General features: G+C 39.1%; 2 protein-coding genes across 3 annotated transcripts; one reads left to right on the forward strand and one right to left on the reverse strand.

The window, feature by feature from the left end:
- Positions 1 to 8,332: 8,332 nt before the first annotated feature.
- PPIC (peptidylprolyl isomerase C) lies at positions 8,333 to 16,861 on the forward strand. The gene is made up of 5 exons (XM_075021764.1): positions 8,333 to 8,540; positions 12,357 to 12,470; positions 12,959 to 13,052; positions 14,737 to 14,921; positions 16,333 to 16,861. Exons 1-5 carry the CDS (start codon positions 8,373 to 8,375, stop codon positions 16,459 to 16,461), a joined length of 690 nt encoding a protein of 229 aa, XP_074877865.1. The 5' UTR covers positions 8,333 to 8,372; the 3' UTR covers positions 16,462 to 16,861.
- A 1,604-nt stretch (positions 16,862 to 18,465) lies between these two features.
- Positions 18,466 to 114,353, reverse strand: SNX24 (sorting nexin 24). Of its 2 annotated transcripts, XM_075021765.1 has the most exons (7): positions 114,175 to 114,353; positions 65,313 to 65,396; positions 58,438 to 58,542; positions 26,480 to 26,574; positions 25,311 to 25,343; positions 24,321 to 24,385; positions 18,466 to 19,513 (listed from the first exon to the last, which is right to left on the reverse strand). In XM_075021765.1, exons 1-7 carry the CDS (start codon positions 114,232 to 114,234, stop codon positions 19,443 to 19,445), a joined length of 513 nt encoding a protein of 170 aa, XP_074877866.1. In that variant the 5' UTR covers positions 114,235 to 114,353; the 3' UTR covers positions 18,466 to 19,442. The 2 variants fall into 2 exon arrangements, with proteins under 2 accessions (XP_074877866.1, XP_074877867.1); XM_075021766.1 differs by lacking the exon at positions 65,313 to 65,396.
- Between the last annotated feature and the right edge of the window lie 5,568 nt (positions 114,354 to 119,921).

The following is a 119,921-nucleotide window of genomic DNA, read 5'->3' on the forward strand; positions in this document are numbered from 1 at the left end:
GGTTGCTGACACTTTAAAAAAAATCTTTAAAACACTACTCTTTTCCACTAGCTTAACCCTGTGAAATCAAAAAACAATACTGAAAAGTTCACCAATGGCTGAAAGCTCCTTTCCCAAAAGTGAACAAGGTGTTTAAAATACCCAGCTTTTCATGTCAGGCCTCTTGGTTCCTCTTTTGATAATGGGAGTTCAGTGCTGAGATTCTTCAGGCACCTCTGAACATCTGACTTGTAAATATAAAGTTGTATTGGGTCTGCCTAAGATGGAGTTAATTTTCCATCTAGCAGCCCTCATAGCACTGTGCTCTGCATCAGTAGCTAGAAAGGTGTTGATAACACACCAGTGTTTTGGCTACTGCTGAGCAGTGCTTGCACAGCAACAAGGGTCTCTCTCCAACATCCTCCCCTCAGCCCCAAAGGCCAGTGGGCTGGGGGTGGGCAAGAGTTTGGGAGGGTACATAGCCAGGACAGCTGACCCAAACTGACCAAGAGATATTCCATACCATATGACATCTGCTCAGCAATAAAGCTAAGAGAAAGGAGGACGGAGGGGGGACGACATTCATTATTACGACATTTGTCTTCTGGAGCAACTGGTAGGTGTACTGAAGCCCGGCTCCCCAGGAAGTGGCCGGACATTGCCTGCTGCTGGGAAGTAGAGAATAAATCTTCTGTTTTCCTTTGCTTCTGCACGCGGCCTTTGCTTTTGCTTTATTAAACTGCCTTTTTCTTGACCCATGAGTTTTTTCTCCTTCTCATTTTCTGGAGGGGAGTGATAGAGCAGCTTGGTGGGCACCTGACATCTGGCCAAGGCCAACCCACCACAAAAGGGTCCCACTGCCATCAGTGAAGCTCTCCAAAACTGAGAAACAGAATTATTTCCAAATTATCTAGAATTCCTTTCTCAAAAATAACACATTCACATTACCACTCATTACCAGCACTGCAATAAACCCTTTGATGAAATACAAGGATGACTGCTGTAATAAGTTACTGGACACAAAACATAGAATTTTCAAAGCACTCTAGAGTAGGATTTTTATAAAATAGATCACTTAGAATAGCGAGAATCAATTTAGAAGACATAACAGAGAAGAAAAGAAGACTAGCTTCAATGGCATTCATTTGAATATTGCAAAACCCATGCAAACACCACTAAAATGTCAATACGTGCAGAGTTATTGTACCACCTTAGTCAAGATACTGCTTTTTTTTTCAAGTGCAAGAAACCATCACACTTTCCTAGATACTGTGACACAGAAATTCTTAACGAGGATCACTGTACAGGAGTTTACATATGACTGACAGTAACACTGTTCAAACAAAAGATACTAAGGAAAAACACCAACTATATATACTTGCCTACAGCTGACCACTTACTGCTCATCTTGTAAGCAGCACTAGCAGCCTTTCCTAGATACTTATGTAATCCTGACAGAGTTCCTTTAGCTACTGCATACACTTAATGTACAAAAATTTATACAAAATGATTTTATATAGACAAAGGATCATGGTATGTATTTCTCAGAAATTTGATCTCTGATTGGCAACATCTCCAGGAAGAATATTACAGCTCTAATAAAATATTTTCTTTACTTCAGTGTATATTTTCATAATGACCCCGAAACATGCAACAAATAGGGTGGTATCTAAATCAAGTGTATGCAGGCAACTGCATATGCGTAAGTATGAAATGTCTTTCAAAGTTAAAAAAAAATATGCACGTGAAGAACTGACCCCAAATCTTTGTGGGCAGCTTGAGATATCTTTCTTACATAGTGTATTCTGTAAGATAGTAAATTAATTCTTCTTTTTAGTAACACTGCATCTTACTGATTAGAAACCTACTAGATAGATGGGGTCCTTGATCAGACAGTACTTTTAGCAGGGTAATAACAACGCCGAACTTCAGGGACACTGAAATTACACATACCCGTTTTCTCTGTATCTTCTAAGCCATATTTCCTGCACTAATGAAGCTAACTTTGTACTTCTGTCAGCGCAGCAGGCTGCAGAGTGAGTTGAAGAGAGAAATATAATTTATCTTAACCTTTCACTCATCTTGAAACAAACCACCAACATATTTTTGTCCATTTAAAACCATCCTTGAAGGAGCCTTCTCACTGGTTCTAGATACTCTGGTCTTTTCTAAAATTACCACTTTTCATATAAAAGCTCTCTAAACATCTGACCGGTATCTTAATGAATCGTAAAGGAAAAACTCTTGTACTTGTCATTGTCATTTTCTTCTTGAACAGTTGCAAGCCCCACTTTTCCTCTTGAATACTACAGTCCCCTCTGGTATTTGGAAGGTGGGGATCAATCTCAATCACATGCCTGCTCAATGCTAAGCATGTTAGTCATCTTCCAAGTGTTAACCTCTGAGCTGCTATGTACCTCCTAAAAAATTAATGAGCTTTCTTCTTCCCCTACTTTCACCTTGCTCAAAAAAGCCCCAACAACTATATTAATAATAATTAAAACCTCACATGAAAAGATCAAAGCTGGATCAATTCTTCACAATAGTCATACGACATGATGTTGCTCCGCAGTTTTTTCAACTTCCCATTTGCATTTTTAAGGAAGGAATTCTCTCCTCTTTCCTCTTAAGAGCCCAGAGCCACAGGCTGTATATCCTGATTTGCACCTCTGGGCATTATCAAGCTAGAAGTATCGATTACTGGAACTTAAAGTTATTGACAAAGACATACTTTTCAAACACCTATGTACTTACCTTTAAGTGTGAGTAGTTCCATGGCAGAGAGACCACAGCTATAGTTAAGGCATGTGCAAAAGTGTTTGGAGAACTAGAATCTTTATTGTAAGTAATAATCAGAGAAAGCAAAATCCACATACTTTTAAAATGCTATGAAGTTTTAGCTTTTTTGCCTTGAAAACAAAGAAATCTGACTGTACGCTTCCTTACAGCTAGGCTTTACTGCTAGTTTTTTTCTTTTCCCCTAAGGAATCTTATGCAATTGCAGACATTAAGAAAAACAGAATTCAAATGAATGACTATGTGCTAAATGCTCACTGCAGTGAGATACGCAATTACAGATAGCTCTGATATCCTGTAAACAAATGTGCTGAAAGCAAAAATGGTTCTGGCTCCAGCTGCACTATTTTGAAAACACGTTGCTGGTATCACCTAAATAAATGCTTTGACCATTAGAGTGGAAAGGGTAACACTTCAAATTGCGTTTGGATTCAAAATTTTAAAAGCTTAAAAACTATTCACCAAAGGAAGACACTTATCCGGAGCATAGGACACATTTATTTTGCATAAGTGCACCAGATGACATAAGTCTAAGCTATTTCAATGATTTAATAGAAGAGACAGTACATATGATACACTCCATCTTTCTGAAGTCACATAAAGGAAAAGACAAAAAAACCCACAAACAGAACTCCCCATAAACCTCTTTCTTCATTATTCATGAAGACCATATACAGAGACTTACAATTTGTGGACCTGAAGTTGGTTTTTTTTGACTGTGGTCTCTTAGAATTATATGCAATCACAATGGCCCTGATGTGTTATAGCTTTCAACCATTTTATAATTCAGACAATGTATAATATGAAGCAGTGTAATTTCTTAGTCTTTGTGGGATTAAAGTTTGGCTTTAAACATATGACTTTACGCTGCCAGTGATACACTAAAAACCCAAGACAAGTAATACGATGGCATTGTGAAGCCTGGGAAAGATTACACAGTTTCAGTGATTCGGGTTTGAGAATCGAAATCCCATTTCAAAGTGAAGAAATAAAAATAAAAGCTCAGTTACAGCAGGCTTACAGAACACTGTGCTTACTCCAAGTTTTATTCTGGCAGCTGTCAAGCAGTTAACATTGATGAAAGTGCCTATAGAACCATAAAGCATTATTATTACGTATGTCATGCCCAGAATTCTTTTTACCTGTATAACATGATATACTAGAGCAATTTGGATATGAAATATTTCTATATCACTACAATAAATCATAGCTCACTAAAATGCCATAGTGCTGAAAGGAAGTGCTAGAATTACTGCCAAGGCTAGTACTACTAGAAATCAAAATCTGTCAGATGCTATATGTTTAATATATCTCTCTTCTGTACCCATTTTAAATTGTAAAGAGCCCATCAGAAGCAATGAAACACCTCATTACAGATACTATTACTTAAATTGAAGACCGTCAAACAGTAGCAAATTATTCTTTTAAAGGCTTGATTACTTCAGAAGACAACAAGCACCACGATAACGCATGTCTGCTAGCTCTAAGATGCAAAATGTCCTGTGCACCATATTACAAACACAAGATAGTTTGAACATATTCTTTTAATGGGCTATGTAATTTTTGTCACAATAGCCTCAGGTCCCTTGATCAATTTAAAAAAGAAAAAAAAAAGCAAGAAATGACAAAATGAGCTTATCTGTAACTTGTACTCACACTTAAGGATAAAGGTAATATTTCAACTAAAAACTGCGCAGCCAGATGACGCCTGCTTTAATATTTGATCCATGTGGAAAGACTGAAGGAATTGGGGTTGTTTAGTCTACAGAAAAGAAAACTGAGGGGAGAAATGATAACAGTCCTCAAATCAGCTGCACCGAAGAGGTGAACAAATTGCTCATGGCTAGGGAGGATGGAACAGGAAAGATTGGTCTTCTGTTGCAGACCCTCTCCTGATTTTGCACTTTTTTTTAATAGAGAGAAACTGTGCCTGTACAAAACCACAGTGAATTCAGTGTAGTTCTCAGTTTGTCTGTGTAGAGAGTTTGTGGAGACTTCCAAAATCTTTAAGATAGTTATGAACAATTAAAGCAGACAAACGAACAGGTCATAACGGATTTTTACATACTATTCCCTAATTTTACTGTAAGGATTTCCTTCTTTTCACAGTTAGTACACAGCGTACTGTTTGTCTGGCTTTTGTGTACTTTCCATTTGATAGTCATGACATCAGATTCCTCCAAAAAGAACATGTACTTCTTTCAGCGTCAGGAAGAGATTTTCCATGTAAAATTGAGTTTTCATTGAACATATTAAGTTTCTGCCTCTTTTTGAGATTTCCTCTTTAAACATTGTTTTATCTGCTTCCAAAAATTATTTAGCAGCATCACCAATGTGCATAAACTTCCCAAGATAATGTAAACCAGATTCTGTCTCATCTTGCTGTTTTTAAATTTCTTCAGTGCTATTAACCACTCATTTCATTCTTCCTGCCTCATACTGCCATCTTGTACATGGATGAAACATATTTACACTTCAATAAACAGGGAAGTCATCCTTGCAAACACCAACATTTTTACTGAGAAAGAGTGAAAGGGAACTCTAGGGAGTACTGTGGGTAGTATTGTTCAGCATACCTACACTGAATAGGCCCTTCTATATTAAGGAGTATTAAATTAAGGAGCTTCCCAGCCATATCACCTTTTCTTGTCTTCCCAGCTCATTGCCTGGTCCTCTGCACCTCATGATTTGAACCAGTGTACTACTTTGACTAAATTGCTCTAAGAAAATACAGTCTCATCAGCCTATATTTGTCTTCTTTCAGATTCAGAACTTAGAATTAGTTATGGCTCCACCTTTTCCCACATTTCTGTCAACATTCATCTTATGACTTGCATGCATCTGGAGCATCAAAAATGCTCTGTCCCACATAGGTCTCTTCCCACTCACTCCATACCTAAAAATACTACCTGCAGAGTGCTGAGGAATTTTAACATGCCCTCATATATGTTCCAAGAGGAACCTTTTTCCATTTTCGTCATATCCCTCTGAATATCCCACAGTCTGTAACATACTTTGTTTAGTTTAAGCATAACGAATACAACTTCAGAGCAGGTAAATACTGAATAGGTAGCTGTAATAAAGGTAGATGGTAGTGATAAAGAGAGATGGAAATGGCAAATTTTCTCCTTCTGGATTTTGACTACTGACATTTATGTGATTAGGTATATATGTGGGCTGCAAAAGGTTTCTGTGAGTATTTAGTTAAAAACCCTAACTATTTTCTAATGTATTTGTAAAATAATACAGTCCTTTTAAATTTTATAACCAACTGGAGCAACAAATCAGTGTATCTTTGGATTTTGTTATGTTTCTGTAGTAAATCTTAACTCCAGAGCTAGTCAAACACCATTATTATGTGGTGACGCAATGCAAGGAAGGCAGCTGAATCATAATTTTAAATTCTTAGTACCTTATCAAACAGGCAGAGAAAATAAACACATACTCAGTTTACTCTGAGTAAACTCTCATACTCACATACTTGCTGACAGTGCATTGACATATGAAAGAATCTAGCATAAGAGACAGTGAAGGTCTGGGTCTGCTTTGATATTTAAAGAAGAATGTCAGGGTGAAATATAGCAACCACTAACAACAGGATCAAAGAAGTGCTTTAACCACCTATACACACATGAACTACTTTTGTTTCAGCACTAAGATGAACAGATCTAATTAGCTACAAGGAAACTGGGTAAATGTCTTAAACCATGCCCTGAAGTCCCATAGCCCCCAGTGCTGACAGTGAGTCCCCACGGGCAGGGCTTCAGTAAAGCCCTCAAGTTTTACAAAATGCCAGCACGTAGGTCAGATGTCAAAGTTAAGCCCCAGATTAGTCAAGGTGGTTCTTTGACTGAGGAGCTACAACCACAAATATTTTACACCTCTTGAGGAAAGGGGATCTATTTGTGTCAGTCAACAACTAAGCAAGATGATCATTCCGTGTTTCTGCTCATGCACTATGTGATGCGGAATCAGTAATCACCACTCTGCTGTGCCTGGGAAATGAGTTTTTACTAGTCGCCTGATGAGAATCTCATTGCATTCAGATTCATTAGTGTAGGCAGCATATGGGGCAGAATGGAAAACAGCGGAGAAGTGACATCCCCTGTGAAAAACAGTCTATGACCAATCTGTAGTCAAAGATGTGCATTAGGGTGTGCCTATGGTACGTTTTATTTTGGATCAGGAGTACACTTCTGAAGTGGATCTTTCCAACACCCCCACTTGCTGTGCTTTGGTTCTCAATGCAGAGAGGTCTTGCCATGCACAAACTAGACTTCTGTCAGATGAAACTAAACCAGAAGCTGTGTTCCAGAAGCATGACCAGCACTCTTCAGCTGCTAGTGGGCATTTGGTCAGCTGGACAGATCACCTGAAAAGCACACAGTGCAGATGTCAACTTTTCAGCACCAACTACTGTGTCTGGTACTTGCTAACTGAGGCACAGCCTCAAGCTGAGAGGCTCAGTGGCAGTGACAGTGTAGCTGTGCCAGTGTGGAGCTTATTCTCCCTCAAGCACTCCACCTGAGCTCTGGGCTGGCTTTGCAAGCAGCACCAAACTCTTTGCATAGGTGCTATGCCATATACCCAGAAACACAGCACTGCCAAGTTTAATCCCGTGTGTGTTTACACAGGCCGCTGTCAGCCTCCTGCTTGCAGTATATCAGTATCTACTAATTATTTTTCTTCCACATGCTGGCACTTGGGAGGCCACAAATTTCACTGTTCCAATTTACAAATTTTCTAGGGACTACTGTAGCAGTGACACCATTTGGGACAGGCCCTGAATGCAAACAATTTTAGAGCAGAGAAGATAACAGGTCAGTGTCAAAGGCAAAGTAATTTGCTAGACTGGGATCCCTCTTCCCTGTCTTGGTAGGCAACGGCTTGGGACAGACATTTGTGTTTGCTGAATTTGCTTGGTGCAGCTCCTTACCGTTCAAAGCCAAGGGTGCTGACACGGGTGCCAAGCACTGCACCTGTACTGCTAACACAAAGGAAACCAGAAGCATTACAAGTGCCTTACAGGGTCATGTTTCTGCTCAGCACATTTAACACCTCAGAGATGAAGGACCAACGATCCGCTGTCAAAACCCCCTGAACACCCACTGTTTTGGCTACTGCACCCACTTGTGGGCTCCTCGAGGAACCCCCCCGTGCACACGGACTGGCTGAAGCCAAAACCCGGGCTACTTGGCCCCTTACAGGTAACCCCTGCTCCTGTTCGGCGAGGCCGAGCCCCCGAGGAGCCCAGGGGCCTTCCCACCCCGCGACCTCCCCCCCACAAGCAACGGGCACCGCGACCCCTCCGGCATTTGTAGCCACCCGAAACCCAGCCAGGGGTCCGGGGCTCACCCTGGGGGGCCCCCGTACCCAAGAAGGAGGAAAACCCGCTCTGAAGACAGCCGCAGGGTCTGAGGGCGGGCGCCTGCCACGCACCCCCCCCCAGTGCCCACCTCAGCCCACGCAGCCTCCCCCACGGCCGCGCGCCCGACAGGCTCCGCCCGCCTCGCCCCTCCCATCCACCCTCCAAAGTTAAGCAGGGCCAGCCCCGGCCGCGGCTCGGAGGGGTGACCTTGCCTCCCCCCCTCCGCCACATGGCGCGGGAGGAGCCGCCCGGCGGCGGGCGCAGGCGCCGCAGCGCTCGCCTCAGCGCCATGGGCCGTGGGGGGCCGGCGGCGCTCCTCGGCGCCGTTGCTTGCCTTTGCTTCCTGGCCCCGGTGGCTGAGGGCTTCAAGAAGAGGGGACCCAGCGTGACAGCCAAGGTGACTCTCGCCCGCGGCCGGGGCGGCTCCGGCGGCCGGGAAGCCTCCCCGGCTGCCGGCCTGAGGCGAGTCGGGATCGGTCGGTCGTGAGGGGGCCGCGGCGTCTCCTCAGCGGGCCCCCGAAGGGGCTTTTTTCCCCTGCCGGCTCCGCGCCCGTTTTCGGCGCTTAGGGAGGGTGCGGGGGCCGCCTGGCAGCCTTTTACCCCGGTTTTAGAGTGTCGAGCTGGTCCCTCGCCGGCTCGCTCCTTCCCGGGCCGGATTCCGGCGGAAAGGAGGCCCCTGCGGGGGTCGGGTTTGGGGAGGGCTCGGACAAGCGCCTTCACTTTTCCGTTTTATAAATGAGTTGTGTGGTTGGTTTGGGGTTTTTTTAACCCCTTTGGGCATGCCCCCTTTCTGTAGCCGCTGGCACACCTCAAACTTGCTAGTTAGCTCAGCCTGCCTCTAGCTTACAGAGAGGGTAACTTTGCAATTGGTAATTACATCCTTGCTTCTGCGGTCTCTGCCGCCGCCGTAGGCAGCGTGGGGGCTGCGTGCGCGGTGGTGTCCGCGCTGCGCTGGGCAGTGGGCTTTCACCCGCTCTGAGGCTCAGTTGTGCTGTATTTATTTTTGTCGTGCCCCGCCCCCCCCCCCCCCCCCCCCGCCGTTGCTGAAACTCCCGGTGTCGTGAACTGTCACTTTATTGCCCCCTTGTTTCCCGCTCCCTGCCGCGACGGGCTTGGGCAGCTGCCGTGGGTCCGAACCTAAGCCGAACCGCGTCGTCCCTCAGAGCGCGCTGCCAGCGGAGCGGCGTGCCTCGGCCACGCAGGTCTCCGCAGGCGGGACGGGGTTTGCGCCGGAGGCTGTGCGGTAAGTGCTGATGGCCCTGCCCAAGAGACCGACTGGCGGGCCTGGCAGCGGGGCGGGGGTGGACCCGCTTATCGCAACGTACCGGCATCCCTTCCCAGAAAGTTTTTGCTGGTGCAGGAGGTCCGGCTTTGGATAAAGTAGGGATTAGATGTTTCTGCCCCCAACAACCTCTCCACCTGCACTCACGAGGGAGTGCCGTGCTCTTGGTGAAAGATGCCCGCACTGGTGAAAGCTGGCAGGGCAGGGAAGGGGCAGAGCTGCTCCCTCTGGCGCAGCCTCAGCTTCCTAAGCCACAGGCTGTGCCTTTTTCTCTGAACTTCATTGTCACCATTGTCTACAATTGTCTACAGTTTCTAGTCCATGAATTTCATTTTTTTGGGGGGGGCGGTAAATCTCGTAGGCTTTGGCCTCCAAATCATCTTCTGGCAATGTAGTCCAGTTTAATTGTGCCAATTTTCCTTGTCCAAGCTAGTCATAACTTTACAGAGCTCAGCAAATCACACTAGTTTTCTCTCTTTCAGCTTGCATAGTTTTATTTAATCTTTCTTCATATAAAAGGTATTACAGATCTTTGAGCATCTGTGCTGCCCTTTTCTCTGCCTTTTTCAGGTTGGTTTTACCATTCTGCAATAGAGGAGCCAGAATTACATGCAGCACTCGGGGTGTGAACGCACCGTACAGATTTATACCATGGTGTAATTATGCCCATCTCTTGTCCTTATCCATTTTTAATTATTTTTAACATTCATTTTCCTTCTCTGACCTTCACAAGTCCAGAGCCAAACTTTCCATCAAAATGCTCGTCAAATCAGACTCCAGATGTCTTTTTTGAGTGGTAGCCAATTTAGGACCCCTTATTATGGCTATATAGTCCTCTTCCACATGTAGTATTTTGCATTTGTTGTTTTATTGCCTGGTGTCTAGGAGTCTTTGCCCCCCCCCCCCCCAATAATTGAATACTCTTGGCTGTTTTTTCATTTTGATATACACCATCTTGTGTAAATTATATATAAGTTCATGAGAACCAGCCAGTCTTACTGGTGCACTCTTTTTCATTTCAGTCGTGAAATACTTACTGCAAATTGTAAATAAGATTAAGTATTTACATAAATATTAATAAGACTGAAAACTTCTAATATTTATTTTCTCTAAGAGTTTTTGGTGAAGAATCTGGCCAGATGTTTTTTGAGATTTGAGTTTGCTGTGTTGACCATGCTTACTGAGTTTCCAGAGAACTTGAGAAAATATGTTTAAAAGAACATGGTTTCTTTACACAAAAATGGCAATCTAGGGCTAGCAAATATTTCTGTATTTGATCTCCTGGCCAGAAATGTGCACAGACATGTTATGTGCTGCGTAATTAAAGTGCAGAGCTTTCAAAAAATCACCAAGCTTGTAGCACAGGTATGTGGAATGCTAACAGGAAGCCAGGAACTTACTGTTTGTTTACAAGCACTGAATAACCTGAAGCAATGCTTTTTTGGAAGTATTGGGTTTGCTGCTTAGGCGAGCAGCTCTGCCATGAATGAAAGCTTCAGGCTGGGTTAGGTTTACAACATATGGCGGATGTGTCTGCATGTGGTCTGTGCAAGTGTTTGATGTTACTACTATCTGGGGTCTTAGCTTGGTAGTCTTGGTTGTGTTACTTATATATGCTTATATATTTCAGGCAGTCTTTCTACTAGGACAACATTTCCAGGCAAAATAAGGTGTGTTTAGAAAACGTAGGTAGGCAATACCCCTTACTTAGATAACCCTGGTGGCAAAATTCAGAGAGGTATGCTTATAAAAATGTTAAGAAGTTAGTGAAAATGTGCTGTTAATACTTTGGGAGCCACACATCTAAGTAGTATGTTATTTAGTGCCAAGTGCCAGGGAAATGAATGAGGTGTATCAAAAGGAATTTTATTTTCTTTATAGAGCTTTTATAGCATTAGCCAAAAGTTCAACAGTCAAAACCACATGGGAGATCAAGAAACGGTAGAAATGTTTACTAGGACAGTGTGAAAGAGGCATTCACGTTGGAGAGACTGTGGCCATTTATTATCATTATTGGACTAATTTCTGAGCGTTGCAGACAAGTAATATTTGGTCAAGTGCCACAAGGAACAGCAAATACCACATCATAGGAATACACGTTGCTGTTTCCTAGAAGTTGTAATAGTTTTTATGTAACTTTTTCAGAACTTCAAAATGCCTCATTTCCTGACAGCTGTTCCTATTTTCAGTAATTGTTGGAACATTTTTGCATCTTCAAATATGCATTCATATATTCTGAACTATATTAAAATGCTTCATAACTCATTTGCCTTTTTGAAGTTGCATTTTAGCAACTTCTATGTTGAAGCTTTTAGGCAATCAGGTGAATAATGTAGCCTGGTTATTTCTCTTACCAGGCTTGAATTCATATTTGGGAAAGCAACTCCTTGCTTGAGCCATAGGATTTTCTTCCCACTGTTTGTCAATTTAACTAAATTTAGGCTTTCACCTACACTTAATCACATGCATACTAATGCCTAGAACAGTGAAGATTATGAGTGGATAGCAGTATTGTTTGTGGGGAGTGTCAGTACTGTAGTTCCTTGTTATTGTTCACCACACTGGAATAGCGTCATTGTTCTTCCTTGTTTTCCTATTTCATCTTTTCTGTACAGCTTTGAAGATGTGCATTTCTGGGAAAAAAATCTTCTTGAACACTACCTTCAAACTTGTGATACAGCAGTCTCACTGAGCCCTTAAAAGCAGTAAGAGTCAAAATGTATAGTCACCAATTCTCAAACAGTTTTCTGCATAATCTGATTTTGGTAGCTCTGAAAGGATTTTTCTTGAACAGCACCCTCAGAAATTGAAGGATACTGTTAATACAGACCAGCCAGAAGCAGTTTGTTACCACCTTATGCTTTCAAAAGCTTGGCCTTTTTGTTGTGCTCACATTTGTATCACTTTTGTTGTTTTCATAAAAACGTTCAGGTGTTCTTTGATGTGAAGATTGGAGACAAAGATGTTGGCAGAATTGTAATTGGATTGTTTGGAAAAGTTGTCCCGAAGACTGTGGAGAACTTCATTGTGCTGGCAACTGGAGAAGTATGTTTGTGGTTTTCTTCCACTGTGTACTCAAGTTTGGATTGGGAAGTAAATATTTGTTTAATGCTGTTTCAGTTGTGAACTGTCGATTTTAATTCAGTGGAGTTTGTGCAAGAGTGCCATCCCCAAGGCTGTGCACTGGTGCATGTCTTCTCATGTCCTTGGGGCTTGGTTCACAAGATGTAATTACGAGATATTGGATATCACCTCCTCAATCTGTCCCTGCCATGCAGATCTAGCATGTAGAGGTACTGTGGCCAGATACCAGTCAAATAAAGACAATGGCTTTGATCACCTGAGTAATATCTGCTTTGTGGCAGTAGCCCAGCTCCATTCACCTGTATCTCAGTTTAATTTGTTTCTTGCCAGTATTTGTCTCCAGTGGTGGTATATTCTGTGAAGTCTGGCCACTCACTACATGTGTACTTCCATGTGACTGTATAGAATTGGATGTTACATTCATTTAAAGAATTATTTCATTTTCTTAGAGAGGATATGGATACAAAGGAAGTAAATTTCATCGTGTGATCAAAGACTTCATGATTCAAGGAGGAGACTTCACAGCTGGAGATGGATCAGGAGGTAAACACGCTTAGTATCTTACAGGTTCCCTGTCCTTTTTCAAATGTCTGCTGAAAAGATGGGCAAAACAGCATATTCCCTCATTCTTTCAGCTCCCATAAATGAAAAAAAACCCCAAACACTTGTATTGGAGCATCTAGTACTTTTCCAAGCATCTTGGAACACAAGGCTTCAATTATTTGGATTTTCTGATTATAAGTATGTGTAGAGCTTCCTTTGTCCTCAATTTTTGCAGATAGCTCTTTTCTGTCTGTGACTTGTCCCCATTCAAGAAGCATGGCTTTGTGTGGTGGGCTGGAGCCACTTGACCAGCTGAGCTGCTCCTACAACATATAGTCTCCAAAAGACGGATGTCTCCGCCCTTCCCCTGCTCTGGCTTTGTGACAGCGCTCCTTCCCTGAGGCACTCATTGATTGCGTGTATACATGAACCAGTTCGAGTCATCAGCAGAAAACAGTGAAAGCGTGTAGAGGGAAGGCAGGTAGGGAAGGAGTAGGCTGTCCTTTCTGCCCTTGGGTCAGCCAGTTCTGTGGAACCTTCTGAAATGTGCTGTGGGAGGGAATTTCAAATCAGGGGTAGAGAAATTAGAAAATGAGGGTCATGTCCTCTGCCCTCTTTTTTTTTCTCCTACTAAGTTTAAAACCATAAACTTACTGGTGGTGTGAGTTTTTGCTGTGTGTATCATTTCTCCCTCCTGAGCCTCCAGAAGACCAGTTCAATGAGCTAAGGAGGGCAATCACAGCGCAGCATCTCGTGCATTGCATGCAGTCTGGCTTCTCATTTCTTCTCTTCTGTTATGCGTACACTCAATGTTAGTGATTTCCCTGTTGAGACAGAATGGGAAACACACATTCCTTTTCCTTGCAGAGAACAATGGGGAAGGCCAAAATACCAAAGACCCAGTTTTAGCATTAAAGGTAGGCAGGGTTTGTTTGCCTGCTAATACTGTTTATTGGGATGGTATCTGGTGGTGTTGGAAGCAGCGTACCCATTGTGGTAGGCACTGTACAAATAATGAGGGAAGACATCCTTCTGTTTTCAAAGTGGTGATCGTTTGAACGGGACTTAAATGGTTTCCCTTCTGAACAATTTTAGAAACATCAAAATCCTTATGTAATGATTCCATTATTATTATTCCACTCAGAAATTCCACACTGAGTCTTTTAAGCTAACTTCCATTTGTTCTTCATGTATTTAAACATGTCTAAAGCAATTCTTATCAGGAGGAAAAGTTGTAAAAGTGAAGACTAAAATTGTCACAAAACATGGTAACCTTATTTTTAGGGGCCATAATTATGTACTTCAAATTTGTTCAACAGGGTGAAGTATACTATTGTTCAGTGCTGTATGTAAGCAGGACCTTAGAAGGTACTCGGCTTGCTTGTTAAATTCAAAGGATAGAGCATCATGAGCTTTAAATACTCTCCTCTTATATGTGGTGTTTTAGCCTATCTTTACATGCAAAATGCTTTCAGTTATGGAATCACTGATGATGGAAGTGATGTTGCTGTACTTACTCAAACAATGAATCTTCAAGTCCTGAATTTATACTTTGTTTTTCCCATTTTTGAACAAAGGTGGGATGGGGTGGGTGTTTGATTTTTGTTTTGGTTTTTTTTTTTTTTGTTGGGTTTTGGTTTTTTTTTGTTGTTGTTAAGGTTTGCTTTTGTATTTTGTGTCATAGGAAGAAGCATCTATGGAGAAAGGTTTCCAGATGAGAACTTCAAGCTCAAACACTATGGAATTGGATGGGTTAGCATGGCTAATTCTGGCCCAGACACCAACGGATCCCAATTCTTCATCAGTGTGACAAAGCCTTCTTGGTTAGATGGAAAACATGTAGTATTTGGCAAAGTCCTTGATGGAATGGTAAGCTAAAATTAGTGGCAGGGTTAATCCAAGAAAATCTGGACAAATTCTGCTGCATTTTATCTGTGTTAGTGTAATTTACACCGTTGTGGTTCAAAAGTGTTTATCTAATATGTACATGGCAGAAAATGATAGTGAAGAGCCTGGAACTGGATGATTTAGAAAAGAAATAGCAAATGGTGACTGCAGAAATGGAACTTAAATCATGCCTTTGGCTTTCACAGCTCTTGTTTCAGACCACTAACCACTGAAATGAACACTGACATCTTTGCAGATTACAAATGGAGTAAGTTCAGGTCCCCCTTTCACTAACGCTGTTAGCCATGAAATAATTGTATTTCTACAAGCTAAAATCTAATTTTGTAGCATGTACTAGCCATGGATAACACTTTCATTGTTACGGTTTTTAGAAGCATGTAAATATAAAGTTTACAAATACATGTATTCAGATCTGTGGGAAAAAAAAAGGTAGTTAATTCCCTCAAACCATACACAGCTGCAAAACTGTACAAGGGCCAAATAGAATTTAAGTTTAAAAATGGTTCTTCCAACTGATTATACTTCCAGTAGTCTGGTTTTCCTTTTAAATTATTCCATTTAGTCTGTGTTTTGAAACGAACAGGGGAAACATGACCTGCTGCACTGACCAGTTCTTTGAGGAGTTTGAGAACCTCATTAGAACACTTGCACTGCACTCCCACATTCATATTGAAATCTGTTCTCATGAGCTACAGTAGTAGCTGAAAATTTTTGAGGAGAGACTTGGACTAAGTTTTAGTTTAGTTAGATTAATGAACAGATATCCAAAGCCAGGTAGTCAGTATTCCTAACTAAATTTTGTCCTTTAAAAATACTACTTTAATTAGTTGCCTAGCATGAGGCCTGTAGTTTACCTGTACCTGTCTGACTGGAGGGCTTTGTACCACACTTAAAATCTGTATATGTGTGTGTTACACTAAAAGTAGAAGCAGTCATCAGATTTCTTGAAGCATGGACAGTTATGCTGTATGATTAGAAAAATAATTATTGCTTATCCTTTATGTTCTCTGGATTCACTTTCTGCTCATAGGTTACAGACAGACCCTGTATGCGCTAGGTCAGTTAGCTGAAAGGGCGTTTTGTTGCCTCTTCGTGATATTTTTGTTGGCTGAAAGTTTTTATAGAAGGGCAAACAGCCTTCCATGTGATTCTGTCAACTGTGTGTGGGTTGTAGAGTGGCACAACTGTTAATGGGGGGGGGGGGGGGGGGGAAGGCACATGGGAACTCAACAGGGTAAAGGTCTTTGTTCAGAAGTTGCTTAATAAATTGTAATGCTCGGAGCACTTAGTTGTTTACCTGGTACCAGACTTGAGCCACTGGAGTTTCCTTGGCTAAACTGAAATTTTTATTTTATTTTATTTTTTTTTACAGTCTGTGGTGCACTCAATAGAACTCCAGCAGACAGATGAACATGACCGGCCCCTTCAAGACTGTGTGATTGTGAACAGTGGCAAAATAGCTGTAAAAGAACCATTTGTAGTTGAAGTAGGCGACTGGTGAGACCAACAGTCAGAATGGAAAGTAAAACTTGATCACTTTTCTTTAAGGCCTGTTTTTGACTGATCTCAACTATCCATTGAGTTTTTGTCTCAAAACATATGAGGCTATATTTAGACAATACTTACCATTTGCCAATATAACAACTTGATGGAGCTGTCACTCCTTGAAATTCAGGACATACCCCACTAAATACTAGATCTTGCAGAAAAAGTCTTTCATGAAAAATTTTAGAACTACTTCTGTTTTTTTAAGGTTCTCTGGAAATTTTTTGCAATATTTGTTTCTGCCTTTTCAACTGAAAATATTTTCTGTAACAGTATCAGCATTTTAAAAACAAACAAAAAAATTAAATACAGGACTGTTTTGAATAAATAAACTTTGATTTCAAATAAATACTTAATGAAGAGTTTTTTTTATTTCCCCCCACAAAGGCCTTTTTTCTCACCTCAGTAAATTCTGCAAAATAAGCAGGGGGTGCTGCTTTCCAGGAAATGAGGTTGTAAGGTTAGAGCAGGGATGGTAAATTTCTCTCAATGTGTCAGATAAAGTCCAGGCTGTCTTTCAAAAACCCACAGTATTCAGATACAATCCTGTAACCAAGAAAGAACAGCTCTGTCCATTGTTAAATAAGATCATCAGTTAGAAACTGATTAAAATAGAAGAGTCCCTTGTTTTGCAGCACAGTGAATTTTATAACACCAAGCTAATGTTATTTATGATAAAGCTGAAATGCTTTTTATTGCAGTTTTGCTGTACATCAGAGATGCAACTTTAGGTTCATTATTTTTGTAATGCTTCTAAAATAACTCTTAAGCTGACAACTTAACTGGTAGCTTTTAAAGAAGGTCACCATAAGGTACCATTTAAAGACAGCTGTATTTGTTAGGTTCTTTAAGTGAGTTATGTAGTACTCCACAGGAAGATGTGGATTATTTCTCTTGAGTTTCCAGTGTTGTAGAACTCGAAGATTGAAGAGTCAATGCCAAGATCTGATGAAGGACTCATCCACCTGCACAGTAGGCAGCATATCACTTAATCTTTGCAGTGACTAGTTTCCTGAAGGGTGTCCTGGAGCCCATGTGAGGTATCCAGACTTTGAGTGGTCCGGGGAAGAGCGAGTACCTACAGCACAGAGCTTGTAGGTACCTACTGGCACCCCCCCCCCCAAGGAAACAGGAAAACACAGTGGGCAGGGATTTACCTCAGGTCATCCTGACATGTCCTTTGTCCTTACAAGGCTGCTTCTGTGGTTCACCATCCATACCTGGGGCCTCTCCTGAGGGTAAATACCGACACTTCTTTTCAGAGACCTGTGAGAGGATTACAGTCCTCTTTCTTTAAAAACAGAGCTAGAGAAGAATGTGTCAAGGGCCTCTAAATTTGCCTAGTACTAGGCAATCAGACTTGCATTTCACCCCTGTTCATTTTTCTACTAACTGCTTAAAGTAAAAAGTCTCTGAAAAGCAGCACTGGGAAGCAGTGTTGCAAAGTAAGAGTGAGAATGCCTCAGACTCCCTTGCCCATATAGCTTTCCACTAATAGCTGAAGGCTTTCCTGGATGTTGATCCTGGAGACAGTGTAGAGAATTCTGCTACCTGAAAAAGTGCTGCAGTCACAGGCCTACCTTTTATACAAGTCCCAGCTTTTCACCATCCCCAGGCAGCTTTAAAACAGATTTAGTAGTCAGCAGGAGGCAACCCATGCATCTCCAGGATCAGACTTGTGTTTGTGTCTAGCTTTGCCATTACCACTTTTATGCAACACCCTTCCTCTGATGAACCCAATGACTTGCTGGCTGTTCAATTACACTGAATTTTTTGCCCCAAGATACACACTTTTTATAAGCCTAGGATGTTCAGATAGCATGGTGCTGAGAGTTTTAAATGAGCAGGCACCCAGGTATTTTCTCATGCTTCATGTGGAGTATCTGTAAAACCCATCTCTGATGATACAAGCTCAGAAAAATGTCTTGTTTGAACAAACACCAAAAATACACTGGAGCAGTACATTCATGTTGTAGTAATTTATTTTGTAATGTCCAGTAGCACACATAAAAATTTCCAGTTAAACCTGAACAAATACATATATATATATAATTATATATATATGTATCAGTTTTAGTTTTGTCATTTTACTATGTAATCATATTCTTGCTTTAGCTTACCACAGAGTTGTATGCTCTGTGACTTATAAAATGTTAAGATATGGAATACAGTCTGCAAGTTGATGTGACAAGCAAACATACACACAGATTGGATGTCGTAACTGAATGGAGGTGCATAAATGCCATGTAAAAATCTCCTGCTAGATAAAATTACTTCAGCTGCAATCTAGAAAATTTCCTGAGAGTGAGCTATGTATTATTTCAGAATGTGGAAGCATGTTTTTGCCTTAGAAACTCTTCATACACATGCACTGGCTGTTTTCCAACCTGATATTAAAAAGCAGATTCAAAATAATTTAAGAAAAATGAACAAAATACTTTAAATCACTTTCAATTTCTTCTTGCTTTAATTTTTTTTTTTTTTTGGCAATTTCTTACACACTCTTTTCAGTGCCAGCACTTTTAATCCATCCACTGCCAGCAATGGGTAATGTGCTGGGAAAAATCATGGTGTAAAAATGTTTAGTGTCATTTATGATAGAAATTATAGAAATAATTAGTAAAGCTTTCAATTCTTTTGAAAGGTTAGGGTAATTCAGTGTATGACTTTCAGCTTTTAGTGTTAAATAGTTAGAGCATGTCAATATATAGAATGTATCACTAACTTCAATACTGTTGTTTTCATATCTTCTTTTTTTTAAAAGCAGCAATTGTAGTGACATTGATTTTATGTAAAAAGATATAATGCTTGAACTTAAACTGAGGTTGTGGCTCTTGCTTCTGAGCATAATTTTCACATCACAGAATTTTACTCCTGTTAATTCCATCAAACATGTCTCGGAGACTTGCTTCAGCTTCTTCTAGCCACGCATCACTTCTACCTGGGCAGTAAATGAGGGTAAAATATTCCATGTAGAATGCCTTCTATAACTACGTTTGGAAAGTCATCTGAAAAAAAAGAAAAAAACCCTTGCTTTCTTATCTATGTCAGTAAAATATAAATGTTTTTGTGAAACTTAACTAGGTAAGGCCTTGTATAATTTGGGTTACTGCATCACTCAACTGTTTATCCGTGTTGGGGATGTGCTATTAGTAATGCTGTTTCAGCACTAAAGCCACTTTAGTGTAGCACTGGGCATTGCATGAATGCGCTGCCAGATTTGTTGCTTATTGATTTAAAGGGATGTTCTAATACTTAATGCTGCTAGGCTCCAGCTCTTGATCTGAATCTTTTCTCACAAGGAAGATGGATTACACTGGCAATTCAATTTCTAACAAAATCTCAATATACTTGAAGAAATTCCAAGATTGCTACTGGGAATACTTCAAAGCTGTTTTTCCATTGTGGTTTACAGCAATGTTTAGACAGAAGACTTGAGGATGCCTGTACAATCAGAGATGATTATTTGAGGCAGGAAAATTTCAGGCTGTCTAATCAACATAAAGTATCACGTGTTACAAAAGGCATCCTATAATATCTGAAGGAAGAAAACCCCCTATGTTCTTACCACAGATGTAGAGGAAACTGGCACTTAATTTTCATGTTAAATTCAGCATGAAAGAATTACCTGATAGAGCACAGTAATAGATCCACGCAGAGGAATGGCTGGATGTACATTACTGAAGTGAAAATACTTTTCAATGCACCAACTCCTGCATTTTTAATGAAGGGTTTACTTAAATCACTGGGCATTAAGAGTAAGAATTTCTGATGACATCTTACAATCTTAAAATTGCTAGTACACTAGGAAATGGATTTGCTTAGAAGAACAGAGTATTTCTGATATAGAACTTCCACACTAATCACATCTTTCCATCACCTATCAGCCTACAGGATATTCAAAAAGGGGAGAGGCAACTTTCATAACAATCATTAGATACTTGATAAATTAGATTACCTAATGTGGGTGGGAATTAGGTTTTGCCCCTAATTCTTTTGCTGAAATCATTTTGGAGGTAAAAATAGTGAGCAAAAAGTAGATTTGGACTCAGTAGGAAAAAAAATAATCTATGTTTGCTTAAAGGTGTTACCTCATAGGTATTATACTAAAGATATTATATAAACAGAGATATTTTTAGGATGTTTTAATGAAATGCAACCTCCATCATAAACAATATATGCATAATTCTCCTCAACTTCTCATAGTAAATCATCATTATAAATTACTTGTTCATATTTTGAATCCAATAATGATTCCTCCAAGTCCTGCAAGCTCAGCTATCCCAAATCACCCTGGTAGAATAACCATATGCTGTTGTCATTAATGTTATTAAAAATACACTTATAAGGGCAATCTGATGCTTTCCTTCTAAATTGAATGCTGCAGTTCTAGAGACCAGTTTTTACTGGTTCTTCTATAACATACAGTATATATAGGAAAATGAGTATTGATTAAAAAGATGATGCAACTTTACAGCATCAGATTTACTGTGAGGCTTTGTTGCTTAAAAAAATCAAGCATATTAATTAAGTTAAATGTATAAATACATCGAAGCAGTCTTGCAGATCTGTGATATACAGCTTAAAGAATTGTTAGAACAATTTTCAAACAAGTGACAGTAAATCTGAGATTCCATTTTTTAGCTTCTGAGGTATCATATTCAATTTGCAGAATTTTAGATTTTTCCTTCATTTTTCTTCAAAATAGTAAGTAACTGGTTTTTTCCACCCCCTCAAAAAGAAGTGGCCACTTTACACAAAAAAAGTGATGTGCTCATGCGCTCAGACTGCGTTAGATACATCATGAAAAAGTGACTTTTTGAAAATCAATGATGTGGTTTGTAACTGTGAATCTTATTTTTGGAAAGTTGCCTTGCAACTCAACAATGCTTAAAGTCCAGTCATTAGAATAGTGGCAAGACTATATTTTATGAAGACAAGTAACAGTGCAATGAGGGGGAAAAAAAAGTGATGAGTATTATGATTGAAAAACAAGTATTTATTTCTTTAAAATCCCACAAATACACAATTTCCTGTCTTATAGGAAGATGTTAACACAGGCATTCCTGTATCCAGGAAAGACAACTCCATCTCTGATTCAATCAACTGTCACAATTCACCATCTTCAGAGAGTACACACAATGAATGGTTAGTTGCTAATGGACGCTTACTATTGGCCATAGTTTGAACAACCTTGGCTGCTTTTTACAAAGGAATCAGAGTCTATTAAATTAAGAACTGATCTGAGAGAGAAAATTTTAGAAAGCTCATCTATATTTTCTCTTTGCTGCAAACTAAAACCAAGAAGAATTAAAGGCAATGGTAGTTGTGTAAAAACTTTGTTTCTTTCTAAGTAGACTTAAGTCAACTTGTAGAACCTCTAGACTTACAGCTTGGTTTTCTGCCTTTTTAAAACTACAACTCACATTCTAATTTGTGTTTTAATCCATTGTTAAAAAGCATAACTTGCAAATAAATTTGATGTTTTAAGGTCTTCAAATACAAAGAATATTCACCTAATTCTAAATATTGTGTGTCAAGGCCAAAAAATGCCTTGGCAAAAGCCTGAAAAGTCCTTTGTTGCAGATGTCATTAATGAGGCCTACTTAATATTTAAATATGTCATGCATTAGAAGAGACTTTTATCTTACTCCAAGCAAAGCACTACTTAAAAGAGTAGTTACAAAATTCATTATAAAGTTGCTAATGATTTCAAGAAAAAGAAGCTTAGCTTTACTCAGAGCACACATTAGGGAAGGAAGATAAATACCATCACAGAACAGCAAAATCTTGAATAGAAGTCTTAACAGCAAAACCTTACATGTGGACAGGAAACATTAAGCGCTGTCTTCATTCTTCAGGATAACTGTATATGAAATCCATTTTCTCTCTTAGGAATGGTATGGAATTAAATGATGTTCATAATTTACAACCTGCTCTTGAGGAATCCAAGTTTGCAATTACGAGGAGCATTGAAAAATAAGATTAAGACATGCAGTGTGGCTCACTCTCAGTACAGGCACTGTCTGGACCAACTTTTAGACAGAGGCAACTCTGTGGGTGCTTCTGCATTACTGTTGTCACTTGGGTCAGGAGTCACCTTGTGAAGTGACTATATCCCCTTACTCTGCTTCAGTTCATTGATTTTGTGATTTGCACTCCAGCCTCAAATGGGCATTCAGTCTACATGACCAGACTAGTGCTAAGTCAAAATAAAAACAAAAGGACTCTGTAATATGTCTTTGTCCTGGTTTCAGCTAGGATAGAGTTAATTTTCTTTCTAGTAGCTGGTATAGTGTTATGTTTTGGATTTAGTATGAGAATAATGTTCATAACCACGTCAGTGTGGTTGTGTTAAACCATGACAGTCTTCTAACATGGACCTTGGTCACACAGGACCTCTGCACTCAATGTTTCACTCTAGAACTACAACTTTAAGTTCAGTAAGACTCCATAGGGTTAATGCTGTTGGGCCACACTACTAGAGTGGACACTGCCTGCAAGAGAGACTATTTAACCATCTCAAAATACATGAGCTTAGTCCCTATGGTTTTGAAAAACAGCTTGTAAAAACAACAGAATCACAGAACAGTTGCAGCTGGAACAGATGAGTGGTGGTCATCTGGTCCAACCCCCTGCTCAAGCATGGACACCTAGAGCCAGTTGCCCAGGACCACGTAGAGATGGCTTCTGAGTATCTCCAAGGATGGAGACTCTACCACCATTCTGGGCAACCTGTGCCAGGGCTTGGGCACCTTCACAGTGAAAGAGTGTTTCCTGATGTTCTTTTCCTGCCACTGGGCACCACTAAAAAGAGCCTTTGTCTTCTTTACACCCTCCCTTCAGGTATTTATATACAACTTCAGAAAATCTCAAGGAAGTACACTTCATTGGCCAAGAAACTACAGCAAATAAGTGTTCTCTCCTAAATTTACTGTTAAAAATGTCATGATTTTCCAGGCAGCTCAACAACCTGACTCTTGATTTCAACACAGTATTTTGTAAAATCAAACAAAATGCCACATTAAAAAAAAAATAAATCTTAATTTGCAGCTCTGGGAGAAAATTCTCCCTTGAAAGTGCATTACACTTTTAATACAAAAACTAGTATAAGTAACAGTTCAAACAAGTAAAATGACAAAACCAAGAAGAACACACTACTAAAAATGATATTTTTTTTCCTGCACATATTTAATTTAAGATGGAGGGTAAGTTCTCTGAATTAATAATGCAGAGAACTTTCTATAAAAAAAGAAAAGGGGGATTATAACAAGCTATTTCAAACTCTTTTGAACCATGTATTAAGAGATGAAGGCTAATGTAAATGTCCTGTGAAACACATCAATTATACTTAAAGTATACATTCTTTTTTTTTTTTTCCTAAAGAGCTCTAGAGGTTATAAACGATAAGAAATAGTAATAGTCCAAATGGAAATACAAACATGCTCGTAGTAGATCGACTGGTGTTTAGGGAAAAAGCACTTACAAAGGACGGGGCCTCTAAGTTCAAATCCTTCAGGCAAAACAGACCAAAGGGTCAACAAGAAAAGCAAAGCAATGTTCTTTGTCTTTTGATTTGAATTCTCCGTAGGTTTGTCTGAGAGAACAACTGGGGGAGAAAATTCCACCCTTTTATAAATCACCCACCCCACTTAGTGTTTTAATGGTTTCTTACACAAGAACTATCGTTTTATTGGCAGGTTATTAGATTTTGGACCAGTGTCATTTGACTAGGCTGGTATTAATAATAATGTGGTTTATGTGGTGCAGGGTCAGATCAGTAAAGCGCTGTTAACAGATGACAGGTTTGATTACCGTTGGCTTTAGGCAAGACATATGGATCCCTTAGGAACAGCAGCACAGGCTGGTGGGACAGTTTGCTGGAAAGGTCAAGAACAGGGATGTCAGTATCAAGGGACAGCAAACAGAATATTCTACAAACTAGCTTTGACAAAGTGAGGTGGTCGAGCCTTGCAGGAGCCATGCTGGTGCGTTTCTGCACACCCATGCTGCCCAAAAAGGGCAGGCTCCATCTCCTGGGAGTAAAGCTGCCCCTCAGCCACACACTGAAACCCTCAGTGTGAAGCTGGAGGTCCAGGGGCTGCATCTAGGAGGGGCGGCTTGCAGCTGGCTTTGACACCTCCCGATCCTGCTCTGCTCCCTGGTACTTGGTGTAATGCAGGCTACAAAAGCACCTACAACCAGGCTCCATGGTCTACAGGCTCTTCAGGCCACCAGACAGACTCAAAATTTCACCACGTTCTTCCGGCTATCAAACTGGTTGCTGTACACCTCACCCATGGAGAGAAAGTCCTTGGAAGTCCCTTGCAGGGCTGTCTCGCACCCTGGTTATGGTAGAGACATCCTCCCCCAGCCAGCACCAGCCCTCTCCACTCTGCTCTGTAGATACACATACCAAGTAGTGCAACCAGATACCTACAAAAATCTATCAAACACAGAGGGGAGAAACCAAACCTCTAATTCCTTCTGCTGAATCTTCTTGCTACAAAAAACCACACTTTGAGGGGTAAAAAACATTCCCAGAAATATTTCAGAGCTAGTAGTATTCTATTATGGTTTTGTAAGGAGTTTCCCAATACAAGTGTAAGGATGCTCAATTCACACTACAAATGGATGGATCTAGCACAGCAGATGAAACTAGCCATAATATTTAACAAGCACATCTAATTTTAATGCTAAACCACTGCTATTTTGTCAACTGCAAGGAACAAATACAGTAAATGCTAATAATTTCAAGTAGTTTATTAATCTGGTATCCTAAAAAAGAGTAGGAATCAAGCTCACCTCGATTCTTCAGATTCTGTTTCATCAAAAGAGCTGCAAGTAAAGTGAGAGGAAACTTTGGTTATAACAAAATTAACTCTACAATAAAAAACCCCTCCAAATCCTTTAAGAGCCATCAAAGGGAGCGACCTTTTTTCTGGTCAATAGCTGCATAATGCAGTGTGATGAAATGAATGTGGGAGATTATCACTTTACAACAACCACTACTTGGAAATGACAGCATCCATTTTACTGTAACAGATTCACAAACATACCTATCTATCTATCTGTCTATCTAAGAAGTGATGGGGTATGGTCCCACCGAGGGTATTGGCTGATGTCATTAACTACAAGTCTGTTTGTTAGCTTCTGAATCACTCTGGAGACCGCCCTGGGCCATAGACACTTCTGAGTGTAAGAGGGCCTCAAAATTATCTCCACTTTTTTCAACCCACCTTCTCTCCACTGCAGATCCACACAGCCTCCCCCAAAGTGGAAAAGGGCCACATAGCTTTTCTGGGGAGCAAGTTGTGGTAACGCTACTGGACTATCAACTATGTTAGCTTGGATAGCAAAAGGAATTATTCTCCCTACAAAGCTTAGAGCTGCAGATGGTAAGAGAGCTTCCAGTTACACTGTTTTGGGTATTTCTGTAGTCATTACACTCATCATACTAAGATTCCCTTCTCCCACCCCAATCAAGAACCCCTCCCAGGGGAAGGGCAATAGGGCCATTGGGGTAGATGTCATCAGAAAGGTGAAAGACCCCATTTTCAAACACACAGAGGGAGATCATAAAAAGACCAAAGAATTAACTTCTATTTTGTGCAGATACTATGACTATAAAACACATGCAAAGGATTTCTATGCAACTTTAATGAGCATTTATGAATATCTTACATTTCAGTAGATACTTCAAGATCTACGAGAAAACCATATTTTTCTCATCTAAACTCTCCTTTGCTTTCCAAGAATATTACATTAAACCTCACTTCGGTCTTTGAACAGGCTGGATTTATTTTACCACCTTTTGGGGATATATAAACATACTTAAACATGAAGCTAATGCCCATTTATTTTACAGTGTTAGAGTTGGCAGCAAGGCCATTTTAAGTCAATGGAATTGCATCAGCACTGAGTGGATATGGGCCTTTTGGCCTCCATGTATTTTTCAGTAAGTGAGAGCTTACCCACAGCTTTCTGCTTTTGGCAAGGTAGGTACATGGCGAATGTTCAAGAAATCAAGAAATATTTTAGGGAGCTCTTCATTTTCTAAGATGACTGTCTGCGAAAAAAAAGAAAGAAAAAAAGGCACAATCAAAACCCAAGATTTTTTAGTATTTTAGATATCACACACTTTTATTCAAGCTACCAAAACATTTCCCACTTCCAACACTTTTCAATTCTTCTCCAGTTTTTTTTACACCTATTTTGGAGTGCTTCATTTCAATAGGAAAACCACATTTCTTAATGAATCACATATAAATACATTCAGCTTATGCTACTATACTCTTTTTCACCTGCCATCACTGGTGCCAAGCTAGCTGCCTCTCAAGCAGAGATGTCCGATTCTGGAACTAAGTTATTGGCACACTCATTTGTGAATAAAATTCTGTTTATTTGAAACATAAAATAAAGCAGCTACAGCTCAGTGCTTTCACGTTCACCTCACAGAAGACTCCTGTCTGGCACATCAGTGGAAAAAGGAAGTCTCCCCTTTGTGCAATTTTATTAATGCATGCCTTGGTAAATGCTAACAAGGGAAACTCTTTGCTTGGCTTGACAGATCAGCTTACAAGGTACTCCTTCTATCTGTGCTGTGACTCCTAATGACAAAGCTCCATGCAAAGAGCTGCTGGCTAGACCTGCCACATTCTTCCACAGCAATGGTGTAACAGCCTGACTCCATCCTCCTTTGTTTTTCCATTGATGAGATGATTTACAATTTTCAGTAAATTAATTGCAAGTACACTTAAAAATATGTAGCAAATAAATGAGATGCTTAGGTGCGTGTTCATCATGAAAGAATGACTTTTAAAGGAAACAATAAATCTCTGACAGTTTCATAGAAGCAGACCAAAAATAATTGTTGATCTTTAATTTTCATGAGGCAAACAAAATAGTTCATAAATTCAACGAATGTCTCACCTGAAAGATTAAGCCCCTACTGTTCATACTGCCATATGTTCTGATAGCACCTGTACTTCACATGCCAAGGAAAGCCACAAGCTCTTCCCTAAAGAGCTTTCCTTCATAAAAGCCTGATCTGGAGTGAACATATGCATGGAAGAACCTTCACTAGATTTATAAATAAAATGACTTGTACAAGTAAAGCTATCCATGTTCATCCTGTTCATTTTCACAGCCTATGTTAGAAGAAACATTCGGGAGGTAACTTACTCCTGTGTGTGTATTCTTTTACACTGCAATGTCACTAGGGAGATGCAATGGTATGTAGAGGATAACAGGATCACAAAAAAAATAAGGTTGGAAGAGACATCTAGAGGTCATCTAGATTTTATAGCAGGTTTTATAGCAAATGGTTTGGTTATTTGTGTAATGAAAACCTAGATAGTGTAAAAATTGCATAAGATGTGCATAGACTTAAAGAGAGAAACACATTTGAAAAGAAAGATATTTGAGGACTGGTTCTTTTTTATGTTACATTTGCAAGTCTGAATTCAGAGTCTACATTTCTTCAACAGCTGAGGCCATCACTAACAAGTTTGAGAAAAAGAACTGGGAAAAATGCAGCTTTTGAACTTTTCTGTTCCAGATTTTAACTGATGTAACAAACAGGGAGGTCTGAAATGTTGGCAAGTGTTAAGCCTTTCAGTTCACCTCTATATGAAGACGCTGCATTAAAAAATGCCACTTCATTTGCATTCTGCAAAATCAGCACTCTGCTGCTGCAAAATTTGTCCTGTTCTGCATTCAGGTTATGCACAGAAGGAGTGGTGGAGGTGGATGCATATTCAGAGGGTGCGTGAATTGCATAACAATGCGTACGATTTGCTCAAATAAAACCACCTTACTAATTATATGCAATGAAGAACTGCAAAAAGTTGTATAAACATGTTTAAGGGCATCCAATGCTTATATGCAACCTCATACTTACACTTCCTGACAGCTCTTTCCAAAAGTTGAACTGCCTGTTGAGGCTGCTGAACAGAACAGTGATTGTCAGGTAAGAAGAGAAGGATACATCACTATAAAAGGAAAACTCCTGACAGCTCTTACAAACCTATTTGTTTCTACTTCCACTCACTCCAGATTAATATCTCATTCTATTTCTTTTAGGTTTTTTTCATGACATCCATCAAGTCAACCCAACCCCTGCTAACCCTGCCCTGACCAAATCTATTTCACAAAAAGGCATAAGCAAATAGCATCTGTTTTAGTATGTTAATCTGTATAGTTTGTTAACTGTCAAAAACTCTGCTTTGGTGATCAATAAACTTGAAAATGTAGAATTTGCAGAGAAGCAAAGGTAATTTTGCACTGTACTGTAATTTGCATGCTGCTTCTGTTGATTTGCAATTTTGTCATTTCCAGAATTTTATGAAGTGAGGAATGACTGCATTGAACAAAGAAGGATTCTTTCAACTGATGTAACATAATGTGACATGCATTTTAAGGAATTAAAAAATAAATGAAAGTACAAGTTAATTATACTAATAAGGGGACAAATTATCTTCTGGCTTGACTTCGTTGGCTTCGATACAAAAAAGGGCCAGCACATAATTCAGATGTTTAATATACATTGTAGAAACCAAAGAAAAAGAGAAAAAAACCTGGGAAAAACAACAATGACAAAAAAACCCCAGCCACACTGTATTAGCTGTGTCTGTCTAACTGCATTTCCTGCCTCTGGTGGTGGCCCAAAATGGATATCCAGAGAAAAATGTAAGCATTCTCAAATTCCTATTTAAGTTGTTCAGAAAAATACTCTTAAATCAGAAATAAATGTTATCATAATTGGTTTAATTTACCTGGAACAACCCATAACACAACAGATCTTTTACTTCTGACTGAAAACTTGTAAGAAATACATATTTTGCAAACTTGGTGATCTTCTTTAAATAATAGCTGAGCAGAAAAGGAACCAGCAGGTAAAGTCTTTAAACCATTACCTATAATTTGTGATGTAACATGCTCAGACATAGCTTTTGTTCAAGTGAATATATGATATTGGCTTGTAAACATGACTACTACCTTGTCTGCTCTGCAGTCAGAAACTTAAAGATCTGTATTTTCAAAGAAATAAAACCTTACAATTAGTTTGTTAGTAATGTGAATTTCTAATAAGTCCGAATTCTACCAAGCTCATAGCAATGAGTTTCAAATATGGGCCCCACAGTGCTAAGTAGACTAACTTAAGAAAAAAAACAACATGTGTATTTCCTTCCTAAAATAAATACCCCCCCCCCCCCCCCAATAAAACACCTCACACAACCTCTGGCAAGTGATTTGGGAAGTGACTCTAGAAATACATTTTTCAAAGCCATTGATTTCAGCTGAACTAAGAGTATAAGCACCATATTTTCTCAGAAAATCATAAAGGGTGTTTATCTGTTACTGTCACACTTTAATGAACTACTCCGTGCTTCAGGAAAAAACACAAGGGAAAGCCTGATGTTTACATCAGCAGAAATGTCTTTTTCATTGAAAAGGTGCGATTATTATTATGTAACACAAATCACAAAAATCCCAATTTTTCTACCTTATCAGTTTCATAAAATCATGTTCCCTAAGGATGCCATTGATTAGTTGCACATGTTCTTTCAGTGACATCTGAAATACTTAATTGTCGGTTATCTTTTCTCCTTCAGCAAGTAAAATATAGTCACAAAATTGCAAAGGGACTTGTTCTGCCTTAACCTTAGCTAGATGCCATCATGCAGTGGAAAACAGTGCTAAAATATCACAGGATAATGCCCTCCAACAAGGGAGACATATAAACAGCATAATGATTTCCCACGAGTTTCCTTTTTAGAAAATTGTCACTAAAGCCAGGGTAAATGGTGACATATCTTCACAGAGGACACTGCAAAATCGAACACTGGCATTCTAGTTAGGTCCAAACCTACTCATCAGCCAATTATAACAGTAACTGAACATCTTGCTGAAAACCTGAACGAGACCATTTTGCTAACCTTAGGAGATCATGCCACAGGAATGCATCATTTTCACAATTTTTATTATTGTTGTTGTTGTTGTTTTTAATGAAACAAGATTTAAAATTAATTTCTTACAATCATCTATCATACTTTCTCAAGGTTGCTGGAACAGCTGTTGGAGGGGGAGAAGTGAGTGGGGATGTGAGTTACAAGGTTTTTAAGAGTCCTTACAGACTTTTCCATTCAATCGGGTTTAGTTTGAAATGCTGTACTGTTAGGGTGAAAAAGTTCATGACAGTTTTTCCTCTCTTCACAGGGAAAGATGCTTCACAATACCTAATTCAGTGGTGCAGCTAAAATGGGGGAGAAGAAAAATCAATACCTACCAGCTACAGTAAGTAGGCTGGAGTGTCAGTCTCCACTGGGACCAACCCCCCCCTCTTTTAGAACACTTTAGAGTCTATATTCTTCTATTAACCTGCTTTTCCTGAACTGCGTTACACAGTCCCATGAAATGATAAAAAGGTTACCAAAAAGAACACATTAGCTAAAAACCAAGTAGACAAAGGAACCAGACTTCTAAGAGCAAGCTTTCCTTTTTTTAAAGTAATACCAGATAAAATGTTTTATATTACCCATTGTGAAGAACCATGAAGAAACTCAGTCCCTTCTTCAGTGAGGATGTTGTTACAGGTTATCAACACGAATTACTTCTAAATAAGTTGTCACTTAAGTTATCGTAGTGAGGACTCTCCACTTTTCATTACTACCAGAAACATTCACTGATAGGCAGTTTTGTAAGAACAGGAGTAGGTTATCAAACATGCTTAAAACTCTGTATAAAGATACAAGAAGCATACAAACACACATACAAGGACACAGAAGTGATGTTCTATATGACGTACGAGCTAGCTAACACTCCCAGGCTGCCTATCAAAGGGAAGTGAAAACTAAGAGTGACATCTACACAGTGGAGCTTGAAATGGAACAAGGTATGTGACTGTAGGTATTATATACCAAAATACTTCCAACAGGGATACGTAAGTTACTATGCAGAAGTTAATGTAAAGTCACAAAAATTAAAAAAAAAAAAAAAGAGAAAAAGCGCAGAGGGGAATTGCAGCTCTGAACCTCAAGACTGGAGAATAGTAGAAAAATTCCTGCACCAACTTTCAGATCAATTTGTTATACTTCCAGTGAGCTGAAAACTCACCAGATATCTCCTGAGTGACAAATCCATCTATCGCAGCATTCTCAAGCTACACAGAGGATGAACGAACTAGATGGAAGGGAAGCCCAATAGGTGAAATGACTGCTGGATCATCATTGAAAATATGTATGCAGAAATTCATGACAGTGTCTATAAGCGATTAAAATTTTTACTTTAGCTTTACCTAACCTAACTTTGAAGCACTTTACTTATTTTGATTAAAAATACTAATAAGTAAGTTTTAAGGTAGTGAGTACTTTAGTTAGAAAACTAGTTAATTACACATTTACACTTCCAACTAATATTTAACTACTAAGTGCAGAGCGGATTGACTTGAGGCTAAGTGTACAAATATAACCCATTTGGTGTGAAAAATACAATATTGATTTTTTTTCAGAAAACTGGGAACATAATGTAGTGGGAGCAAACAGTGAATCTCTCTGCAGCAAAATAGAAGACTAGCCCTTGAAAGATTAGAAACAAAGTGCAACAGACTACAGTTCCTTTGAAAAATAAAAATGAAAGGAAGCAGTCAATATCATTTCCTGAGACACTGCTCAAAGGATTGGAGGTTAAGACAAAGCTGGATGAGAAATGAAGAAATCAACAGAGCAAAAGGAAAAGCAGCAGAAGGGCAGGATGAGTTAACGATATTAAAAAAAGCCAGTAGAGACAAGAAAGGCTTTTAAAACTGAGTAACAGGAAAAGTAGTACAAAGAGTAAGCAGATCCATTAATGACAAAGAAAGACACCAAAAATAAACGTTGATTCTAAAATGGCTGAATTGAACAGTTTTTTTAAAAGTCAATGGACCACTAAGACAATGGACAATTAACAAGTAATTAAGACCATGTCAATAATGCTGCTGAAAACAAATGGGTGAAGGAATATCTTAGACAATAATACATACATCAATCAGTAGATCCAGAAACTACACATTCTAGGATGGTAAAGAAATTAGGTAGTTATGCCTGGAAAAGTCTTCTCAAAGGTACAGGGGAAGAAGGTCTGGAAAACAGCAACCACATTTACAACTCACAATACAACAACAGGTAAAGCAGAAGAGGTTTAAACTTGCAGTAATGTCTTCTGAAAGCTTAAAGAAACTAAATACAAATATGCTGTAATGAAAAAAACCCCCAACATTCAGGCTGCAAACTACAACACCTGGAAAATCCGGAAACTGGAAGGTTTTTTGGTTTCTTGCACAGTCAGATGCTGCCCTCCTCCTATGTTGATCCTTGTGCACTGAGGAAGTCGGATGGGAAAAAGAAGCAAAAACCCGCAACAGTATCTGAGCAGGTAATTAAAGACTATAATAAATACATACTCTACTTTAAGGTGAATAAAGCTGGTACTGAAAACGTCCGTTCTAGATTTTCCAAGTTTGCAAGTGCTTCTTCAGTCCTGAGACTGTTCCTCCAAATATCGGGGTTTAGTGCATGTTCCTGTCATCTTAGTATGTGATAGCCCTTTCTTAGAATCATTTAGATTGGAAAAGACCCTTAAGATCATTGAGTCCAACCATTAACCTAACATGGCCAAGTCCACCGCTACACCGTGTCCCTAAGCATCACATCTACAAATCTTTTAAATACCTCCAGGGATGGTGACTCAACCACTGCTCTGGGCAGCCTGTTCCTGTGCTTGGCAATCCTTTCGGTGAAGAAATTTTTCATAATATCCAATCTAAACCTCCCCTGGCACAACTTGAGGCTGTCTCCTCTCGTCCTATTGCTTGTTACTTGGGAGAAGAGACCAGCACCCACCCACCTACCCACCCAGCCTCCTTTTCTCCAGACTAAACAGCCCCAGCTCCCTCAGCCGCTCCTCATAAGACTTGTGCTCCAGGCCCCTCACCAACTTGGTTGCCCTTCTCTGGACACGCTCCAGCACCTCCATGTCTTTCCTGTAGTGAGGGGCCCAAAACTGAACACAGCACTCGAGGTGCGGCCTCACCAGTGCCAAGTACAGGGCGGCGATCACCTCCCTGCTCCTGCTGGCCACACTATTTCTGATACAGGCCAGGATGCCATTGGCCTTCTTGGCCACCTGGACACACTGCTGGCTCATATTCAGCCGGCTGTCAACCAGCACCCCCAGGTCTTTCTCTGCCGGGCAGCTTTCCAGCCACTCTTCCCCAAGCCTGTAGCGCTGCGTGGGGTTGCTGTGACCCAAGTGCAGGACCTGGCACTTGGCCTTGTTGAACCTCATATAGCTGGCCTTGGCCCATGGATCCAGCCTGTCCAGATCCCTTTCTAGAACCTTCCTACCCTCAAGCAGATCAATGCTCCCACCCAACTTGGTGTCATCTGCACAGTGACTGAGGGTGCACTCGATCCACTCATCCAGACAGTTGATAAAGTTATTAAACAGAACTGGCCCTAATACTGAGTGCTGGGGAACGCCACTTGTGACCGGCCACCAACTGCATTTAACTCCATTCACCACAACTCCTTGGGCCCAGCCATCCAGCCAGTTTTTCACCCAGCTGTCCTGGTTTTGGCTAGGATAGAGATAATTTTCTTTCTAGTATTTGGCATAGTGTTATGTTTTGGGTTCAGTATGAGAATAACGTTGATAACACACTGATGTTTTCAGTTGTTGCTAAGTAGCATTTATACTAAGTCAAGGATCTTTCAGTTTCTCATGCCCAGCCAGCAAGAAGGCTGGAGGAGTATAAGGAGTTGGGAGGGGACACAGCCAGGACCCAAACTGGCCAAAGGGGTATTCCATACCATGTGACGTCATGTCTAGTATATAAACTGGGGAGAGTGGGGCTGGAGGGCTGATCACTGCTCAGGAACAAACAGGGCATCATTTAGTGAGTGGTGAGCAATTCCATTGTGCATCACTTGTTTTGTATATTCCAATCCTTTTAATATTATTATTGTAATTTTATTATTGTTATTATTATCATTATTAGGTTCTTCCTTTCTGTTCTACTAAACTGTTCTTCTCTCAACCCATGAGTTTTACCTTTTTCCTTCTGATTTTCTCCCCCATCCTACTGGGTTGGGGAGGGAAGTGAGTGAGCGGCTGTGTGGTGATTAGTTGCTGGCTGGGGTTAAACCATGACACCAGTGAAGAGTATGGCCGTCCAAGCCATAAGCAGCCATCATCAAGCCATCAGTATTCATCACTGCCAGATTTAAACTCTGAACCCTCTGCATATACTTTTGGCTTCCCCCCACCCTTTTTTTTTTTGGATCCTCATCAAAGGATGTCTCTAACTGAGGTCATAAAATACACAGAAGAGTATTTGCCTGTTACAGTACAAGTCAGCAGGATCACACAATATTCCTCCAAAGGGCCTAAGGGAACCCACTGATGAATTTTCTGAATTAGCATTGGTGTATACCATATTGTTTATGGCTGCTTTAGAACTGGAGAACTAAAAAAAACGGCAAACATAATTAAAAAAAAAAAAAGGTACCATGAGAGAACTGGGAATTTATAAATTAGTATGCCTGTATCAGGGAATTTGTAACAACTAAAATAAGGAGTAGAATTAGTGAGTGCATGGATAAATATGTCTGGATGGAAAAGAATCACAAGGCTGCTATTAAGGCAGACCCTGTTTCAAAACTTACTGTAATCCCTGAAAGGATCAACAAGCGCAGATAAATTTGGCCCTGTTGATAGAGCCTACTTTCATTTCCAAAAGGCTTTTGACAAAGCCCCCCACCAAAGGCTTTAGGGCAAACTCAGCAGCCACGATCCTTGCAAAGATAAGTAGTTACAAGTCCTGAAAGACAGGTTAGGAGAACACAGCCCAGAGTGAAGCATATCAGAAGAAAATAACAAACGATGGGCTTTAGACTGACCATTAGAGATCAGAGGAGTGAGATGCTGGGGGCTACAATATATCCCTCAAGATAAGCTTGCTATTTGGCAACAATTGAAAAAAGCAAAGTAAAAGTTTATTAGAAACTATTAGAAAAGGAATCAAGAAGTCATTAGAAATTATTATTATTATATATTACTATTATAAAAAAGGAGGTCCTTTAGACAGGAGGGTCTTCTTCATGGAACAGGTAGTTGAACCATGGGCCACAGGACATTGCAGATGCTGAAAATTTATATGTGTTTAAGGAGAGACTGAATCTTGATGGAAGAAGTTAATTGAACTGAAAATGCATGGAAATGGAGAGTTTATTCAGAAGAAATTATCAAAGCATGTTCTCTCTGTTCTCCCTCATGTACCTGCTTTTGAGCACTATTAGAGGCAGGCTATTCATCCCAGAGGAACCTCTGGTCTAATCTGCTCCAACAATTATTTTATGCTATGCCAGCTGAGTTACAGGGTTAATTGTACTAGTCCGCAGTAGCAGATGGCTCTCCCAGAGAAGGAGGATGGATCACGGCTGGGAGATGGCCAGCTCACTCTCTCCTCCCTCCCTCCCTTTCACTCATCCTTTGTGCCATTCAGGTGGTTGGAAGAGGCTGCTCCCACCTGCCAGTTCTCACCAGCAAATCCCCACGGTGAAAGGTAATTTGTCGGCTTTTGTGCATCCGCAGTCCCTTTACCTCCTTCCTCTCCCAGCATTAGTGAGGATGGAAATATGCTAAGGGGACACGGGAGCTCTGTTCTGCCTTGTGGATCCTATGTGAAGGACTGCTGGGGACAGAGGACCGAGCTGGAGGCTGAGCTGGTGGGCAGCCAGCATCCCCATTTCCAGGCAGTGAAGACGAAGGGGTGATGCAGGAACGATAATGCAACACTTCTTTCTTGGTGTCAACTCTGAAGTTTTATTTTAGAAATATACATATTACTTAAAGATTTGCAAAGTCAAATAATACTAGGTCAAACCAAATATAAAACAGAAAAGAGTTAATGGAACACAACAAATACTTTAAGAAAACTTAAAACATCACTTGGAACCAAATATTGTTTGCCTTGTTTTACCCATATTGAATGCAAATTATCTGAGAGAAAATACATTTCTGAATGTAAAATAAAAGTGAAATGACTGTTATTTCAATTCACTAGAAGTTTTACATAGACAGGCTGTGAGATATATTAAAGTAACTCACACTTCATTAAAAATGCTGCTTGACAGAGAATACAGTTTTGGCTGCAGAACGGCTGCAGTGTTTGTATTTGCATATTTACTTTCTAGACATTCTAAAATATATAAAAAATATTTTTTCTCCTGTTATTGTTTCATTTCAAAGAGAAGTTTGAAACAAATTGTCACCTATTTCTGCACAGAATATATTTACTATTTTTTCCTGCGCTGCTATATTTTCTATCTACTGTATTTACTATGCTTGTAAATAGTCCTTTATAAGGAGGAAAGGTATGAGCAAGCCTAAAGAAAAGGCAGTGATTAAAGAACTAAGCTGTACTCCATTGTTCAGAGCCAAATGCAACAGACTACTACCTCAGCAGTGAGAGAAACAGAGGAATAACTCTGCAGCATTACCAGCTTTCTCTTGATCCCCCCCAAACCGCACTCTCTGGATAATGTCACAGACTATTCCTTTAAGATGCAGATGTTGGATTGGATGTTGGATTTTTTGGTTGGATAACGTGGTTTTGGTCAAATAGCACAGCTTCGAGAGAACCGAAAAAGCCCAGAAAAATACTGAAACATTTAAGAATAGACTTGAAATAGCATTTTCACTTCTTTTTGCTTCATAAGAAACATCACACAGCTCTAACTCATTTTGGGCGTTTTGCTGGGAACAAGGAAAGAGTCAGATAGTTGATGAAGTTAGCTATGAAAATAACTCTTGCTCTCCACAACAATGACAATTTCATGCAAATGTCATATCAAAAATCTAGAAATCATCTGAGGATGATTTCCTCATCTGCATTGTTTCCACAAGGTACTGTAACAAAACTGCTATTCAACTCTACAATAACTTCTTATTTTGTCTCCCTGATATTTTCTCGTCAGAGGTTTTTGGTCAGAGTAAACTCTTGAGAAATGGCTCAACATTCCCTTTGAAACTAATTAGACTAAGCAGCAGGTACCGACTCCAAAATCCAAACAAGAGAATGTAGAAAGCACAGGGAATTCACTGCACCTGAGGTTCATGAACTCATTGTGTCATTTTTGCAGAGGTAAAGAAGGGGTAACATAACTGACCAAATATATTTAGATTTATGTGGTGGGGTTATTTTTGGGTTTTGTTTTTTAGTTTTGAGTGTTGGTAGCCCTTTCAGCACAAAATGTGGTGTTGCATAAGTACTCTAGGCTATTTTGCAATGTTGGAAGAATAACTGCAAGGAAATCAGTAAGCTTAATTTTAAAAACTCTGAAGCTTACATAAATTTTAACCAGCTTAACAAGAAAATACATGTTACATTTGCATGACATTTACTTACCTTTAGCAGTAAAAGCAAGGTAAAAATCTAGTTTGTTTTTTTTCCTGAATTATTCATATACTAACAATTTACTCCGATATCCTAATTCTGTAGTTAATGAGGTGGTTGCTTACACAAGGGCAAAGAAGCGCAAAGTAAGTTTTGACCACTAACAAACTCAGAAATGTTAGAGATGGGGGGGGTGAGGAAAACTGGAGTCAGACCTAATAGTACAAAATAGATACCACAGGAATAGAACAAAAATATAAATGTATTTGTGAAAGCAACTGGCTTTCTCCTAGAACCACTGTAACAGAGAAAACCCTGTTTAAAAATATGTACTTTTCCAAGTCCCATTAAATTAACTTCTGTTTGTAATAATTCTTATGTTTAAAACATTTCCCAGCCCCACAGGACAGCAAGACCCAATCAGCTTAGAACAATGTGGTAAATGCTGTGCTGACAGCATTAGCCATTGATTCAAAAGCATCTGTTTTCTGAAAAACTCATCAGGGTTTGTTCTCCTGGAAAAACGTTCGTAAGAAATTTCTATTCTGGATAGAAACCAACAGGTTAAAGTCAAAGATTCAGACGATCTCTTCTTGCCTGCTTATGCTACAGAAGCAGCATAACAAATGGTCAAGATGGAGTGACATCTACCCATATGGATATTAAAAAAAGCTTAGACAGCATTTCATAAATTACACAAGCAAGTTGGAATCAATGTCAGAGAACAGAAGTTTGAACAGATGAAGTAGCACATTTTTTAACAGACACTAATATGCATGTTTAAATTAAATTCTTGATAAATAGCCAGTAACTATGCTGTGAGAATATTTTGTCAGGGGTCATAATTCATGGATTATTTTCATTAAAAAGGATGACAATATAAATGACATGAAGGATAGCAGGGCAGTCATAATGGAGTAAATTATTTTATTTTCCCAAACAACATCAGAGCAGGAAGATGCTCAAGACTGTTCAAAAATCAACAGTAAGCAGTTCCAGCAGTAAGAGTCACTGCAGAACAGTCAGGTGGGCAAAGAAGACTTTAATGTGTGTTGTCAAAATATTTAACTGGTCCAGTATTGTCATCAAGAGGCTGAGTTTGTTAATTCTCATACTACCACACTTGTGGATCTTGACAGATGGGTTATTTCTATGTTAAAACAGACTGATTGAGGACGGCACCCCACTTCTCAGTACCACCCACCATACTGCGCTTCCAGAAATAAGACTTCAAATTATCTAAAATGTTTTGTCTTAGAACTACCATTCCTATGCTCTATTTACTGAAACCTTCTTCTATCATATATCTACATTTCATGAAAATCCGTCAAATAATTAAAGATCTTCTTCATGCCAAAACTCAGCATTAAATACCCTTTCAAATAAACTTTCAGAGAAAGCTCTCTTTGTTCCTTGCTCCCCCACCCTCACCATTACAGGAGAGATCCAACACCAAATTATTAAATTCTCTACTCATCAGTGAAATAAACTGTTTGTGGAATCAAGCCCAGCATATTGCAGTATGATTTTGTCTTGCTAAGGAGTTGAGAGTCTTTACACAAGTAGGAAAAAACATCTATAAATAAAAAATACAGCAGCTAAGAAGTGCGGTGTAGAGTCTGAGATGCTAAAATCCTGGATGCTCTTTACAATCTTAAGTACTTGCTTGCACACAGACTCAATCTGCAGTGGGAATTAATGTTACCAGAAGTGCTAGAACTAGACAAAGTACCTCCCTTTCTTTGCAAGCATACAAACCCTGCTTTTTGTTTGCATAGAGCTACTAACCGAAGTTGCAATGTTTTCCCTGTTTTTTCTTGCAAAAAAACCCAACCCCAAAACAATCCCCAAACCCCACTGTCCTTCCTTTTTCACTCCCACCACCCTGGCAAAAAAACTCACCTCTCTTTCAGAGAAATGAGCATGCCTTGTTACATGCTGCTCTGTAACTATAGGAGCAAATCAATAGCAGCTGAATGCCATCTGCTTCGGGCAGCAGAACAGCACCAAAAGTGTGAGCAATGCATCTTCCCTTATTGAAAGGTTATTTTATGCAAGTAAACAATTCATCGTCTTCTTGCACGCTTGATGCTCATTTACCACTTTTGATCAATAAAATATGCAAAACAACAAAAAAATTGAATCCTAAGAGTAGTTCTGATGCCGGTGTGATAGTTAATCAATATCAGGTCTCTGTTCAGTAAGGCAGGCAGTAGGGTAACTCCTTTATTGTATGAACCCAGGAAAAAGTGTGGAAATGTGTCTTGCCGCCTCTAAAATGCAATAAGAGAGTGAGAAACACAACTTTTATCCTGCAAATTAAAAAAAGGAGAATGAAAATGGAAGTACTATTTTAACTGGGTTTTTTTTCCCTCATTATGCAAAGGGTACTTGTGTCAGCTTGCCCGATCATTTGTTGCAAAGAATCTGCTGTTATGCTGTTGATAGAGCTGTACTATCATTAACACAGATACTCGGTTAAATTGTAGCCATTACAAGACATACTTTGGACAGCAACCCACTCTGTTTCCTTCTAAAGCTGCTCTATCTTATTAAGTCTTGGTCTTCAAAGTATTTATGTTTCAGGTGAACTCAGTTTTTCTGTTAAAAACAAACTGCTATGGGAATTTCTTTTGCACAGTGTTTCTTTTAGTCAGACCACAAACTGCCTTATTACATTAAGCCTCCTGACAATTGTTTCAAGTAGAATACTTCTCTCCCAACAAAGAAAACGACATCATTTTTATAGATACTGCAGAACAAAACCTCCAATTTAAACAGTTTCCTAAAATAACATAAAATACTTGAAATAACAGTTGCTACTTGCAAAGGCCCTCTAGTGAGACATACATCCTAATATTTAAAAAAAAATTAACTACTCTCTCATTTGATCAGCAGTTTTGCAGATTATATCACAAAGATAAAGCCACAAATTCAGTTGCACGATGTATGTTCTGATTTGCACTTAATACTGTATTTTCTTCATTGTTCTCTCCTGCTTGTACCTAGAAACACAAGTATTCAGGTATGTGGCCTTTACTCACTTTTGGTTATTTGAACTGAAGAAAAGCTTAGTACACTTCTGTAAAAGAATATCTTCTGCAGGGCTTCCATTTAAGAGAACTACCAAGTACAAGACTTAAAAAAAAAAATACTATTTTTCTCTATATTCGCAATGCAAAGACACTTCCCAATGTAGTGGTCATGGACTTCCAGAACAGTTTTATTAAAGTGAAACGAAGCAATACTGAATAAAAAATAATTTCACAATCAGGTTAGAACCAAACACTAACTTGCAGTCAACCAGCAGCACTTATACATAGGAGAGACAGAAAATATCTTGTTCATTGTTCAATTCTCATAATTCTCACAAAACCAAGACAAATGAAAGAACATATCTATAGATCAATTTCTATAGAATTTTTAAGGTAATTACTGGTAATTAACAAAGCACACATTTACACATATGAAAAAAGTCCTTCTGACCAACCAATGAAACTTGCTAAATGTAAGATAGGTTTGGGTTTATTTAAATTTGTGAATTAGAGGCAGATTTGTAAGCAAGAGTTCAAAATTTTTCTTTTATAACCTTGTAAGACCCCAAACATTTGTAGTTATAACAGGCAGCTGCCCCGTCTACATAACAAAGCTTGGATCAAGCTCCTTCTGCATGCCTTCTTCAAAAATGCTTATTAGTTTCTATGAACTCCAATAGACAATTTGATCACATTTATAGAAGCCAACACAATTTTGATCAAATTAATAATACAGAACATAGTAGTGAAAGTGCAGTACCTTTGAGTCAATGACCCAACTAGCAGCAAGGGTATAATTTAAAGTCAGAAATTTCCAGTGCATGCACCGTTAGCCACAGTGAACCTGTTACTGCTCTAAAGGGAATTGTTTGCCTCTTATTAGATTTTCTACAGCACAGCCATAAGTGATAAATGTACTGCTGTACTCACTGTCAAGTTAATCAATGCTGCCAAAGTTTTGTTGACCTAACAGTAATCCATAAAGTGAGCGGCATTTTCTCTATCCCTATGACATCTCGGTCCTCAGTGGGGATACAAATCTTACAACAGCTTCTTAAAAAAAATGAAAAAAACAAAGCAAAGCAAAGCAGGGGGGGAAAAAGATATTTTCAAAATTCTGTCTTTAAATTAGCAGACTGTGAGAATTCCTTGCCTCTCTGACAAATTGTTTAAAAATGAAGGCCACACAATGGATTCAGTTTGATGGTTAAAATACTAGCAAATGGATAACTTCACAGAGGATAAAGCCTTGCCTACTAAAAAGAAGGTAAAAAACAGCTTCAGGAGTCTTCCAAGGAAACAACTGTGAACACGATTTACTTGTGACTATAGATTAGTGCACTGGTTCAAACAGAGCATGGTGCAGCAATTCTGAAGACAGTAATGTGAAAAGAATAATAAAAAATAACCACCAATAAAACTTGTCTGTTGCTGCATCTGGCTGTGATTCACAATCCATGAGAGGCATTACGACTGAAAAGAAGAAAAAGTCAGGAAACAATCCCTAGTAGAACGAGCTGCTCTATAAACAAACTGCTGCCATGCTCTCACAAGCAATTATAGACATATGAAATATGAATTGCCATTGATTTTTCTTCTAGAGGTCACTCTGCTCCATGTTTTACGCACTCTAGGCATTTATTTGGGTGGCAAACTGACAAGTTTTTACAGAATTAACGGAGCAATGTAATCCTTGCTCAATTGCAGGTACTTCATTATGGTTCTGTTCCTTGACACTTGTCCCTCCCAAAACTTACTAGCAAGGGAGTACTTGATAAAGGTGAGGAACAATGCAATTACTTGTGAAAAGAGATCATCCTAACTTGGTCAGTGAATGCTTATTTACTTCTTCTGTGCTGATGGCAGTCAAGCAGCATCAGTCAGAGGGCTACATTTATCACAGCATAGCAATTCTGCAGGTAATGTTCTGATTTGGCTAAAACTCTCCACATTCTTGTTAATGAAAGAGGGTTGACTTCTCCAGAAAGGAGAAACAAGATTGCAAGTTAGCCCCCTAACAGAAGTAACACAGCTATCTAGATTTCTGTTAAAAATTATCATAATATTAAAATACTGCAAGAATGCCAAGCTGCTCTCTATAGATCTCATGTTTTTTATTTTATCTTCACACTTAGCAATTGCTTTATGTTCCTTACTCAGCAACTGGAGAACTACTTAATTTTGGCCAGTAAAGTCCACAAATGAGGTTGAAACCAAGAATCATGAATTCATGAATTATGTATTCTGGCATTTTTAGACAGCAATCTTCTTTACATCTATTATTCTTTTTTGGCACAAATATTTGGTCTCTGGGTTTCCCATGCAAGAATAATTTGCAAAAAGGCTGTGTGGCACCCTTCCTTCCCTGTGGTTATTCTGTTCCCTAAGGCTCTGGTTTACTCTACAAGTAAGCCTTGGCATCTGAACCTAAGGTTAAATTGGTTTTTTAAGTCACATTTCTTGGTGCCTCAATGAAAGGAGGGAGCAGTACTATAACACTGTGGTATGGAGAGCTTAATCAGACTCTAGACTCCATGATAAGCAAATAAAAGAGAGTATGCCATCAGTGCAAGTACGCCTGGAGAAGTGGTACCCCGAAATCAGAGAGGATGTGCATAAAGTATAAGGGTTCAGAAAGGATTTATAGTAGAACTGAAGTCTACAAAAAACCTTGCATTCTCTGTTGACTGGACACAGAGATGACCTTCAACACATGATCATCAGAAGACAACACTATGACTGCTATGTAGACTGAGTAAACCAGTCAAGGGGACAAAATGAAATTTCAGGGAAAAAAAAAACAAACGAGAAAAGGTGGGAAGATAGGTAGTGACATATGAAGTTGAAAGAATCTGCTATAGATATAAAAATGATAACATGGTGGTTGAGATAACATATAGATACAAAAATGATAACATGCTGGTTATAACTGGTAAATATACTACAGGGAAAATAATTTATATGTCTCCATCCACACATTAACAATCCCAGCTTCTCAACCTGTCCTGTAACTCAGCATCAATCAATGGTCTGATGGTGGACTTCCCCCGACTTCCTCGGTGAACATCACCACTTTGTAAAATTGGGCAAAAATAATCGATCATACTAGAGTAATTGGGATTCCTTTTTTATTTTTTTGGCCACATTCAATTTTTTTTGAGATGCCAAGCCTGGCTGCTAGACCTCTTCACTGAAATGTTGGCTGTACTTTTACATTAATAATACTGTTGCTGAGTATCTGCATCAGTCTACAGTTAACAACAGCCTCCTGCATCATTAGAGCACAAATTCATCACAAAATCCACTAACCTTTATTTTCAATACTACAGAAAGTCCCCAATAACCCCTCGTAACTTACTCTTGCAGTACATGTCTTCAACAGTCCAGCATTTAAAGTTGGCTAACTAATTAAGATTGCATGATTAAACTTGTCTGAATTTGATTAATTATTAAAAAGTCCACCTGTAAAGCAGGTAAGCACTATTGCATGGCATATAAATACAATGTCATAAAAAAGCAAACTGCTTCCTAACCCTGAAGTTATACAACTGCTGCTGTTCAAAACTATTAGCATGTATAGCTGCATGACCTTGACTGAGTCCAAATACATAGAGAAAGATCTGATGGGATAATGTAAAGACCGCTCCTTAAATGCTGGTGGCTGCAAGACTGCTGATTGTGAATCCTGTGTGTGGTCATTGTTCCTCCATAATCTCCTGTTGCTTTATGAGTGCTTTTGAAATGTTACATTAGGAATCTTCTCCACTGAACCAGGTATGAGAGCTGGATCCCACACTGAAAAGCACGCTTGCAGGTCTGGATGCCCTGACATATGGAGAAACTGGGAGAGGTTTCACTCGTATATCTTCCTCATGATTTCCTGGGGACATTCTGAACATTTTCCAGAGGCCAACATTACAGGGAAGCTGCTCAGAAAACCACAGTTACTCAAAATACAACTGTGATATCCTAGTGACTTGCCAGCAAGGATATAAAGAAAAATACTGTAAATGACCTGTGTTCAAAGTGCTATGTCTGTTGCAGCATGTCTGTTATCATCAGTTCATGAGCTGATATGACACCATACTATCACAGTTATGAATGCTGTATTTCCCTACTGATGATGATATTCTGGAAATAAAAAAACCCCAACGCTCGAAAAATGGAGGATGAACTCCCCCAATCAGATACACATAACTGGAATGACATTTTCTCAGAATGTTTTATTGGGAAAGTTATCACTGACCTTTTCATTTTCCTAGAACAGACATACCCAGTGGGTTGCAACAGCATAAGAAATAAGATTTTTATCCAACCATTTTAAAACTGTAATTCTACAAAAGCAGACTCCAGCCACATCACTGCTGTAAAGGCCAGGGATGCACCACATAAACTGCTGTTCTAAGAGCACAGTTTTAAAAGCTGTGGCAGCTGGTGTATTTGTGCTGTCAGTTTACGTGAGTGATGACAACACACACAGCAGTGATACAACTTACCTAGCCAAGGCAGTTCTGTAAAAACTGACTTAGAAATTAGTCTGTTTAGTGTGTAACAGACTGCGTATCCTCTCCTGTCGCCTTCTTGATGGCGCACACTACTCCAAAGCCTTATATATGCAACAAACATCAACAACTCAACCAACATGCAATACTTTTTTTGAACATACTAATACTCAAAGCCTATAAATTTATTTCAATATCTAAGGTGACAGAGAGGCTTTCTCCTCATGCTGATGCACTCATTCTCAAAAGGGGAAAGGCTGGCACTTAAAGGGAGTATCCAGGTGGTTTTCCTACCGTTTGTCATTAAGGGAAATATCCAGAGGACCCATGTGCAGAATGATGCTCACACCATGTGGGTCAATACCATTTGGCATGCACAGACAGCTGGAAGAAAGGAACACCCATCAAAAATGTCTAGATACCTATCATTAGGGACACCCACCTGTATTAAAGAGGAATCAAAATCCAACATGCTAGGTTTGTCTCTACCAAACACAGGGGTTACTGGTTATTAACATAAGCAAACCACACTTAGAGATTACCGTATCTACTAGACAGTAACAAACACAGATGTAGTATAAGCAGGGCTTTCTTGAGCTTTAGATGCAATTGGAGTAGATCTTGTGATCAGCTCTGAATAGTAGGATCTGTGATTTTCCCATGTTTGTTATTTCCTGCAGCATGTTGAAGAAGAAATGTACGTAGCAAGGTGTCAAATACAATTTGACATTACTGTAACAGAGATCTTGAAAAGAAATGGCTTTTAGTGCTTTTGTTGTGAGGAGAAACAAACAAGAATAATTTCTGTATCACAGATAAAATTTTCCTTTGTGTTTAGTGGTTACTCTCAACTCTATTTTGTTGCATCAGTGCTTCTTATTGCATTATGTAGAATTTGCATTCATTGATAACGTTGGTTTACTCTGACTGTTATACTGAGCTTTGAACTAATTGCTCTCAATTAATCTGTTCCACTCTTTGATAGCTTATTTATCAGATTGGGAAAGATAGATTTAATGGTGCTTGCTGGAAACAAGTTCTTTAATTGGAAATACCAGAGTGTTTAGCTCACTTCGTGCTCTAGCAATTAAGGACAATTTGGAAAAGCGTTTTTCCCCCTACTATTGTCTCCTTGATTAGATATCCAAAGAAGCAGACAAAACAAATGACAATACCACCTAGCAATATTGGTTCAAATAAAAGCCCAGCAGCCAAATTACTTACTATGAGAAATGTGAACCATCCCCATCAATTCCAATGCTGTGTTACATTCATTTTGCTGTATCTTTCCCTCCCAAGTAGGTAAATGGCAAAATTTCTTTCAAAATGCATAGCTCTATGCCTGCCTCTATACAATTATCCCTCTCCACAAATAAGCCAAATCAACAGAAGAAATTATTTTTCTTGATTAAGCTCCCACATTTCTCTTGGGATGGAACAAAACAAACAATTAATCTTTCCTTATTTGTTCTCAGAAGAACCTGCATCCCTTAAATGCACGATAACCAGGGTACCTGTGGCAGGCAGTCGGCAGCAATTAGGCTTGTGCTGAAAATGAATGGACTAGAGTCAGAATGCCTAATCTGCTGAGAGTTTCTACAGGAGGGCAAGGTTAGACCAGGAAAATTCCCTTGCTGTGGAAATACTGTTAAAAATTACCACTTGACTTCAGCATAATTAACAAGGTTTGGGAATTTATATGAACTGAGTAATTGAAAAGAATTAGCAAGAGATATATACATTAATCTTCACCAGTTACAACATGCCTAATGAAATTAAAGGTCCTACTTCTACTTCACGCTTTGTTTCTGCAAACTTTTTTCATCCACAGAAGAAAAAGTATATTAGATAAAGACAACAATAGTTATGAGAAATTAAAAAGAATAAACTGCATTTGTATATCAATACTTCTTGAAGATTTTCTTATATATAATTCATTGTATTTATCATAAGAAACTCTACGAAAGTTTCTTATTTTAATGTCCATGTTTTTAAAGTCAACAGGAAAAATCCATACCTGAATTATAAATTTAGGCATCATGCAGTAATGCATATTTGTTTGTAAATGAACTTCCACTGAAATTCAAGTCTGCCTAAGTCAAGACATTCTACAATTAACAGTTTCAGTAAAATAAGCTTTTTTACACTTAAATAAATCAGTATTATATTCAGATTACAGGGACAATAAGCAGGTGAAAATAAAAATAATGGCAAGCAGTGCTGATGTGTGTGGAGATAGATGTTAGCAGAAGATAACAAGCATTTGTTACTCTCCTAGGCTACCCATAAGCACAGGACCTTCTCCCCTTAGTTCACTCTGAAATCCTTCAACATATCCTTCAGAAAGGAGACGTGCAAGATTGCATAAAAGCCAAGAAAAGGGAACACACACCAGGGAATTGTATCTAATGCAGGAGAGTCCAATTTACTGCAGCACCAAAGGAGAAGGCTCACTGACCACCTTCACACAACCAATCTGAGGAAGACTAGTCATCTCCTCCTCTGCTCACCTCTCTTAGCTACTGATGGAATAGCTCTTCTTGCTTAAGCAGCTCTTCTTGAAAAGAATTTTTCTGTTCCTCTGCTCTTTCTTTGCAACATCTCTAAAGCAGAAGCTCAAGAATTACTGCTTATTTAATTCAGTATCTTTCTGGTAAAACCCTGTGATTAGTTCCACAGTTTGTGGGGGTTTTTTTGGTTTGTGGTTTTTTTTTTTTTTTTTCTTTTGTTGCTTTTTTCTGTCCCTTCAGAATGGTCTACACTAAATGATACAAATAATGTTAGATAAAAACTTTAAAGTTATTCTGGCACACTTCAAAGTGAAGAAGTCAGGCTAAGTATCAATCAAACTTTAACTCAGCTTCCTTATGTGTAAGGATTTATTTAATGTTGCTTACCTATGTAGTATGATCCCATGCTACTTTTCCCCCCCCAATCAGTTCTTCATCTAAAGCACAAAATGGATGGTATTCAGTTACTCAGCATATATTCACTATTTAGTTTTCTTCCTCTCACCTCCAAATGTGGCCTGTGTCTTATGTGCAAATTCAGATCCTGCTATAAAGACAAAATTGTTCACTTCTTCATGAACTTTTTTCCCCAGTGCTCATGTGCAGTTTATAAATGCATAAAGAATATTGATGATTGGTCTTCAGTCACACAAGTGTAGGCAAAAGAATACTATCAGATTGCATAAAGGCAATGATTTGCTAGCCCTAGGTCTAAACTACATGCTAATTTAGTGCTGTACACTACTGAATAACCATAACAGAACAGTGTGTTGCACTACACATGCAATAATAAAATACTCTTTCACTAGAAAATAAGTTTTTCCCTTCATTGGCAATTCATTAAGTACAATTACAGATTAATTTTGAAGAAAAAGCCCCTAAGACTTAACTTGCCTTGAAAGCCCCATTTAAAAAAGCAATACTTATTTGTACACCAAAAAAAATATGTAAAACAACACAGAGTAGGAAACAAAACTATGTTTAAAATGCTGTAGATGATTGAGTAAAAAGATGGGGGAAACCGAGTCTTTCTACCATACATCAGGTGGTGATAATAAAGACTCTTTGCAGGAATTACAGCTCCCTCCTTCCTTCCTTTACTATAATGGACAAAAATTGTTTGACTTCACCCCGTCCCCCCAACAAGCTCAAGAAAATCTACTAAATATTTATTAAGGAAAAAGAAAATTTAATGCGTACATATCAAATGAAGAGTTGCTTTCAAGATAAGGAAGGTGACCATTTTTTTCTTTCATCATGGCTAAATTAAATAAGTATCTCACACTTTGTATTGCTCTAGAAGGAATCATGGCTATTAGAACAACTGGCCATCAGCAGACTACAGTGACTACAGCAATGCACCAATACTTGAATTTTAATATCCCTAGTTCTGCTTTAACAGGCTGTGACATCTTAGGCAAAGAACTTAATTTCTTTCTCCCTCCTCTTAAAATATCTTACAGTTATTCTGAGCATATGCAGGTCATGACAGAGACCATTTCTCACTGTATAGAAATGCACAATTAGTACAGTTTGATGTTCATCTTAACTTGGGCAAAAGTATGTGATACAATACCGTTATGATATACAGTATAATGAAAAAAGAACGAGGACTTAGACGTTTTCTAAACCTGTCATGACTTCTAACATAAATTCTGCTTTTAACTCAGCAAAATTTATTTTGATGAGCTCTAACATGTAAGAGTGAAATGAGAGAGAAGTTCATGCAGCACAATTCTATACACAAAAACCAAACAGATTATTCAAGATGAAGGAAAAAACATGAATCACAAACCATAATGCAGCACCACTTGAAAAGCAAAAAATGTAACTCTTAAAAAATAAACCAGGTAATTTTCCTACGAATGCTTGAAAAATGCTTGGAATATTCCTGCAGGGAACACCTCTGCAAACAGACACTCTTAATAAATGGCTCTCCTTTAAATTATCTACAGAATTATTTTGCTTTCGCACTTTCTCTTGCTTTCTGCCTATTCTTAATAAATATGCAATCCTGCATGTGTCAAGCACACTTCTTTAAAATCCACAGCCACCTAAAACCAGCTATGTATCTGGTTTTAGAAAGAAAGATGTATGCACAACAGAATCTTAAAAAAGCTGGTCGCAGCAATGATGGATTTAAGTTATTAACCGATCAAAAAAAGATGGATGGTGGTCTGCTTTTCTTAATCTACATCATCATCTAGATCTATTTAAAGATATGTGGTACACTAACAAACTTAGTTAAGGTTTCGATAAAATCAGTAGAATAATCTGCCCTGTTACATTGAGACTGTATCGATCAATAAAATCACTTGTACTAGGAAAGTACTGTTAAGTACTGACAATCCCAGCCATTAATATTATTTAACACTCTGCTCACAATCTTTAATGAGGACAAAGAACATCTTGTCTTTTTATACTTATCATACCATTTCTTTTAGAGCTCCTTACAGGTACAGTTCAACCTTGATTACTGCAGACTAAATGGAGTTAGAGAATGAAGACACTGAATAATTTTGGATAATGGAGAGAATTTTCAATGTGATTAATAGATGTGGGTGATTTGACAGACTTTCCAGCAAAACATCAGTTAAATCTTATTTCACTGTATCCAATGTTTGCTTGAAACTTTCTAAGGCTAGACTCATTCCCAATGTATTCACCTGCATTTAAAACAAAACTGGTTTCCAGAAACAGCAATCAGGAAGATAAGCATCTGTTCTGGACTTGATGGGAATTTTTTTTTTTTCTGCAAATAAGCCAATTTGGTCTTAAATTAGTTAGAAATAGATCCCAACAGCGAATGTGTACATAGGACAAAGCGAAGGACTGCCTCCGCAGAAATCTTTCTGGTGGTTAATGAATGACAGAAGGAAGTCAAAGTGATTTCTATCCAGCGCCTGCTCTCAGATATGGGGAATGGTTAAACAGAAGCCTAGTGGGAAAAAACCCACAGGTCAGGCATGCACAGAATAAGGTGGAGAAGAACAAAAATAGACCCACATTTTGCACAAAAGTTTCATAGCTTAAAATTTCTTCCTCTGAGTTCAGCTTTTAAATATACAGTCAATTACCTCCTATGTGTAAAGCATTTAGTCTTAAAAGGCATTAGCCTTTACAAGCTGCTTTGCACAGTGGCATCTGACCTGCATACATCTTCATTATATCAACATGATTCAACCCCGTGTCTTCTGAGCCATATGATTCCATCTTTTTTCTTTTAAGAATAGTGTTCATGATACATACAGGGCTCAGTTCATGAAAACACATTAATGTTTAATCAAATCTAATAACAAGCTGAAGCACAAGTATATGTTTAATTAGTTTAAAGACTATGTAAGAAAGGTTCAGACCAAAAGTCCATTTAGCACTGTATCCTGTCTCCAAAAATGGCTATAAATGGATGCCAAGGAAGAGTATAAATGAGCAAGAGTAACATATGAGACATTTTCTTTCAATACTCTAGCAGCCTCAATAGTTATTTCCAGCTTGAGACCTTCTATGCTTGATATAAACTGCTCCTCCATGAACCTTTCCAGTCTTCCCTTGAACCAATTTAAAATTTTGCATTCACAACACCCTTTGGCAAAGACACACAGGTATATAGGAATAACTAAATGCTTGACACAGAGCGCATTTCTGAGACTATAAAGGAAGAACAATTGTAATGAATATTAACATTGACAGAGTGCATAAATGTGATGAATGTGAACTGCACAGAAATAAAATTTGAATAGCTGAACTATCATTGAATAGTTCTAAGATCATTTTGCCATTACATTTCCAGAATTAAATAGTAACCAACTTGATTTATTTTTATTGGGCAAAAGCAAACATATGTCTCATAAAAGTGCACATATCACACATCTCATAAAAACGCACATATCACACGCAGAGATCTCAATATTTCTAAACAGCTCCAACAGCACTGGTTCAAAAACATCTACCTCTACAGACATTACATTATTTTTCTTCTTTAATATTGATAATGGAATGTCAAGAACTGTTCCATTTGGAAAGCACTTACAGATTACTTCTGATCCCAGAGAACTACATCAGCTTCAACCAACCCACAAACCAAGATCTCCCTTGAAATCCTAGCTTTCGTTCTGCCTAGCAGAGCTCAGGCTGACTTTTATATACTACCATGGGACACTTTTTCCTCCAATTCACAAAGAGAAAAGAAAACAGTGAAAAATCCTGTGCATCACCAAGGATTTGTTTTCCCCACTTTCTGATCTTACTCCAGCCAAGACAGCTGTGAAGCAGTATTTCAGCTACAGTTACAGTGGAGTGTTTGGCTATGGAAAAGCAAAGCTCTAGCCAATGCACAATGTGGAGTACTTGCAGACTGGCATCAGGAGTCTAGATGGCTTTTCTTAGAGGAGAGCCTTCTCCAGTCTTTTTGAGGATGGACAAGTTTATAAATGACTTGAGTTCACATTCCTCCTTGTTAGAATAGCAAGAGGCCAACAGAAATTGAATCAGTTAAGCAGTGAAGAACTAATGAAACCTCCCACTGGGTGACGGAAAACTCCTTTTCTTCACAATTAGATAAAAAAGCCTGAGAAATCAAATTATTTCACTCCCCAGAATGGAAGCGAAAAGGGGCAATGACTGACCAAGAAAGCAAAAGATTCTTATCCTCAGTTGCAATATGAAACACTGTATTAGCTCTGAAATGCTCTGCAACAGTGTTACCAAATAAACAAAAAGATCCTCTCAGTATTTTAATTTTTTAAATTGAATCTAAAACTTCTATGAAGCAACAGCACACAACTAGATCAACTTAAAAGAAGACAGTTCAAAAGCTTCAGAATACAATTTGGATTGATGACTAAAATCAGAAGGTTTTTTTCTGGGGCTAGGGAAGGTTATTTAATCTTTCTATCCAGATTTATTGATTTGCTCATACCCATTGTCCAGTCAGAAAAGGCTATTTATTTATTTATTTAAACTTTACCACAAGGAATTGACTATCAACAGTTACTGAAGTAGTTAAAAGAAAATCGTCATGGCCCATGAAGAAATGACATGTTGAGCCAAATCTTCTGTAAGATAGTTTTTCTTCTGCAGTCACTAACTGCAGAAGTAGTTCATTTGTCTTCATTGTTTTGCAGTTGCTGTTGAACTGTTCCCAAAAAAGAGTAAAAAAATGCAATATAATAATGGGAGATTTTCTCCTTTATACTTCTGATTAACTTACTCATAAAGCAACTACATATTATTCATCACCCCATCCACTGTTTTCCTAACTCCACCCTGCTGGAAATTAAGACAGCTAAGGAGTAGGATTGGATTCTACTTTCTTAAGAACAAAATCATAACAGATATGGTTTTATTTATCTTTTTCAGGAAGGATTGGTAGTTAAAATATTTTTAAAGAGAATTGCATTTTGAAGAATACTGAAATATAGGTCAAAGTGCTTCTCAGATCTCCAGATTATTTCCTTAAATGGAAATCAAATCTCTCATCCAGTTTCATAAACTCCATAATTTATTTTGAAGATTTGGATTCCTGAAACTTTTGGAATGTTCAAGTTCATCAAGTCTTCAAGTCTCACAGCCAAGCAGCACTTTAACCAATCTTATCTCCAGGAATCAGGACTGTTCTTTTTGTAAAAAGTTCAAGAATAAATAAAAGGCAAATATGTTTTCTTGACCTCAGCCGAGAGAGAAATACTAGCTCTACATATTAACTTTGGTTAGAGACACACATACATACAGATCCTACATACATACAGAGCAGCTCAGAAGGTTTACAGCCCTCTGTTTTTTATTAGAGTCTTGCCAGTCAGAAGAATTTCTTCAGGTCACCCAGACCACAAGAAAAGAGTTAGTATCCTGAAGCTCATAAAAAATATAGGCCTCCTCCAAAATCTCTCTCCATAACCAAATCATGTCAGTGAAGACTAGCAGCAGCTACACAGACTCATGCTGAGGTGTGGGTGCCATTTCACAGTGAATTCTGTTAACGATGCCCGTTATCTTGTTGGACTGATGATATCAGCAAATGATGAGATTTCTTCTGCCCAAGGGGGTTAAAAAATATCTATTCCATTGAACTTTAAAAGGCAGACCTGTCAAAGGGCAAGTCCCTGGGGCAGAGAGACTGGATGGCAATAACATCCAGTGTCAGCTTGCTGGGACAAGGATATGACCTAACTCCAAATCAGTAGAGAGCAGGTGGCTAGATCAAATTCTTCCCCATTACCAATTCACAGGAAATAAGCTCCATAAAAACTGCTCCTCCAAAAGTACATCATATAAAATCTATTTGTAACAAATACTGATCAGATTGACAACACAGCTGCAGCCACTTCGATAACCAATTAGATAATGTCCCTCAGTGCTGCCCTTAGGAATCCCAGCAATGTTTTCAATGTCCAAAATAAAACCCCAACTACCTGTTCAGTTTGTCCATCCACAAGATGACTTACTGAACTTATACACAATAATAATAGTGCAAGAGGGAGTATTTCAAGTGATCTATAACTCCTTTAAATACACTTCCAAAGTGGACTATATTTCTGTATTGCTTTGTGATAAACAGTCAGTCCAAGATTATACAGTGGATTTATAAAAACAACCAACCACCACTGAGAAGCTAAATGCTGATTAACAGTGTGCCCTATCACCTTCCACATGTACCTTCACCTTCTGGTACTCTCAAACAAACATATTTCTCCAGGCTCACAAACATACTATCAGGAGTCACAGACTTTCAGTGCATATCCACTTGGCAGCCCTTCTCAAATAAGAAGCCCCCTACACAACCAGCTACCTCAAATCTGTATCTTCTAGCTTTTCTCAACACCAAACTCTTCAGGAATCATATAAAGAGAAGCTATTTCGTAGCCATAAACAAATCATAGCGAAATTCAAAAATTTTGCTACAATCTAATATTACTATCATAGAGATTTTGTCAGCAGTAATGTAATCCAGTGATTTATTTTACAAATTTTAAATCAAAAGCACCTGGATTCTCATCTCTGCTGTATTACAAGCTACAAGCTCAGATATACAAATCAGTAACTATTAAGTCAGAATTTATATCACACACTAATTGATTTATAGTACCTCTTAGCTGATAGCCACTGCAAGGTAATTAAAGTTGGTTTAGTCATCTTCCACTGTCAGTAACAGGCGTTTTCTTATTTAGCAAAGACTAAACCAGCTCAACTTAAGTCCTGTGTGCTGTAGATTAAGATCATGCAGAAAGACAGTTACCACAGACCAGAGGAGCAACAGCTTATTGCTTCATACTAATCTGCTTGAATGTTTGGGGCCACACTCTGACATTCACTTATCTTTGCATCTGTTTCCTCATTAATAAATTAAACATAATCCTTCTTTCCTCTCGTCAGTCAGTTGATTGTTCTCAGTATTCACAAGGGCTCTGTGTTATTATACATGCAGTTGAATTACTATGCATACTAGTGCTTACTAGTCAATTGTTCCACAGTATGAAAAACGCAAGTTGTAAATTCTGGTCAAACTTGTAAAATATGAAAGTCACTTAAAAATAATATAGATTAATCATTCTTTCACAATTCCACAAAAATTGGTCTATTATAACAAGAAAAAATCCCCACTCAACCTTTCAAAAGCAAAAGAAAAATAAAGCCATCTGATGAATATTAGCTGACAGTGGATATTGATAAATTTAAGAAAAAGACTATCTGTATCTCACAATTTAATAAGATTTGATTTATTCATAATTTTGCTATTCTTCCGAAAGATGTAACGCAATGTTTCTGAGCTCCTGTCCATCCACTCCAAGAAACAAACAACCTGTGCTGAAAGGATTTAAGGAGGCAGTTTCACCATGAAAAGGTCACAAAGAAGTAACAAGGTACTGGCAACTGCAGCACTTTCCAGCTCAGACAGGGGAATTTCTTGCTTTCTTTATTACTGGATACAGACTGATTCTACTATTCTAATTTCATATCATTATTTTTATCTGCATTTAACTATAGAAGACTACTTAATTGAAAATATATTAAGAACCCAATATGATTATACCATGTCAGATGCAGGTCTGTATTTGACTGCTATCTGTATGGCATGTGACTTCTTGCCTGTAGAGGTTTTCAAGGTGCAAAGTCCAATAATGAGAAATTAATATGTATTGCATAAAACAAATTATTTGAATGTAACACCTGTCTAAACACTCAATCTCTGCATGAGATTCTGGCTGGTTTTGAAAAAACAGTTAACGACTACCATGACTCTATAATAGTTTACCAGCTGCACAAATGGCTGGCTACTAGTACCACCACTGACTAGTGATGGTAGTAGCCAAACTGCTCTTCCAGATTAACTCTCATTAGTATCACCTGAAAATATGTTTGCAATATTTTATACACATGCTGTTAAATTAAAAACTGATCATGTCTTCTGAAATTGTAGCACGTTCCTACACTGTGTATTGGAAAATGCCTGGCACTATTAAAAACCTTCTGATAACTGAAGTGCCTTAATATGAACTTTTAGTTATCTAAAACCAGGCTCTTATTATTTGAAAAGTTAAAATTTCACTGATGATTAGTTCTGCTTTCTATTAGCAGAAACAAAAATTAATGACTTTGACAAGAATATTAATGACTTTTGCTCTTGTTTTAATTCAGTATGCACATCAGTATAGATGCAACTTAGACGCTTGTCATGTTTTAATCAGATGGTGTTCAGCACTCCCTTCCAACCTAAACCATTGCATGTTCCTATGATAGCCAATGGTGACTGAAGAGCTGAAAAGTTAATTAAATGTACAAGGCTGTTACACAAACAAGAGTTGACTAACTTTTCCAGTAGGGGGAGATGTTCTTTTAAAGTTTATCAGCAATTAAAAAGTGCTAACCAATTTACCCGGCTATCTTTTTAACAAAATCAACCTCATAAAAGAAATTGGTACATGTGCCTTATTAGTGATATCCTCCAAAAGACAGTTGTATGAAAATCAGAAAAAAATAAAAAATTCACAGCAGATGGCTGTAAGAGAAAAACATATTGATGATGGAGCAAGCTGTGCTGACCGCCATCAAAACCAAAGAGGCCCTGTTCCTTTTCAAAACCAAAGTCTCTCCAACAGCAATATTTTTTCACCCACACAATAAATGTAATTTTTAGATGACAAAGATGCTATAACTATCACAGAGCAAGAAGGAAAAAAGGATTAGTTTTTTTAATTTAACATCATCAACTAAATATTTAAAAATAAAAAATAAACTATGTTGCCTGAAACGCTCCTTATGTCTCAGAACAAAATCCAAGCTGTGTTTTCCTCCTCATTTCCAAATTTCTTTTAAAAAGCTTAATGTCAGAAGTAATACTGTCTTGTGTCACACTATAATTTTGTTCTCCTCCCTAATCAGTTTTCTTTTACAAATCTTCCTGAGAATCAGGGAGGTTCCTGAGCAGTGCAGGTTACCATCTTTTTTCTATGAATGCAGCTCACTGTCTGTCACTTTGCAGTTCATCATTCTTTCAATTGTGCCACTGCAACTGTGGATGATGACATAAATCAGAGCTCTGAAATTTTTACTATTTTTACCACTCTGATCTGAGTAAAAATAGAATACTCTCACTCTTGTGTTTCTCTCAAAACAATTATTTTTTGACTCAGATCATTTCTATGATCCCCTTCAATAAAACAGCACTTGCTGTTCAGTACAGCTGAAGGTGCAGTGAACTGGGAACATGTCTAGAGGAACACCTTAATCTGGCTTTGTCACCAGAGAAACAGCTGTGAAACTACACCACAGGGCATTTTTAAAGCAATCAAGGTAAGAGTAGAAATTCCATTTATTAAAAAAGCCTTGGATTTATCACTGGTATATTTAGATGTCTACATGTCTGAGTCATTCCTGAAGACTGCTTTTACAGCCTGTAGCAAAATCAGAACCCAAATAGGTAGGATCTGGGACTTCAAATGCAAGTTTCCAAACCGACTGAGATAAATATGGGATGACAGGTGTGTATTTCAACTAGATGAACAATTCAGATACAGGCATGTACAGTAGAGGTACATGAATTCGATGAGCTGATTCTTCCCTACCCTGTCTAAATAGATGTTAATTAAATAAAGCCTCCTTGGATCTCTTCTGCAATACTTTTGATTTTTCCACAGACACAACAACTGTGGAAAGAATAACATTATTTTCGCCATTTTAGGCACAGGGAAATGTGGTACTAGTATGTTCGCCAAAGTCAGTCAGCACCTTTTCCCAGAATCAAGAAAAAATGCAAAACAGTCTGGATTTCTAGCTGCTAGTCTTGCTAAGTGAACAGAAATCATCACAGCTGGTAAGTATCCAGCTCATTTCCCACCTCTAAAATTGCCTATCAGTAAAACACCCCACTACATCCCTTCAAATGCTTTGGATACTACCACTCTGAAAATGGATGCCGCTTTTACTTTCACAGTGCTAAGAGAGACTCACCTGCAAGTACAACTCCAAGCCTTGCCGTCGCTGCTCCAGGACCTTGGGGACCCAGTTTCTCACATGCTTTGAAGGGATCTCTGGAGTTCTTATGAACTTCTTGAGCTGCAAATGAAAAGAAATGCAGACAGAAACAAAGTATGATAGCATCCTTTTAAAGTAAACATGTTTATGTTAGAGATGAGGCAGTACAGGTAAAATAACCACGTATAAAGGACAACAACACAGCAATGAAGTTACTCACCATCAGCTCATGGAAGTAACAGCAGACTTCATACCTATAGGCTGCAGTTAAAAATCTCCACGTCTAGCTGCCCTGGACAGTGAAGACCCTACTAACAATTTGTTGTGACTAGCAGCCTTGAAACAAAACAGCAACAACTACATGAGAATACTTGAAATGAGCTCCCCATTAGTCAACCTGGGATGATACCACACAACATCACCGCAATGTACCCAGACACTACCTTGCTAAGTGCAGTGGCAAAACACCGTGATGATTTCTAACTCTAGATTTAGGCAACTATGAACAGGTGGGAGAAATACAGGGTGGAGAGCTAACCATTTCTCTGGAGAGTTGGCTATCAAGACAGCAAAATATCCGTGTTCTCAAACTGCACCAAGATATTGACAGTTGTGTTTAATATCTTATACAGAGAAATAGCAAGATCACCACTGAATGTATTTCCAAGACAGCTCCAGAACTATTCCTCTGAAGATTCCCACAGGAAAGCTTTTATAAATACATACAGAAATGTGTATATGCATACACGACTGCATATACATAGACACAAGCACACAATCTGACAACACTAAGAATCCTCTTGCTGGAGCAACATTTTTTTTCCAAAACCAAAAAAATATGACTGTTTTCCTCAAAACTACAGAGCAAAAATAATAACTGGAATAGACTCCATTGCAATTTAATAGAAGGTGACATTAGACATTCCTTCTGCTGGATATTGCCTCTGAGTAAATCCGAGGCAAGGAATGCAAGAAAAGAAACTCAAAATTGACTTTGACATGCATACCCATGGGAGACTAAGAATTTACATTTCATCTTTGAGCTTGCTGAGATGTCACTATAGGAAAAAGCAGTGCCAACATATCAACGTCTCTAGAATCACAAGTAACGAAGCTGCAGCAAGGACACCTCAATTGCTCTGGAAACATTTTGCAACTTCCTTAATAGTGCTAAATTACAATTAAACATGAAGTGAAAAAAACAAACCACCAAAACAAAACCCCAAACCCATCTACTTTTACTGACTGATCTTAAAGCCGGAATATGAAACCCCATTTTCTCCTCTAAATTGGTCAAGAATGTTGAAGAAGCTATGGTCACAGCTGCTGTGAACTATGACAGCACCTGCAGATGAGTAACAAATGAGGAGAATGCTCCAGATGAGGGGAGACAAATCTGAAACAATACAAGCATCCACCAAGGCCTAGCTGCTTACAAGATAAATACTCTGTGGCTGGTACCTCAGCTGATGAGTAGCAACCCTTTTGTGTTCTGTGGCCCTGTTATACAAAGCATCCGAAACCCAATTGTTTAAATGTGCAAGCATAGGTGCTGTGTGTAGGTATAAAGCACATGCTATACAGATATATGAAGAATAAAGGATAAATCCACTTTCTTATGCTTACAATAATCCAATAATATATTGCAACAAATAATTATTACAATGCCAAAGAATATTAAGCAAATCTACGTATGTGTTAGCTATATTGCTTGAGACCTGTCCCTATAGAAGAAATATTTATCTGAGGACAATTATGTTCTGTAATACCTTCCTGTCCATAACACTGACCTTTGACATACTGTAGTCTCTATTTCCTGCAAGACTAAAAGATGGCTCAAATTATCAAGTAAAGGATTATTTGTTCAAGTGTCATGTCAGTATGATTTAGAGTGTACACTAATTATTCTAAAATTATAAATAGCTTGCAAACAAGAGGTATAGAACTTAAGGTTTTTGCAGATTTCACTGCAGTAGTTGTAATGCTGTCACCTTCTAGCATTCTGGTGCTTAAAAAGAACTACCAATATTTAAAAATGTAAAGGGAAAAAGTATAAAAAGGAATTAGGGAATAAATATGAATAAATGGTTGTACTATGTTATACACATTGAATGAATTTAATTCTTTCTCAAAAACTCTCCATATGAGAATAATAAAACTTCTGTTCAGATTTGAATACCATACTGTAATGTGAATGGTGCCTAGCCTGAAAGGTCTGGTTTGTCACTCATAAGCAGGGCAAAGTATAATGGCCTATGCAAACTATTTCAAAAAAGCCAACAGAGGTGGATGGTCTCTCTCAAGGGAATAATTTGTACTTCTGGTGTAGCATGACAGTCTTGAAAAGATTGTAAACCTTTTCCACTGCAGCCAGATTGCACAGGAGGTGCGGGTTTACTTTTTTACACCACTGGAATGTAAGAAAGGTTGAACCCAGGAAGGAGACAAATCCAGCCATGTTCCTGGAAATGGCTTTGTTAAAAAAAAAAAGAAAAAAAAATAAAAATTAATCAAAACCTTGATTGGCATTCTGATGAATGAATAATGTCCTATATGGCAATGGAGTCATCCTTCTGCGATACAACGCCAGTAGAGCATGTTGTTCTCTGGTGAAAGGCACAATCTCCCTTTCAGCCTCTATTCCCATTCTCTACCATGGTTGTTCTCTACAGAAGCTTTGTTTCTCCTGCTCACTACAGACAACTCCAGCACTAAGGGCACCTTGAATATGCATTAAGTCTAAAGATACCTTTCCAATTGCCATGTACTCACAGCAGTTTAGAGTGAAACTTACATTTTAAATTAAAGGGGAAGAGAGGAACAAAAAAATAAATACTCTATTGGCATGCTGAAAGCAAACTGGTATCTGGGCCTGAGTATAAATAGTGTCACGGGATGTGAACAAATTGTTCACAAAGATCAATCCAGATACAAGTTCGAAATATTTTTCTCCAGTAAAAACTGTTCAAATACACATCCTACTTTTTTAAGGGCGTTGAGATTTTCTGCTCTAACACAAAACAGAGAGGAGAATAAAGGGTGAAACTACATACTGTATTACAAGAGAATGCTTTTTTTCAGGATTTCTGTAACACTGAAAGGTTCAGAGCATGAACAGAGTTCAACCATGTTTACTGAAATTTTACTACAACTTCAAAAAATAAGACTTAAGAAGTATATTGTTGCCAAAATATGCTGGGTGCTTTGCATCTGTACAGGGAACAAATAAGAAAAAGTCACTATCAAGTTTGCAGAGTAATATAAACAGACAAAAAGCAGATGAGGAGTAAGATGAAACAAGTTGAAGAGTGGTGCAAAGCATCTGGTTAGAATACCTGTTTTTCCGGTTTGTTTATTTTGCTGCTATTTCTGGAGAAAGAGTAAGGGACCATCGTTTATGTTTTTTCGGGTGTTCCAAGGAGAAATCCCTGCAATGGGAGTTACTGCAGAGGAAGCAGTGTACAAGAAGACAAATCTGAGAGTGAGACTGTAGTAATTTGTGACTTCTGTGTGGAGTAGCTGTGCAACTCCAGCAATTACAGTGAAATTAGACAACAACAAAGGGAAGAAGGAAAAGCAGAGGCATTCAAGGCTTTTTTTTGCCTCAGTCTTTAATAATATTGATAGACCTTGGGCTGCCCAGTCCCCTGAGTCGGAGGACCACAAGTATGGGAACAGTGACTTCCCATTCATGGACACCGAAATTGTAAGGGACCAGCTGTATCAGCTGAATGTTCAGAAGTCCATGGAGCCCGATGGGATTCATCCTAGGGTACTGAAGGAGCTAGTGGATGTTACAGCAGGATCCCGCTCTATCATCTACCAAGGTCTTGAGAGTCTGGGGAGGCCCCTGCTGACTGGAAGCTAGCCAGTGTTAGTCCAGTTTATAAGAAGGGCATGAGGGATGACACAGGAAACTGCAGACCTGGTAGTCTAACCCCAGTACCTGGAAAAATTATGCAGAAGATCACACTGGATACTACTGAAAGGCATTTAAAGAACAATGCAATCATTAGGCACAGTCAACATGGGTTCACAAAGGGGAAGTCCTGTATAACTAATTTGATATCCTTCTACAATAAGGTCACCCACCCACTGGATGAAGGGCAAGTGGTGGATGTAGTTTTTCTGGATTTTAGTATGGCTTTTGATGCTGTCCCTCACAGCATCCTTCTGGACAAGCTGTCCATGTGTGGGATGAGCAGGTACATGCTGTGCTGGGTGAAGAACGGGCTGGAGGGCAGAGCTCAAAGGGTTGTCATGAGTGGGGCTACATCTGGCTGGTGACTGGTCACCAGCAGTGCTCCTCAGGGCTCAATTCTAGGGCCAGTTCTGTCCAATACATTTGTCAATGACCTGGATGCAGCAGTTGAATGCACCATTAGCAAGTTTGCTGATGATAACAAACTGGGAGGTGCTGTTGACTCTCTCAAGGGACAAGAGGCCTTGCAGAGGGATCTAGACAGATTGGAGCATTGGACAATCATCATTGGCATGAAATTTAACAAGAACAAATGCCAGATTCTGCACCTGGGATGAAGTAATGCCAGGCACCAGTGTAACTTGGGAGAGGAGTGGCTGTGGAGCAGCCCTGCAGAAAGGGATCTGGGGTGCTGGTTGACAGCAGGCTCAACATGAGTCAGCAGTGTGCCCTGGCAGCCTGGGGAGCATCAAACACAGGATAACCAGCCGGGCAAAGGAGGTGATTATCCCACTGTATTCCGTGATGGTGCGGCCTCACCTTGAATACTGTGTGCAGTTTGGGGCCCTGCAATTTAAGAAGGGTGTGAAGGTCCTTGAATGCATCCAGAGGAGGGCAACAAAACTGGTGAAAGGACTGGAAGGCATGTCCTGTGAGGAGCGGCTGAGGGCTTTGGGTTTGTCTAGTTTGGAGAAAAGGAGGAGGCTGAGGGGTGACCCCATTGCTCTCTACAGCTTCCCAAGGAGGGGAAGTGGAGAGGGAGGTGCTGAGCTCTTCTCCCTGGGATCCAGTGACAGGACACCTGGGAATGGCTCAAAGATGTGCCAGGGGAGGTTCAGACTGGACATTAGGAAGCATTTCCTTACTGAGAGGGTGGTCAAACACTGGAAGAGGCTTCCTAGAGAGGTGGTTGATACCCCAAGCCAGTCAGTGTTTAAGAGGCATTTGGACAATGCCCTCAATAACATGCTTTAACTTCTGGTCAGGCCTGAAGTGGTCAGGCAGTCAGACTAGATGATCGTTGTAGGTCCCTTTCAACTGAAATTATTCTCTTCTCTTCTCTTCTCTTCTCTTCTCTTCTCTTCTCTTCTCTTCTCTTCTCACTACAGGAGACGGTTTACTAGGGTAGGGTGTGTTTTAAGCATATAAATCCTGATTTTCCCCTCTTAATGCTTCCTAACTTATTTAGTTGTATAATCTCTACTCATCTGCTTTACTTTCAACTGCAGGATTATCCTCACATGTTAAACAAAGCACACATGTATTACAAGGCTTGGTCGTGGGTGAGTGAATTGTACTACTGATTCTGACACTGTTGCTTATGTGGCATCATATTAGATGTGAACACAACGCGGGAAGTATCTGAGACATATCTGAATTAACACAATAAACAAGGAAATGAGTCTTAAAAAGTGGTAGCTGATACCACAACTGGAGCAAGAAGCAAAAAGGCAAGAAATACTAGCACAACTTAATTATGGTGCAGTAAAGCAAAATACATTCTTGTTCTTTGGACTTTGAGGGCCAAAATGCAGATGGGTCAATAGTTGCCTTTTGTTGACCCAGGTTTGCTTATATCCATATAAGGCTGGCAAAATCCACCCTTTCTGCAACCAGGCTAATGCTTCTTCCCTGAATGAGATGATTCCTGAGCTGATTTGGGGTCAGCAGCAAACATGCTGGTGTGGATAAGCTCTTCTGACACTGCAATGGCAGGAGCTGTAAATGTTCATGCTCCTCTGTTGTTTGCAGAGGAAGCTTTTCCACACTGAAGGCAAGCAACATCAGTCAAAGCAGTTGACTGTGTACAAGCTTCACTGCCACTGAGAGCTACAAACCAACTAATGTTCAGTTGACCCAGGTCCTAGGAACAGACTGAAGCTCTTCATTGCAGCCCCACCACTGGTAACTGGCTGCAATGCTTTTCCAGAACTTTTTTTCACAATACTTGGCCTCCACAATGCACTAAGAATGTAAAACTTGCCTTTCAGCTGCACAACTGTATAGCAGCGTCCAGTTCAGCTTGGAGAGAAGAAATCATACTTTTCTTTTAACAGTGATCAAAACAATTTAAAGGACACTTAGTGGATAACCAATCTTGAAAGTACAGAGTTTCGGTGTATATATTAGAAAGATGATTAGTAAACAAGCTTAGCAGATATTTTATATCACATTCATTGTATGAAGTGCAGCAGAGTGAGATGGTCTACTCCGTCTTTTTCATGTCTAGTTTCTTGGTGTATACAAATTGTTTGCTCAGCTTTACATGTAGCCGGTTAGCAACACAATTTATAGAACTAACAAATTATTTGTCTAATTGGATAAAAACCAAAAACTTATTTATTTGCTATAGGAATGTGTCTTATTTTGTGATTTTACAAGAAGAAAAAAACATACTACAGACAGCATTTTAGCAATACAGCATGTAAACAATAATCAAAAAGAAAAAGAGAGTTAGTAACAACTGAGAAGTCATCGTCCCATTCCACGAAACAGAGAAGAAACGGAGTTAGTTGGGAACTCATTTCCAGAGACATGAATCACAAGATGCATTTAAGATAAACCATGTATAGTAACAATTTCAAGAGAGACGAAAACATCACAGCTAAGGCAAAACAAAGTTACATTTTACAAAGAAAGAGATCACTACCTTTTTATGAAGTGCATGGAATTCACTATACCTCTTCTCCACAAAATGTTTCCTTCCACTCATTAGCACCTCTATCTTAAAGACCTGAAAATTATAAATAATAAGGAGATTAACGTTACTTGCACAAACAGTTCTGTGACATGGCTGTGACTGCACATTTTACCATGGTGGTTCCAGTAGGTGGTTCCAAAAAACCCGTGATGACTCATGAGGCACAGAAGTACAGTGATTAATGGAAATATGGCTGAATCTTTTGTTAACAAGTTTGCTCAACAAACATACAAAAAGACAAGTTAAGCTTGGACTGTATAGTGTACATTAAAAACTAAGCATTACAATATTCCCTTTTAGAAACATTTAATACATTTTGAAGTAGTTTAAAAAATATTAAAAAAAGGATGGTAAGAACAAACAAAAAAGAGAGAAAAGAAATAAAGATTCATTCTTTTTTCCTCTTACAATATGGCATACTAACACACTCATACATGTTCAGTAAGAACTGGATAACAGATGCAGTATGTTATGCATGGAAAAGAAGAAATAAATGCAAACACTATATTGTGGGTTAATTTCCTCCTAACCTACAAATTCATCTGTAGTCTCAATTGAGCTTGTGCTACTATCTACACACTAGGAAAAAAAAACCCCAAACATGGCAAATGCTTATTTTCTTTGTATGATACATGTGACAGCTTTTGTTGCTGCCTCTGGAAGGTTGAAAGGCCAGGAGAAGCAGCTCTCTGGATCCACTAATTAGCAGTCACTAACATGACATTTTCTTGATTCTCAGGTCACTGGGTCAGTTCTGAGGGCAAGTGATGAGAAATATTTTGAAGTACTCAAGAAAACACAGTCTATTAAACGAAGACAAAATCAGCAGAAAAGAAATACAGAAAAGGTGCCTGGCCTATCTAGGAGTTCTTTGTTTTCTGTTTTGCTCAGAAAATGCTGGAAATAATTATTTCCAGGACAATGAGAGACGATGTTCAGGACAGATGATTACATCAAGACCCAAGACTCAGGCCAAATAAAAAGTTCTTTGAAATAAATTTACAAACAGTGTTTATGCCTGAATGCAGAAAAAAGGGGTTTCTGTCACAACATGCCCAGCTAGCATTGATCAGAGCAAACACACAGAAACCATGCTGAATAAACACTTTCTATTGTCCACTAGAACCTGCCTTTCAAACAGGTCAAAATGCTATGGTTTTCACCGGCTAGCCAAACCACATTAGAAACAGACAGCATTTTATTTAATCCAGACTGAAATGCATCCACCTTTGTTTGAATGCAGTATGGATGGGACTGCAGTCATTTCACACCAATGTTTACATTACCAAAATTAGTTCAGATCATTGTAATAACTTATGCTACATTCTACCTCTTTGAAAAGAACTATTTCTGTGTCCCACTCATGGCGAGCAGATGACCTTATTTGGGTGCATTGATTTTTTTTCCCCTCCTATCTATTAAGACTATTTTGGGAGAACAGCTATTGGCTATTGAACAATTTTCCTCTATACATGAAAAAACTCCAAGGCACCCGTAGGAATATGTTGCAAGTTCAGAGTTGTAAAGAGAATCACATGCAAAGAAAAATCAATGTAGGCTTTTTTCTTTAGTTGAGACTTAACATCCTAATTATATGAGAGGAAAACACTATTTACATTTTATATTCTACACACTGTATGAAGAAATAGTTCTGCAAGGAACAAAATACTCTGGATTGCACAGGAAAGCCACTATGAGTTTCAAGGATAACTTGGTGGGAAGAATAGATAACAGAATATGAAACTAGTTAAGTTAGAAGTGACCATAAGTCACTAGTTAAGGTGTTGCAACAGTTTTGAATTAACTTGATATTAAATCTCCAGGAATTAAGAGCAACTCATAACACCCTCTTACACCTCAGTCAGCTAACAGCCACTGCACCACTATTAGTTTAGCAATTCTGTTGGCTACAAGGTTTGCTAAACAATTCGGAGAAGTCTAAGGAGCTCCTGCCTCAGCTATAAGCACTCCCTTGACAGGTAACTTTCTTGTGAATCATGGCTTGGCTTGTGCAGTCCCATTTTGGTTTTAGTCATATATGTGCCATTTCTTCAGAGAAATGTCTTTCCTTCTGAAGTCTATAAACCTGTCATTTCACAAAGGAAAATAGTTGGAATATGGGGAAGAAAGGAAATATAAATCCCTCTGTGGACCTTCTTTTCAAAGCATCTATCTATTTTGTTCTGTGTCTCATCACTGGTTAAGGAATTACAGAAATGGCTTCAGAACACTAAAAAGTATACAGCATTTATTCATCCTCCTTTTTAATCTTAGCGAAGTTTTAATTACTGTTTCATAATTTTTGCTAACAACATGACACTAAAGAATACATTTGCCAGTCCCTTTCGCAGAAGATGTGAGAAGAGAGAACCACAGTTTCCCATGCACAGTGATGTTATTTCCAAAACCACATATCTGCTAGCTTCACACCCTCAATTGGTTGTACTAGTATAGAGGCTTCAACTTTGCCTCCTACCATCCACAGACCTTGGATCCAGCTTTAGCAGCCACCTAAAATTTGAAAAGCTGGACAACAGATCTGCTATGCTTGAAGTGAAAATTACTGTTTGAAAACAAAATGCTGCAAATGGCATTTCTAATCTAATCCCTGTGGCACCTATATTCCAGAAATATAAAGCAACTTGTGATAAATAAATGGACAATCTCTAAATGCTTTAGTTTAATACAAATCTAAATACTAAATTGATTTACAAAGTAACTTATAAAGCAGAAATGCAAGTGAGTGAAATAACACATATTGTGCTTATGAACTTCATATTATTAAATGACTTTATTTAGACAGCATAAATTCCAAGTTTGCCTCATCGCTGTTTACCAGATCACAATTCACAAGAGCAAACTAAAAGCACAGCAGTGAGTTTCTGTGCCACTATTTCATATAACGACATGGCTTTGTGTGAAAGACAGAAAGATACATTAGCTTATGAGATAGGATCTCTTCATGGATTCAAAATAGCTATAGACAAATCTCACACAAATTTAAGTGAGCAATTGCAGGCCCTGACAGAAAAACAATGTAAGGAAACCGGTGAACATAGATGAAAGTGCCAAAATAAAGACGGGGAAAAAATGCAACAGTGCAAGGAAATTACTTTTCTTGTAAAAATGTTCATGTTCTATGAACAGATAACTCTGGAAAGACATATGACTTTGTATAAGTGACAGTTAGTTAAATGAAAAATGCAACAATTAATCACTGAATAAGACAAGTAAAATGCTTTTCCCATAGTCATTGAAATACCAGAAATTACACTGCACTGAAAGATTTGCAGTTCATCCTGACTAGGACACAAGGAACCATAGATATGAAGACACCAATTAGAAAACTCTTTACAAGTACTCTGAAACTAGAAATGTCTCACCTTTCTTGGTTACTACCACAACAGTTATCAACAATGTTTGCACAAAGACAGAAGATCATTATCCATTAAAAGCATTCTTCCAACAGAATTTAACCCGCACAAGTGATGTATGGGACAAACACCTTTGGATTGGATATCAGTATGAATAATGTTGATCTGCCTAGCAGAACTGCAGATCTGCCACTGCAATTCATAACCATCAAAGCTGTGAAGGAAAGTCTTCTAGAAGAATTCCTAATGTTTTTGTTAATAAGACAGTAAAAATTTTCAGGTCCAAGTACAAAAGATATTTACATATGACTTTAAAAAAAACCGCCCCAAATTTTTTTGTCCCTCTTATTTGCCTCCACTTTGTTCCAGTGGTATGGGCTATATTCGGATCTTGGAAACCATTTTCTTCATTTCTTATTGTTAGCAAGCCTAATTTTGCCATTTCCCTGAATTTATCCATTTCTGATTGTTAGCAAACCTCCTTTTTCACTGTTTTCAAGAAGAATACTTAACATTTCTCTTCTTGCTGCAGAAACTGGACAGTACTACATAGTAATTAATTGGATTATATACAGGCAAATAATTGGTACTATATCACTGTGAATTTCCAAGACAGAAAGCACAAATGGAAGAAAACAGGAACCCATAAGACATACAAGAACCACCCATGTCTTCCTGTAAACCCACCGGTGTTATAAGCGCACATCAAGAACTGTGTGGTAAATAACATTGATACTGCCCCCCTTCAGATCTTACCTATGTCAAATGCTTACACTGGATACAAAAAGACATATTTTATCTGGTAATTTGATACGAAAATATACATCTCCAGTACCTTTGTCTCAAAAACCCCTGAATGATCAGTTTAACAAAAAACACAGACAAGAATGACAAACATGACCAGGAATAGGGAGGAAAACGACAGAGAATAGTAACTTCTCAGCTTGGTTTTCTATTACGTAAGAAACACACAGATGGCACTTTTATATTAACTCATGGAAATTACATTAACCATAGAGTTCATAATTATGGTAAATTAATACTATCATGTTGTGTATATTTATACATGGAAAAATGAATTGCAAAGTATATAAACTTCTGAAAAATTACAGATGAGAAAGAGATTTGGGGCAGCCTTGTTTAGAATGAGGAGATACAAAAACCAGAAGCGGAAAAAGAGAAGTTTACAAAAAACAGATACATTTGTCTAACATTCACCAGGAAAGAAAACCCCACAAAATTCTAGTACTGTGCTTCTCTCTCTCAAGACCAAGCTTACCAACACTAGTTCTATTTAATATATTACTTACAGAAATAAATACATCCCTTCAGATGATTCAGTACGCTTGACAGACTTTTGTCTGAGGAACAGCTAATGCATTCAAAGTGTCAAGAAACTCAACCTTAAACCTTTGTCATGGCCATATGGAAGGAATTCCAGAGCAAATGAAATGACAGCTACGGTCCACGAAACAGTAATAGGATTTCCAGTGTTTAGTGTTTCATTATTGTTCACACAATGGCACATTTTCTGTCTCAGTTGTGCTATGACTAGAACAAGACCATGGCATATAGTAGAGATCAAAAGATGACTTTAAACCTATTGTCACCCACCTGATCCGGGGGAAAAAATTATTCCACAGAATTTTAGAGCACCTGCGTGGTGGCGGTAACCAGAGCTGCACATAGCAGCAATTCGGTATCTCAGGGGTGTAATAGCCTCATGGCAATGCTCCATGCTTCTGAATGCCCTCCACGGCAGAGGCGGAGATGAGGACAGTATTCAGAGCCAACTCAAACTTCAGAGCAGCCTCGATAAAACTGAATCTCGCTATCCCCCAAATGAAAACAAATTAACTTATTCTGACTTCATCCTTTGGAAGGGGGTGCAGCAAAACTCAGTTCTGTAGTGGGCACAGGGCAGCTCAAGGGTGCAGAGACAGGCTGACATGGGTCACAGAGGCATGAGGCGAGGGAAATCTCCCTTTTTCTCTCCTCTCCAACCACATTCCCTTCCCGTTCCCGTTTCCCTCCCCCCATCTTGCACCCACTATTTACTTTGGGTTATCCCCACGATGTCCACTTGCCGAGACTTCAGACCTTCTGTACCTTAGGTAGGTTGCTTATAGTCACATCTCTGCCTCCTCTCTGTAGCAACTGCTCTCCCCACTCTACCCAAACAGCCCCTACACAAGCTCCTGCACCATCTTCCCGTAAGGAAAGGGCCCCCTTCCTGCTGCAAAAGTGGGAATCAAGTTGGGGCACAGCAAAGAAAGAAACAGGTCAGCCCTGAAGAGCTCAGTTTGCTCCACTTGGTTTCACTGGGGCCCTAAGAAGGGATGAAAGTGGCTGCAAGAGGCGGTAAAGGAAAAGAAGCGAAAGATTCGGTATTAGAAACGGAAAGTGATCAGAGTGTTGGGGGGGAGGACAAACAGCAACGGAGCTGAGAGTCATCCCTCCTTTCTAGCAGCAGTCCTCACACACGCTGACGGCCACACGAGCAGGCAGAAAGCAGGAGCTGCAGACGGGCAGCTCAGCTAGCGGAGGCATTTGGAGCACCAGTCCTCCTCACAGGCAGGCGGCGGGCCCACAGCTACCGCCGCGGACCCGGGCCACTGCTCGTCCCGCCTGTGCTTCGACCTCCAGCGGTACAGCTCTGCTCAGCACGAGTGTTTTGCTTGCACGGAAGGGCCCCAGAGACATTCAAATCCATTACGTTATCCATTACAAGATGGGCTTATCTTACCTAAGTCAGCTCAAAAGTTGGGTTGGACCCACAAACAGCCCCTTTCTCCCACCCCAAGCACTGTCATGTTTGTTATATGAAATCAGACTGTTCCACTTAGTCCCAATTACATGTACAATATTAAGTTACAGCACAAGAGAAAAAGTACCTAGCTTTATTAACTATGGATATCAAGGCTTGACATTATGCAATTATGACATTGCTTTGTCCAGACTCTGTGAAGGAGAAAGACCATGTCAGAGAAGTGAAACATTCCCTGCAGGATTTCCAGCGAGTATTCCCAACAGCTCCAGTCTGTGTGAAGCAGTTACCTGATGCCTCCTGGCCTGGAGAAGCAGCCTTACTGTTTTTATAATACAATAAACAGATTTTCTGCTGTGATATAAGCCCATTGAGAGGACAAGTATGTTGTTTCACTGACTCCTCCTGTTAAATCTCATGTTACTGCAATCTAACTTGGACCTTCATTACTAAAAAAAAAGATGTGTACCTAAGAACAATCACAAGCACATGTTCTTATAAATGTGGCTCCTACTTCAAATGTCTCCTTACTAATTTTATGTAACATTCAATGATTTATTTACTGAAAAAGCTGTCTCTTCACTAACACTTACCAGTGCTACTGGTACCAGTACCTACCTAAACCAGACTACAGTCTCTTCAAGAACCATTCAGCATGCAGTTTTTCTTTCCCACCAGTATTACAAAATAACTAAGGGTATTGCCCCTCCTATGCTCTTTTGCAGTATGGGCCTCTTCCACTGATAAAATGGCACAGTGTTGATAGGAATTAGGCACAAAAGGCATGCATATGACTCAGTGGTATTCTTTCTGAAGATGGCCTTTGAGAATTGTATGTCATATTTCCTAGGGTTTATAGGAAGAGTTAGTAAAACAATTTATACTGCAACCCAGTCAGACAGTTTTGTAATTCCTACAACATGGGAAGCTCGAGGGAGGCTTCTACGGAGCTGCCACTGTTGAATGAAAGAGTAGCTGACATATAAGAGTAAGTAGTTTTCTGATTTTTTCAAACTCTCTTTAAACCAATCTTTTCCAAACACATGGTTCATAAAATCCCATAGGAACTTCTCTGTCATTTCCTGAAAAATAACTTACATGGCTTTCCAAGCTAAAAAGCCTCTCCCTTGCCAGCGAAACACTGACTATGGAAATCTAATTTGTAACCAAACCAAGAAGCTACAAGGTCTGACTTGCTTTTGATATTTTTCTTTATTAGCCATGCAGAGCACAAGTGTTACACAGATGACACCCTTTTAAAATCTCATTGTCGCTGTGGTCAACTATTTGGCTCAATTCCTTAGAATGAAACTTAAGGAAAAATGTGTTGATCTTTTACTGAAAAAGGAAAAAGTTCCTAACACATGCTAATGCCTACAGTTACACAGACACAAAAAAATTAGCCTGCTCTGCTCTATTTGTCCATCTGGATCATCTCAATGTCTCTTATCGGAAGTGTTCTACTAATAGAACAACGATGGGCCTTTTTATGGAAAAGATGAACTTTCCAATGAAATGGTACATCAGGATAAAATACATGAATATTACAAAAAATAATTGATGGCAAAAGTGTATTTACATGAAACAGATGAATTCTAAGTTTGATGAAAAATAAGGACTCTTCTATTTTGTCACAAAATCCTTTGGAGAGTCCATAAAGAGTCCTCTCACTTCCCAAGGCAGGATGCAACTCCTAGCCACAACGAAAGTGCCCTCATATTGCAGCCAACTAGCTGCAATAAACTCCTTTTTTGCGAAAAGCTAGACACAAGACTAAGTTTTTTCCAGAAACTTTAAGTCTATGTTACTTTGTTTGAACTTGTATTTGCTGTCTGGAGAACACCTGGGCCACCTAAGACCTCCAAAGCACAGATGTTTTGTTTACAAACAAAAACATCAAATGGTGTCAAAAAACACATTAAAAAAGTATATATGCAGCAGAGTGATGAGCATTACACTTCAAAGGAGCTGGCTTTGTACTGTTTCATATTCCATGGTATGTCTACCATGGTATGTGAATTTAGCCTTTTCCTCTGCTAGTGACTAACTAAACACATATGAACAGGAAACACAACAGTATTTAGTCAAGTTACAGTATACACAAGCTATTAAAAATCAGCTCCACATTCCTCGTGGTTAGTAAATACCAGAGGAAAGAAATACTGCATATCCACCTTGCATCTTTTCTTACTAGGGTCTCTCCAGTAATCCATCTAAGACTGCTCCTCTTTACCTGTAGTCACAGGAGGTTGCTTTTCCAAATGTCTGTGCAGCTTATCAAAGATCCTTCATATATTACATTTAAGTATTGGGATCAGCCTGTCTTCAGCCCCAAAATGGAGGATTCAAATGCTATTCTGTTAACAACGAAGATGAGAAGTCAGGATGCATGCAATGTTTTCAAGCACTTCAAGGAGTTAATTCATCCAAACTTTCACTAAATTAGCATTGGTCTGCCTTCCAAAATGGAAACCTAATTACTTCTGCTATTGTGTGCCATCTGCGTTATTCTTGCATGCAACTGACAGCACTATTCAAACATCAGCACTCATTTCTGAAAATAAGAGTAATTGTATCAACTTATCAAAGAATACCATCCTGCTCACCAAATGTTTCCCTTGCCAGGTTAATCTCTTCTGAATGGTAATTCAAAGTGGGAAGAAGAAGTAAGCTCAAATAGCTGTAAGGCAGTTTCATTTCTTATTGGACTAAGCCTGCTGTGACCGAGACAAGACCTGAAACAGATTACCAGGATGTGGTTATTGATACATCCAACAGCAGAAAACCAGGTGGTTCTTCATGCGCAAGGAAGGTGGAAAGAACGGGAGCAACAAACTCGGCACAGCTACTGAAGAAAATGCAAGAGAAGCTACCACAAACAGTGCCCCAAAATAACAAAATATTGTGCCCAAACTAAGATTTAAGTCTTTAAGCTTCTGAATTTAAATGCTCCGATAGTCACAGCGTGTATGTTGTAGTTGGCTTGGTGGCCACAGTGATCGCAGATATGCCTGAGCCAGATTTAAACTAGTTCAGGTACTGCTGGCAGCATAACAGTAGCAGCAGCGTGGGCAGCACAAGCTGCAAAACTCATGGCAAAGGCTGAACAAAGCCAAGGGCCAAGGGGGCGATGCTGGCTCTATCCTGGGTACATCTGCAGGAGTTGTAGTCAGCAAGGTGCAGGTGTCCCATAAAAGGGAGCAGAGGGAGTGTGAAGTTGAGGGGGATGCAGGGTTCGCATTTGACTTCAACACAAGGGAAGAACGCAGGGAAGAGAGAAAAATATTTCCTAATTTGCTTTTCTTAGAGTTACAGCATAAAACACAGCAAGTAGCTGGATTGTAGACATTTCATGCAGAACTGTACTGGCATTAGTGGAAGAGCTAAGGCAGCACAGAATTTGACTCAAACACCCAGGTCTGAGAAAAGGCAACATCTAAACTTCTTATGGATACTACATCCAGTGCAATTATGTCAAGATATTGTATAGGTTCAAAGGCAGTAGAAATACTAATACAAACCAATATTCACAATAATATATATAACTAAAGTATCCTATTAGCAATTTTGTGATAAAAGATTGAATAACCTATCAGAGAACACTGGTTGTACAATTAAATATTTATCATTTCAAAGACAATGAAAATTGATTCAGTGAGGATTATGTTGATTGGCAACTTGCCTCTCCATCACTTGAAGATAGTGAGGCAAACATCAAGTAATTACATGTCTGCACATGTATTCAGCCAGATAAAGTATTATGTATCCAACACATTTCAGAATGATTTTAAGTAAGTTGTTATAAATTGAGTCTGATGCTGGAAACATGGAAATAAAAGTGTGCATACTGCAAACAAAGCGATAGGCAATGGATGATTGAAAATTGTGCTAAATGTCTAATTACTGACTGTTGCTTGAACTGAAGATGACATAATGTACCAATCTCTTCAAATGTTAGCTAGACGCATCAGAGTAAAAAAAGTATCATTCACAGGTATAAAAATCTGTGACTGTGTTTTCCTCAAGGAAGAAAAAAATTAAAGACAGAGCCAAGCACAGACTGCCTAAGAACTAACTTGCCTTGAACACTTCAGTAATAAAAGCTAGTAGATTCCTGAACACAGCACTGTGAGGAAACAGTATCCATATACTCATTTTTAGTTGAAATTTGAAAATCACATTTCAAGTCCTGGTTCTTGGGTATAAAAGAAATCATTTACTGTTCTAGAAAATTCTGGATGTTCACCACCTGCAGATACCAACCAAGTCTCCTATTTAAATACATACAGACTTAAACCCCTAAACTCAGTTGGATAAATTCAAAAGTACTATCAAGAAAAAAAAAAAGAAGATAAAAATAAGATGTCATTACAGATACAATGTGATACTGCCATAGATATCACTCCTTCCCTCATTCTGAGGCTTCAAATTTTCTTTTTGCCTTATTATGAAGTTAGTGAACACTTCCGTACGCAAACCTCATCAAATCTTGGCAAACCTCATCAAATCTCGGCGTCTTCCTGGTTCTCACCTTTTGTACTGAATAGAAAAACTTTTGCCATTTCTATTCACACAAAACACTGCCATATATAACTTCTTCAAATATTTTTTTTGTTACAAAGGCTCTATTATTGGAGTTTCCGGTGCCTCCCTGCAGAAGGAATGTAAACTTTCCTTAGTTTACTTTAAGTTCTTAGTTGCAGCAAAAGTTGATTCTTCTGCATATTTACAGAAAGTGCCACTTCTCTATTTACAGGGCAGAGAAAATGCAACTTACCTCATCCCGTATGTGTATGAGGTGCCATCTTATCTCCAATTGCCTCAACAAGCAACTGCTCATCTTTCTGTACAGCTTCTGTTCCTGCTTACCTTTTCTTCCACCCACATGTTTTCCACAGGTAAGAAATCTGAAGGGGTAACGAAGGGACATTCACATTCCATCAGCCGATTCCTCACTTTCCTGCTTCACGCTACAGTTTACTCACACTACTGCTATTTTTAATGAACTTCTCAATAACATTTGAAGAGGACCTGAGATGGAATAAATTTAATAAAATTTATCATAGGAGTTAACAGCAGTACTAGGATTAATTAGAATAATCTAATATTTTCCATTACAAGACTGTTCTCAGTTACTTACAGTTTTGCCAACCTTTAATTTTTGGGCTTAGATTTTCCATACCAGGTATGTGATTCAGACAGAAAATATTTTTAGAAAGTTACAGCTGAGACAGTCCAAACACATACTTAAAGAAAAATATATTTTACTTTACCCATGCCAAAAAACCCAATCAAAACCCTGAAACCCAACCCAAAACAAAACCCAAACCATTTCACACAAAATCCCCTAAGACATGGACAAGAAGATCAGGAAGATAGCTGGGAGGCAAATTTGGCCAACCCATAAACTTCTGGAAAAAAAGCATAACTCCTAACAAAACTTTGCACAGACTATGTGCATAATGCAGGTTTTCCAATGGCATCAGTGCTGATGGTGCTCTGTTACTTGTACAGTGCATCCATACTGACTGAAAGTTTATGGCATCTCCACAAAGTTAGGGAAAATTTCAGGCCTACCGAATACTTTTCTACGGTTCAGGAGCCACTATGATGTTAGGGAGCAGAAAAAAGATTGGAAGATGGTTTTAAGTTTTTGTAAGAGAGAGATGCTGGACAGGAATCTACACTATGGCACAGGGGAACACCACCTGAAAAGACCATGCTGCGTTACCATTAAAATAAGCAGGCCAAGGAAGAGCAGAAGAAGGGCCTTTTAGTTTAAATCACTTGGGCTCCCGTAACCGTGAAGGAAACCCACAATTTCATTGTGTATGAATCAGAAACGTATGTCACTGCATCTGGTTGCTGTGAAAACCCACTGGTAATGCATGGTATCATTCTCCCTCCCTCCACTGCTGGTGGGGCAGCTGGATGATAAAAACTCAAGCGCCTCTTCATCTAGAGGTCTATACCAGGGATCTAAAAGCTCCATGTCCACCAGTCATATGTCTGGGGCAGTACCTATCCAAATGATATATCCCCTTCCCTTTATTCCCATTTGCCTGCTCAGGGGTAAAAAGTAGAAAAAAGGGGAAACCATTAAGAAACAATGGTTGTGAATTTAAGTACTTGTAGTGTCATTTAAGCTTTTCATACAATGCAACCCAGTGTCTCTGCACACACTTACTTGTAGCAGTCTGTCCCATGCTAATTTTCTCCCCTTAGTGTCTGCTTAGCTCAGCATGCAGGACTGACAGTGTCATGGAAACAAATGAGCAAAGGACAATGTCCTTAGGTGCTCTTTCCATGTAAGAACTAAAAACCATTTAAAAAGGGAGGAAAACCATATATACGGAAAGTATGGCCTCGAAATTAAGGCAAATGGTAACACCATGGGCACTTTCGAAAATTTAGATCTAAAATCCAAGTACTTCTGCAATGCTGAACAACTTATTTCATGTGTTTTCCTAGGAAAACCTACTTAGAGAACCCACCTGGGAACGATTCAGGGGCCCAAGGTTAAAAGCCCAAACCCTCAGAGAGACCCAGCAGATGCAGAGCAGAGATGTACAATGTGCTTACACCCATGCAGACAGCAAACTCATCCCACCTTGCATACTGTTGTATAGGTCCCTATTTCAGGACATGAGAAACTAACCCTGGCACTTACTTGCTTCCTTCTCATTTTGTCAGGAAGGCTTTTCAATAAGGATTGCATGTAAATTGTGGGGGGAAAAACCAAGAAAAACACAAAAAACCCCATCACCAAACTTGGCAAGTGCACACACAAGCCCAAATATCTCCTAAAGTCAGCTCCTCCATGCACTACCAGTGCTGGCATCTAGCTGATTTAACATAAGAAGTTGTATTGCTGCAGGGACCACTGTTGTTCTACACGTATATCCAACACTTCTCAACTCCTCCTTCCAGGGTGTATTAAAGAGGTGGAGGAGGAAATAGAAAAGCTATTCCACAAAATGCAGTATTGATTTTTCTACCTGAGGAAAAAGACTCTGAGTGAAAAACACCTCTTTGCTCTTCTACCTCATGAGAGAAGTCTCAAAAAAGACATTAACCTGCAAAACCATGAACCACTGCAGAATTTTGCTCTAGCCAGTGTTTTTGGCATACATTGACACTACATAGCTGAAAAATCATCAAATAGTATTCATACTTCAGGTATTCTTGAAATACATAAAAGAAAAAATGTTATTTTTCCTCAAAAATTCTTAATCACTGCAATTACTAACAAATACTGAATGAAAACAGTGGAGGATTTTTAAGTAGAATGAACTCCTCTACTTATTCTTTAAGACCACAGAAAACAGAGCAAACAAATTAATTAAAATGTGTAGGTAAAAAACTGTTTGTGTTAAAAGGGTGACATCTTCTTATTCCTGTATTACATGTTAGCTCTGTAAGATCTTGACCATTAATTCTACATGAAATTGTAATGCCCTACTAAAACTGAACATAACATTTCTGACAATAAAGACCAACAGGATTTGTAACTGTCTTAAAGGAAGATATGAAGTATTACTGTAGTTTACAGTGACAAGATAATAGTTATAAAATAATTTCAGAAAAAAACTAGGACTTGAATGGTTTAGGACAGTTGTTGCTTTATGTATGTAATACCCAGTACGTTGGGTTTCAAAAAAGTCTTCCCCCAAGATGTGTCACCACATCAATCTGTAAAATAAACAGCTTGAAAAATTATACCCATCAGAAATAGAAATAAATATTATAAAATGTACAATCCTATTCCCAAATCTTTCTCTGCACTGAAAACAATATTTTCTATCAAATCTCCTTCTGTCCATTTTTTTTAAAAGAACCAATGGAAAATTACTGCTTGCAAAGCTCACTCAGCTTTTCTAGAGAAGTAAGACTATCACCAGATCTAGTGCCAAATCTAGCTTATTTAATAGTTTCATCAGAGAGTCTACATTAGATAAACACTGGAGCTGGGGCCCAGAGAGGTGGTGAAGAAAGTTGAAATATGATAGGACAAGACCCTGTGCAATCAATCTGATCTGTGTTGGCCCTGCTTTGAGCAGGGGTGGGGTGGGGGGGTGCCTGGATCTCCATGGGCCCCTTCCAGCCTAAATGACTCTATGATCCTATGAAAGCTCCTTCCAAGACAGGAGGAAAAGTAAAAAGAAAAAAAAAAAAAAATTACTTCCTTTTCTGTGCTTGTTGTTTGGAAGACAGAAGATCCAGTTATACATTCACAGCTCTTCCTCCATCACAAATTTGTAGTTTTGTGCTATTGAGCAGCAATTTGCCCTTCAGCTTTGCAGACTAACTACCCTGAAAAGTTAAATTTATTCTGATTTATCAAATGATATCCTCAACCTGTTGTTTCTCTGAAGATCCTGTTGCAATATTTTGAAGAAGGTGGGTGGGATGAGAGATGATGGATATTCCCATTAGCTTCACACTATTTCTCTTCTTAAGGGCCTTTCATCTTTCCCACCAGGTACAGGAAAAAAAAGCCAGGTCTAAAAGTCACTGTTCAAACTGTAATTTATTTACAAATATAAAAATTACAAATAATGCTGGTTTGCACAAAGAACAATTCCAGAGAGCCAGGAGAGAGTCTCAAGAACGTCTCCTCACCTTTGTGGTTCTCTCAATTTCCTCTGTGACTCCAGCAGTTCTTTCTTATACATTCATTATTTCCATTCCAAACAAGGATAATATTAGCTTTTACGGGTTCTACAAACAAGAAATTTCTCAGATTGCTGGTGATCTAATAGTGTCTTCTTTGTTGTTATCACTGAACAGTATAGCACATTGCCTCAAAAAAAGTTCAAAAGCTAACTAGCAATTACAAGCATTCTCTGTATGTCATAAAAGTTGCTGGATTAATGAAGCAGCTTATTAGATTACCAACATGTATTAATAATCATGCATTTAAAATTACATAATGATTAATACATGTATATCTTGTGTGATTAGGACTTAAGGTGAAGTTTCTAGTAAGAGAAGATCAATGCTTTTCTATGTTCAGAAGCCTTCAAACCATCAGTGCATGTTCAATGAAACATACTGAAAATTGAAAATTCAGCAGCAATTTACAGTAAAATGAATTTACTATGCAATAAATAATCTGTATAAATTTACATAAGCACAACTCTCTTTTTCTGTGTTTATTGAAATTGGTCCACAGTGTCATAAAATCACAGGATCTATGCTCTACTGATGCACACTGATCCAAATCTCACATTCAGGCAAGACATGTGCCCAATTCTGTGAATATGTCCTAAAAAGCAGCAGAAGAAAGCATTATGCTGTCAAAGCAAACTATTATTACATGTGTAGCATGTAAGTGGGACTGTACTGTTGGGTAAAAGTAAGGTTCTCCAAAAATGCTGAAGATATTAAAATAACCTTTGTTAGGCACAGTGCCTATTTAGAGGACAACTGAAGCAAAGCCCAATCTCAAAACACTACAGAAGATGCAAAGATACCTGAATGATCATTATCAACAAAACAGCTCAGTTACTACATGAAAAGGGAAAGCATGTGGAGATAGAACAGTAAATAAACCTGCTTTAAAACACAAATCTTGTAAGCAGAATACACTGCAAGATCTGTATATATTTTAAAGTTGTTTGGTTTGTTTTTTTCTTAAATTTTAAGGTAGCACAGAGCACCCATTTAGTAAATGAGCACACTGCGCTAATAAATAAATAAGTACATTTCCTGCCTGTAAGAGAGGCATTTAAAATAGTCAACATATCAGGAATAGAAGTCTGAAAATAGTTTTCATGTTTTTGCTTGTTCTTGAAATGGGAATTCAAATGCCTTAAATTTTTGGTGAAAAGTCCCAGCAATGACTAAACAATGATCCAATACCTTCTCTCTTCTATCCGCTTCATACAAGCTGGCTCACAGTGCTGTCATACCAGCCTCAGCAAACATTCTTCCACAGATTATGGTCCAGCCTAAAATAAGAACTTAAAACATGCTTCCTCTTTCCTCCACCTCCCATCTCAAGGTATTTTAATCAGTGAAAAGTTGTACTTTCTAGACTTTTTGTTAATGCTAAGAAAAAAGAGGTTCTCTGACTGAAAAAAACCTCAAGTGACTTGCTTCCAAATCAGATTTGTACTGTCCCCTCTCAAGACACCTATTTACATGAAATCTCTTATAGTTTCTCAGCCTGTATAAAATGCAGATGCCACTGCACATCAGGCATGTGTTTGCCTCTTTGCACAGACAGTCCAAAACAGTTTTCCTGATCTGTTTCAACTTGAAATGTTGTCAATATATAGATTGTCTTGCTTTCTAATTCAGTGAAAAATCTAGTTTTCCATTAGTCTCTGCCTTTCTAATTTTCGATACAGCTTTACTAAATGTAATTATTAAAGGCAGATTCAAGAAAGCAATTACTGAGCTACTGGTTTGTATCTCTGAAGTCTTAATAAGGAACAAGAAGTTGAAGTGACAGAAACACTGCAAAAGCTGTAAATAAAAAAAAAACCAAACAACAAACCAACCTGGCTATGTGTTTACTTTAATATATATCATACACAAAGAAAAAAATCAGACTGGTATGGAAAATTGCTATGATCAGTATATGTCTGGGGCGACCACACAACTCCCTGTTGTCACAGATTAGTTTTAATCTTTATATCACTGTGCAGTGTATTAGGATTGCAAGTGTATTTCAGAACTGTTGCAGAAATAGCTCTTGAAAGCATTTTAAAAATATCATACAAAGAGTGGGATTGTGAACAATGGGAAAGCGGCACTTTACCTCTTCATTTGGGGACTTTCGATGTATTCTGGAGGTTAAAATATTTGGAGGGGTTATACTGGACTATGAGATACCTAATCTCACTTGCCAGTACAGGCAACCAAGTATTCAAAGTAAAATAAAGGTGCTTTTGCAAAAAAAATAATTAATAGGTAGAAAATACACAGTAGATTGTGTACTCTTACATGTTCTCACTCCTCTCTCCCGCGGCTGTTTCTCACTCTCCCAACTTTTTTCCTTCTTAAAAATGTTATCACAGAGGCGTTACCACTATCACTGATTGGCTCGGCCTTGGCCGGCGGCGGGTCCGTCTCAGAGCCGACTGGTATGGGCTCGCTCTCTCTCGAACACAGGGGAAGCTTCCAGCAGCTTCTTACAGAAGCCACCCCTGTAACCCCCCCCGCTACCAAAACCTTGCCACATAAAACCAATACAACAGTAGATTGTTTTAAACCTAAAAAGTATCCTAAAGCACAGGAAAGCACTAAGTTGCAGCAGAGCCTCTTGCTATATTCTAGAGAATTTCAATAACCATTCTCAAGATTTGAGTCCAGACACACAAGACTGCAGCTAGAATATTTTCCTTCTGAGTAATGAATTCCCCCACCCCACAAGTCGATCACCTCCCTTTCTCCCCCACATAAAAGTGGGTAATATCCTGGCCACAATGAAGTCAGTAACAGAAGTCCCACTTAACAGCTACACCTTGACACCACTCTGGTTTTGTGACAATTATTCTACACACACTAACTTTGTTGTAAAATCATTTTGGTCATTTTAGGTATCAGAAAGAGTGACGTTTTTCATTTGCAAGGCAACACTACTGGCTCTAAGTGAGTTCATAAGCCAAATTAGAAATCAACTCAAAATAATTTTCTCATTTAAACTAAACATCAGCCTACACAGAGCTCTCCAGCAGCCTCCCTTTCATCACAATAGTTCATCGTACGCAGTAAATTAATTCAAGTGTGCTAGCAGAGTAGCAATTAATGACTTAGCATCACCTACTTTACTCTCCATTGTACTCATTACATATGTGTAACAGCGGATGAGCACCTAGCCATTCCTTGTATACAACACAAAGTTAAGTTGCACCAAATAATTACCAATATAAAGGAAAAGTAGAGGTAAGACCTGCTGTCTGAGAAAATAGGGAATACAATTATAGTGGTTTTTCTTGGCTCTTGGCTATTCTTAACCAAGATTCATGCCCCTCTCAAGAAAGCTGGTCTAAGTTTTCCAGCTGAGGACAACTATTTGAAAGGCCTGCAAAAAATCCCTTAGAGACACAGAGGTGACCAGAAGTCAAGGGAAATCGTGACTCCTGCTCTTCAGACCAGGCCTTGCAGCTGGGACATCGTGGTACACATGGGCAGCATAGCAAGTGACTGGTGAGGACCAAATCTCCAGTACGTAAGCACTGGCCACATGGCACATGTCCAAAGCCTGTAGCAGTGGAAGCACAGTACCAAATCTGAGGGCTCTTGAGCTTTTCTTCATGAAATTCATGCTTCATTGTAATGGCACTAGGTAGTGAAGACTCAGCTGGATATGACAGATAGGTAGCTTCATTATACACCTGCACACACAAGCATGCACCATCACACAAAGATATGATCCCTACCTTCTCAGCAGTTTTGCCAGTGGCCAGGAAAGCAGGGTGGAGGGCAAGCTAGTATCAGTGAGATTGCTATTGTAAGTAGACTAGAGTACAGATCTCTTTGTTAATACATCACCAGGTGTTAATTTAGATTATGAAATACATGGATTTTTTAGAAACTTATTTCATTTTACTAATGTATTTACTTTCTTTTCAAAATCACAACTTCCACATTTTCTGTCTTATGCTGTAGCAAATATGGTAAAGATGTCTATGCTGCATAGGAAAGATTAAACCAACCCTCAAGATGAAAAGCCAAATACCATGCTCCTGTTCAAACAGCTTAGAAGTTTATCTAGCCCCAATGATCTATTACAGAAACTTCCTCTCCTCCCCGAAAACTGTGGTCTGGAACTTGCGTTGTAAACTCCTTATGGTAAAATTGGAGCAAGAGTCTGTTCCACAGTGTAAGACCCATAATACAGCAACTATAAATGAAATACTGAATAGTACTAACCTCTCTTCTCTTTGTACTAACTCCTATGACAGTTGATACTCACTGGAATCATGAAGTATAACCAAAAAAATTAAAATTAGAAAAATATTGCACATTTCAGCTACAATTCCCCACCCCACTATGGAATGTAACTGTTTTCTTCTTTACTCCCCTATTGTCAATTTTGAAAGTTTTTTTAAGTTTCTTCACAAATGAAAAAACCCCAACCAACCAAAACCCCTCCATTTCTTGATTCTGTGGTGAAATATTGAAGAATTGAATTCTCTGATGCTTTTAAAGAGTATGCTAGCATGAATAGACATTTTACTGATTGTACACTGCCTAGGAGAACATTTACAATATTTATTTAATCTTCCTTCATTTTAAGAGCAAGTAGGACCCAAGACTTAGTATTAAAAGACAAGAATAAAATAAGTGGTAACTTGTAAGTGGGCCATTTAAAACACTGTGTTCAGAGCTGTCCTGTAATATAAAAAGCCTTTTTTTTTCTCTTCAGTATTTTTGAATGATTTGACTTGTACAAGCCACAGTCATTTTGTTGCATGCTTATGGAAAATGAAAAATCTTGTCTGTAGCAATATCAAATCATTTATACACAGCAGACATCAGCTGTCATTTCTGTCTATCCCAGCAGTACACCCCCTCCCACACTTCTCTCTTTAGTCTAGGTGAGCTGTCAAGTTTCTAGTTTCTGACGTGTATTTACATCATTCAATGACATCTGACAGTAGTGAAAGGCCACAGAAAACTGCTTATTGATCAGAGCAAAACTAGTTGACGGAACAGATGAGGTTGTATCACAGAAACGCAGCCACACTCAGGTGATGACATTTTGCTCCCTTGTATACAAGTGCTTAATGGAATACAACTTCATTATATCATGCCACTAGTGCTTAAAGAATTGCACAGTTCTCATGAGTGTTTTGTCTATGCGGTGATGAGGACAATCTATTTGTACTGGTACCAATGTATTACTAACCTGTTTTGCTCATGAACACTTGCAAACTACCAGCCAATGTGTCCTGATGAATATACTAAGAGACACTGAAGACTCAATCTTGCCAAAATCTAATTGAGCTGACCTTTTAAAAAAAGATGGAATTACCATTTAGGGAGCCAGATCTACTCAAGATTTAGTTCTGCAGAATTCTGTGCTGCTTAGTAAAGACATTTTAAATGACCATTTTTATGCTTGGGACTGGTACAGTTTCCCAATGGAAGTGATAACTGATCATTAGTATTTCAGAGGTTATTATATCAACTTGCATGAGAGTCTTTCAAACTTTATTGATTTAAATGCTTAAGAGTTCTTGGGCAGAGGGTCTCCCTACAAACTGCCCTGCAGCTAAAATATTAATTTTCTTATTTTTATTACTTTCTTCTTTTTGTTATCTTGAGTAGAAAATCACATCAGTGTAAACTCATTTTACACAGAGGAACCTGTAAGGATATAATTACAGTATACAACCATTCGTTACAGAATCTATGTTTGCATTAGCAGTCTAACTGGAAAACTCAAAGCAGTTTTAGCACCAAGTAAACTGCAGTGATTCAAAAAAGCCAGCATGTTAGAAAAAGTACCTGAATAACTTGAAATCATGAAACTTCTAGGGGTACACTGATCACAGCACAGATCTCAGATGAACTTGCTTTCCACTTCATATCTTACAGCAGACAGGAGCAGTAGGTCTTTGTTTCAAAGAAAAAATAGCTAGATGGGGAGAAGATGCTGATGGTCCAAAAGTCGCTCTTCACAATGGGCAAGTGTTGCTCAGCCTTTCTAAGTCAAGCCTTGCATTCAGGTTAACTACTTGAAAATTGAAACAGTTTTCAGATTCAAAACAAAACTGTCGGCCACCTCAGACACTCAGAAAATTCCTTCCATTTCAAGGGGGAAGAGATAAAAGACTCAGTTCTCAGAGAAGGCGTTTCCTATCCCTTGACCTAGACAAGCAGCATGAGACCAGAGGTTGACTAAATCGAGTCCTACATAACTAAAGAAATCCAAGCTTTAAAAATAACAGAGAAATGCAGATGAATAATGTCTTAAGCAGAGCACATTTTTTTTGCTATTTCTCTGTAGAAACAACATGGACTATCACATATGACTTACAACAAAGGAAAAAAATGACAGCAGTCTTGCTATTTTCAGTTCAGTTGTATCACTGAAACTTCTTTCAGACAAAAAGAATAACTGTTAGAAGTGTCTTGTTCTTTTCTTGGTGTTCTTGTAACACACTTGCAAGAAGTCTAGAAGAATTTTGCTTTCAGACCGAAAAAAACCCTTGGGGTAAACTGAGATTTTCAGGGGTCGTCTGGCTAAGTTTGGATCAAGTTTCAGGTACAGAGCAATTACTTTTCCCACTCTAATAAAACCCCACTCCAATAAAGCTTCCCAATTTCTATTAAAAAAAAATGAAAGAAAGCAGCAGCACAACAGTTACAAGACTGAATTTATTTTATTAACTCTGGCAAAACACTTTTTTCCCCTCTTTGTTTTTTTTCTTAGAAGCAGATGAATTGATCTCACTGAAACCTAAGAAGAATTTCAATGTGTACTAATTACTTGGGATGGAAGATTTCAGCCCAGAAGCCAATATTTACAATGATTCAGGAAAATGAAACCAAGGACTTGATCTTACCAAATGGCTTTCAAAAATGTCTTCAATGCTCTTCCACAGCTAGCTTGGTATACATCTGACAGAAACTGTGTCATCTCAGATACTATGGTTAGCTGTCAGCATTTGTTTGCACATACACAAAATCATGCATTTTTAATAGGTACAGATCTAAGGGGAAAACAGAAGATAAAGAAACAGTCACATTCAATGTCTGTGATGCCAAATGTCTGAAAAGTGAACTCTCTGTAATCTTCTTGAAGTTAGTGGGAAGGGAAGAAGTACTCCAGACAAGGGACAGTATAGATATAATGCTATTTTATGTATACTCAAGAAACTTATTTTAGCACTGACTTTTTTTTTTAAACAAAGAAAATCAAGACAAAGAAGTGTTCTGCATTCTGCCATAAAATCCTTTATTACATAAACTTTTATTCATAAGAACTCAAAATTATCAGGAAGAATATCTTTAGAAAAGAAGTTGCAGACAAGTTACATTTTGTCCTTTCCAAGTCTGGTTCTTGTACTCTGTGCTTATACAGAAAACAGGAAATTCTCTTCATCTCAGTTGTCTGATATGCATAAATATCTGGGCTCAAAGCCTTGACACTGATACTGATGATGGCAGCAATTCATAACCAGTTATGAAAAAAACCCAACAACACCCAAGTGAACCTACTTTTAAATGAACCCTGGATCTAGAACTGTTCGCTTTATTTGAAGTGCAAAGGATCTAACCAAAGCACAAGAAACAACTCTCTTCATTCAATGAAGTTAATCTATTTTGAGTCACCCTGAAAATCAAGGATACACTACTTGGTATTAATCATTCCCAAGTTTTGCTGGACATATCTTGGAGTGAGTTCTCAGGAAAAGCAAGAAGCCATGCATTTCCACTGCAACAGAATAGAAGCTAAGAGGACTGGAAACAGAGACTGTATGACAGGCTGCTGACATATGGATGCATAAAGGACGTGCAGAATTTGAAAGTGAATTATAATAAACACACTTTGCTCTTTCAGTCTTTAGATAACATAAAATGACTTTCACATCAGATGATGTTACTACTTAATTTCTTTCAGATTCAGCTTTTATTTTCCTAAAGCAGATCCTAACTGCAACATGCAGTAATCTAAATTATTTCCTCATATTTAGGCATTATTTTAATATTCCTTTATTACCTTACACAAAAACCATCACAGGCATTTCTTTCCATTTTAGAAGAGACAGAAGACTTTTTCTTCCCTGTGAATAATTCACAGAAAGCCTACATCACTGCATCTGACTTCAAAAGAACAGAAACTGACTCTTTATGACAGGGATATATGAACTGGGTAAATGCCCAAGCCATTGCTCAAAGCATGCCTGTAGCAGTATCATTGCTTCTTTCTAGACAGGCACACTAAGCTGAAGCAATGACTTTTCTGTTTTCCTAGTTAAACTCAATGGAGTTAAAGTCAAAGTCAAAAGAAAAACTAATATTTGGATTCATTATGCATTAGAGGCATCTTTCTTTGTTAGTGGATAAGTATAGATTTTAGTCCCATAGGCTATTGTCTTATAAAAGGTTTACAATAAACCAAGAACCTAACATTTTTAAAAGGAATCCTGAAAGACTAAGAAAAACAAGTGCATGTAGTCACAAACACTTACAATGTTTACTAATTTGCAGTAATTTACAGTTCTCTCTCCTCTGTCTTGAATCCCAAAGCATAAGACACTACAAACTGCATCATATAACCAGATCTTCCCACTGGAAAACACATCTCTTAAGAGGGCTCCTTTGAGCAGGGGTTCATCTTTGCACTGAATACACATCATTCAAAAGGGTTCCACACTGAGGATCTATGACAACCTCTGCAGTGCACTTCCATGTCACTTTTTGCTCCCTCTTCCAGCCTCACTCCTCTTACTCTGCTCCTTGGCAAAATGACTGATTTGTGTTCTGTACAAAATTCAGTGTACAAGCAGTAACTTCCAAAATGAATACGACATTTACTACTGTACAATGTAACAAGTCTTTTCACCCTGCCCAGGTGGCTGGACTGTTAGCAACTCTCAGTTATACATACTAACTGTTTGGGCCTGTGAACTGTTATTATTTTTTTTTTACTGATTTTTACTTTTTTAAAGTTAAGTTTTAAGTTTTTTACATTAAATACAAATACAGCTGAAAATGAGATTGAGTTTTAAAAAGGTACATCTGTGATTTAAGAAAAAAAAAGCCTATATAGAATCAAAATTTAAAATGTATGTACAGAAAAGCAGTACATAAATTAAAAAAGAATCACAGGTTCATTTAAAACCACAGAAACATTGTTTCAGTCAATAAAGTGAAAAATATTTTTATCTTCTCAGATCCTGGAACCTGTTCCCTTTATCTGGTCTGAACATACAAGTTGGGATCTTGTCAACATACTTCAAAAACCATTCTTTGGATATATTTGGAAGAGACATGAGTGTATTTTCTCCCCACAGATGAAGAAGCAAAAGGATTTCTCTTTTTTTTATTTATTCTGGTATCTCTTTCACCAAGTTGCTGTTTGAAAGTGTAGTTCAGTATGCTGACATTTTATCATATTCCTAATTCACATCAAAACCCTGAAGTCTCCTGGAAAGCCTTATTTCAATCTACCTCAGAAAGCATAGCTTTTCTGAAGAAAAAAATTGCAAGAAGTAATACAATTAATCACTGAGTCATACAACAATCATTTGCCCTATCCAAATACTCCCCTTTAAAAACCCCATACTATAATCTCCCAATTAGCACTACTCATTTATCATCAACCATCAGAATAAATCTTATGTAGGCCATGTTAAGTAGTACATGCTATGGTAACTATTAGTGTTACCTAACTGAAAGTAATAGTCTCAGTTGCTGTCATGTTAGCTACATACCATTAACTTGAGCCACTGTAGAATTTTGCTACATACACATCAACTGAAGAGGTGGAAATATTCACATGTGCAATTTTTTAAGGTTTTGACAAGCATAATAGAAGATAATAACGTATTTGAAATGAAAAGGAGAGCAACTTTTTGTTTCAAAGATCAGTTTTGAAGAAATAAAGGCTACATATAAAGGTGTTGAAATAGGCTAGGCTTAGATGACCAGAACAACCACTACACCTGGGGGAAGAGAGAATCAAGAAAAGCCGTGATTCACTTAAGCAACAATGAGTTCACTGGAGATGCAGAGAACAAACATTAGAAGAAGGAAAAACAAGTAGTCTAATGATACACTAAAAAATACACTGAAGCTGAAGTTATTTTGTTAATTCAAATAAGATTTGCTGAAAAGATGCTCATAGCTTTTTATTACATGATTACTGAGTTTCTTATTCTATTCCGATCAAAAACATATCATAGCCATTTGAAGACATTGCTCTGATTGTAAGATACCACTTTTTAGACTACTTAATCAAGCAAAATATCAATTTTATAAAATAAAAATACAAGGAAAAGATTGATACTCTTTTTCACCACTTGTTTCTCCACCATTCCCTCTCTCCCATACTGTACAACTCTTAGTAAAGAGATCACAGTTAAGGAAAGGAATAAACAAAGATATTCTTTATTACAATGCACAAATTACCAATATAACTAGAATTTCAATCAATTCACCGAAAAAAGGAAGAAAGACACACACTTGTGCAGATCTTTGGTTCTCGGATCAGAGCGGAATGTGTGCAAAAGTGATCAGCACAAGTTTTCAGATCCTACTCATCAATTAAATTAAGCAAACCTCAGCACGCACAGCAAAATAAGCAATGCTGCTGCCTACTATCTTGCTATTACCTCTTTCTGCTCCCATCTGCTATTGTACCAGTATTACAGAAATTAATCACTTCATCCTTACAGGCAGCCTCTGAAGCAAAGGCTATGAGCATTCCAAATAGGCTCTTATTCTCTGTATCAGTTTCACCTGACTCCACATGGTTCTGCATGCTTTTCTGAAGCAAACTACCAGACCACTGTGACTTGCCTGAATCAGGTCCTACATCTCAGCTAGGGCACCAGACTGGGGTGGTTTCTCCTGGAAAAGAGGGCTTTCTCCACAGACCACTTAGAGTGAAGATTCTCAATGGTTTCAAAATATTTTCAAATAAGGCTCAAGATCCATATGTGAGCTCCTGAAGGCACAACTGTGGCACAGAATAACACATGTACAGAAATAACACATGTACTGCAATTAATCTGGAAGAGGAGATCATGGCACGGATATGAAAATAAACAGCATAGCTAGTTCCATCCAATTATGTGCAATACATCCCTCATTAAGAAATCTCAGTAATGAAAGTATTACAAACAACAAATCTCAGTCTTCATACTTAATTTAAAACTGGACAAACAACCCATTTAAGAAAGGATTAAAATGCTTATATCCTTTCTTCTTTCTTCAACCTTATATAGAAAATATTTCAAATCCTAAGATATAGATTTTAGGGGAGGGCAGGAGGGAAGGGATCTTTCACAACATTGTCACTACAGAAAAACTGGAAACAGATGGATCTCATATATTGGTTCAAAGTAACCATACTGATTATCAACCAGTTGCACAATAAACTACCCAACTTAGAAAGGCAGGATATTACCAGCCATCTATTTCATTTAATAAATGCATATTTTAGAAGGAAAAACATGCTTGGTATCTTTCCACTAGGCTTGTTAAAATGGCCTTAAAGTTTGGTTTTTTGAGTGAAATGGAAGAAAACATTACTGAAGCTTTACGTGGCCCATCAATCTGCCTCACCAGACTTTCCAGCCCCTTTTATTGTGTTAGGGCATGGAAATACGGCAGCTCCAACCAGAACCACTTTCTTTTCAGCACACTGTTTTTCAGCAAGCTGAAAAGACTCTCTCAAAGTCAGACCCTCCTGAAACTGCATTGTTAGACATCCAGTCTCTGACATACACATGCTTTGCAGTTAGCTTATAAAACGTTAACTATTATATATGTTTTGTACAGATACTCCCAACTCAAAGACAATAGAATAATACAATAAATAATGAATACAAATTTTGTCTAGGATTTATTATTTACAAGTGTGCTAGCGTATGCAATTAAAAGAAGTAATTAAAATTACTTACATATTTCCTAAATTCAATGCATAGAGTGACCCCTACTGGCCTGCTAGGCACCCCAGCAAAGATACAAACAGACAAACCCCATCACTTTAAGGAGCGAACCTGAGCTAACTTACATGGACAATCCTCAGATAAAGAGGATGCATACTTTATTCAAGTTACAGAATGACTAATACTAATAAGTAAGTAGAGGCAAAAATACTCCAGTGCATTCTATGGACTTTTAAACATTCATTCTTCTTGTTATTATAAATAACAAAATAACCAAGTGAACAGCTTGTAAAGAACACTTAACATATACCAGTATCTATAGCTGGGAGCCACATTATTATGAAGAGTTTCAATTTTTTCCAAAAATTTCTTAAAAAACACCCAGGAGAAACAAACGTCAGTTTACTAGAGGTTTTAAATGAGAAAAATGCATACTTCCTGTAATTTCCCAATTAAACATGAATAGCAACTATGACAATAAGCCTCCATGAATCAGACTGTGCTTGCTACTCTTTTATTTTATACGTGAAAAGCAAGGTCAAAAAAGTATCTAATTATTTGTCTAAATACTGTCTGCTTTAATACACAGCTAACTAATAAGCCAGGTAACCAATAATGTGCTCTGTAATACACACGCTTTATCACCTAATACACTATTTTATTAATTTAAACAATTAATGTTGTAGGAGAATCAAGATCTTAACACTAATGTGAGTACACTCACAGATTAATAAAACAAGAGTATGGCTGTTTATTTGAAGTACTGAATGTTCTCTTATTTTTTATAACTATATATATTAGACATACACATACATACACTTACATGTGAAATCAGTACCCAGCTACGATCAACAACTAGAAAGCAGCAAAGCTTATGCCAAGTGTGAATTCCAAGTGCATTTCTTTGACCACTAGGCTTTTTAATCACACACATATGATTACAACATAAGTGTGCAGGAGACTGACCAAACAAAGCAAACGTTTGCTTCTGACTTCATTTCAGCCAGGATTAATTACAAGAATCTAGTAAGAGAAAGCAGTGCAAATTCCCACTCCTGAAGGAAACCTTTGCTTAGAAAGCTGAAGCAACAGAAGTCCACTCCTCTCTCTGCTTCACAATCCCTGCAAATTAAAAGGAATATTCTGTAGCAACTGCAAGTTTCCACTGCATCTAAACCAAGTCAGTCCAGTGTTGCTCAATATATGCTCATACACAGAGCTTACAAAAAACATCCCTTGTCCCAGCTGCTCAGAAGTAGCTGGAACTCGGAGGCAGAACCTGGACCTTGGAGATTATCCATGGTCACCGGCCGGCTGGCCCTGACTCTTACTTCTGACCACTAGTCGAAGTTGTTGAAGCGAACAATTACAGCCAGAAGTTATTTTTAAAATGCATTCAACCAGTTCTAACTTAGCACACCAAATCCCTAGAGCCTTCAACAGGAGCTCAACATTTTATAGAGATTTTATTTTTGGGAGCCATATTTAAATATTTACAATGTTACACAAAGGAGAATAAAAGAAAAAAACAGTGACATGCTATAAAACATTTAAGAAGCCTGTAACTTGGCTTCCCCCCCAAAAAAAATTATACAGTGAACTTTGCTACTGTTTTCACTGAAATACTGAGTACTACAACATCCACTGTAAAAGTATAAACTTAGAGATTATTACGTGAAAAAAAATACAACAAAAGAACACTGAGGTTAAAAGTCAAGCACTCCAAAGTCAGGGAATTAATGAAATAATGCTGTCCATGCAAAACTTAATCAATCCCTTTGGGCTTAATGCCTCAAGAGATAATTAAAAACTTGTTTCTCAAGATCGTGGAGCTATTCAGTGAGCAAGTGTTCTAGCATTGTTGTGATCAGTCTTGCTCATGTTTGATCCCAGACCTTCTAAGTGCCATCTAAACACAAAACTGAGCCAAACACCAAGCTGAGTGGTGCAGCTGATTCACTAGAGGGATGGGATGCCATCCAGAGGGACCTTGACAGGCTTGAGAGGTGTGCCTATGTGAACTTCATGAAGTTCAACAAGGCCAAGCACAAGGTCCTGCACCTGGGTCAGGGCAACCCCCTGTATCAATACAGGCTGCGGGATGAAGGGATTGAGAGTGGCCCTGCAGAGAAGGACTTGGGGATAGTGGCGGATGAAAAGCTGAACACGAGCCAGCAATGTGTGCTCGCAACCCAGAAAGCCAACCGTATCCTGGGCTGCATCAAAAGGAGGGTGGCCAGCAGGTTGAGGGATTCTCCCCTCTACTCTGCTCTCATGAGACCCCACTTGGGAGTAATGAATCCTGCTCAGGGGACCTCAGTAGAAGAAAGACATGGACCTGCTGGAGCAGGTGCAGAGGAGGGGCACAAAAATTATGAGGGGGCTGGAGCACCTCTCCTATGAAGACAGGCTGAGAGAGTTGGAGTTTTTCAGCCTGGACAAGAGAAGGCTCCAGGGAGACATTATTGTGGCCTTTCGATAAAGGAGGCCTATAAGAAACACGGGGAGAGACTTTTTAATAGAGCCTTTTTTAATAGTGACAGGAGAAGTGGCAATGGATTTAAACTAAAAGATGGGAGATTTAGATTGGAGCTAAGGAAGAATTTTTTTATGATGAGGGTGGTGAGACCCTGGAACAGGCTGCCCAGGGAATTGATAGATGTCCCATTCCTGGAAGTGCTAAAGGTGAGGTTGGATCGAATCAGCAACCTGATCTAGTGAAAGATTTCTCTGCCCATGGCAGGGCTTGGACTAGATGATTTTTATAGGTCCCTTTCAACCCAAACCATTCTGTGTTTCTATGAAAGGGGACTTTTTACACTTCCAAGCTGCCTACACCAAGAGAAGGGCCCTAAGTCTGTTAGAAACCCAGACTCCCTCTCTGTGGTAGTAGAAAGTAACACAGTGCCAAAGGTATTGCCAAGTCAGCTTCAGTACCAGACATACTACTACATCAGTAGGCTGCTCTGATCAAACTACAGCTTTTTATTCATATTAGTTTCAAAGCCCTGATCTCTGTACAGCAGTGCAATGCCACAGTGTGACAGCATGGGTGTAAGAGCATATTTGGCTAACTTGGGGATTACCACACTCAACTCCTTCTCAGAGTATGATCTCATGACACCTTGTCTCTTTTGCCCCCTGCTAGTGGCTGGGCAGTCTGTGCACGTACTGAGCTCTCAGGTTAAAACCACCCATGAGGACATTAGTCAGTAATCAAAGTTAAATCTTCTGTCTCCAGTGCTTGGGTGATCCAGCACTGAGGCCTCCAAAAGGCTGACAGTCAGTGTATGTCAGCCATCAGACAGGTTACCTGGCTACTAACTTGCCGTTGCTGGGGAATGATAGATTAGTCCCCAATGCTCTTCTGCAAGTCTGCTCAAGATTTGTAAATGGAATCATGTTTTACTATCTACAAACTAGAAATTAAGAACTGTTGTAATGCAGGAGGTAAACATGGGTTTGTAACTGGGGACTGAGTAAACGTTGACTCATGTTGCCTACTTATCACACTGCCCACCATAATCTCACTCTGCTACCTTAAGAATTATAGAAATTGTCTGCCTCAGTCATGAGGAATAAAAGATTTTCACTATAATAGTATTCCTTGTTAGTGACCATGATTCTTGCATACTAGGATTTTTAAATCAGTTAGCATCAAACATCCTGGTAACGCCAAGGACAGCAGTGAAATACAAGGGGTTTATATTTAGTGTTCAGCACAGAGGCACATCACCAAACTGCTGTACACCCTGTATTTTGTACCAAGTCTTCTGTTTTAAGGTATTGCTCTCGCACAAGCTGCAGAAGATTCTTTGATCATTTCCTTGGTGTTAAGGGCAAAAAGCTACATCTAAACACCAGCAATAAATGAATGACATACATCAAGAATTAAGTGAAGCTAATGTATCTGTAGATGTCTCTGGCTAAGAAGAGCAAGAGAGGACCAGAGTAGCATATGGCAGAGCACTATTGTATTGCCTTGCTCTGTCTGCAACTTTTGGCAAAATATATAGTCTGTGACAATGGAGCACATCAGTGCCCGACAGAAAGCACATGGCAACAAGCACACAAGAACTTTACGGAGTCATCACATAACGCCTCCTGCACCAGGGCAGAGACAAGGTCTGCGTTACTAGTGAACATGCAAGAAACATCAGGAAAAGGAAATGACAGTGATCTTTGAGCACCAAAGCTCACTGACAAGTAGCAGTTCATCCCACAAAGTTAAAAATATGTGCTTGACTAATTCATTAACCGAACACAAGATTAGGTGATACCTACAGTAAGTTCTGCAGATAAAGTTATATAACTTGGCAACAATGGTTGCCCTACAAATCCCCCTGAAATACTCTTTTATAAAATACAATTCTTTGATCAGGTCCTGAAAATATTAGGGAGTAAGTGGCACAAACCACTTGGTCATTGTTCTGTTATCTCTGTCATAAGTAAACCTGAAGAGCCTTCTAACTTTTCAAACTTGAGCAGTCTACCTTCATGCCTCCTCAGATGAGACAGGACTGAGATGGAACATGTCTGTGCTCTTCAGCTGTTAACTCTGGGAATGGCGCCTGCATGGCTTTCCTCTCCTTACAAAAATGTGCCTGTCTCCTTTTTTTAACAGACAGATGAGGACAAAGGGCTGGACTGGGGTTACAGACCCAGAGCTCTGATCAGGATTCCTGTCACTCCTGTGCCTGTGCTGCTTTCTGCCTCATAGCTAAGCCACCAATCTAGCCACCTCTTAATAAGCTACCCATATAGCAGTTTAAACATTTAGAAAGATTTTGTTTTATGGCAGATATTACACTCAGGAAGAGGTGTCCTGAGTAAGAGTGGCACTGAATTTTTTCAGTTTCTTGACTAGCTTATACAGGGAGATGTTGTCCCTAATGTTCCTTCTGTGCCTCCCTTCATTGCTACATGCATTTACAGTTATGGAAACAGATACTAGTGGTCCAATTCTGAAGTACTAAAGTTACATACTGAATACAAATGCTTTACTGAATAATATTAGCAGTGTTTTGAAAAAAACCAAAAAACCCTCATGTAACAAGTCTGCTCCAAGCACTGCTGTCATCTCAAAATTTAAAGCTGGGAGCAGAAAACAATGATTACCTCCCAGGAAGACCTTGCAAAAGGCTCTCTTGAGCAAACTAACAAATGATGTTTCTTCTCCTGCATGCAGAGACAGAGATGAAGAAGCTCACGGTTGTTTCAGCAACTGTTCCACTATGGGATGCTTCTACAGTTCCCAGGAGAAGAGAACAGAGCTACTTTGGGTGAACTCTCAAGAGATTTAGAAAGCCACAAAATTGTAAGTAATAAGAGGTTAGGGAATGGATATAGGTAAAATTTTTGAAATAATGCAAAGGACAATTGCTGAGTGTCAAGGGAGGCTCACGAAAAGAAGCTGGAGGAAGGCTTGCTGGGAGATGGCCAGCTGGGCTTCAGAACACCCACAGAATTTTCTTACATCTCTTTTCTGCATATTACCTCCCAGTACTGAAAGACCTCAGGTCTATTCTGGCTCTGTATTTCTGGGAGGTATCTGGCCCACCCTGCTGCCTCCAGGCAGGACCAACTACACTTCTTACTCTTGACAGAAACATCTAAGCCTCATACAGAGTTTCCATACCCTACTCTTGAAGGGTGTTCTGGTGCTGCAGTATCTTTATTATTTAGCTCCATTTCGTAATTAGTCTTTCCTACTTCTGGTGGGTAAGAGAGGAAATTGCACAGCATAGGACCACAGCATCTCCAATCCACAGACTGATTGCCTCCTTTCCTTTTTCAACAGCCTTTTATGTTACTGAGGATTGTTATGAAGTTCCTGCTCAGTGTTTTCTTTTTGATCTAAAAAGCACCCGGTGTATTGCATTCCTCACACTGATCAGAGATCCAGAAAGCTGTGTAACACATCATATCTCCAACACTGCCTTCTCCTGTACACTCACATGTTTTTTAGAGTGCAGTACCTAAAACTGGACACGGTACTCCATGCTTAGCATACACTCCTCATCATTGACCTCTTTTTTACATTCATCTTTCAAGACCCCAACAGGCATTTGACTTTTCTGCAACAGCATGACATCAGTGACATGGCCATCTTGCAATGCATGATAAGACCCTGATCCTTTCAGGAATATCTGTTACCTAAGCTGCTGGATCTTACTCTGTGCTACTGATTATTTTTTTTAAATACAGCACTTGACATCAGTTCCTATTGAATTAGCACCCCATGTTCCTTTCTTAAATGAACTTTCCAATTCACCAAAATTATTTTAATTCCACTCTTGTTCTCCAGCACGTTCACAGTCACTTCCACCTTGGTGTTGATGGCAAATTTAAATCAGGACACTCTTACTCTATCATCCAGGTCATTAAAACATCAACTCATACAGGACCACAAACAGACCCCTCTGCAATACAGCCCAATAAATCCTTCCATTGTTGACATATGCATGTGCTTCTGTGTACCTGCACCCACATACATACAAACACGCATGCGTATGCATGTCTATGTTCTGCCCCTATCTGAACATGAGGAGATTACACTGACCACAGTACTTTGTTGGTTTTGATGTATGCTTAGTGGCAACTGATTTAGATTGCCTTCAGTACGAACAAAACTTGTGTTAACAGCATGCTCACTTGATTCAACTAACTTGTACTTTCCACAACCAACCACATTTTTTAACTAGGAAATAAGCAGAGCTGCTTTACTGATGCACAAAGAACATACACATAAGCTAGCATATTGCAAAAATCTACATTGTTTTATAAGTCGTCCTACAAAAAACTCCACCAAGAAATAAAAGTAAAACATATTTTCAAAAGTTGGTCTACGTCACACTTAAGAAGAAACTTTCCTTCTTTCTTTTTATGTGCAATACTGAACAGTGAGTTCTGATCCTAACCCAGAATTTATCTGAGGAACTGTGTAACACAACAGTGTTTTCCTGAATATATTTAGAACACAAAAGGAAAAAATGCAGGCTCATTTTAAAATTTTGCTTAGCTATGCAAAACTGCTAAGCAAATGTGGAAGCTACAGTGAGAAAGAAAGTGGCAGACTTGCACAGACTTGCTAGCGGGGTGCCCAGAGTTACACCGCTGTCAGAAATTCCCTAGGTAAAACTAAAAAGAAATAGTTTGTGCTCAAGCATTTTTATAAATTCCTCAGAGATACCATAAATATTAATAAGAACATATTTTAAAAGTCAGTTAAATATTAAGGCATGCGCATGTATGTTATACTAATGTACAACAATTGAATAAAAATCTGCTTTTCCCACAGGATTCACTAACTTTTTTTTTTTTTTGGCTCTCCAGAGAAATCCTTGTTAACCCAAAGCAACATGTTCAAAATAACAAGATTCAATGATCTGGCAGATTTTAAGAACAGATTACTGACATGGTTTTGAATGGTTCTTAGATGAAATCACTAACATTAACACCTTCACATTAATCGATTAGTGTCAGCAGAATTCTGGAGAGCTATGCTGCAGGCTCCAACACCAAAGTAGTAATCAATTAAGGAAGTCAGCTGAAAAAAATGATGCAAAGATCAGAGTTGTCAATGGCAAAATAATCTCATCTCAGTGGTGTCAAAGGAAGAGTAAAAAAATGCCACATACTTCACAATGCAAGAAAACTATTCCAAAGAAAGATTCAGTAATCCAGTAATTGTCAAATAACTATTGCAATTAAAACCTATGAAGAAATTCTTCAGGAATCTATATTCTAGACCATATTTATGTAATTTCATGTAAGATACATTTCAGTATAAATTACACAAATTTGGGGTTTTTTTTACAGTATCAAAGAACATACTTGCTAAAAAATCCAGTGATTTTATTTAGAGAATGCTAAACCCTAAACAATTAATACAGAGTTAAACACAAAGAAAAAAATATATACAGTTTAGTCCCTAGAAATTAATTAACATTTTTACACATCTTACACACTTTTCTTTTTGAATAGGGAGAAACAAAGCCACTGATTTTTGGCTATATGTTCCATCCGTAAACAACTCTTAAGCACAAATAACACTGCTTTGTTGAGTTGCTAAGTTCTTGAACCTGCTGAGTTAGCAAGGATGTCCAGAGCAGGGTGTTGAGAAGGGGAGCGTTAAAATTCCACTCAAAATAGGGTTCTCATTTCTCCATACTCTTTGTTTGGCTATCGCCATCATGAGGGCCTCTACCATGCTACATACCATAGAAAGCTACCTGACACAATCTGTAGTGCATTCTTTACCTTCCACAAGCAAACCATCAGAATCTATTAAAATTACTTTACGCCGATAGCACTAGAGACATGACAAATCACAGGCCAAGAGTCAGATACCAAAGAATGTGTCTCAGGGCGTTGAGGCCAGGCCCATTTGCAAGCAAATGGTATTGTGTGAAGCTGGCATGCTCAGTGCATGACAAACTGATGCAATTTCAGTACTGTCGGAGAAGCTGGGTGAGATTTCTCTGATGCTGGCTACGGTTAGTGTACAGAATTGTGCAGAGTTCCCAGATTTGAATCACTTGGGGCCTGAGAGGGCTTCACTTGACAAGCCACAAATAATTACACTACACTCTTTCTATTGTACTCTATTACTTTGCCTCTTATCTCTAGGCTTTGAGCACTCATGAACAAGCAAGGTCGCTTCTATTTTGACCATGATGCAACAAAACATTGTTCTTTTGTGATATGATAAATAAAACACAGCCCTGCAGACTAAACATTTTTATCAGGTCCATTTTCCACCTTTATAAGCAACAACTTTGGGAGCTTGTTAGAAGAGTAGAGGTTGGAAATAACCATGCAGGCAAGTTCATGAGCTTTTCACTTAGGAGTGTGATACAGCTATCTCGTTACTGTAAAAACTCATTTGAGAAATGGGGCATTAAGTTCTTAGCCTGTAACAGATAACAGTTATATCTGTGATTACTTTAAGCAGGTTTTACCCCCTTTCAAATCAGCAATTTTTGACAATTTAGTTGGTGAGTAGCAAAAAATAGTTTTGAATGTGCAGCGTGTTGCCAGTTCTTTCCCAAACACCAAATACACTTAAAAACTAAAGTAACTGCATTTTCTGTATCAGTTCACAAAATGTATTATTTAAACACCTATGCAGTTAGGAAAGTTTTGCATTTGTGGTATTATCCTGGCCACTGAATTTGAAAAGAGTAATGACATTCATAACATTCACACTTAAAAAAAAAACCACAAACAAAACAAAGGCAGAAGAAAAAGCAGTGGTTTCGTGGTTTACAGAACTAACTTCTAGTCATATTTTCTTAGTTTACAGAACAATTCCCTCTTTCTCCCATGGTCTAGGCAAAAATAAGGCTTTTAATTTAGAATTCCATATTACACATCAGATGGTACCAGTTTTTTTCAGCCTTAAACCTATGTTTAGAGGTCTTCTAAAGCTGCAGTTAGATACAAACCATCTAGTAGTAAAGGAAAAATTCAAATACAAACACTAAATGCATGTAGAGAAAAAACGATTCTACTTCGTACCTTAAAAATGTTTCTGATTCCCATTAACATATTCTCCTTATGTTTATTTTCCAGATAAACATATAGTAATAAGCAGGCACCAAAAGGTAAAGAGAGAATGTTAAAGGACTTCTTAACTGCAAGTGCTGAACTTACAGTATAGTCTCCTACTTCATCTCTAATTCAGGCCAACATAAGGATGGTCTTATTTGAGAGGAGACAATTACTATCCTCAATAACACTCCTAACAAGTTCTTACCAAGCTGTTTTAAAACACATCTAAAAATATTGTTTCCCTCTTCTCAACTGGCACTAGGAATTTATGGCAAAACCTGGAAGTCTGAGATCATAACATTTCTGCCAAGGGAAGGTAAAACCAAAACTGCCAAAGGAACAAATTTTGATATAGAGGAGAAATATGGAAAGAAAAAAAAAGCATACTCAGCCGTACTTCAGAATCTACTTGAGCTTTGTAAACTCTGTGTCAAACAGGAACTTTTAAAACATGAAATAGTGCAAAGATTGTGGTCCTACCAATCATACATCCACATCCACATTCTGAGCACTCAGCAAAAGGAAAAGCCTCTGACATTTTCTATTCAGTACCAAAAATAGATGTTTTTAGTATTTACTGACTTTTTATGCTCCCTCATCGCAACATAAAAATTGAAGCTAGGTCTTTGGCTTTTAGAGTGAGAATGGATCTTTAATTAAAACCTAGCTTTTGAATGTTCTCTAACTTGCTTTTAAGAATGGAGTGTTTCAGAGTTTCATGTAGCATATGTCATTGTGGGACATAATTTTTCTTAGAATTCGGAAGAAATCAGAAAAACAATAGGCTAATGTATTTTCTGATTCTTTACTGGCATAGGACTCAACTCCAAATTTGGTTTTTTCTTTTCTTCCTGAATATTAATTTCTTCACATCTTTCAAGCCAAGTAAATATTTTTATAACATTCCCTGACATTACTATAAATCTATTAGTCCATTAATTTATGGTTAAACTGAAGACACATTTCTCATGTTTCCACATCTCAAAAGAACAAGAAACTTAGATTGTAATTACTGCAAGGAAGACGCATGACCAGGGAGTCCTATTCCTGGAAAGGGCTTGATTACTAAGTAAAGAGCATGGAAGGGAATCTACATGCAATGAAACAGAGTCCTGTGCAAGACCAAAAGTAAAGGCAGTTAGCTGAAGTACATATGGTCACTTTTCATAAAAGCAGTTCATTGTAATCAATACAAACTTGCTGCTGAACAATTGATTGTTTCACCACATCATCAAGATTCTTTGTTTGTCCTTACGTAAAAGACGATAGTAAAAGCTTTAGATTTCATTATTTTCCAATTTGGAGATATTGCAGCACATGAGTACCTTCTGCCATGGTATAACAAGGGAATCCATTTTTAAAAAGTGAATCAATTACACGAGACACAAGGAATATAAAAAAATAAAATAATGAAGATTGGCAATTCTTATCTCACAGTTTTCAAGGTAGACTAGTGGGAGAAAAGATTTTCACAGAAATTTTATACCATTTTCACTATATTAAAGAATTAAAGTCAAACAAGAGTAATACCATTTTGGATAGACATTACTGTTCACAGCATCTCATCAGGCAAACAACTATTACCACTTGTAGGCAACCCCTTTCAAGACCGATTTTTGAAACTTTGTGTACCATGTACACAATTCAACAACTGTCACCTAAAGGCCCTGGTCTTAACTAGGACCCACAAACACTGTGACATACAAATAAATAATATACAAAATGGAAGATGCAGTGGAGGTTTGGCTGTCATTTCTTATGAATTACTTAGTCTAGCTACACTGGTGGCAGCTTCAACATCCAAAGGCATCTTCTCGGATTTCCTATTTATACATTTTTAGAACTGAAGGTTGTTTTGAACAGGAGGTGGAGCTCTCACTACACCAGCAGAGGAGGAATGAGCGGAAACATTTTCTTTAGAACTTGTAGAGCTAGTGCTCCTTTCTCATGGTATGCTCTTTCTGTCCCGTCTTACTTCAATGCCTAAAAGTATCCAAGCATTACTGTTGTGTCCAAATATTTATTTTAAAAAAACCCAACAACCACACAATGTTCATTGGTTTATGAAATGTGAAATGTTTATAACATGATATATAGGTTGAAATAATTAAAAAAAAAAAAAAAAAAAAAAGGCTGCTCCCAGAAAAAGAGTACCTGTGTTCTAGCCCCAATATCTTTATCATCAGGACATCTATGAATAAATAGTTTGTCAACATACTACACACACTTCTCCTTTCATTTCCCATTAAAAATACAATGCCACTTTCAAAGGTAATGATGACACTTAATGCTTCATCACCAAAATCCCCTTCCAGAATTCTCTACAAAATGCTATTTTAGCCTTCCCCAAGCCACAGAAAATTCAGACTTCTAGAAAACTGAAAATGAAAAGCTGATAAAAGTGCTCATGTAACTCTTGTAAACAGGAGAAATAATGGTTGCTTACAATGACAGCAATCAAAATGCAGTAGCTGGAAAGCCTCCATTAGCACACTTCCATGGTGCATACCTATGTAAGTACTTCCACTGTACCCAGATGTAGCACTGAAATTCTACCACCAAGCGCCCTGCCATGCAAGCCCGTCTTCTCAATGTTCTCCTCACTGCCAGGGTGCCAGAAAGACCTTTCTCCACCTTGGCAGAGCTAGCTTCAGACAGACTAAACTTTGTCCTCAGTGGCCTATTGAGTAAGAAACACAATTAGGTCACTAAGCTGCAGTACAAAGTCCCATCAAATTTCTTTCCTATTTCTTGTGAATTCAAAGATAATCATTACAAGAACCACTAAGATTTACATATATTCAGCCACCATAGAAGCAATCCTTTAAATTCCTCCATATAAAAAATTCACAAAGGAACTTAAGAGAGACAGCTAAGGCTAAGAATGCATTCATGTAAATTAGCAGCACAGACAACATTCTTCACGAAGACTGCAAAAATTAAAATCTGTAAGTGGGTGGATATCTGGTGGTATTTTCCAATGGATAATTTTGAATTGTAATGGTTTGAAGAATTGTCATTTAGATTTTTCAGTTATTCTAAAAATAAATACCTAATATTAAAAAGACAACTTTCTAAAACTGCTCCTGCAGTACTAACTTAGTTAATTTAATAACCTAGTCACTGCTGTAGATGAAAAACATATCTTCAACTTCTTCAGGACTCACCAGCCACCTAACATAAAAATGGTATCATATACTGAAATTCCAAGATGTCTTCATAAATGCCATCACAATGATGACTATTTATCAATCAAAGCTGGAATGAATTACATCAGGAATTAAAATGTGCATTACAGTACAATGTATGCGCATTATCTATTACATCTTCCCTCACGTTGCATTTTAAAGCCTGGCATATTCTCACTCCTGGGAAGTAAAGAATGCACGTATGCTTAACACCATCTTTGTTGACAAGATTTTACAAGTATCACAACTTGATGCTAGACAGACAGAAAACACCAGCAGGAGCAGTTAAGCATGAAACCTCTGATGAAATAACTCCATTGGTAGCATTATATTATTAACAAAGTTTTGCCACTATGTATTGGGTTTGTGTGGTGGGGTTTTGGTAGTGGGGGAGGGGCTGCAGGGGAGGCTCCTGCGAGAAGCTGCTCGAAGCTTCCCCGGCTCCAAGTCATACCTGCCTCTGGCCAAGGCTGAGCCCATCAGCCACGGTGGCAGTGCCTCTGGGAGAACAGGTTTAAGAAGGGGAACCTGCAGTGAGTAGGGGGAGTGGGATGTGAGAGGAGCCCCTCTGCAGATACCGAGGTCACGGAGGAAGGCGGGGGAGGAGGTGCACCGGAGGAGGGGATGCCCCTACAGCCCGTGGTGAGACGGCAGGCTGTCCCCCCCCCGCCCATGGAGGGGAGCAGGGGACCAGATGCCCACCTGCAGCCAGAGCAGGTGGATACCCCCAAAGGTGGCGTGACTCCATGGCAAAGCCCGCGCTGGAGCAGTCTGTGCCTGAAGGACTGCAGCCCCTGGAAAGGAGTCATGTTGGAGCAGTTTGTAAAGGACTGCAGCCCGTGGGAAGGACTCACATTGGAGGAGTTCATGAAGGACTGTCTCCTGTGGGAGGGACCCCACACTGGAGCAGGGGAAGAGTGAGGAGTCCTCCCCCTGAGGAGGAAGGAGCGGCAGAGACAACGTGTGATGAACTGACCCCAAACCCCATTCCCTGTCCCCCTGCACTGCTGGGGGGAGGAGCTACAGAAAACTGGGAGTGGAGTTGAGCAAGGAAGGCAGGAGAGGTGGGGGGAAGGTGTTTCAAGATTTGGGTTTTACTTCTTATTATCCTTGGTTTGATTTGATTTGTAGTAAATTAAATTCATTTTGTTTCTTCCCCAAGTTGAGTCTGTCTTTTGCCCATGACCATAAGTGGTGAGTGTTCCCTCCCTGTCCTTGTCTCGACCCACTAACATTTCTTTATATTTTCTGCTCCTTGTCCCACCAGGGCCACGGTGGGGAAGAGTGAGCGAGTGGCCTCATGGTGCTTTGTTGCTGGCTGGGCTTAAACCACGACACACTACCACCTCTCAAAGATTCAAGAGAATTAAAATATATCTTTATTGTGATTCATGTTTGAATGCTCTGCTACCCCCTATCTTTCTGAAAATATAACTTCCTCATCAAAACCATAAATCCGCAGATCTTGGGAGAGAATTGGGTAATGCATGGTTTGCAGTTATGGTTTACTGACAGAATGTGTCAACTTTTGGTCTTTCAGATGGTAAACTATATAGGCAACCATGCTGCTGCTTCTTTATCCTACTGCTGATCCACCCTCAGGAATACAGCATAAGAGATTCCTTACTCAGAGAAATCTTACATGGCCCTTTCCACTAGGATTTCATGACTCTGAATCAAGGGGGCTTTGAGCAACTGCACAACAATCAGAGATCACTGGAGCTATATGTCTCTGTCTAATCTGTCTACATCCCAAAGCAAATTAAACACACAAAAAAGGAAACAGCTTTAACTGATTGTTATGTATACATTCAGTCAGTTTTTCATTTTGGTTTTACCTTTTTCCAGTTTCTGCCTTAGCTGCCTTCATGTGCACTGCAAAATTCTCTGTGTCTTACTTTATACTCTTCAAGTTCCTGTTGCGTACCAACGGGTATCTTTAGCCTAAATTATCAGATCTATTTCTTCCACTAATACATGCTCCTTCACTGGAAATGAAAAAAACAATGGTCGAAGTAGCATTTTTCTGACATTACAGAATCATTGGCATCTGTCAAATTATCTTTATCCTCTTTGTCTTCCCAAGTAGGAGAGAAAAGTAGCTGTACAGACCTACTCTGACTCCCTTGTAGAATAACCAGGACATTTAAAAATTCTCTATGAAGACACTAAGACAATAAAAAAGTCTAATTTATCTAACAGACATAATATTTCTGTTTAATTTCCTTGAACTTGGAGTAACTGGTCTGTCACTGATTTCAACAGGACTTGTGACACAATGTAACACATGGTGGGCTTGTACAAGACAGATGGGTAAGCAAGAAGTCTTTATACTGGCAGATTTCATACCCAAAGCACACAGAGCCTGTTCAGATGTTTTAAAACTACCAAGTTCACACAGTCCAGAGACTCAGTGAAAGGGTTAGAATAGTAATTCAAAGTGTTTTTTACATAAACTCATTCACATAATTACTCCCTTCATGCTTTATAACTATAATACTTATAAATATTCCCACTTTATCTTTCACATTTATCATTTGCTATTGTGGCTTACTCTCAGGCTTCATATGGAAAAACATCTAACCTTTTTCACTCTATGCACATTTACTTTAACAGTAAAAAATGCTGAAATACATAAGCTATACCAGACTTTAAGTCCTTCTAGCTTTGTACTTCCACAAATGAGTAAAACCTATTAAACTGCTTCTTCTACAGAGGTAAAGTCTATGGGCATTCACAAAATCCACAGTACTTCAGGATCTTACATGTCATATCTTACTTCCACAACATTTGCAACTCCAGGAGAAATTTGGGGAGTAGTATTGCAAGCGTTAATTAAAAACGTAGTAAGCACATGTGTCAGTCAAGTATGCCCTCTGCTCTACAACACATTTAAATGTATGTCACCTTGACCTGCAATATACCACTGTAAAATTTTTTTGGTCAATATAAATCAAATGTACACTAATTTATTCAGTAAGTTTCCTAGCATCTGAATCAACATCAGAAATCTAACTAGTATTTATTATTCTGTTATTGACAAAGGGAGCATATTTAAATGATAACAAGAACACATGGGTGTCATTTCGAAGTTGAATTGTTCCCTAGGGACATCCTTAGTAAGCGTCTACATTTAAAGGTCATTCACTGCCAAATTATGAACAACTGTTGCATTTATTAGCACAGGCTCAATAGTTTGGAAGCTCATGTCATCAATTTAAACTGACAATGAAATCTAATTGTCCACAAGGAAAACAGACATTTTTCTTATTCTGTGTTTCATCACTTTATGTATACCTCAAACTGGAACTGGAAGTGCAAGTTTACTCTATTTTTTTTGCAGGGGCTGGTGCTAGTGGAAAAAAGGCTTTCAAGGTTTTATATCAGAGGAAGAGTGCTTTAGTAAAGCTGAGCTCCTGAAACAAGGACTGAGAGTGCTTCCCATTTACTTTGTTGACAGAGCCCTATCTCAAGTGTTGCATTATAGACTTTTCCCTCATTTTTCTTTCTAATCTTTTATTTCCCTAAACCGATCTTTCACTGGTCTAGACCCCACCCTTTCTATTTCTTAATTTCTCTGTAGTTTTCGCTTTGAAGCTAGGGAGAAGTTTCCAGTTTCTGTGGCAAGTCACTTCCACCCTCTTCCCAGAACTGCATACTGCTTCTACAGCTAGCTGGTGGCTGATGGGTCTCTGTCCATTCCGCTTCCCAATGCTGCCTAGCCATACTAAGGAGAAAAAGAAAATCATCTGAAACAACAGGTTTGAGGGAAAGCAAGCTGAAAATCAACGAGCAAGTTGGTAATGAGCTTCCTTAAAGGAAAGGACAAACACTGTCTTTGTGACTTTCCTTTCCAGGCAGTGAGAATACATAGTGGCAGGCTGAATCCAAGAAGAACTGTATTCTGTTCTGCTAAAGAAGGGAACCAGAAACGTGGAGATATCACGAAAGAGTGTTTTTTGGTAGCCATGCAGACCCACCATAGAGAGGAAGCGGTCTCCTTCCAGCCTCTCATTTCATGCACAAGGTCACCACTACCACTGTTTCTAGCAAAGAAACTAGGACGGCCATCACCACACTTCTCAAAAAACCCCTTCTTCAGCACTGTTTCTCTCCAATGGCCCCTGACAGTCACAGTGCAGAAGATACTCTCTATAACACTCTGGCAGGTTACTGGGCTGGTGGGCAGCCAGCATGTGAACAATCTTCTACCTGCCCCAAGCTCCATCATCCTCTTCTGCAACTAATCAAATAATCTCTGATAGTTCCTTGTTTCAGCTACTCAAAACATTTTAATTCTAAGCAAGTTAGCACTTGTGGGAAAGAGAACAGTAAAAGATCAACTGTGTAAAGCAGTACTCCTGTGTCGTGGCTTAACCCCAGCCAACAACTAAGCACCACGCAGCTGTTCACTCACTTCCCCCACCACCCAGAGGGATGGGGGAGAGAATCAGGAAAAAAAAAAAAGCTAAAACTCATGGGTTGAGGTAAGAACAGTTTAATATAAGAGAAAGGAAGAAAATAATAAAGGTAATAATAACAATAATAAAATGACAATAATAATAACAAAATAATTGGACTATACAAAACAAGTGATGCACACCAGAATTGCTCACCACTTGCTGACCGATGCCCAGTTAGTTCCTGAGCAGTGATCGCCCCAGGGAAACTCCCCCAGTTTATATACTAGACAGAATGTCACATGGTATGGAATACCCCTTTGGCCAGTTTGGGTCAGCTGCCCTGGCTGTGTCCCCTCCCAGCTTCTTATGCCCTTCCAACCTTCTTGCTGTCTGGGCATGAGAAGCTGAAAAATCCTTGACTTCATCTGAACACTACTTAGCAACAACTAAAAACATTATTCTCATACTAAATCCAAAACAAAACACTATACAAGCTACTAGAAAGAAAACTAACTCTATTCCAGCTGAAACCAGGACCCTGTGATCCTGATCACTGTGACCAGTTACAGAATGGTTTGGGTTGGAAAGGGACCTATAAAAATCATCTAGTCCAAGCCTCCCTGCAATGAGCAGGGACATCTTCAACGAGATCAGGTTGCTCAGAGCCCTGTCCAACCTGACCTTGAATGCTTCCAGGAATGGGACATCTATCAATTCCCTGGGCAGCCTGTTCCAGGGTCTCACCACCCTCATCATAAAAAAATTCTTCCTTAGCTCCAATCTAAATCTCCCATCTTTTAGTTTAAATCCATTGCCACTTCTCCTGTCACTATTAAAAAAGGCTCTATTAAAAAGTCTCTCCCCGTGTTTCTTATAGGCCTTCTTTATATATCGAAAGGCCACAATAATGTCTCCCTGGAGCCTTCTCTTGTCCAGGCTGAAAAACTCCAACTCTCTCAGCCTGTCTTCATAGGAGAGGTGCTCCAGCCCCCTCATAATTTTTGTGGCCCTCCTCTGCACCTGCTCCAGCAGGTCCATGTCTTTCTTCTACTGAGGTCCCCAGAGCAGGATTCATTACTCCCAAGTGGGGTCTCATGAGAGCAGAGTAGAGGGGAGAATCCCTCAACCAGCTGGCCACCCTCCTTTTGATGCAGCCCAGGATACGGTTGGCTTTCTGGGTTGCGAGCACACATTGCTGGCTCATGTTCAGCTTTTCATCCGCCACTATCCCCAAGTCCTTCTCTGCAGGGCCGCTCTCAATCCCTTCATCCCGCAGCCTGTATTGATACAGGGGGTTGCCCTGACCCAGGTGCAGGACCTTGTGCTTGGCCTTGTTGAACTTCATGAAGTTCACATAGGCACACCTCTCAAGCCTGTCAAGGTCCCTCTGGATGGCATCCCATCCCTCTAGTGAATCAGCTGCACCACTCAGCTTGGTGTCATCTGCATACTTGCTGAGGGTGCACTTGATCCCACTGTCTGTGTCACTGACAAAGATATTAAACAGTACTTGTCCCAATATGGACGTCTGAGGGACACTACTCGTCACTGATCGCCATCTGGACGTTGAGCTGTTTACTACTACCCTCTGGATGTGACCTTCCAACCAGTACCTCATCCACTGAACAGTCCATCCATCAAATTGATATCTCTCCAATTTAGAGAGAAGGATGTTGTGGGGGACCGCATCAAATGCCTTAGAGAAGTCCAGACAGATGACATCTATGGCTCTTCCATTGTCCTCTGATGTAGTCACTCCATCACAGAAGGCCACTAGGTTGGTCATGCAAGACTTGCCTTTGGTGAAGCCATGCTGCCTGTCTTGAATTACCTCCCTGTCCTCTGTGTGCCTTTAGCACAGCTTCCAGGAGGACCTGTTCCATGATATTCCCAGGCACAGAGGGGAGGCTGACAGGTCAGTAGTTTCCAGGGTCCTCCTTTCTACCATTTTTAAAAATGGGTGCGATGTTTCCCTTTTTCCAGTCTCTGGGGACTTCACCTGACTGTCACAACTTTTCAAATATCATGGAGAGTGGCTTGGCAACTGCATCTGCCAATTCCCTCAGAACTCTGGGATGCATCTTGTTGGGTCCCATAGACTTATGTATGTGCAGGTTCCTCAGGTGGTCTCGAACCTGATCTTCTCTTACAGTGGGAGGGACTTTTCTCCCCTAGTCCCCATCTTGAAGTCCATCCACTCAAGAGGTGTGGGAAGAGAGGTTGCCAGTGAAGACTGAGGCAAAGAAATTTTTAAGTACCTCAGCCTTCTCCTCCTCCATTGTTACCAGTTTGCCAGTCATGTACATCAGGCAGGTACACTTTCTCTGACCTTTATCAGCATACTGTTTTAAATGTTAATATTATATATAAGCCTCATGGTGCAAAATACCTGAAATTGAATTATCTATATAATTTCATAGAAGAAAATTATACTTCACTGAGACACACTGCACTATTCCAGGATTGTACCCACCCCCTTTGATTTGAAGGTTACATTTCGAAGAGATTCAATACTTCACAGTGTCACTTCCTCCGCTTATCTCAACTTTTCTAATTCATCAGATTCAGGTAGCACAGAACTGGTGAAACATCTACTTAATCACAAAGTCTCCAAGACCCTGCAACCCCCATATTTTATAGTGGTATCTACCAAAACCACAGCTTCTGACTGTTAACCCTCATGTAATGGGGTTCAAAAGAATGACAGCTGATGTGGTCTGGACACGGAAATATTCACAAGCTCCAACCGTCCATGTAAAATCACTTTTTTGTTCAATGCAGAATAATTCCTGTGTTACTGTTTCTTCTTAGGTAAATATCTCTGCCTACACAGTATCTTCCTAGCTAGTACAGAGCAATGGTAAGCTCTCATTAACCTCAGTTTTGCTGGAGGGAGGGCTTATAGTGTACTCATTTGCACTGACCATGAATTTTTATGCTTGGAACAATACTTATGCAAATTATTTGGCAATGTAACAAATTGACAATTACATTAGAAGAAGCCTTGCTCATGCATAGTCCATAAACTCTTTAAAACATAAAGGAAATACACCATGTTATCAGAACAGACTTCCATACCGTCTCCCACAAGCATGCCTAACCCAGAGGAACTTTAGCTATGGTTTCTAGCAGTTTCGTGGTCAGGGAAATCCCTAAACTGATGCATCTGACAGCATAGAGCAAGATAATTTTTGTACAGAATGTGGTATAGAACCCCCCTCATCTGATTGAAGAGGCAAAGTAGTCACGCAGGAACAACTACCATACTCTACTGAGGTACAGCAAGTTTCAGATACATGCATTTGACTCCTCACCAGTGACCAGAGAGGAACAGTGCTGTAATAACCAACAGGGTTGTAATAATCGAAAATTTTCACTTTCAAGATCATTTTCTTGAAAGACTTCTAGAAAGACACAGTTTCATTTCTGGTTTCTTTGAAACTTATATAGCTCAACATTTATAAAATTTTAAAAAACAAATCCTCTAGATAGCAGGATTCACTGACAGAATTACCATTAAAGAAATAAAAAAACACACTAAAAGCAAATACTAAAAATATATATTGCCATGAAAAATCCTATTAGTGTGATATGCACACCTTAGAAATCACTCTGCCACCTAACTAGCCTGCTCAACTGGGACATGCTGGGATCAGTATGTGCTATTGTAACCACACTCAATCGAAATGTTTTAAAGCCAGTTTCATTCCCCAAAACCACAAAGACATCTTGTAGGGGGCCACTTGCATTTAAGTTCAACTGAGGGGCAGAAACATTAATGCAGTTACACTCCCACGTTAGCACATCTAAAGTGGTTCACAAAGCTTCCAAATCCTTGCCAGTACTGAGGACCAAAGAATATACAGCATTAGCATCAGCACTTGCCTCATGCAACTATGCCTACATGAATCAATCTTCTGGCAATTCTACAGGATTAGATTTTTTTCCTGGTATTTCTTAACAGCTCAGAACTACTGAACATTCAGATTTAATAAAAGACGCTAGCTTTGAATATCCACCTTCAGTCAAATGCCTTGGGCTTTAGTCCAGAGCATCCCCTGTCTCCACCCAGCAACATGTGGAAAAGTGTTACAGCTCAACAGCTCCACTGGATGAGAAAACCACTGAGGTCAAAAAAGACCTCTGAAAATTGTGTAGACTAACTCGTCTGCTTGAGCAGGGTCAGTTAGAGCAGGCTGCCCAGGACCATGTCCAGTCAGGTTTTGAGAACCTCCAAAGATGGAGGCTTCGCTGTCCTCTGGGCAACCTGTGCCAGTGCTTGACTACCTTCACGGTGACAAAAGAGTTCCGTCTTATGTTTAAATGGTATTCCCTGTATTTTGATGCGTGCCCATTGCCGCTTGTCCTGTCAAGCGGGCACCACCGAGAAGAGCCTGGCTCCCTCTTCCTCACTCACTCCATTCAGATTATTGGGCATAGTGATGAGATCCCCCTGAGCCTTCTCTTCTCCAGGCTAAACAGTCTCAGCTCTCTCAGCCCTTCCTCACAGAAGAGCTGTTCCGCTCCTTTCGTCATGCTTGGCCCTGCACTGGACTTGCTCCAACCTCTACGCTGGGGAGCCCAGACCTGGACCCAGCGCCCAAATGTGCCTCTCTCAGCAGGGCCGAGCGGCAAGGAAGCACTACCTCTCCCCACCCGCTGGCCACGCTGCATTAGCCGCTGTCGCAACCGCCACGGCTCCACGACACGAAGCTCGCGTGGGGCAGGAGACGCCCGGCGGGCCGAAGCAGACCACCCCTCCTGCGCAGAAGGGGGCAGGACAGGGCAGCGCAGGGCAGGGCAGCGCAGGGCCGGGCGGCCTCGCCCCGCGGGCCCCTCAGGCCGGTACCTGCACGGCGGCCCGGCCCCCGCCGCGGACCCGCTCGCCGCCGCCACATCGCCCCCCCGAGGCGCGGGGGTCTCCCGCCCCGCCGCCCCTCACCGTGTAGCCCCGCTCCAGCTCGCTCTCCTCGTAGCGGAAGGAGGGGATGTACACCTCCATGGCGGGCCGGGCCGGGCCGGGGCGGGGGCGCCGGCTCTCCCTCAGGGCCGCGGGCTCCCCGCCAGCGGCGCCGCCGCGGCCCTCGGCACGCAGCACGTAACGCCGCGCATGTGACGGCGGCGGGGGCGGGGCGCGGCGCGGCCGCTGGGCTTCGGCCGCTGCGGCCCCTCCCCTGCCCCCACTCCCTCCCCCCAGCACGGGCGCGAGGCCGGCGGGTCCCGCCTCCCACCGGCAGGGAAGGGAAGGGAAGGGAAGGAAGGGAAGGGGCGGGAAACCCGCCGGGAGGGGGGGCGAGGGAACGGTGTCGGCGGCGCGAAGGGCCGGCCCCGCCGCCTTCCGCCGGGGAGAGCGGCTGCGCCCCCGTCACGGAGGGCTTGGCGGGTGGGGTGTGCGGCAGGAAGGGCGCAGGCGTTTTCGAAAGCAGGGGGGTGGGAGCACCCGCTCCCCTGTGCCGGGGCAGCAGCGTTGCTCTGGAGCGGGCGGGAAAAAAGAAGCTCCCGGGGGGATGGATTTACCCAGCCCTAAGTGCAGACCGCGGCCCGAGCCGCTTCCAGTGCCTGCTTGGCCCACAAACTCCCGTGCAAAGAGAGCACCGTTCACAGTGCCCGTTGGGAGCCGAAACGGGAAATCGGGGGGGGGGGGGAAGTTCATCGCTGAGGAAGGTTGCCCGTACTGTGGCTATTCCCGAGAAGCTGCCTCTCAGTTCGTTACTTAGCGAACCAAACCCTTTCAGCGAAGTGCAGATGATTTCCAGTCATTGGGGAAAGGAAATAAAAACTTCTTACTCCCCCAAATAAGCAGCTGTGCCGATGACTTAAAAAGCAATGGAGGCAGCAACAGAAAGTGGAATACTAGATGCGTTTCGTAGGCGATGCTGTTGCACAGGGCAGTACTCCTGCCTCACGCGAATTTGCTGACCCCAAGCTTCAAACCCTTTGGAAGCCCTACAAAATGACAACAAACCACACCTCTATTAATTAGATGGCAGTAGCTTAAAACTCACCTTGTAAGGTTTTCTGAATGCTGGAGGCTCTCAGAGGCTAAATGGTTAAGATGTGCAACTGAACCATCTCTCACAGATCTTTTAAAGAGTAGTTACCATTATAAATTCATGTGTATGCAGGGTTTGATTTTGCATAAGCAGAGTCAAGTATAAAAATATACCTCAAAAATGGACAGAAAACAAATCATTACTTTTATCTGACCTCTGCGGTTACATTATCTCAGTGCTTCTAAGATCAGCTTTTTGAAACGTCTTCTGAAAACTAACTTGCTTCCTTCTAGACTAGTAACATCAGGGGAAAAACATTACAAGCTTTTTACCTACGTTTCACTTTGGTTTACTGCCAGCTAAATTTAATTATATTTTGCTCTAAGCAAAGACCTGTGAGTTGAAGAATTCAATACAAAATAGAAGGCTTTTGACTAAAACCAAGAAGACTAAAGCAAACTAACAGTAGTTCACTTTGCTAAATGAAAGCAAAGTAACAACCGTGCATAATAAAAAATGACCTGGAATCAAAGCACAATAGTCCTCTGACATTTGTTTCTGCACAGTCCTGCTCCTCTGCCAGTGTCCTCAACTGCTGATGACCAGCAGGACAGTCCCAGTGCTGCTACCGGTGGTAGCGGTGACAGCACCAAACAGATTTCCAGTGCCCCTGTGCTCTCACTGTAGGGACTATGTCCTTGGAACATGGTGATGACTGAAGGGAGTGAATAAGGACTCCCATTTTCCCCCAAAGCATACTCTTGATAAATACATTACAAACATCCCAAGGAAAGACAGGCCATATAATAATCGTTTAATCAGTCTGGTAAATGTGGGCATGCTACAGAATAATTATTGTGCTGGCATTATTGTTAGTTTCTGGTTAAGATTCCAGTCTTTAACCTTAGTTTCTGTTCTTCCCCTAATACAAAATGGATGGACAATTCTAATGACACCATTTATGCCATAATACATTTATGCTGATGAGAAGCCAGCAGAAAATTGCTTAGGGACACTATTTGTGGTTGCTTGCAATCTCATAACCACTTATTACAAAAAGCTACTTTTCTCCCTAAAATCATATAACCTATTAACAAAGAGAAGTTTGAGACATTAATCTGGTTTCAAATTCAATAGTACATAATGGAACTTTTGACTGTGCATCAGCCAAGAGGAACCAGGAAGATTACATGGTGAGCTGAATTCAAATACGTCGATATGTTTTGGAATGTTAAATACTTAATTTGCACAATACATCATGATTAGTTGGTTAATCTTTAAAGTTACATCTAAAGAAAAAATAGGATTTCTCCACATAGCTGGCTGGCCAAGGATTGTCTTTCTGTCTCATACTTTGAGGAGCAAAAATTTAAGAAACATTAATTCATAAAACGCTATCAACGTGTTGAAAACCATCCAGGATTCCTGTTTTTGAAAGCTAATTGCACAAATAATCCAATGATTCCCACAAACAACAAAGCAAGGAGAACAGATTTTAAATGTCGCTTGATTTGAACTGGTGTGACATGTATTAAAATCATGTCAGTAATCTTAAAGCAAAACTGTAAAGGGGTTAAGCTCTACTGGTAACAATTACATAGGCTGCCTTCAAATTCACCTGTTGAGCAGGCCCCAAAAGGTCCTCTAGGAACTGTAGGTATTTGCCTTCAGTGCTGGTTTTTGTTACAGCTAGCAGTATCTTGGGTTATTAAGCTAACTTGATCCAGAATGTAAAATCAATGAATAAATATACTCCAGTTTTAACTGTTGCCTGTCATTAGACTCTAGCTTAACCTTCCATTAGAGAAGCTATGAATCATCACTGTTTAGAATCAGGTCCAATCAGTAAAGTATGCCACACAAATAACTGAATAAGAATGCGGCGTTTTCACAACCAAACTTTCAGACTACCTGATGAAAAATGAAACGTATTTTTGAAAACAAAAAAAAGCCAAACTCCCTCTTTGTTGGCCACTGCCGTTTTTCCTTTTTTCCAAAGTTGTCACTGTGCAATTCCTCCTATAGGGTGGGATTCAGCATTCATCGTGCTGGAATGATTCATGAGAGAGAAAAAGAAATGAACATAGGCAACTCTGAAAGATCAGTTTCCACTAATTGTCACGATTCAAGGACTTTCTGAACAGCTAGTTTCCAGAACAGAAGTAGACAAAGAAATGCATATAAAAGTTTTAATGGAAGTGATAAGTAAAGTACACATCAAAACAAGAGGTGAGATTAAAAAAAAAGGTAGTCCTTTTAAAATCACAACCTCAGTTTGCTGATTTTTCAGTTCCTGCCAGAAAGACTGGTTTTAAGTAAACTTGCACCTCACCTCACTGCACTCCTACAGATGGTGGTCTCCTAAGTAAATAGTAGCAAAATTCAACATACTTGATAAAACTTTTGAGTGAAAGAGCATTTGCTTTTTAAGGGGTTCATGTCTTCCTCATTCCTCTAAAAATTTAGTTGCATTTTTTTTCCAAGCAGTGTAGTTGTTTCTAAAACATCACAAAGCACTTTCATCAGCCAGTGAGTATAAGACCACTTGGAAAGAAGACAAGGCTGAATCTTAACTCCAGAAAGGTTAGTCAATTTTCTACATGAGTGCACAGAATCAAATAAAAACCTCAGTACTTCTAACAGCCACAACATTTGGAGCTGGTAAGTAGGTAGTTTCCTGAACAGCTTAAGTGTGTGTGCACATGGGTGGGTGGGGCAAGGGGGGAAAATTAATGTATTAGTACGATGTATGATAACTGCAGGTTTTCATATGGTGCGGTGCACCTCTACCATGCTGAGACCTCCCCTGGTAGTTCCACATCAGATGTAAGGCTAAGATAAAGCATTTCCTTTCTCATGATCTGTGCGATCTACCTTCCTTGTGCTCTTCTTAATCTTGATCTCTCTAAGCCATAGATACATGGTTTACCTCAAGTCTTTTCTGGCCCTTCCGTTTTCATTGCATATTTCTTCTACTTTAGTTTTCATACAAATACCCTCCTAGAAGTATTCTGCCTAAGCTGCCTTGCATACTCTTTCAAGACTCTCTTTCTTAATGACAGATTTTCTTAATGACAGAAAACAGATTTGGATTATTTTATATACCTTCCCTATGTTAGTAATTTCCTTGCTGATATGGAAAAAAAAAAAAAAGTAGTGTTCGAGCAGTGAAGTTAAAAGTTATTTTACTTACTAGCAAGCTCACCCCCCATTCAACTATGGAAGACAAGAATTTTTAAAAAAAAGGAAGAATCCCCTTAACAGACAACAAGTAACACTGTGAACAACCTGAAACTTCAGCTCCTTACATGTTTTAATATTGAACTTTTTTCCCTCACAGGTTGTAATGGACTCATACTTTGCCAAAGATTCAAATTATTACACAGCCTGTTCTACTATCAAGTGGAACAATAGAGATAAAAAAACTTGGGTTTTTTTTTTCTTTTTCTTTAAGACAATCATTTCACTGTATACATAATTTTAGTGGATGTTGGCTGTTCACTTAAATGCATAGGATATACTAGCCAGCAGCTCATCTCCACCAGAATTTGAAAGAAACTGATGTATCTGGGGCATGAATTCCAGAGATGCCGGAACAAAAACTCCCATATGAGGCATTCAGAGGGAAATATCTTAGGAGAGGTAAAAGGAGGAATAATTGACAGGGAAGCAGAATATTCCATTTTAAAACAGACAGTGACTAAAGAATCAGAGACTTATTGCAGACTGAATGTGAGTTTAAGAAAGAGGGAGCAATGTCTTCAATTTGAGCCACATCACGTCATATATTTTTAATTCAAAAAGCACCATGGACATGACGGATACAAGAATGGGGATGATTTAAGATTGTTGTAAACATCTACAGAGTTTATTTTAACCTAAAAACTAAACTAGACTTCAGTAGCATCTTGTCTTTTATACAGTATTCCAAAAGTATTTCACCATTTTGCAAACATTCATTTTGTTTATGCTATGATTCTTCAGTGGTACGCTGGCTTGTTGTTTCAGAGAAACACTTAAACTTGGTACAAGATCCTGTAGTGAGCTCCACAGAGAAAACAGTTCAGCGAAGCCTCCATTCACTTGGTTTGAGAAACATCTGCTAATACGGATGTTAATTGTACTAGGAAAGACAATAAGCAAACCTTCAGTCTTTATAATGTAGGGGAATATACACAAAATAAATTAACACATGCTTGAAACAGCAAGAGTCCTATGCTAGCCTAATGTGACAGCTGATCTGGGTCTTCTTTTCAAAATATCACTTGTGATGCAAAAAAAACTACAAATTTTTTGTATTAGCAACCCTCTATGACACTGAACTCCAGAAATGCTATTATCCTTTTGTTCTTCAACAGGCTTCTCATTTTAAGAAACAAAAAAACCTACACAACTCATTCTCATTTTCAGTTGTCTAGTATAGACAAAGAAAGTCACACTAATCCCTGCTAGGAGACTAATGTAAAAGCTATTTCCCATTCTCTCGTCACAGAGAGAAGAAATCTGATCCATAATTCAAATGAATTACAATCCTGCTAGAAGAGAAAAAAAGAAAGAAAAAAAAGATCGACAGCTAAGAAAGTTAGATAAAATACTTAAAGAAAAAAGATCATGAAAGTTTATCTTTACCCATTTTGAGCTCTGCATGTCCAAATGGAGTCTTTAATTCTGGAAGTACCCACTTTCACTCTCACTG

Source organism: Buteo buteo, chromosome Z (genome assembly GCF_964188355.1).
Source record: "Buteo buteo chromosome Z, bButBut1.hap1.1, whole genome shotgun sequence".
NCBI lineage: Eukaryota > Metazoa > Chordata > Aves > Accipitriformes > Accipitridae > Buteo > Buteo buteo.

Bases quoted from the DNA above. Each gene is read 5' to 3' on its own strand.
- PPIC (XM_075021764.1), top strand. From the start codon at position 8,373: ATGGCGCGGGAGGAGCCGCCCGGCGGCGGGCGCAGGCGCCGCAGCGCT. The intron at 8,541-12,356 runs GTGACTCTCGCC...AAAAACGTTCAG, and splicing joins GACCCAGCGTGACAGCCAAG to GTGTTCTTTGATGTGAAGAT. The intron at 12,471-12,958 runs GTATGTTTGTGG...TCATTTTCTTAG, and splicing joins TTGTGCTGGCAACTGGAGAA to AGAGGATATGGATACAAAGG.
- SNX24 (XM_075021765.1), bottom strand. From the start codon at position 114,234: ATGGAGGTGTACATCCCCTCCTTCCGCTACGAGGAGAGCGAGCTGGAG. The intron at 65,397-114,174 runs GTGAGGGGCGGC...TATAATTTTCAG, and splicing joins AGCTGGAGCGGGGCTACACG to GTCTTTAAGATAGAGGTGCT. The intron at 25,344-26,479 runs GTAAGCTCTCAC...CTTTACTTGCAG, and splicing joins CCAAAAGCAGAAAGCTGTGG to CTCTTTTGATGAAACAGAAT.